General features: G+C 40.0%; 3 protein-coding genes across 3 annotated transcripts; all 3 read left to right on the plus strand.

Annotated features, from left to right (window-relative positions):
- The first annotated feature begins 9577 nt into the window (after nucleotides 1–9577).
- On the plus strand, nucleotides 9578–39442 carry LPCAT2 (lysophosphatidylcholine acyltransferase 2). The gene is made up of 14 exons (XM_058813318.1): nucleotides 9578–9709; nucleotides 15044–15183; nucleotides 16393–16610; nucleotides 17851–17963; nucleotides 20002–20062; nucleotides 21082–21140; nucleotides 22310–22344; nucleotides 24312–24366; nucleotides 27430–27512; nucleotides 28065–28190; nucleotides 29270–29423; nucleotides 35703–35801; nucleotides 37467–37608; nucleotides 37876–39442. The coding sequence occupies exons 1-14, from the start codon at nucleotides 9590–9592 to the stop codon at nucleotides 38085–38087; spliced, it is 1617 nt and encodes a 538-aa protein (XP_058669301.1). The 5' UTR covers nucleotides 9578–9589; the 3' UTR covers nucleotides 38088–39442.
- On the plus strand, nucleotides 30835–32088 carry CAPNS2 (calpain small subunit 2). The gene is given in 2 exon segments (XM_058813319.1): nucleotides 30835–30913; nucleotides 30916–32088. Coding segments are annotated over 2 exon segments (876 nt in total). The 3' UTR covers nucleotides 31713–32088.
- Nucleotides 39443–59746: 20304 nt separating the features above from the next.
- SLC6A2 (solute carrier family 6 member 2) lies at nucleotides 59747–119743 on the plus strand. The gene is made up of 14 exons (XM_058813248.1): nucleotides 59747–60056; nucleotides 81033–81164; nucleotides 84838–85075; nucleotides 92551–92689; nucleotides 93421–93555; nucleotides 97376–97479; nucleotides 98159–98283; nucleotides 98902–99014; nucleotides 101549–101677; nucleotides 104407–104506; nucleotides 107872–107972; nucleotides 109942–110109; nucleotides 111823–111894; nucleotides 113465–119743. The coding sequence occupies exons 1-14, from the start codon at nucleotides 59747–59749 to the stop codon at nucleotides 113486–113488; spliced, it is 1890 nt and encodes a 629-aa protein (XP_058669231.1). The 3' UTR covers nucleotides 113489–119743.
- Nucleotides 119744–144179: the final 24436 nt, after the last annotated feature.

A 144179-nucleotide genomic window follows, 5' to 3' on the forward strand; every position in this document is an offset into this window, starting at 1 on the left:
TTCCAGACTCAAACCTTCTTTGAAATAAAGAACGAAAAGCTTGGGAAAAGCACCTGTAATCAGCATCTGAAATGTCCTGCTAGACACACACACTTCCTCAGAGCTTCCCCTGCCTTTTTGCTGGCCACAAACTTTGGCTACAGTCAGCAGAGAAGCAGAATGTTTATTCTTCAGGCACAGCTAGCAGCACATCTCTGAAAAGTGCCAAGTTATAGCAAGCCTGTTTCCTAGCATTCACTCCCTTTTTTGCAAGACTCATTGTTTCCACCCTTCCTGCCCTTTTCCTCCAGAATTTTTTTTTAACCTGTATTCCAAAGCTTATAAGAGATCACTGCTTTGGGCTTCACAGCAAGTGTCTAGGCTGGTCCCTATGTCAGATCAACTTTATCTATGAGTACCTGTGCAGAAGAGACACTGCTGTGGCCTTCAAGGGTCCCGACTGCAGGAATACTTGGTCTTGCTTTAAATTACCCAATATCCTCCCCTTCAGTATTTGAAGATGCAGTGTGGCTCAGGGAAGAGTATGTAAGCATTAACTGATCTCACACACCTGAATTTTGCTATTGTCCTTACAAACTTGCATCCTCACCTGTCAAATTAATAGCATTAGAATGGCTTCAGTGATAGCACTTAAAAAAGCAGAAAGTGGTTTGAGCAAAGCTCAATACCTGTAGTATCTGTTAAGAGGTACTACAGAAGGAATAGGTAGGAGAATCTTCCTCCAGTTGCTAAATAAAAAAGAATTACTGCATTCTTTCCACTCTCCCCTTAACTCTAGTTACCAAGTTCTCAGTCTCATTAGACACCTCAGCTGAGTCACACTTAGTGGGTCAGTTGGAAATGCCTCATTTACTCTTGCTTGTTCACTCTCAACTCCTATTTACTTCTTGAAATGGTATAAAAAGAGTTGGCCCATCTGCATACTTACTCTCCTACAACTGTGGTGTACATAAAACTCCAAATAATATGACAAAAATATCACTTAAGTATCCTTCTGACATACGGATGGAGTTTTGAAGGGTGAATTTTTGTGGTAACAAAAGTTTGTTTTCTTTGGCTGGAAACACATGAGTTATACATTACAGTGAGGCAGATCATGTTTACAATTGAATGTGCCTATTAAGATTTTCATACCCCAGACACATTCAGAGCTGGGGCTGCATCTGCCAAGGCAGTCAGGAGACATTAATGAAGCACACAAGACTCTGCTGCTGTCCAGAGGAAAGCTGATAGTAAACCAACAGCCACAGTCACATGGGTTTGTTACATAATTTTGGTCTTTACTAAAATAGCCAAAATGCCTGGCTGTGCTGAGAGAATCTCTGTGGAGGAGTTTGTGTTCACAGCGGTTCTTCCAACCTGGAACTACTGACTGTAAAACCCCCATTAAAGCACTCCAGTTTTAGCGCTGACAAAAACAGTGAAGAGGCCACAGACCTCATCTGGGGATTAAGAAAGGCACGGGGCAGACTCTAATTTCCCTTCACCAGGGTAAATTTTTCTCCCCAGAGGTGCAATCTGCACCTCTCCCCAGCTGTGGCTGCTGCCCAGTCCTGCTCCTGTTGGCATCCCAGCTGCCAGAGCACACAGCCAGCACTGCACTCCAGGACAGCTCTGCCCTTGCACTGGTGCAGCCCCTCAGGCACCACTGCAGGAGGGCTGCAGGTGAATTGTGAAGGTTACAGGCAAGGTAATATCAAAATAAATAAGCTGTTGGTAGCCCTGATTGCTAAGAGCTCCCTCGTACTGCAGGCCTGAGGCAATCAACAGCTGGGCAAGGGGCCAGGCAAGGCTGAGTCTCTGCAACCAAACACAGCTGAAGCTGTTGAAAGACAATATAAAGGTGGTTTTGTGTCAGCTATCTAAGACAGCCCCAGAACTCCACCGAGACTGCAGAAGGGACCTCAAGAGTCATGCACTTCTCTTATTATTTAAGGCAGTCACATCAGCTGAGGCCCTTAAACTCAGTTGGACACTGTGCTAACACATTGAGCAAATACTTCAGTGCATTACTAGAGACTCTCAGCATTTATTTATTTTTCATATTAAGATATAAAGTGAAAACATTCTTCAGAGGCCATACTAACCGTAAATTATTAAGAATTTGTTCTAATACTGACAGCTTAAAAACTGCATGGGCTGGGTCATGGAGATTTAGAGCTGGAGGAAAACCAGCTCCTTCAAACACAGGAGCTGGATTGAACTCAGATAACATCAACAGAGACATAAAATTCAGCACACTGAACAAGTTGTTCTTTTTTTTTTCCTTATTCAATGTAAGACTCATTAAATCATTCTTAATATGCAACGTGAAATAGAAACTATTAAAAAGAGATAGTGAATGTGAATAAATACAAATATTGGAAATATAATAGCATGTTAATAGATTACAAAACTGTCAACAAAAATAGAGAAATTACAGTTCTCATGACAGCTGTCCATCCTGATACTGTCACCACAGAAGGCTTGGTTTTAGATGAAATAAAATTATATTTAAAGGGAAGGTTCAAAACAAAATATACTTTAATTCAAGAAAAATATTAACATTAAGAAACAGAAGGTTCTGATTACCAAAGAAAGTTTCAATATGAGGAAGAAATAAATATACACAAAACACTTAGGTTATGGGAAATTCTCCTGAGTGCTATGCTCAAAACCACTTCTTTTGTTATGTGCTTGACATTTGTCTGAATTTAATACCTGTATGTGTACCAGGAAGAAAACATTTGCAGTGTATGGTGGATGCATATTATAAATAACATTTCCACATCTAGTTTCTACTCATAGTAGGATCTGCAGTGGGATGAAATAAACAGAGCATAGCTTAATCTCCCCATAAACCAAAACAAAAGGCATCACAGTATTTCATACAGATCCTATCAGTACATATCTGTTTTCTGACAGCAAGCTGCTCTTTATGACGTTTTGCAGTGAGGTACTGAACACACACGAGAGGCTGCATAAAGATGACTGGGGATTTATCGCCCTCTTGTGAATAAGGGAAAAGTTACCATCTTCCTAAAGTGAATGTGCAGCTGTTGCTGCTGCTAAAGAATCCTGTAGTAAAAACACATCTGTACAATTAATAAAGAGAAATTCAGGTTAATAAAAAGGTGTGTCTGCTGGTTAATTTATTAACCTATAATAATTTTATAAGAAAATGATAAATTTCAAAATTAAAAATAGTTCTAATTCAAATCAGAACTAGCAAGATATTTTTCTATGTAAGCAGGAAGACAGTAATCTAAATTCCACAAAATCACTGCCTAAAGCACTGATGTCAAATGCACAGACTAGCTCAAAGGTGTGTTAATCCCTGATTGCAGCCCCAAAACATCCTTCAATTTCAAACGGAGCAGCAGGATGAAAACACCTATTTTTGCCATGCAGAAGATGTGGCCTTTTAACTGCAAACACTAATTGTGGGTGTAAATCCAAATTTGTTTGCAGATGCCAGTGAAGTTTGCAGACAGGAGCAGGGGGGTCTTGGTCCAGCACTCCAGAGGAAACAGGCTAGCTCAACACTGGGAAGCCATCACACTTCTACTGAGTTATTTTTACAGAGCATCCTCTTTGCGGCACTCCTTTCTTCCCTGCTGCTCTGCACCCACTCAGGGTGTCGCTGCTCCTTTCCTTCTCCATCTCTGTCTGCTGTCCCTCTCCTTTACCAAGAGAGCACTGAAACCAGGGCAGGAGCCATAAAATGTTCAGGCAAAGCCACCACCCCTCATCAGACAAAACTCCAAGGCTGAGGAGCTGTTGGACACCAGGGTTTCTATTTCACACCCTGCCCTAAGGATGGGCAGCTACATCAATCCTTCCTTCTACCCTTCCCTTCTTCATCACCCCTCACTAACTAAAGGCTCCAAAGGGAACCCTTCAACCTAAACAACCCTGCAACTTTGTCCCTCACCAGACAGGGTGCCCACCATGGGTGACCATGGTTCCCTCTCAGGCTCACCTAGGATGTGCCCACACAAGCACAGCCTTCCCGGGCAGCCATGGGCCCTTCCTGGGTGCATGCACAGCACATCCTGAGTGTTTATACAAATTCCTTCTGCTCTTGGCACCACACCTACTAACAAGATGGCTCTCTCCTGCACATCTGCAACAAAGAAACCTCACCCAAACTCTCTCCTGAGATTATTATTAAGGTACGATATCAAGAAGCCAAGTTTATTTGATCACAAGTAACAGAGGACCCTCGTCCTGAGAAGCAACAATAATACTGCCTTAGAGGAATCTGAGAGCTTCTGTTTGTTTGTGCTGCCTTCCCTAATTTAAAGTAAATAAAGCATAAATCCTATCCAAATGAAGGCATCACCGAGCCCTACTAGCACAACATAATAACCATTTCCCTGAAAAACTATGTATTAATACCACTTAGCATAATGAATATTTAAAATGATACTGCAGTAAAGAATATAAATTCACCTATGTCTTTCCTCTTCTTAGTAGTGACTGTTAATAAACAGCTTTATAGCTACTATATTTAAATGCAATTAGTTCCATACATTTCCAGCTTAATAAGAAATAATACATATTCATTTCTACTCATTAACAGTCAGTATATAACTCTTAGCTAATGAACATTCAATTATGTTCTCTGAATACATTGTGGGATAAATTCTCTTTCTGTTGCTCATATCAGTTCACTTCAATTCAGTTGCTGCTAATTAAAATTCTTTTGCCTCATGCAGTCAAACCTGGGTTTTTTGGAGTCCCTGGAGACTTTTTTAGGAGTTCTGTTTTATCTTTATGTACAGTCAGCTCCCTAATTAATGCTTTAAATAGGGTAAACTTTACTGAGGCTCCTGGGCTCAGTTCAAAGGGAAAAAAAACCCAACCAGTAATTTTATATCTCATTCTCACACAAATCACTGGAGTCTCTCTTTTTCTTGTAAATCTACTTTTTTCCTTTTGTTTTCAGGTGAGTTCAATAATCAGGGAAGGTGCCAGTTTGAGAGCACTGGGAGCTGGAAATGCCCTATCATCAGCTGAGAGCTTTCCTTTCCCAGAGGAACAGAAGAGAAATTCTTGTCAAGTTGTCTAGTTCTGCAGCCAGCTCAGGTGAGGAAGGAGCAATCTCCAGGGGTACATACCCAGTGGACTCCTTGAGATAATACCACCTCCATTTTCACTCAGCATCAGCAAGAGTCAATGCTGTTTTTCCCTAAATTGTTATCAGAGCTGGCTCAGCAATCTATCTGCCTGTCTAGGACCAAAAATCCAGCCAAGTCCTGCCTACTCCACTGAGAATAACACCACACAAGCTGAGCATCTACTCAAGTGTCTCCCTTTGCAGAGGTCAGTATGAGGAATTACTTGCTAAATGAAGTGATTAGGTTCTTGTCTCTTATTTATTTGCCTTATTAAGCATTGCAAAGATAAGGGAATTCAGCAGAAGAAGCTTCAAGAAACTTTCAGCATGAAGTTTTCCTCTTTGGTGCAGCACACTAGGACTCCTTTACCTGCACTTATGGGCTGGCATGGATAACACAGTCGGGACAGCAACATCCCTGTGACAAAAACAGCTAAAAAATCTCTCAAATTGAACAAAGCATTTGAAAACTTACCAAGCAAACACTGTGAACCGTATGTGTATCAATATAAGGAATATAAGACAAACGCAGAAAGTCTAACATTTAGGGAAGAAGGGACAGAGGCAGAGAGACAAATGTCTGTAAGAGAAAACATCTAGGAATACCCAAGAGAAAGATTAGCTTAAGGGGTGCTTCAATTCTATTTAACATTAAATGAAAACTCCAAGATACATCTACCTCAGCACCTGCCTGAGAAGTCATGAAAAGGTATGTCTGGGTTTGTGTACACATGCATGCCCCCATGTGTGCATGCAAGCAAGTCAGCACCTCATCCATTCCCCAAGTACCTGAGCACTGGGAAATGAACAGTCCAGAACTGCTTTCCTTGCTTGAAGTCTCACTAAACCAGTGAATTCTACTGAGGGATGTGCAGAGCTGGATTCCCAGGAGACTGAAGCTGATTGACAGAACCTTAAGGACTTTCACACCCTGTGTTATCCAGCCTGCCACAGTGCCATTTACACGGCATGAGGCTGAGGTTGTATGGTGCACAAAGGCCTTTGAGTACACACAGCTTACCAGGATAACCCTGAAGACTGTCCCAGGTGGAGAAAGACAAACTCCATGTGACTTGTGTCCCACTTTTTGGCTGCCCTGCTTGCTGCAGAGACCATGCTGTCAGCTGGGCACAGATAGCACGTAGGTGTCGGCGGGCGTTCTTCCAGGAAGGGGGCACAAACTCAACCAGCACTAGGGCACCGTGGCCTAGACAGCAAGCAAGAAAGCAAGGGAGAAAGCAAGCCAGAAAGCCAGAAAACAAGAAAGAAAGAAAGCAAGCAATCAAGCAAGAAGTTGTTGAATTGAGAACAGAAACACATGGCCATCTACAGCTGTATTCATATACATTTCTCAAAAGTAGTTCACACTTAGTACCACAGAAAGAAACTGGAAAATCAGAATGGCACTTTGCATGAAGAAGTTTTTAGCTAGTCCTTGAGAGGAGTTGTTTTCCTCACAAGCAGTGAACAGATGCTCCCCAACTGCTGTGTGCAGCAGTGTTACATGGCCAGGCCAGGAGATGGCAGATTTTTGTCAGACAACAGCAGGGAGCAGGTCAAACACGAGCAGGTTTTCAATTTCCGTATCAAAAATGTCTTTGTACACGTGTTATTTCAAGGTAAAACAGCAGCCTCAAAAGAATTAAACAGACAAATGTTAAAAAGGGATCCTCCTTTTAGCCTCTGGTACAGATTAGGAATTACTGACAGAAGAGTTTAAAAAAATGTCTGCAAATATTTCATATTCTTAGCATATGCTTTTGCCTATCACACATTTTGTGATAAGAAGATAAGTTAGGGTACATTTTTACAAAAATGAAGAAGAGAGTAAACTGTCCCAAAGGCAGCTACAATAAGGCAGATATCTTAGTTCATTTTAGACTGTATATATACAATTTATATTAAAAACTATAAAGCTGCACACACTTTAAAAAAAAAGAGCTGTTTGTTTATGAGAGAAAAAAATTCCTGTTTTACACTATGGAAATGTTTACTGGGTTTTCATGTATCACTAATATGATTCATTTGGATTGTATACAGAAGCTACACCTGCTCCAGAGCCACTTTTAGTTTCTAGACAGAATCAAGGTATAGGGTAAGCTTCTCAGGAAAAACACACACTGTCCTAGTGACCTGCAGAACTAAAGCTGTAGTTTCAACCAAGAAAAATAATGAGTAACAAGCTAATGCTACTTATTCCACTGATGTCCATCTTTAGCACCATATAAACCTTTTGGTGAAAGATTCCAGATATCAGTTTTGCTAAAGCTTGGTAGTGTTTTATGTTAGCAGTCCAATTGATCAAGATTCAATTTACCATAGATTTATAGACAATAAAGAAATTATTATTCAAAAGAGATGCTAACTTTAGTTTAGCCAAAGAAATTTCTTTAATTCTTTGGCTAAAGTAGGGTTAATTTCTCACATGTTCTGAACAATAAAGGTTTTTCTGCACTGTGCTTCCATTTTTGTACTTGTGATGTTAAGCCCTTCAAATGGTGCTATAGCTAATCAGCCTTAGAAGAGTAGAAATTTTATAATCAATATTATAGTTTTTCATAAATGTACAAGTCACCAGAAGCACTAATCTAGATATGAATAGCATCATGTCTGCAAGGCTTCAGTGTGAGTCACAGGATCAGGCCAGTGGTAAAAAAAAGTTCTAAAAATAAAAGCAGATGCTATTATATAGTGATATAATAATATAATTTGTCAGACACAAATCAATCCTGCCCACCAAGTTGCACTGGTCAGGCCTCCCAGTAGTAGCATTTCCTGTTTGGGTACCTCAAGAAAGATGTGGATTTATTGGAGAAAAGCCAGAGGAAAGCTTTCAGAATGCTCAGAAATGTAGAAATGAGCACCTGGGAGGGAAAATCTTAAAACATGAGTCTGGTGAAAGCATAAGAGAATTATAACACTACACAAGTGTACAAAAACTATCTGCAGAAAGGAAAGGGACCAGTTCTTGCATCCACTGAGGGTGGATAGCATCTGCAATGAGAGAGATTCTTCTCAGATACAGAAAAAATCATTTCAAGACATTACCAGAGAAGTGCTGGAATGGATCCGCTAGGGAAGTCATGAGCTTTTAAAAAGGGCTTATAAAATCATCTGCCAAGAGTGATGGAGATAGAACTGATCTTTCTCCTCTGTAGTTCCCCCCAGCCTTACTTTCTGTGACAATTGTGCTGATCCAGTTCACTCACAGCTCTCAGCTTTTTCAGAAGACAGTACTGGTTTCAAGGACTGGCAACCACAGGGAAAGCCTGGAAACCAGCCAAGGGAAATCCTACACTCATCAAGCTTCCATTATAGGCAGGCTTCAGTTAGCCCAAATATGTCATTATGACTACTCCCTAAGCACCTGCAGTTGCAAAACACAAGTAATTATTTTATAATAATAAAGCTTTGTGAATGCTGATGGTATCTTTGTGGAAGCAGAGACGTCAAAGTGGGAAAGGAACCATGAGATGTTTATAATTAGTTTCATTACAGCGACATGAACAGTCTGGCAACATACAGACAACTGCTGTGCCAGGAAGTACCAATATACTCATGTGAAGGAGAAATTGGAAAAGCACCATGGCAAAACGAAGTGTTTGAACCAATGTCACGCAAGAGGCCAGCGGCCTGAGCCCAGCGTGCACTGCACAGACAGACTGGCGGCTCAGCCCCACCACTGGAGTGAAGGATTCCTGTGAGAACCAAATAAGCCTGCTTCCTAAATGTGGTCAGCGTGGAACTTCCTCTGGGGTGAGACCAGCAGCCGGCGGGCAGGCGGTGCCGCAGGACGCTGTGGTACCGCACCGCACCGCCGGGCCTGCCCGGCCGCTCCTGGCGCATCCCTCAGGGCACATCCGCGGGAAGCGATCCCACGGGCATCCGGCAGCAGCGAAAGGCTGCAGCGGATCTGCGGACCTCACGTGCTCCAGAAGCAGAATCACTGTACCAGCCTCAGCAGCGCTGAAAATGCACCTAGAATTGCACCTAAAACTGCCCTAGAAGCGACCTCTGCCGTGTGCCACGACCGCGCCGGCCCCTGTCCTCTCCCATCTCAGCTAATGGCCCGCGTTACTCCCAGTGCTTACGGACATCGCCCTGCGATCGCACCCGGCCAACGCGGCTCAGCTGCGGAGCCTGCAGCGCGCATTGCGCGGGGCAGGGCACGGCAGGGTAGGGCTGCGGGGACACGGACCCCGGCACGGGGCAGGGCACGGGCAGGGCACGGGTAGCGCTGTGGGCACACGGACCCCGGCACGGGGCAGGGCACGGGTAGCGCTGTGGGCACACGGACCCCGGCACGGGGCAGGGCACGCGTAGCGCTGTGGGCACATGGAACCCGACACCGCTACCGTCCGTCCTCGGCTGCGGCCCAGCAGCGGCAGCCCGCCCTCACCTGCCCGAGGCGGGGCTCCCGCGATGGGCAGGGCCGGCCGGAGCCTCTGGCCCCGGGCTCCGCCGCCGGCTCATGCGCAGCCGCCGGGGATGGCGGTGGAGATGGCGCCGCGAGTGTTGCCGCTGCCCAGGCAGCAGTCCTTCAGCCCGCCCATCGTCCTCAACCCCTTCGTGCACCCGGGCTCCCTCAGCACCGGCGACAAGCTGCGGGTAAGGCTGGGGGCGGGTGGGGAGGCCGCCGGGGCCGGGCCGCGCTGCCCGGGCTGGGATGCGCTTGGCAGCGCGGCGGGCACGGCACCCCCGGGCACGGCTCAGCCCGGGCGCGGCTCCGAACCAGCGCTCCGTGCCGTGGCCGGGCCTCCGCGGGGCTGTCAGCGCTGAGGGCTGGGGGCACCGGCCGCTTTCGAGCCCCCTTGCCAGGGCAGAGCGCGGTGTGAGCGATCGAGGTTTGAAAGTGCCGCCGGCAGCCGGGGCTGCGGGGCCTGGCCTGCCATGCACCGCCCGTGCCCAGCACCGCCCGTGCCCAGCACCGCGCCCGCAGCGGAGCGGAGCAGCCCCGGCTCCGGTCACATCCACAGCTCCCGGCTTGGCTGGGAACGGGCTGCTAGTGACAACATTTCCTTCCCTGTACGGCACAGTTTGCTTCCTGATCTAACCTAGACATACGCGGGGAAGTTATGTAAACGGTCAAAGATGCAATGGGTGATCAGCATAAAAAAGTCACTGTTTTTGAAATTAAGTTCTTCAGCCTTTCAGAGTCCTCAAGCTGCTTACTCAATGCATACACAGATGCTTACTGACTTCAAACTTAAAACTTTAAACACAAGATTCAAAACAAGCTTTTGGAAATATTTGTGCAATCATTGCTGATAACACATCATGCCTAGAGAAAACAGCGGTCCTGTTTCAATAATTAAGTACTACTCATCAGTCAGTCATGTCAGATGCCTCAGCTTTAGAGTTGAGATGTCAATTTCTCTCTAATATGAAAAGCTAAAACAGAAGAGAACTTTTTCAGTCATGCTGTTTCAGATGCTTAACTGACATTAGGCTGATCTTAAGCCTGGGGTGGGGGCAGTGAATCTCTTGGCTCCATATTGCAGGGTGTACAACAAGAAACAGTACCCCATATTCCACTGTGTCACTGACTGGTGTCACTGGGTGAATGGAATCAGGCCTCTGAGCTGAGTGCTATCCCAATATGACTTGTGTACAAGCACACACTAGACTTACAGGATACTCGTACAACTAAAAAAGCTTTGATTCTTGAAAACCTTCCTTAAAAATCAGCTGATGAACCAAACATGAATATATGATTGAGGACAAGACATCAGTGTGTAGGTGAAATTACAGCATTTTCTGCTGATGTTTATAAATATCTGAAGCTGACATACAACTAAATATTTTGTGTTTCATATAGATCTTTGTCAAGTTATAAACAATGTTTGCCCTGAAGATAGCTGGGTAGAGGAAATGTGAGAAAGCTGGAAAACAATTTCAAATCCTTTTATCCCCTGTGTTTTACTAGCAGCCTGGAACACATTTCAAGTGCATCTGGATCAGTAGCTTTAGGCATGAACCCTGAAGAAACCAGTTTCTTAATGAGGTTCCATAAATTGACAGCTTTCTATGCTGCCTGTCTTTTCTGGAGGGTGCACAGACTACTTTCAAAAACTTGCATTTTTAAGTTACTCCATAAAACAACTGGAAGGAAAAGCAACCGTCTGGGTTAGGGCCTGGCACTGGCAAGCTGAGGAGCAAAACAGTCACAGAATTGTAAAGCAGAAAAACACACAAGAGAACCTTTTTTGTATTGTGTTTTGCTCCCTTCTGTTCTTTTCCCCCTTGGTCATAAGGACTGGAATACTTCCTACTGATTGCTTTGTCCTGTGAGCCTCTGCTCCTCTCTTGCTCAGCACTGCCAGTCAGACCTGCTGGGAATCAAGGCCTTAGCAGACACTGTTACTATAAACTTCAGAAAAGGGAAGTCTCCCTTCCTGTTCACATCAAGTGCAATGTTTCTTCATTCTTGCATGTTAAGGATAGTCTTGTTATGCCTCCCAATTCTGTACTATTCCTTTAACATACACCAATACAGATACACAATTTCAAAACCCTCTTTCTTTGGGAGTCCACAGCAGGATTTCCATGCGCTGGTGACCTTGCATGGGCTGTGTCCCTGATGAATGGAGCTTGAAATGAGACAGGGTAGCTGTTTGTGTTTCATGCAGTTTCAAATATAAAAACAGCCACACTGAAAAGTGAGTGAGAAGATTTTACAATTTCTTGCCAGTCCTTTTTAAAAGTTTACAAGCCACCCTTTATTTGTCATTCTTTAGAATGTGCAAAGCAAGGATCAGTTTGGCTGTGCTAAACATCTTCATGTGCCAAATGATTTTAAACCAGTTGTCAAATACTTCTGTTTTCCATCCACTGACTGAAGTGCTTCAATTCCTTGTTGAGATTTTTACTGGAGTTCTTTTGCTCCTGATTGCTCCCTTGCTGTCCTAACTTCTGAACTGCAAATCTAAAGCAGAAATTCTAGTTAAGTCATTACTGGATTCCAGTATATTCAGAAGAGATGCTCAGTGGACTTCTGCAGTGGTGAACTACATAATACCACAACCAGCATGCGAAAAGCAGTATTTTTGGAAGCAAGCAGCTGGGTTGCTTGGCAGAGCTGTGACATCCTCTGGATGCTCATGGAGCACTGTCTTGCCCTGTGTGTGCTGCTGGGGACAGTCCATCTGATCACAGCTTCAGATGTCAGAGTATTGCAGTGGGAGCTGGGCTTCACTCTGGCCCCCAGCCTGCTCTGCTGCTGTTTCTGAGATAACTTGACAGCAGCTACAGTTGAACAAAAATTTTATATGGAATTCTGTGGCTTTCTGATAGACCTGCTTTTCCACTTGTAAGGTTCCTACCATCAGTGGAGGTATAATCCCATGTATTGATCAAAGATCAATCAGCTGTGGGAGCAGGACCTGGACTGCCAGCACTGCTGCAGTGACAGGATGTGCAGTTATTGCAGACACAGTAAACAGAAAGTACATGGGTGATTCAGTATGTGGGAAAAGGTTCTTTGGATGACTCAGATTACTTCTATCTTGGTGATTACTGCACAGAAGCTGGAGTGGCTCTGAGCCTACTGAGTAGTAACTACACTTTGTATTTTTCTCTGTATGTTTTTATCCTATGCTTTCCCTTTTCTAGTCTAGCTTGACCTTCCTCTTTTCTGTCCTTTTCTTACCCTGTTCTGCAGCTGATGGAGCAGAAACCAACTCTGCCTCATTACACAGTGACCTAGAAAGCCAATAGCTTGCATCAGCAAATCAGTACCACCTGTGCATCTGCCTAAACTAGACTAATGAATTTATTAAAGTTTTGAAGAAGGGATTGTTTTGCTTTTGCTATTGCATCCTTTATCTTTCGTTTTAGGTCAGTACATATGTATTCTTTTTTTCATTAAGAAAAACATTATTTTAAGTCAAACCACACTGACTTATGCTCATACTGCCCATTTTGGATAACTGAATGCAGCTGAAATGTTGAACTGGACTATAGATCATAGTAAAAGAGGATGCATATAGAGAAAAAAAACCCAAATCTAATTTTGGGAGACAAGCAAGGAGTCTTTGCTGGTTTATCTTCCTAGCTGACTTTTTCAGATTTGCCACAACTGGCACCAGAGTGAGTGGGAGCAATAGATGTCTAGGGTCAAACCTGTCATGCTCATTTCTGTGATCCAGAGCAGTCCTTTGCCTGTTGTCCATAAAGTTATGGTTAAAATCCCATAGCTACCTACTTACACAGAAATGTTAAATAAAAAAAAGGTGTAATCAGACCTAAATGTTCAGATCTCTCCTGGAAACACACTGTGTGGCAGTGCTTGCAGAACATAAACATCAACACAGTGTACCTGCTTATCATGCTCATCTTAATTTACTCTGTGTATCCCCTGTCATGTTTGGACTGTTGCCACTGTGCCTGTGGTAACACAGAAGTGAGTCCTGAAGGCCCCAAATTCATCTTAATCCTCATCAGTGTCAGAAGGTTTAGAGCCAGATGGCAGAGCCTCTCCTGAACAGTGACAAGGGGAGGGTAAGAGGACGTTACATGAAAATGGAAGGGATTTGGTGAGAGGAAAATTAGAAACAACTGACTATCAAAAATTTGGATAAAGTACACACTAAGGTGCTTATTTTCAAATATACCACACTCGTTCCTTTTTAAAGAAAAGAGGTAAATTAAAATCCACTGTGATGTTAATAATCACAGCTCTAGGAGGTTACAAACTATTTTGTAAAGCTGTCTCACAAAAAGCCTTGCTTTTTCTGTACAGTAAGAGGCGATTGTTAGAGCTGACTAGAAAGGTTGATTTTGAGAGAGGAGCACTGTTCCACTGTAGATTTTCTTAAAAACCAGTAAAGCATGAAACATAGTAAGCTCACAAGAATAAGTTAAACTCTCTTAACTCTCCTTCAGTAACTTATCCCATGCACTTGAACTGGTGGAGCTGTCAGTGTGTGACACACTCTCAGATAAGTTTTGGGGGACTGGAAGAAACAGCCCAAATAAATTTTTAAAAATCACTATTACAGTTTTTTTGGGTGTGTTTTGTTTTGTGCGTAGGTTTGCACACAAACTGGTCCTCATCAGTGAGTGGCAGCAGAGCTGGGTTAGTGCCAAAGGGAGTTGAACCCCTCACTGGTTTCCCAGCAGTGCTGGGCTCTGAGCTGCTCACACAGCTCACCTGCCTCCCAGCCCCACCTTGCTCAATCTGCACAGTTGCACCATAAAACCAACCTTCAGGATACAGTTTCTAACCTAATGTGCTGGGGTAAAACAATTAAGAATTTCTTCCTGCCCTGTACCAAAGCTGCCTGTGGTACAACATGGTGCCAACACACCTGTTTCCCGGAGCTATGCATGAAAACAAGCAAGCTAAATATTCCTGTGGGAAGGCTGGACATGATGTTTGAGGATTATTTGCAGTCAGGGCATCTAAAACCTTGGTTTTGTTAAAGTCCCAACTGGGGGAAATGACATTGTGTTGTGTGTGCACAGCTCCATGGAGCAGCAGTGAGGACAACTTGCAGCAATATTGTGACTCAACACAGGATTTGTCATTTGAAAGGGCAAGACTGCAATTAGTCATCTTAAGGATCCCTCTTGACTTCTAGATAGGCAGCTAGTGATAGAAAACCCTGGAGTGGAGATATGTGTCATCTGAGCTGGTTTGTGCTGCAGACCAGGACCAAATATAAACCGGAGCCAGCAAACTTAGTTTACCTTCTGTGTCTAGCTACATCCAAGCCAAAAACATAAATACTCAGATACTCCAGTTCTTCCTGAAATGGGAACTCAGAAGAGAAAATGAAACCATTAATTATTTCCCATAAGAGCACTGGAATAATTAAAGCTTTCCTTAAATCACAAAGCAATAGTGGTAGTACTTTAAAATCATTGTAAAGTAACTATACAGATAGCAGAGTCCTTTCTGTTGATACCATTTCTTAAGATTTTTCATCTCTTTTTTTCCAGACTGTTCTCCAGGGGGTTATTTTGCTTCCCCTCCGTCTCGTTTTCATCACATTCCTTTTACTGCTAGCTTGGCTGTCTGCATCAATTGCAACTTTCTGTCAGCCTGGAAGAGGAGTTCTGCCACTGCAAGGATGGAGAAGGTGAAAAACTGACCAATATTTGTGAAAACTAAGCTTTTTTTTTCCTAATAACACAAAGCCAGGGTCAAAAGCTATTTTTTTCTTTCACTCCTCCTTTTGATTAAAGAGGATTCCTCAGTTTTACCCATTTATATGAAGCAAATTTTTAATAAGTGTATTTTACAAGAATAGTGGACCTTTTCAAATAGGTATATTTTCAGTTGTCTTGAGGCTAAAAAAATGTATAAAACATTTATAGACAATCTGTAAGCCAGGACTTATTTCAGTAATAATCCTTACAGGAATATTTGAAAAAATAAATTCATTAAGCAAGTATTTTGTAAGGTATCATAGGCTGAGCTCCTGTGTAGCCTTTGTCCTTTCTGCTAAGCTATGATTCTGTGACAAAATTAGCTTTGACAGCTCCTCAGCTGCATTGCCCTTGAAGTGGTATTTCACAGCTGCTTCTGTGGGTTCTGGGTTTTAGTCCCTCACTTCTGACCTCAAAGTACTGAAGTTCCCTTCTAGCCACGATGCACTGCAGCTGCAGGAGGAGGAGGAGACACAGGAGGTGAATTCTAGACCAGAAGTTTAGGGGGAGTCCCATGAAAGGAATGTGTCCTCTCCAGTGGGAACATGTTCCAGTAAAGAAACATTGTTATTTAATCTTATTTAAAAGTGACAGTAAAAAAACAGTATCAGTTACATCACTTCTTTTGGAAAGGACACTAAATCTGCTAATTACCCCACTCAAAATAGTTTTATGGTACAATGCCACGAAATATGCCCTGAGAAATAGTGTACCTGGGAAGAGGCTGTACCCTGCCTTATCTTCCATCAGGAAAGGTGATGTCCCCTTGCCCACTTCCCTTCAGCCCTGCATTCTGGTGATGTCCCCTTCCCCACTTCCCTTCAGCCCTGCATTCTGGTGATGTCCCCTTGCCCACTTCCCTTCAGCCCTGCATTCTGGTGATGTCCCCTTCCCCACTTCCCTTCAGCCCTGCATTCTGGTGATGTCCCCTTGCCCACTTCCCTTCAGCCCTGCATTCTGGTGATGTCCCCTTCCCCACTTCCCTTCAGCCCTGCATTCTGCGGGTGAGTAGCATTGCTGCCCTGTGTGGGGCCCCATTGCTGGTTAGAACTGGGAAATCCGTTAGGGGCTTTTCTTTTGAAGTACAAAATAAAAGCTGACTGTAAGCTGGATGAGATTTTTGTGTTTCTGTTTCCAAGGAGGATGGTCCAGATCACCCTGTCCGGGGTGACTCGCATGGCGTACTTCGTGATGGGGTTCCAGGTTAAAGTCAAAGGCAAGGTGGCGAGTCTGTCAGAAGCACCAATCTTTGTTGTAGCTCCTCATTCAAGCTTTTATGATGGCATCGTTTGTGCCCTGACTGGAATGCCATCAATAGTGTCTAGAGCAGAGAATTTGTCAACTCCAGTATTTGGCTGTAAGTATTTATGAAAAAAACGTGAAAGTTACAAGTTAACAACTCGACATTGGGTCAAAAATTTTATCTCCTAAAGTGATTTAAGGGCAGACTTTTAAGCTCTGTCTTGCAAAGACACTGACAAATTGTTTTCCAGCAAAATTCCTATGACACATTATCTTTTTGAATGGGTAAGAATGCCTAGAAATTATTCTGTTTCTTTTCAGGTGTGAAATATGATGTCATTTTGAACTTCTTTTATACTGAAAGCATGTTTTGCAGCTGCTCAGACTGGAAACTTTCTCTTTCATTCTCCCAGTAGTAGCTCAAAAAATCTGTTTCACTGCTGTCTTTTAACAGTGTAGCCCACAAATCTGAGTGAAGGTTATTTCAAAACAGACCCAAACTACAGTAGTCTGGAAAATACCATATTGATAAGATTAAACTTGCAGGCAATGTTATGGATTTTTTTAATGGGAGCAAGACCAGGAAGGAATAAAAGACGAGTTACTCAAAAAGGAAATGCAGGGAATGGAAAAGATCAGATGAGTCATGCTTCTATTATTTTCTCCTCCTTCTGGCACAAAAAGAATCCCCATTTGCATTATTGCTAGAATCAGCTGTAGACTTTCTGCTGGCTATACAGTAACCCAAAACTAAACACAGCAGGCAATATAGCAAAGTGTTTTTGTAGAAAAGAAATGGATAGAGAATATATTGATTTTAGCTTAAAAGCAGAGGATTGGGACAGAGAAGATAATTCTTCGCCAGGTTTCTCATCACAAAGGTCCACATATTCTGATGTAGACTTCTGATTAAATGAGGGTTTTTATTTTTTTCTGTAATTTACATCAAAGCTATGCATGCTTTGTAACAGAAAAGGGAAGGCTAAAACTACATTTTGGGTGTAGTGTGCCTAAGTTAGGCCTGTGCGTGGCCCGTGAGCAGACCCAGTCAGGTCACTCTTTGGAATTGTGTGGAAATGCTTAGTGAAAAATAACAGCAATATTATTAGAATGTGTTTGGGTAAATTTTGCATGTTTATATCTACTGTAAAGCTCCTCAGCTGGGTATGTCTTCTGTGTCTTATTTCCCATTTTGCAGAAAGAGAATAACAATGCTCTTATCAATTTAGTCTGGAAGTTGTTTGTGTGGAGTCTGTCTCCTAGCATATAAATAACATGTTTTTGCTATAAGGAAGCCTTGAACCCATGTGTTTTCTAAGCACTAGTATAAGGCATTTTTTTGATCTGTTTCACAGCCATTTTGAGATCCCTCCAGCCTGTAGTAGTTTCTCGTCAGGACCATGATTCGCGGAAGAACACGGTGGCTGAGATAACCAGGCGGGCACAGTCGAGAGGCCAGTGGCCACAGGTAATAAACACACCACTAACTTCCCTTCTGTCCCGTGTTCTTGTTCCCTGTTCACTGTGCATCACAATGGCACAAATGACCAGCTGGATAGGATTCTTAAAGTGTACAGAAATGGGAGTCAGCCCTCGGGTATATGACTGGGTTAAGAAGGGTGTCCAGAATATGATGTGGTGTCCAGAAGGAGTTTTGTTGTGACAAATGGATCAGATAAATCCAACCAGTACCAATTGCTGTTGCAAATGCAAATGCTCTTGCCTTTCTCTTTTCCCTTTTCAAGTCTTAACATGCTGCCTTCAGTGTGAATTGCATTGGTATGGATCAGTATTCTGAAGCTGGACCACAGAGCTGTGCTCACACCAGGTAGAGGATGAGCAGTTGATGAGATGGATAACCCAGACTGTCCAAGATTAGTACAAACAGTACTTTAGCCCAAAACTTCAGAGTAATGTGTAAGAGTAACTACGTGAAAGTTTCTCACATAGAGTATAGACAAGGTGGAAGAATTTTCCTTCATTTTTGTTCCACTGAGTAACTTTTGAGTAAAATTAAGAGGAAGTGAAGATAATAGACTTCAGTAGGAAGTATCTGTGACAGCTAGACCTGCTGTTTACTGCTCTACTTCTGAACAGTCTCTAGAAACAGAGACCATTTAAGTAGGGCAGACCAACACTTGCCATTTTTTTTTTGTAATGGCATTATTTACACATTTCATACATTTTTACTTCATAAGTACCTTTCTAAAGGCTTTTTTAACATTTAAGGTACTTTGACTCATAAATGTATTTTTCTAGTACAATTGCTCTAAATAATTTTAGAGCCTCCATTATTTTTGAAATTTTTCAGTTAAACACGCACATGACAATTTTTTTAATACTGGGCTTACAGTCTACCCTGCTGCTTATGATTTGCTAAACTGTTTTCGGTGAATGCCTTGGTAGACTTGATCTCTGCTGGAAGCAGCATGGGGAGGAAAGGGAAATGGGCTCCTGCATCAGTGCTGCACTTGGGATGAAACCTAGATATGTATTGTGGCATAAATAGATTATGAGTCAAGTAATCTGGGAATCTCCAAGACTAAGTCAGCAGTACAACTGAGGGTGTCACTGGGTGATTCCTAGTCCTGTGCCCTGGCCACACTTTCTGATTACAGGATGTGTCATGGAGGACTGGCTGGAACTTGCTGTGTGCAGCAGCCTCTGTCATACCCTTGAACAGTGTGTGTCCCTGGGTGTGACGTGCTGAGGCCTCTCTCACGGCTGGCCTTGATCTGTTCATTCAGACTGAAGTGGGAGCACACCTGATCCGGACCATTTTGTGCTGGGGTGTTTTTAGAATGCTGCTTATGATCCTGTAGTTTTATGTGAAATACAAAGCTTGTGTTCCAGAGGGGGCCAGATTCAGTGTGCCACACTGCAGTTCCCAGTGCACTTCATGTACTGTCTCAGACACCGATCCTGAAACCTTCTGGGTGCTGGTGTGTCTGAGTCACTGGGGTTCAGAGCTGCTGTGGTGTGTAGTGCTGCCAGAGCTCTGCCTCACAGCAAATGCCTTCTCTGCCTTTTGCTCTGCTGCTCAAGCTGTGTTCTCATCACAGCTGGCATCTCACTGATAGCATCTTCACTGTGAATGCCCAAGCACCTCATGTACTTCCTTTCAGCCCAAACTCCTCTATTTATACACCCAGCAACTCAATAAGAAACTGCTGTCTTAAGAGGGACAATTTATTATTACCAACACTAAAAGGACAAGTGAAACACTTAAAGCATTTTGTACCATGTTTTTGAACTGATAAAGGCCTTTCCCCAGAACTCCTTTCTTGGAGAGCATTGGTTTCCAAGTCAAGATGGACCAGGTTAATAATACTGTGAGCATCCTTCATTAATATGTTTGTTTCCTTTGGAAACAGTAGTGATATTCTTGTAATACACTACAACAGAGCTTGCATAAGGTCAGCCTGTGTCTAACAGATGCTAAGGTATAATCCTTTTATGAAATATATATGTGTGTGTGTATATTTTTCTTTCCCTTTAAATCCAAGATGCTGATTTTCCCAGAAGGCACCTGCACAAACCGATCCTGCCTGATCACATTTAAACAAGGTGAGAGATTTTATCCCGTTGTTGTTGAAAAAAAAACATGTGATACTAATTTGATAGTTGTAGTAAGGACTGAACTTGTGAAGATATATCATCGACAACAGCACTGTTGTAATCCCTTACATTATTAAAGTTTCAGAGGTACTAAACCCACTCTTTTATAGTAGCCAGCTTACTTCTCTAGTTTGTGCTGTTGTGTAGGATTCAAAATGTCTGTGACATATATGAGTAGTTAGTTGGGGGATTTTTCTGGGTACAGTTTTCATCTAATATATTTACTGAGAAACTCAACTGTGATTGTTATGAGATGAATGTATGAATTTAGATGTTGTTCTTTTATCTCATCTAACAGGTGGGCTATCTTACATTCCTGTAAATTTTGCCATGCAAGACTTAACAGCCAAGTTACAAAATGTCATTGCATAGCACTTAGCAAGCCTGGACAACAAATCGTTTTTAACAGAGAAATATTTTTCATTGCACCACTGATCATTAGATTGTTGTGCTGCCCTTCAGTTAAGAAAGGAGAACAACATGACTTTAACTGTTTTACAGTGTCTTGGGTAGAAGTGTTAAAAACCATTACTCCCTGGGCAGATCCATATCACTTGTGATGATCAGACCACAGAGTGATTCAGGAAACGCTCAGAAGCCTTGTGAGCATCTCATCCTTTGAAATTAATGCCCATCAGTGGGGAAATAATGCACAGAAAATGAGTTTGAACAACCCAGGGATCTTAGGCAGCTTTCTCCTTGAGATAGAGCCAAACCCTTTTCTGTCCCGACATCTTGCTGGTTGTGCTGCTGATTTAAAAACAAATAAAAAACTAAAAACCCAAGCTACAATACACATAAAACCCAAATCAAACAGCAAACAAAAAACTGAAGTAGAACACTTCTCATTTTCCTTGTGTTTTAAAAAATGTCTTCTTCCAGGTACTGTTGTCTGAAGTAAATCTCTTAAAGTTCCCAATTGCTGTATTAAGCTTAGTTTAACAATTAATTCTGATTTGTGGCTGCAGGTGCCTTTATTCCACGAGTCCCTGTCCAACCAGTGTTACTCCGATATCCCAACAGGCTGGTGAGCAGAAACTCCTCTGTTACTAACTAATAATACAGAAGGCAAAAGTCTGACTTAAGTGGTACCTACAATAAATACTTTGCATTGTCACTGAAGAGTATATTGTGCTGAGCTTCAGCATTGCTAAAGCTAAGCTAAGCAGCCAGGCTTCCCAAGTGTCACCATGGTGTAGTTGCTATTCTGACTCTGAAAAATTACTGCAGGGCTTCTTAGCTAAAGGGGGGAGACAGGAAAGTGTTGTGGCGGAAGTTGGGAACTTCCTGCAGTGCCACAGAGCCTGTCCTTTGAAGTCTAAAATGGACAAACTTCCCTATTAGTCATCATTTTCTGGTTAACCTCAAGATAGCCTTACTGCAAAAGGACTTGTGATGTTTCTGAACAGAAGCAAAGCTGAGCCATGCAGTACATCCAACACCCCTCCTCAGGAGTGCAGCTTTGCAGATGTTCTTTTCAGGCAGCATTCCTTGTGCAGCTCCACTTCACTCTGCCTGTAAAGCTGGGACCTTTTCAACATTTTTTAAATTACCTGGTCATCCAACAAATCCAGGAAAGACCAAACTTTCACTTCCTAACATTTTGTTAGGATTGAAAATATGGTTGTTATTGTTATTTGCAAAGACTCCTTTGTGTAATCCTTTTACAAATAAATGTCAAATATGAATCACCCAAGGGGATTGGTATTGCATTTCCCTGATAAGATTTAAGGATCTGCCAGTACACACTGTAAAAATAATGTATAAGAGGTAATAAACACAGAGAGAAGAGAAAAAAAAAAATCAAAGAATGGTAAATTATGCAGAAATGTCGTTAACTAAATGAGACATGTTTATGAGAATGCCTCTCTAAAGGGACTGGTAAGGCCCACTGACAAAGTCTTACCCATTTTTCTTTTCCCTGCTTCTGTTGTTTAGATCAGAGTGAATGATTTACAATATCTAACTAACTATAAATGTTATTCCCAAATGTTTATAAAAGTCTGCCATGCTTATTTCCAAATTTTTAAGGCAAGGAATCCAATTTGCCTTAACACCTTTATTTATTTTCACTATAGGCCTATAAAAACATCATCCGCTTTTACTAAAATTGTGCCTGTTTTAAATTGTAACTTGCTTGCTTGCTAACTTTCATCTGGTTTTTTCATACATTTCTGTGTTTTATTTTTTCCTTAGGATACTGTGACCTGGACATGGCAGGGCTATTCATTGTAAGTTTCTTAATCCTGCTGAAAATTGCATACAGAAAGTTTTCCCCTGTTGCTAAACAGTCTGCCAAACAGATTTCACTAAGCCAAGACACATGTTCTTCTAGATCTGTTTTTATTAGGGGGAAATATCAGTAGTGCTGTCATGCAGTAGATTTCATATCTGAATGGCTAAGAAACGGTTAGCAAAGGAAAGTATTATTTCCAGTTCCACCACTCTTTTTTTTTAGTTTTCTCCTGTTTTGCAAATTAATTAGAACAAAGGAAAGAAAAGTATTAAAGAACCTTCACAACTGCACTGAAAATATGTCTAGAAAATACTTTTCACTTTACAAACATTCATTAAAATGTGCATTTTCAGACTCCATATACCACATTTTCATATGGAATATGTAGTGTATCTAGGTACAGTAGTCCTGATTTACTAACATTTGTAAGGCAGTTAATTGTGAAACACGTCTGGACTAGTGGAGCAGATCATAAGCACCTTTTAAGCTATCTTTATAAATATATATATGTATATACACACACTTTTTTATATATATATAATCCTGACATCTGCACACTTAAACAATGGACACGATGGACATGAAAATTTCTATTTCAGTTTCCCAAGATTTTTTCCTCTTTCTACCATTGCTGATATCAGCTTACTGAGACTAATGAACATTGCAATTTCAGTACATACTACGGATTTCCTCCATGGAGGGTTTTTGCTGAAATATTAAACTAGAACTGTGTCTTCAGTTATGCTAGATAGAGTAGGAGCAGGCAAAGAAAGAACTAAATCAGAGATATTCCCATGGGAGGGAAGAGGCTGCCCATTCACTCAGAGTAGAGAAATGCTCTGAGCCTGGTGGCTGGATGGTGAAGGCTCAGATCAAAATCTGTGAGCAGGTGAAAGGAACTGCTTAGCAAAATCATGAGGAGAGAAGGGATGGATGGAGAAGAATCCATAGATTCTTAGCAAAACTAACTGGAACCAGGAGAAGAATATTCCCTGCACAAACTTGTAGATCACAACATGCAAAAGTGCCTCACTCTTTGTAAAACTTCCTGGATATTGTGGCCAGGACGGGACAGTACCGGTCTCCTCAGAAACCTCCTGACACAGTTCCTGCTTTCACTTACTGCTTATCTCTTACTTCTGTGCCTTGGAGGAATACCTGATGTTATGTGTTTGAAAATCAAGCATTAAGAGTGGACTTGTGCAGAAGATAGACAGGATCCCATAGGTTCTCTTGCCTTTTCCCTTTTCTATTTTGCCCAAAACAAGAACAGAGAAACACTGCTTGAAAGTTTTCTATTAAAATATACCTGCTGTAAAGATCAAGTGTGCATTTCTGCTTAAAAATCACAGTGAAAAGAGCAAGTCAGAAGTAGAAGTGACTATGCTTATTCTCTTTAGCAGTTTCTCCCTTCCCCAAGTTTATCTGTTGATCCTAAAATTTCTGACGTTTTAAAAAAGCACTGATGGTCGTGACCCTGGTGGCACTTCATTAACACTTCTGTGTAAATGTTACTGTAATTTGAAAAGTGACTAGCAAATACTAACAAATCTAGTTCTGCATAATGAAGTTACTGGTCCTATTTTGCAGCTGAGAGAGTAAAAGATAAAGTAAAGCTTCTTCTCAGAATCAAAGCTCTTAAAATTTAAAATCCAGTGTCCATGGAGGACCTCCTTAAAGAGAGGGAGATGTTTTAGTGGCCAAAGAGCTGTGCAAAATTGTTAATGTGCTTGAGAGCAGACAATAAGTTGCCTGCCCTGTGAGCAAGCAGCAGCTGTATACAGAAGCCCTGTTAGAAAAAATGTGAAAAGTAACTTTTTGGGAAACTTCACTGCAAGGTACTTAAAAACCTTGCCTAATACTAACTTTGGGTTTTTGTGCTTTAAAATGTTTAATCTACTGACATGCAAATTCTTTTGTTTTAAATAAGTAAAATTTCTTTTTCTTCCTCTTTGCCTGCAGTAAAGAGCTGTGCTTAATGACAATGTGTCAGATCTTCACAAGAATAGAAGTTGAGGTAAGAATTGGAAATATTTTTGTATTAAGATTTAGCAACCAGGGAATTTCTGCTTTAATATAAATGCAGTCTTCACATTATTAGTTATTTTTAGTGAACAATAAACAAATGTCTCAGATACAAGAGCAAGCATCACAGTAAGGAATAGATTTGTTGTCCGTATGTATGTATCATACTGATGAGTTTCTAAGACAGCTGCAGAAATTACTTTATTTTTAGAGCATTATAAAATCACTGTTAATTATCACCACATGAATTCTACAGATATTAAAACTAAGAATTAACATACATTCTTTCAAACATAACAGCTTCTTTTTCCCACCTCCCCGTTTCTCTGATCCCTTTTAAGTAACCTTCTCTTCCTCACCATTTCCCCAGACTGGACTCTCATAGATTTCTACAACTAAGAGTTCATTCAAGTACTTGTGCTGAGCCTCATGTAAGGAACCAGTTCCCTTGATCATTAAATCCACTGCACAGCACAGGGACAGGTGAATGACAACTGAAACAACATCCACACTTCCTCATGTGAGCACCCACACTCTAACTGCTCCCTGCCAAGGAGGCAGCTTTCAGAACACATTCCTTACCAGACCAGAAAGGATTGTCAGTGTGGCCTAAGCTGGTTTAGGAACCTGAGGAAGGGGAGAAAATGACACATTTTGCTGTTTATTTGCAAAACACAGAATTTGGCAAGAGTCCAAAGCTTTATGGATACAAGCAGTGTTATTACTGCTAACAATTGGCAATCTAGTCTGTGTTGTGGAGCAATGAAATTCATTTTAAGGGAGCATCTTGTTACTGTATAGTGCATGAATTAGACACATATTTGTAGAGGGTGTAATCAAGAGATAATTCACCTAATAATTTTGTTCAGTGTGATTTATATACATGGGAGCAAGGAACAATTAATGCAGCCCTTCCAAGAGAAGGAAGAGCATCATTTTCCCTACTTCAGAACAGAACTCAAACTTGTTTTTAAAAAAATAAATTTCATGTTCCAAGAGATGAAACTGAAACATGAAAAAATTTGCAGCTTTCACAGCAGCATGTGTCCCCAAAATGAAACTAATTTCTTAGTGTCAGTGCAAAAGCCTTTCAGTTTCTACAAAGAGGAGGGACACATTTTCCTGTGGAAGGAGGGACTTCAGCTACTCATTTTAGAAATGGACATTTTTGTTGCTGTCCCATCCTGTGTGTAAATAGCCTCCCCACTCCCACCAGTCTTGGAGTGCCTCTACTTGATGTGCAGGAGCAGTGATGGGCTCCAGGGCTGTGTGTCCATGTCCAGTCCTGCTCTAACACACTGGGATATTGCACAAGGAACTCAGCCTGGCAGGGAGTTTTAGGGCTGCAAAAAATACAGCAATTGGCAAATTCTGTAAGAATTTGAAGAATTCAGAGAAGAGAGACTAGGTCTCAGGCAGATCAGAAAAATATTTTTGCTGCTGAAAGAGGTGTGAAGAATTTTCTTACAGGACTGAATTTGGCTGGGAAGATGCACTTGCCACTCTCCAGCAGATAAGCAGCTGAGCTGTGAGATCATGCAGCCACTGCAGGAGGTCAAGAAACCAAATTCTTGATTCTCAACTGGCAAACAGGTTTTATGAATAATTGTAGGGGGGTTTTTTGGAGGGGATGAAGGTGGTGTTTAAGCTGCCAGGAATTTACCTCAGCCTCAAGTGAAGTCATGACCACTGTCAAAGCCGTGGCCGTGTTTGCGTAGATAAACCCAGAGTTATGACTTCATCCCACTCAGGGGTGTCAGAGATTCCTGCATGCTCTGTGCCTGTGCTTTCTCAGTTTAAGATTTATGTGACTTCTCAAGGGGAGTTGTAATAACCAGGGACCTATTCCAGGCTTTGAACAAAGCTGGCAACTGCTTACAAAAGGAATGAAATCTCAAATATTCCCGTCAACAGCTGGACCTCTCCTTTCCTTACAGGGGAGACAACTTTTAATTATAAAATGAAAATTTTATGGTTATTTGACAGATAACCAATTCCATAAACTCACTGGTTTTAATCATAAAGAGAAAACATTCCTTAAAAAAAAAAAAACTTTGAATATCTCTTCAAGACAAACTGTTTATATGGGACAGTTAGCACTGCAATAATGCATCACCAGCACCTGCAGTATAACTAAAGCAACACACTGGTACATAATTAATAACTTTCTTCCAATGAACCATGAGCAACACTTTATTTTGGAATCTTTGTATTCTAGGAATTAAGGGCAGGGTGCAGAGCAGCAGAACTCAGATAAGTGATAACCATAGCTGGGAAAAGGCACAGTAAACAGCTGTGAGCAAACACCGTAGGCTGAAGTAGGAAGAGCTCCCCCACACACAGCCCTTTGCAAACAGGTGCTGGTTCATGCCACAATAGATAATAGTTCATCTAGAGGCTATTTTGGTAAAAAGGTACTTCCAAGTTCTTACATAATAATACTGAATCCTCAATAGTAAACTTGTTTCCATTTAGATAGCTGGGGTGTTTCCTAGGTGTGGTCGGAGAGGGCTTGTTGGGTTTTTTACTTTCTGCTTGGAGTTCCAGTTAGTGTGCTACTTACAAGTCAGAACTATGATTCTTTAATGTTTTTGTCAAGGGGGAAAACTTATCAGTCACATGCTGACAGATACAAGGTATGAGATGGGACTGCAGTTTGTATTTAAAAACATTAAAACTCTCACACACGCTAGTCTAATATATATCACTTAAAAAGGATCTCTGAAAAGAAGTGTTCAGTATTTCAAGCTCACATTCTTACCAGTTCAGCATTTAATCTTCTCAGTATGTATTTATTATACTTTCCTTCTTTGGAGAGTTGATTGTACATCTTAAGCTTCTACCAATCCTTGAGGGTTTTGCAGTAAATTTCATTTGTGTGGGGAGGGCAGAAGAGCCTGAGCAGTTTCTGAGGCGGCTGAGACCTCTAGTGCTCAGTCCTTTCATTGCATGGCTGATGTTCTGTTCTCCCGCACTCAAAACAAAAGTAAGAAATTGCTCATGTTCCTAATGAAGTGTTAACTACTGAATTGATTGGATAACTCATCCCTTTCAGTTTCTGCCTGTTCATGTTCCTACTGAAGAAGAAAAGAGTGATCCAATTCTTTTTGCCAACAGAGTCCGACAAACCATGGCAAAGTAAGTAACTGATCATCAGTAAAACCTCTGAGAACTGTTCTTTTATATCCAGCAGTTCTATATACAGCCTAATCATAATGTACAATTTAATCAAGTTTTGGGTATTATCCATTGGAATTGCTGTAGATTTTCACTAAGAGGTGTCAAAATCCTATGCTAAATTACCCCAATTGTTTTTACATGGAACACAAAAAAGATATACATTGGAACATAGTACGTTCAATTCATAGAAAACTGGAATAAAATGATCTCTCCTTGCTTGGAAAGGACAAGTGGGTGGTGGTTTGTTCTCCAGCATTACTGGGCTGCATTTACAAGACTGTAAATCTTAAAAGCTCATGGTGCTGCTATAATGTAGTTTCACAGTGTGGTTTCACAGGTTCATGAAATGGTGTGTATTGCTTTGTCCTACTTGCAGCAGTGCAAGAATGAATTAACATTTGCTTTGCATATCAGAGAAGGGAAACTGCCTACAATAAGTTTCATATATAAGAAATTAATTAACCTTCATATATAAGAAATTAATTTTGCTTTTCCTTGATTTTATTTCAGTGCTTTGAATTTGCCAGTCACTGATCACACTTTTGAGGATTGCAGACTGATGATTTCAGCAGGACAGTTGACTTTACCCATGGAAGCTGGGCTGGTGGAGTTCACCAAAATTAGCAAGAAACTCAAGTAAGGGAAGTTTTACTGCTTGGTAACATAAATACTAAAGTGCTGCAGGTGTTGATGGATATCTACCAAAGGTTAAATAACCAGACTATGGACTTGGCCATGTGTAACATACTGTATTTAAGAATACAACTTACATAAATTACAAGGAAATCAGAGATGAGGAAAATCCCAGTAAGGACTAATCCCAAGCAATTTTTGTTGCCAGAGAAAAGATTGTTTTCACCAAAGGGTGAGAAAAGCAGAGCATTACCTATTTGAAGAATGTAATGGTAATCTTGGTGGAAATTTAAATTGCTTTAGTGGTGAGGCACTGACAGCTTGTGGCAGGAAGTAAAAAGCTTTCTTTCCAGCCTGAAACTTCAGCTTACTGTTCTTAGTTTTACTGTGCAGCCATGTGTCACTAGTGATGTTAGTTTTTTCTGTCTGGATACAGTGGAATTTGAGGACTGAGCCATGTAACCATACTCCATCAAATAACCTGGCATGGCTGTGGTGAAATCTGAATGTGTCCAATAAATCTTGACTTATTATTAAGTGCTATGTATCCATTTATAGAATTCTATCTGGAATACTTACATGGCAATCCCAGTTATTCTTACTGAGGTGCAGTGGTATTTTTTGCAGAGATCTGACAGTTCTGAGGCTCTAGCAATACTGGTTTTTGGGTAGAGAGCTTGCTAATAGAGCTGAGACCTGCTCCCTCTGTCAAGGAAATACTTACCCTAGAGCATGATGCAGAAAAATACTGTTACACCTGAATTTATGGTAATGAAAAGCTCTCTGCTGGAGCAGCCTAGTAATTGGACAGACAATTCTAGGTTTGGGAAGTTATTCTGTGGAAGTCTGATATACCCAAGCATAGAACTGCCTGCTTTTAGTATTAATAACCAGAGGGGAGCAGTCCTTAATTACTGCTTTAAAGTCAAATATCTGGTCTGAAGTACAGCATTAGAAAAGCTGTACACACATGCCCTGTTGGGCAGTTTTTCACTTTTGAACACTGTAATAACTCCTACTGAAATTCCATCTGTCCGAGAACTGCTGTATAGAAATATCTCCTCTCTCTCATGTTTGCATAGCCTAAAATGGAATCATGTCAGAGAGCAGCTGGATACTTTTGCTGCTATTGCAAGTGCTTCCAAAGGGGGAAGAATTGGAATTGAGGAGTTTGCTGAGTACTTGAAGCTGCCTATTTCAGATGTCCTCAAAGAGCTGTTTCTACTTTTTGATAGGGTGAGTAATTGGTTAACTGACTTGTTGACAATATTTTGTTAGACATCACATACCAAAACTATATTTATTATAATGCATTATGTCCAGCTTAGTAAATGCTTCTTGGTTAACAGTTTCTGTAAGCAAGGTAGGTGACTCCTACAGTTTTTTTTCATAAGTTTCAGTGGAGAAAATATTCATTAGTTTCTGCCTTGTGAGATGGCAGCCATCCCTCAGACCAAGCTGCTGCACCAGTATCAGACAATAATCTTCATGCTGGTAACAGCTGAATATTTTCTTTGGCCAACTGCAGATTTTGATTTTATGTACATTTTGATAGCTTGGTTAGCTGTTGTAATTAATTAGATAATTTAAGGCAGAGTGAAGCTAACTGGAGTTTTCACTGGAGCACTGCAGTGTTCCTGCTGTGCTTGTGAATGGTGCTGTTAGACTGTACAGGGACCCCTCTTGCTTCTCTCATCAGTAAAGTGGGCTATGTGTTAACATGATCATTTAGGCTTTACCCCTAGTCAGTGCTAATCTCTCCAGTTTTCTTCTTCTCTCTGAGGATGACAGAAATGGCTGCATTTCTCTCTATACCAGAAGCATCAGTGACTAGAGCAGAGATAGAATTAATCTTACTTCTAGGCCTCCACTTGTGCTGCAGTGCACACAGCCTGTTGTCCTGCAGGTGCCTGTGGACTGGAGGTTTTCTGTTACCATAAGAGCTTTCCCAGCTCACCATCACTCTTCCTGATCAGTTGGCCTTAGCAGTACACCTGTCCTTGGGAGGCCATGGTATATGCTGATTAAAACTGTTTCAGGATTTTTGACATAAAAAGTTTTTACAAGCTCTAAAATAGGAAAGAGTCAAACATATTTCCTGAACTTCTGAAGTCCTTGAAGCTCTAGCAGAGCTAGGTACTCATCCTTTTGTCGTTTCTGCCTCCCTATCTTGGACCATTGGCTCCTGAGCTATGTAGTCTAAGTCCTGATGCACAGTATCTATATCAGAAATGTGCAGTGGCAACCAGAGTAATTAAGGGCAATCATACTCCTTCCACTTTCTTTATATGGTGCAACATCAATGACTAGAACTAGTAGAGTAATGCTCAATTCACTAAAATTTTGAGGGACTAAAAGATTGTGGAAACAAAGAAGTGCAAGGCTGCATTCGCCTTTAAGGAGATCAGCACAACTGAGGAACAGTCATGCTCATCTAACAGGGCTGGTTTCAAATTGCTTCAGGTATGAGCATAAGCATTCTGAGACATCTGCTTTGTGGGTTTCAACCTCATTATGTTTCTCTCTAAAATGGTTCCTTCCTCAAATCACATAAACATAACAATGCAAAGAAGAAAAGAAATAGGGGCGTATCTACACCTGACAGAAACCAGTGAGACGTAACTGGGAGCCAGAAACATGCACAGACATGGTGAGGTCTAAGCATGCAGATAAGCTGTGTTTTACCCACGCCCAAGTCAGACACAAAACAGCTTCAGAGAGCTACAGAACACTGGATCTCTGAGTAAGTCACTTCAGAAAATCTTCACAATGTTCCTTGCTAAAGCTTTGCTGAGTGGAGGAAGTGGAGGAAGTGGTAAGAGTCGTGGAGGAAACCTTGTACGTGGCCTTGGAGGGCTCCTGACAGGAGGTGGAGGTGCAGGGAATATTGGAGGACTTGTTGGAGGTCTCGTCAACCTTATAAGTGAAGCGGCAGCTCAGTATAACCCAGAGCCACCTCCACCTCCTCGCAATCATTTTACAAATGTGGAAGCTCAGGAGAGTGATGAGATCAGACAATTTCGTCGCCTGTTTGCCCAGCTGGCTGGAGATGATATGGAAGTGTGTGCCACCGAGCTAAGGGACATCCTGAACAAAGTCCTCTCCAGACACCAAGACCTGAAGGCGGATGGCTTCAGCTTGGACACCTGCCGCAGCATGGTCGCCGTCATGGACAGCGACACGAGCGGCAAGCTGGGCTTTGAGGAGTTCAAGTACCTGTGGAACAACGTCAAGAAGTGGCAAGGAGTGTACAAGCAGTACGACACTGATCAGTCAGGCACCGTGGGGAGAGCCCAGCTGCCCAGCGCCTTGAGGGCTGCGGGGTTCCAGCTGAACGAGCAGCTGTGCCGGGTGATCGTGCGCAGGTACGCCGCCGAGGACGGCAGCATGGACTTCAACAGCTTCATCAGCTGCCTGGTGCGCCTGGACAGCATGTTCAGGGCCTTCAAGTCCCTGGACCAGGATGGAAGTGGCCATGTCAGAGTGACCATTGAAGACTGGCTGCAGCTGACCATGTATTCATGAAGGCAAAGAAGAGGCTTTGTGTGGAAGATCCACCTGGAGGGCTGCACTCCTCTGCTACACTGCTGTGGGCTTTGCCTTTAGTCTTTCTAGGGCAGATGTAGCAGTAGATGGCTTAGCTTCAAGTGTAGTGATTCCTCTAGTGCATGCACTAGTCTGCTTTTCTGAGGGGTTTCTGTAGGTTGTTTGGGCAGTTGCAAAAGTTAAGAAAATTCTAAACTCTAAGGTTAGGGAATATATTAGAAAGATCAAAGCTTATTTACTGTTTCATGTAAAGTGGCTTGTACACTAGTATAACTATTACATAAAAAAGCTCCCAAGTTTGGTGTTGATGTTGCTGTTCTGGTTTGTCAGCAGTCACTAAGCTGGAATAAATGCTGTTTGCCTGAAGGCAGTCACTGGTAGAGTCTTGTGCAGTTATTTCTAATGAGGGGAACAACATTAGAGTTGCAATAACTGTAATGATCAGTGAACTTACATAACCATTCAATTTCCTTTCTACTTCTGCGTTTTCATGCTTGGCTGCTGAAGCAAAACCTCAGTTTTACTGTCAGTTATATCTGGTGGCCAGGACAAAATTGAAGACTTATATGAGGCTACTTCTGCAATGATCTCCTTCCTACAGTTCCATGAACTAGTCTTTTCTCTCTTTCCTTCAAACCTAAACATAGTTATAAAGCAAACAAAATACTACATTTATATTTAGAGAAACTTGAAATAATTATGCAGTCACATAGCAGAGAGAGCCAAAGTCAACCTTTGGCTGTCTGAGTGAAATTTCATCAGAGTGCAGCATCCCACTCAAGGCAGTTATGCAGTTCTGGCTAAGATGTCAACTGCTGAGTAAAAAAATAAAAGGAATAACATGAACTGTCAAAAGTGCATTTCTTTAAATTAAGAATTACATTGTTGATCAAAACAGCTCTTGCACAAGGCGGATTTCTTGGCAGGGCTCTGCTGCTTTAAACGAAAATCGTCTTGGGTGTGTGCGAACTGGCTGGAATGTGAAAAGAGGAGTTAAATCAGCAGCCTGGCACTAGAGGCAGTGTCCAGATGTGAGAGAGCGCCTCTCTCAAATGCCCCTGCCCTTCCCCAGGGACACAGCAGTGACTCATTGAGAAATACCACACAATACCTGCAGGCCAATCTGCACATTAATGGGGTGCTGTGGTTTGGTTTGATTTGGTCTGTAAGTTTCCATAGGTTTGATTTCTAAATCTTGCACTTGGCAAATAGTGTTTTTCAAATTGTTGAGATATCCTCCCTGGTATACTTGCAGAAACCTTTTCACTTGAAACTAACTTACAATTTGTGCCCAGACTTTTTTCCTCCTGCGCTTTGTCTAATAGCAAACAGAAAAATATTCATACTATCCCAGAGAAAAGAGGCCAGTTCCTTCCTAATGGCATTCAGCCTCCTCCCAGTTCTTCAGTGGAAAAGCACTCAGTTATCCATTGTGCCACGAAGTGCCATTTGGGGTCTGAGTAGTAGAAAAGTGAGCAGGAGGTAAAGTGTGATACCCTCCTCTAAAGTATTGATGCAGTAGTACTTTATACTGCATCTGGCTTGCAGTCCCTGTGCAAATCTAAATGGAGAATGCTTATGACAGTGCAACTTTCTTGTTTTCCAAAGTCTAAGATTTACTATGTTATATAAAAAAACCAACAACAAAACCCCAGTTACCACAGCATGCTATAGGGAAAATAGCAGCAGAAAGCTGGCTTCCTTAGAGAAAACAGGAGTCCTGAAGGTTACATTATGTTTTGATTCCTTTGTGTAGCATAACTACAAATACCCAAATTCTGATGTTCTACTTTACCATGTAGAGAACTGGAGCTTAGTTCACACATTTTTTCCTTAAAATATTCTTGGGTACGTACATAGGCTGCAAACACAGTTAGATATGCATAGAAAGACAATTGCAAGTGCTTTTTGCAATGATGTTACACAAGCACCTAAAGTTTTCCTGTATTTTCAGTTTAACTTCCATTTCTTTTCCCAGGCAGCAACCCCATCATTTCTCCTTAACCAGAATGCCAGAGCATTTGGAAGTTAGCCAGCATCCCAGAGTTCAGTAGAACTAGTCACAACATGATCTTGCAAGGATAGTAACTTTATTTCCTACTAAAATGGCTGGAGTTCTGTCTATCAGATTGCACTCAGTTTTGATTACTGAGTTTTCACATTCTAATGAAAGTAATATGACCTTTATTTTGTCTTTTTTCTTGTCATATTTCCATGTGCAGCCACAGCTGTGTTAACTTCTTTCAGAAGTTGTTTGTAATTAAATTATTTTAAAGTTTACTTCCCAATTCTTTTACTGTGATACATATTCTTAGCTTTGAAAATAAATTTTAAAAATATTCTAATCACATCAAACAATCCTTTGTTACAAATACAGTCTGCAAAACTATCAAAAAATAATATTCTGTGGAACGTTGAACAGTTATTATCTGTACTGTTGCTTAAGTTGTTTTAAGACTTTATGTTTGTAATGTTACACTTTAAATTTAGATCTGTTACCTCTGAGAACTACGGTGTGAAGAAAATACTGAAAGTCAAACTCTGCACCCAAAGAGAGATTTGTAAATAACACGTATGGGATAACATTGTCCTTTTCTAATGATTAAAAACTGTCAAAAGTTATAACCCTTAGACACCCATGAAAGTAACTTAAAAGTTCATATCTGTTTCATAGCACCCAAAATTTTCAAGCATTCTACAGCGCAGCCTTAGTATCTCCCCTGGCATATTGCACTGTTCAGCAGCAGAAAGCCAAGAGCAGAAAGGTTAAGGTTGGTATGCTCAAGTGGACATTAGAAGTTGGTAGGAGAGCCAGAAATAGAATCCTGGTCTGGCTCTTTGCTGCAAATTTACCCAGCTGACCACCCCTCACTCACTTGGCTGGAAAAGTTTTGTGTTGTTCTCATACATAGGGACTCCACTTCTTGAGAAAATGTTTTTCTTGTTGAAATGCAAAACATATTATCCACAAAGGGAACTCTGCTTTACACTTCAGTTTGCTTTTAAAACATTTTTGATGAATGCCCTTATTGTGAATATTCAAAACAATGTCTTCTTGTCTACTTGTCATCTCTGTTATGCTGTCATAACCTGCTCTGTGTCCCACCATGTAAGTTTTGCAGGTGGCCTTTGCCCAGACAGATGTTTCCCAAAACACTCAAGAAACTTCCAGTGTGGTGACAGAAACACCACTGACATAAGCATAGATTTCATCAGGCATCTGCCATTCTCCCTGTCTGCAAATGTAATGCAGCTTACACAGAATTAATCACAAATCCCATCAAAGCAAGCTTCAAATGTTTTGTTGATGTAACTTTGTAGTTAGCACATTGAAATGTCTGTTCAGATCAAAACTGGAATTATTATAGAGGCTGTTCCAATGAATTCCTTGCCTTTCTGGCTTAAAAGGTAGGACAGTGCATTGGCTTCCAAATAGCATGTAGGGCAGTGCACAGGCTTCAGAGGAAAGCTTAAGATAAACCAGGGAGATGTGGTTGTCCTTTCACTGACATGTATTTTATTGCTGAAGGTTCAAACTCAAAACAACAGCCTCACTCTCAGCCTGTTGATTCTGCATTGTCTTGCATTGGTCTCTGAACTTCAGCCAGTGCCAGTGCTGCATGCACTGCTACAGTTACCTCAAACATATGGATTCCAGTTATTCTTAGAGCCTTCCTGAAGGCCATGTACTAAAGACAAATTTTAAGTTGATTTAAATCTTTTTTGTTTGTGTTTTGTTCATAGAAAGAAATCTATACCCAGTTTATAGCTATTGAAAACGTGTATATTGCTACTCCAGCCTTAGTATTACAGAGTTAGTGAGCTCTTAGGTTTTTTTTCCCAGGAAGAACAAAACCCCTCAAGTATTGTAAACTGTCTTAGTGTATGTGTTGTGTTTGATTCACAGAGGAGCTTTTAAAGTGATTTGCAGTATTAACTCTAACTGCTGCCATGCATGTTTGGTTACAGAATGGAGATGGCACCATTGACTTCAGAGAGTATGTGATTGGTTTGTCTATCCTTTGTAACCCAGCCAACACAGAGGAGACTATTCGGATGGCATTTCAGGTAAGTTCAATTTAGTGTAAATCTACAAACCTGACAAATCAACACTGACTGTAAGTCTGTTAGCTTTCAAATCATAAGTTTATAGCTTCAATCTGTTATGCAAATGTGAGTAATTCTCTTAAACCAATTGACATTTAGAGTGTGAAAGGGAGGGGAAGAATTCCAGGCACCATAGAGCAGAGTTTCAAAAGCCATCTAAAGGCACTAATGAATATGTAACTTGGCAGGCTAACTCCAAAAATGATTCAGCAGCACTTGTAGTTTTTTTTTGCCTGGGGTTTTTTTCTGCTGTGATTCTTCAATGTCACAATAGATGGAGTAATATCCTCTTGTGGGTCAAGCTTCACTAGAGTCATTGTTCTTAACGAAGAGGAGGAATAAAAAAAAATCAAGGGCTGTTCAGGACTGGCACATTGAAAACTGGGCTGCATCTAAGAGCTGCTGGCTTGTCCTCTGGTGTCCTGCTAGTACAGGCAGTAAAGGAGCAGTAGCTCCTTTCACATCTCAGGTACATGCAGACAATACATGACCGGGCATGCCCATGTTGTGAATCCTTGGCTTTTTTTTTAGTAGCTCTGACACAGATCCAGTTGTTTTACCCATTAATCTAGTCATATGAACTGTATTGAACAACATATTGAGATACCACTCATGTTCATTGTAAGCTGGATGCTTCCTAGTACTGATACATACTTGGGAAGTACCAGAGATTTTTTGGCAATCCATTATATCCGCTGGCTTCTTTTCAGATAAGCACTAGAGCTTTTCAAAGGTGATTTGTTAATTTTTGGGGATGTTTTATCCATGAAAAAGCAAGCCTAACAGCTGTTGTTGCTGTTCCATTGTGTTGTTTCCTAGACTATACTGTTCAGCATGTTAACAGGTGTGCTGATTATAAAATCAGTAATTTGGTTTAGTTTCCAGTTTCAGCACAAAACAACTCCTTTAGCTGGTAAAAGCCTGCTTCAGTCTAAAATGGAACTGTGGGTTCCTTTTGCTACTTGTTTTCTGTGCCACTAAATGTCTTTTATTTCAGAATGGCAAAGTTTGCCTGTATTTGCCAAGTATTTAAGAATTACAGCCATCCATCCCTTGTATTTCTCCAAGGGTGATTCATAGCAGATGGTTACTGTCACTGCACTGGGCAGGATGGGATGATCAGTGTACATCAACTGCCTGCATTCCAGGAACCAAAATTCCTTGTTAATTACAATTAATTCCTTAGTGAGTGATCAGTCACATACACTAAAATTTAGGTATGTCAGAGCATGAACTATGATAGCAAGTTTAATCTGACAGCAGATGTGCTATAACCTAACAAAAATGGCGACTAAAACTGAAGATGTTCCAGTATAGACTGGCTGAATCCAGTAGACTCTTAGCATAGCTCATGGTGACCATAAACATACATCTTTGTTTATGTTTTATCAGTGAACCTGTGCTGTGAGGTTTGTTTGTTTGTTTAGGCAGAATGCTCTATTCCCAGCTATAGCGTGGGCATTGCTCTGCAAAGTGTCTGCTTAGTCTTATTCCAGACTCTTCAAATCCCAGGCATTGTTCACAGAGCTGCTGAGTGCTAGAAAGGCACAATAAGTGGCTAATGTGCACAGAGGGTTCATAGGCAAAGTGATGCCAAAGTATTTCTGCACATTTTGTCTCTTCCAGCTCTTTGACACAGATGAGGATGGCACTATAACAGAAAATGAGTTTGCTTCTATCATTCAGTCAGCACTGAGGCTGCCTGAGCTTGATGTTTCTGCGCTCTTTAAAGAAATAGATGCAGATGAAACTGGGAAGGTCTCCTATGGTAAGTTACATCCTTTTGTTAGAAAGAATTCTCTCATAGTCATATTGACAGGGGGTTTCCTTTTTTGATTCCCTCAAATTCCCTGATGGTTCTCATACCTTGTTTCTGGGAAGAACTGTTGAAGCACAGACTTAGATACTTTGTGTCATATTCCTGTGTTTTCTTAGAGGGAACTCACTTGAGATCAGCTTCAGTAAAAGAAGTAGGCATTGAAATTTTCTTTGATTCTATTGCTGCATAATATCTATGTTTTTTAATGTTTTTCAGAGGAGTTCAAGAACTTTGCACTCAAGCATCCAGAATATGCTTCATTGTTTACTACATACATAGATCTACAGAGACACCAGTTAGGTATGTTTGAGGAGCATAGAACTGAGCCACCAGCCCTGATCTCAGAAACAACACCACTTGCAAGAAATAAAGTCTCTCCAGAAGGCAGTGAAGATAGCTCAACTACCTCTGACAAAAAGGATGACTGAGAAGAGTTAAAAAATTCAGCTCTTGAATTCTACAGAATTTTTTCCCCCAGCTGTTCATAAGCACAACCGATGTAGAGATGGAAGTTACAACTTAAAAAAAGTTTGGCTTTTTTTTGTTTGTTTGTTTGTTTTCATATCAGAAGGAGTTATTCCTGTTTGATTGTAAGGGAAAACCACTGTTCAGTCCTTAATGTCAGTATCACAGTACTGGGAATGTTGTTCAGTGTCTTCCAAATTCACGCTTCCACAGAAGTAACAGGTGTGCTTAGAGGGGTACGAGGCTCCAGCACTGCAGTGACCTCTCAGAACGGAGACTGAGGAGTCCGCTTGTCTCAAAACAAGTGGTATTTTTGGTGCTGCTCAATTCCTCTACATCCCCAACATCACTTAAGGGAAAAAAATTATGCTGGACTGTTATAATTTGCAATATCACTTAGCTATTCTCAGGTTTCTGAAACACACAAATGAGTAACAGGAAGCTGAGAATTTAAGATTTTGTTTTTTGGCTGTCCTTAGACTGCCCTTAACTACTTAGGGACCAGAAAGCCTAAGCTTCTGAACAAGACATGCTCGTTCATTGATGTTAACAAAAACCACTTTAGGCCTAAAGGCTGGTGGCAGATGGAAATGGCTGCACTTCTAACAACAGAAAACAAATTGGAATTCCATGATAGCAGCTTAACAGTCTAGAGGAAAATGCAGACAGTAAGACCTAAGAATTAATTGACTATTTCAAAATAAATACCATGTTGTTTACAGTAACAACTGTTCAGGATCACATTGGGAGGAGCATTTCAAACTTCAGCATATTTTTTTATTCTCGCAATTATCAACAGAGGAATGTGACCTTGTTCTGCAAAGCTCAAAAGGCAAATATGCTGTCCAACCATAGTTCTTGTACTTAGGATCTATCTAAAGCTGTCTCCTAAAAAACATATTTGCATTACTGTGCCATTACTCAGTGTTCTTGGGGCTTGGTTCAAAACCAAGCTCTTTCTAGTCAATTATTTGAATATATTTTGCCTCCGTCCTCTCTAGTGCACTGGAAATTGGGCCTTTACCTTTTTCCATCCTTTATCTGAATGCACTTTATGCAGTATTTAAAATATATAGCTATTTAGGCAAATACTTCTCAATAAAAACCTAGAAGGGATGAAATGAGAAGATATTTTCAAATTATAACTGAGATGAGCAAAGCCTAGACTGTCTAGTACCAATAATAACCAACTTTCAGCAGGTTTTCATATAGGAACTCTGCCTCTAAGTTATTGCTTGCAGTCTGGCCACAAGTTCATTGCCATGTTTTACTTTCTCTGTTTATAATTGTGCCTCTCCTGATGTTTCATGTGCTTAAAATAAATGTATATTTTTAAAAGATTTTACTTGAATATCTGAGTCTTTTTAGTACAGTAGGAAGAGTACTTTGTCTACCACAAGGGGCTGGGGGGAGTTTCCAGGAAATCATGCTTAAGACATCTTACCTTGGTAAACTCAGTGCAGCCTGAAATTGGCATTTTCAGTTCTTTGGATGGTGGCACCTTGCTTTATGGTAGGACTGGAAGAGCAGGACAGGACCAATACTCTTCCAAAGATTTACTTCTAGTGATTACCTTGACAAGAGGGATTATGATATAAAGGTGTGCAAATCCATGGAGAGAGAGAGAGCGCCATTTTTGATTGAAAATATGGTGTCACCATTTACATGTAAAATGAGTGACCTCAACCACAGCTGAGATATAACAATCATGGCTTTGAGTATTGTGAACATTAGGAGAGCATTTTCTCCCAGTTAGAGAAAGAGAAGCAGGAATACAGTTAACTGGAATTCATGTTAATTCTTAGCAAGGATGCTTTTACCTAGCATGTTAACCAATTTCTCAGCTTTTCAACCAGCACTAATCTCTTCAAAGATAACTTCTATTCCAACCAGTAAGGAAAAGATGTGTGGGCAAAGATGACAAAGGAAAGCACTTCAGGGTCTTGGGATGCAAAGGCTTCCCTGCACACACTCCTGCTGAATCCAGCCACATTCAGCACCAGGAGCACAGCAGGTTTGGAGCTTTTATAAAAATCTGCAAGTCACACAAGCCCTTTGCACTTACAGCTAAAAATATTATGTATATAAATCTACCTATCCCTGTAGTTAGAGGAAAGGCCACAAATGGGTTTGGTATGTAGCAGTGATTCAGCCATGCTCTGAAGAAAAATTAGCTAAATGCTAGAGATGCTAACTCAATATACACACATCTGCTGGGCGTGCAGGAAGGGAATACATTAATTTCTAGGCATCATCGTGCCTCAGGGAGCTTTTAAAAGGACCAAACTAAAAGCAGTCTGCAATAAACAGGCATTACATTAAGTGGTAGAGCAGGAACTAAACAGAAGGAGAAGGTCAAAAATACTAAACAGAAAATGGCTCTCAATCAGGCATTGAGGGATGACACCTTTCTGTCTCTGACTTCCTGAGGTGTAAATTCATAAGTCTACAGGCTGCTTTAGGATCATTGTGAGTCCTGCACTGCAGAAAGGATATTTGGCCCCATGGCACCATAGAAAACATAATTTATTGAGTGAGGATCTCTCTGTCTTGCTTTGACATGGATTTGATGATAAGTTCTTCACGTATACAAAAATAAGACACTGTAAAGTGTGCAGAAACTCCAGCAATCTTAACACCAGCAAGAATCAAACAAGGACAAGTCTATTACAAGAGGGAAACACAACTTATTCACAAGAATACAGGCTCATGGGATGCTGTGATTCATAACTATGTACATTGATAACTATGTACATTACAAATAAATTTCATTTACATTTTTAAATCTAGGCTCTTGTTTCTGAACACATGAAGGGCAATGGTGGGTCACATAGAAAAGTGAACCTTCTTTGTACACCCTGGAACAACAAAGACACAAATACTATATGTTTAAGGAGCTGAATTAATTGAGTGTCCACTGGCCACACCAGAGGTTGATTTCTGAGACAAAGATCTTTCAATCCAAGAAAATTAAAACTGTTTGTACTTCCTTTGCTACTTAGGCAGTGTTACTGCCTAAATAAGTGGAAACAGAGATGACGCATCCAGGTTTCATGTCAGGTTATACCTCTATGAGATCTGGCACTAAATGCCAAAACGACATAATTCCTGGCTGGTTGTTGTCCATCAGAACTATGAGGAGTAGTAACACTTGGATGGAAAGCATCTGAAAATGGCTCTCCTCACAGTCAATAACTGGGCAGCACCAATCAGGCACCAAACCATCTGTGACTGCTGCTCCTGAACTTTTGTGCTCATCTGCATCAGAACAAGTGAGGTGCCAAATCACATTCCACAATATTCCTGTGTTACATCCACTTCCTCATCAGCTTGCTCCATGGGGATGCAGAGGAGGCAAAGTTCTGTAATTCCTAAGTGGTTTACAGGGGAAACTGCACAGCAGCTGTGTGCTCTGCCCATTCTTCCCTTCTCAAGACCCCAGCAGAACCAAGAGCCCCAGGAGCCCAGCCAAGGGCTGTGTTGTGTGACAGCTCTATTGACCATTCATGGAAGAGCTGCAGAGGGTAAGGGCTGCTTGGCCATATCTGCCATCTCCCTTGCAATTCCATCTAAAACAAAGTATTCCCTGTGTATCACAAGTTTGAGAACCATTTGTCAAGACCTTTCTTCTCTGGTGGTCAGCCCAGCAGGGCCCTGTTCCTGGGTAATTCCTCAGGCACCATGCCAGTGCAAATAAATACACCATTCTGCCTGAGCAGGCTCCTCTTGCAGAGGTGCCAAGAGCTACTCAGAGCCTGTGGATGTGAAAAATCAGGGCCTGAATCTTAGAAACTAAATGTAAAAAACATCCCTACATATACAAACACACCCACACTGGACAGTGCTGTGAACTGTTTGACCACAGCCTTCAGCCAGGAATGCAGCCTGAGATTTCATGCTGAGAATTACACAATTTTCACTTTGGGAATGCCACAGGAGACATTCTAAGGAAAGGCTTGGGAGGTTGGTAGCTACACTCTGTGATTTGCTGGAAGGTTGGACTCTGGTCAGTGCCCTTTGGCTTACCTTTTCCCCTTCTGTTTCTTGAAACAGCCTACCTTTCTGTCCGCTTTCTCCCTCCACATTTCCACCTCAAACATAGCTACCACCATAAAAAGTTATATTACAAAATGATTAAAGTCAAATTTTAATATTAAAACATAGAAATTACCAAATCTGGTAGGATTCAGGGGCACATGCAGTATTCAGGTAGCTACTTTTACTGGTCTGCAGTAAGAGCAAACTTGTCAAAGGTTGCAAGGGATTTTAATGACATTGAATTAATTAATTTTAAATCTTTGCTCAATGAAATAACGTTTATTGGACTGACTAGCAGCAGGGAGACGTTTGTCAGCAGTGCTTAAGTTTGCAGACTCTCTGTTACTATACATAGCCAGAGAGGCAGAAAGTAAACATCTTATAGGATTAGCAGCTATGTTCATAGCTGAGATGAAATTTGAACATTTCATTAGTATAAGATTAATTCTGACATTTCATAAAGCCAAAATGCAAACAATAAAATGTGTCTGATATAAATACAGTATGCAGCACTCACTCAGATAAAGTTCAAGAAGCACAGCAGGTTTAGTGCCATGACAAAGGAAATACAGCAGGGTCATTTAAGGACCCAACTTCTGCTAAGCACTTCAGTGAATGCTTAATCCTGTAGATATCAGCCAGGTGCTTTGTGCTCAAATGCAGAAAACAATACTAATAATCAGAAAACAGGAAAACTTTCCAAGGCTAGTTATTGTAAGGATGCTGAGAACTGCATCACCATCATCAAGGAACACAATACCACAACTGATTAAATTTTATTTATTATGCCATTCTCTTAGTTTCTGTAACAACTACATCTGGACTGGTGAGACTTCAGAGACACATGACAATGTTATAATAGAAAATATTTCATTACCTTGGCTGAGCACTACTTTTAAAGCCCCTTCTTGCTGCAACAGGTTGAAAGTAAATATATGCCTCTCCTCTATTCTCATTTCATTATTTTTCTTGGTTTTCATGCTATTACATGCTTTACCATGCTGATAATAAATCAATATTAACTTTTTTCATCTGTTAAATTTTATTACAATTTTATATTCTAGGAAATAGTCAGTTGAAATTTTTTGTTTCAAGACTGAAAATTATATGTTAAAAAGAGTTCCAGCAAGGCTCACCTCTAAAGCTGCAGCTGCCATGTGCATTGCTTTGCTCTATCCTGGGCACAGGTAAGAGCATTCACCTGAAGGAGTGAGCATTCCCTAGGTTAAACTTGCCTTTAAAGGCCTCCCCAAAGGAGCAGTGCACAGCCTTGCCCATCTAATCCACTGCTCAATAATTTCTGCTATTAGGAAAGTTTTTCTTCTGGTCTAGCCTGAATACTTTTGCAGCTGAAGAGTTGTGTTCACCTTGCTCAAGGAGAATTGATAAATTTCTATTTTTCTGCTGAGTAACTGTTTATAACAGCACATACCTATATCCAGATCTTATCATCATGCCTGTTTCACTCTTGCCTCTCCCATCCTTTCTTAAGTCAAAACATAAAATCTCTTTCTTTTTTTCTTCACAGGTTGCACTTTCTAAACTACTGATTATTTTCATTTAAGTTCTCCAGAGAGAGAAGCTCTCAGCTTCAGCTCCAGACCTACCATTCCTCAGTAGACAAGAAGACTTTCTGTAGTTTGTAGTCAATGTTCCTGTTCATACACACGCAGTGCAAAGCTTGGCTTTTTAAAAACAGCACAGCATTGCCCACTGTAGAGCTATCTCTGATTTAATGAACTGCTCCCCCCTTTCTCTCTTCCTACAGCTGCTCATTCCTGCCTACTGCAGTATCTTAGTTTTATCCTTATGGAATTTAAAAGACAGGTTTATCAATAACATTTTGATCAGCTCAAATTATTGTTAAAAAGAGCTTTCCTATTTTAAAAAGTCCCTTTATTTCCCTTTTGTTAAGGACATAATCTTCCTAAAACTTCACTAAGCATCTGACAGTGCACTGGAAGCAAAGCTTCTACAGATTAGAGAGACATGATGAAAGCTCAGAGGATATAATTGTTCAAAAGGAATAATTTCCTTTCCAAAGGTAAACATCAGCCTTGCAGACAAAGATAAGGCCAAGTGCACAATTAGATACACAAGTCTGTGTTGCTGCTCATATCTCCTGATATCAAAGATTGCAAGAAAATTCAAAGTGTTTTCTTAAAACGTAAAAAAGAAATGAACAGGAAAAAGTGTAGGAGACTAGAAGGAGTCATAGCAGAGCTGCAGCAGCTTTACAAAAGCTGTTTCCCTCAATGCAGGAAGTCTTTGAAACAGGAGATAACCAGCCATGAGCTACAGCAGCCATTCAAAGCAGAAATCATTTCAAATGTTTACATTTTGTCCACTGGCCTTTCAAATGAAAGCATGCCAAATTCCATAATGTTATTTAATCATCTTCTTAACAGCCCATATCTTGTAAGCAGAGAAGAATATTGTCAATATACACAGTGGGGATGGAAACAGTGTCATTGTCACCTGCGTGGTTTAAGTTCAGGTTTGAACTATTATTAACTCAAAGCTGCACTAAACCTAAAACAACCTTTGAAATAAACACAGGCAGGAGCCATTCTTTCTACCTTTGGTATTACCAAACTTAAGGCAAAAGTCTATGCTTTATATAGTGCAAACTTCTCTTTTAGTAGGAAAGATACTTGAGGGACCAAAGAGAACCAGGCCTTTGGGCAACAAGTACTGGGAGACACCTTTGACAATACTCTTCATTATTATTCATTTTATTAAAATAGACTTTGCAGCTTAAGCAGAAGAAACAGCCATTGAAGTATTGTATAAAGCACATAACAGCTTCCACCTTTCCTGGCTATTTAACAGTTTATAAATAGACAAAGCAAAGAGAAAGCAACTATCCTGCCAAAAGTTGCAAAGGAGAGCAACTGGTATAGCAAACATAGAAACCCAAGAGTTCTGACTCGTTAATTACCTATGGGTACTCATGGTGTTCCAAACCCTGTAGTCCAATTTGACATTTTTGGTTTTAACACTCACACTATTTTTTTCAGAAGGTGAATTCAGCATCAGACAATGAAAAGCACAGATAAAACAGATTTGACAGTTATGGCATTATGATGCATTTAGACTCTTTTAGCATCTTTTAATCTATCAAAACACTTGTACCTCTCACCTACAGTTCTCTCTGACTTGCTTGCTGTCTCTAGGCATTTTTGTGATACCAAGCCTGATTCTTCCCACCATGACTCAGGGCACACCAAGGTGCAAGGGCAAGAGATCTCAGCTCTCTGTGCAGTCACAGGGGTACAGCAGCAAGCTCTGGCCCAGCAGCCAGGTCAGCGTCTGACCTTCTGGTGGAGCCTGTCTGTCTCCATTTACTCTTCTTCCAGCCTAATGTGAACAATTTCACAGCAGACACAAAACCCCTCCCCTCCATCTAATCTCTTCAGTATTTTCCCTAGTGGAGTCCATCTAGCTTACATCAAAGAGCTGCTCTCGTTAAGCCATTGTTTTATAAATCTGCTAATATTTTTACTATCCATAATACAGAAGACACTGCTGATAGAAATATGTCAACAGGAAGACAAACAGGCAGCATTTGACATGCTATTAGTCTAAGTCTGGGTGGATAAATAAATCATGGGTCACATATTCACAAGGGGGAAAGCACTGTTTATTTCCACTGGATTTATTACGCACACATCTCCCATACAGCCCGGTGACAAAACACACCCCACACAAAAGGATGTCACAATGTACCCAAGAAAGGACTGTTGATGCAACCAGGACAAAGTATTCTCTCCTTAGGAAGGGCTTCAGTCTCTTGGGAGTATATCACACTGGGCACATGAAATAAAGACAGCTGGAAGTGTCCTTCAGCTATATCACTGTATATGGCAGGGTCATTCATCAAGGCTGAATCATTCCTAAACACTGGATGTTTCCCTGGAAGTTATTTGTTCTATAAGTGCAATAACTATTAAGAGTATTTCACCCCTTTCTTTAGAATATTGCAAATTCCCAAACTATTGTTAGATGACAAATATTTGCTAATCCAGTCCGATTCTGAATCAGGCCTACCTAAAAGTGCATTCCACCATCTTCAATGAGAAAATACAAAACAATTTAATCATATTGTTAGCCATCTACCTACACTTCACCTCACCATGCTCTCCATAATAAATTATACTGATACTGCAAAACTGAACCCAATTTATTTTGGTGACACTTCCTAATTTAGAACAGCAGTAAAGAAACCACCTTGGCAATTGTTTCAGATGCAACCTTAGCTATAAAAAAAGCCAGGATTATAAGGTTAGCATCTCTTCTCTCTTAAAAAGAGCATTTTGCAATCAGGTCATCCAAAATCTAAGGAATAAAACACTTACAGATGTGGAGCCTTCAGTTAAAAGAACTTCATAGCTGTAGTCTTTACTGGTGTAATAGACCATCAAAAAAAAATATTTATTTTGGCTTAGAAGTTTGTCATTACACAAGTGCCTGTAACCCACCAGTGCCATCCAGTTTCAGACAGTGGAAAATAATTTTAAAAATTCAAGAGCTCTTTATTTTTTCAGAAGCAGCCACTGCAGAGGAAATGTCTCAGGTAAAAATTTACCTTGATCTCTAGGTAAATGCTGTATGGAAGCATTCAGAGACAGAAGATCATTTTGTTTAAAGGGCAAAGGTGCCCCTGTGCCTAATGTACCATGTTCCAAAAGCTACCTTCAGCTCAGAGGACCAAGTATCAATAAAATACATTTTCAGTCTGTTTCTTCAGAAAACACAGCCCAGGCAAGAAAGATGGTGTGATAGAAGAGAAGAAAATCCCTATTAAATCCATTTTAATTGTGAAAATAAGCTCTCTGGAGGACCACAGGACTGGTAAGAAAGCACAAAGAAGGTGAATTCAGCATGCTCCTCACTGCTTTCTTAGGGCAAACAAAGACTGAGGAGAAGCCAGACATCATCCTTGGTCCTGGTGGAAGAACAACTCTCATCCTGGTAATCAGAGAACCAGAAGCACAGCAGAGCAGCACAGCAGAGCAGCACAATACAGACCTGCTGGCTCACAGGAGTAAGGCAGGGAGTTTCCAGGCAGCCCTGCAGTGGGGACAGTGGAAGGGGTTTGCACCCAGTGCCACAAACCCTGAGCACTTTGTGTGCTGAGAGCCTCAGCTGTGCTCATCTCATTTGTGCAGCACAGTCCCACTCTGAGCTGGATTTTGCTGCTGACACTCAGGGCTGGCTCACAGGGCAGCTCTGGGTGTGTTGGCTCTTTTCCATCAATGGCAACTTCTCTTCAATCCTTTCCTTATTCAGGCCTGGGTGAGGGAGCACTGCCACCGTGCCGTGTTTTGCTTCTACCCTAACTAGTCAATGTTCATCACCACACTCATCTTTGGGCTCTCATTAATTGATAAACGGCTCAAAAGGGCTGCTGATCCCTGAATCCACTCATCAAAAGAGAACATCTCATGTAGAACTTTAATGGAACCCATCAGCCCTGGGTTACACCACAGCTCGAGCCTTACTCACCAGTCTTGTCACACAGCTGCAATCACACATTTGTTTCCCTACTCTTTGAATGAATAAAAATATTTTTAAAGATCCCACACCATCAAAAAAAAAAAAGAGGAAATACAAATCACTAACTTAAACCAAAGTCTTCCAGGAAATATTAATGCTCTTCCAGCAATATTAATGTTAAAAACATGGTAATTTTAGTTGCATAATTATTTCACTCAATGTCTGACCACCAGCAATCAGAGGCTTTCTCAGAAGCAGGTGAAATGAGATCTCCTCACTACAGGGAAAGGTATCCCTTGTTTATTTGTTTTAGATATCATTAGACAACCTTGAAACTCAACTGTATCCCTCTAGGGAAAAGTTAAAGGTGATTTTTTAATACATATTACAGTCGAATAGTCACCATTACATCAAATGTGTGGGTTTTTCCTACTAAACTCTAAATAAAATCATACATTAATTATGTTATCAGGATCCTTCCCTTACAGCAATTCAATAAAGATAACACAGAAAATTTTAACAAATTCAGCAAATTTCAAGGAAGATTCAAGGAATGGCTACTTCATTCCTGCAAAAGGAACCAATTAAAAAACCAGCACTAAAAGGAATTTTGAATGTATTGCTCTTGAATGAAACAATGTTTGAAGAAGGAAATGAATTTGTTTATGAGACACATTGTTGGCTTTGCTGAGTTTTACTACCACAGTTTTCCTCCAAGAGGAAATACATTATTAAACAAGAAAGAAGAAAGACCATCAATCCCTGTAAAGCAGCCTAGTGCTAATGTCAGCAGTGACATGGCAAGGTTCTACCAGAGTTTTATATGGCATTCTTAATTATAAATCCTCCAGAGCTTCCAAAATCCAATTTACATCCAAATTTCTTCCAAAAGGTTGGGATTTTGCTGTGAGCTTATTACATGTTCTTATATGATTATTTTTTTTAACTTGAGTTCTTTAGGGTTTCGACTAGCCTTTATTTTGGGCATTTTGGGCAACAGGAGCCAAACCCCATCAAAATACAAATAATAATTTATTCAGCCTGAATAGAAACAGAAACCTGACCTTTTCATGTACATTTTTGGAAGCTGCAGGTACACATTATCAGGTAGATCTGCCAAGAAACAGAACCCAGAAAATAGGTACTACAAACTGTATACCAGAATCAGAAAATTACATTGTATGATAATGAACCAGCACAGTTAAGGAAGCATCAGTACTGTTTTAGTGGTTCCTAAAAGTAAAAAAACTGAATTAGTGTGCCATCAGAGCTGTGCTGTCAGACCACAGAAACACAGCACAAAGCTTCCAGCACTTCTCTGTTCCTGGCCTCAGACTTGTTCCAGTAAGGAGACAGTGCCCTGCTGCTGCCTCTGCAGCTCTGACCCATTTTCTCCTTCTCCCTGTAGGGTCTGCAACAAAGTTTTGCTGAGATCAACACAGAAGAGGGAAGAAAGAATGAGGATAAGAGAAAATAAGGAAAAGTATAAGATAAATAATGTGAGAGTCACTGGTGGTCAGTGTTAATTATTAATTGATTGAGAAAGAGAATATTGAAGTGCTGTCACTGCATTAAACCCAGTTTGTGCCTCCTTACAGACACAGATCAAGAGTTGCAGGGATGAAGCCAAAGGAAAGGGGAATGTTGAAGACAACTGCAGCAATTCTGCACCAAAATAAAGCAGACAACCTAGTCACTGACCTAGATGTTGTAAAAGATGGGTAGCTTTGCTTTCAGTAGCCCTCTCCTTGATGAAGTTATTGACCACACCAACTTCCTTTGGTTCTATCTTATTTTTTCTCTTCTAGTCTTGCTAAATCAGAATATACTGACATAATAACTATGCAAACAGTATTCCTTCAATGTAGAGTTTTCCTTCCAATTGTGACCTAGGGTCTCCTAGAGCACAGCCCTGATGAAGGAAAAAAAAGATGTAGGAAGAAGCTTCCCACTCTCAAACAACTCATCCTCCCAGCCTCAAACTCCACCACGATTTCCTCCCTACTTGTTAAGTTATTGGAAGAGCTCCTGTGCTAACTGGAGCTCAGAGTCCAGAATACACTCACCAATTCCTTCTTCCAGCCTAAATAAACAGCCTAAATAGTTCCTTCTTCCAGACTAAAACTTCTTCCAGCTCTTAGCTGCCAGCACACAGTCCTAACCAAGCAGTACCTACCCCTATCTTCTTTTTTTCTTTTTTTTCTACTCTGATAAAGAAAAACAAGACAAGAAAACAGGAGAAGCCACATTTCTCAACTTCCTCTGAAAGTTTTGGGTCTGGCTCCACTCATTTGCATCAGACTGCCTCAGCTCAGAGCCCTTCCTTCTGCAGTGTGTGTGGAAGCTCAAGGCTGATCCTTGCCCAAACTAATATTAAACAACAGCCTGCCATTAATCTAAAAGCTTCCTTAAAGAATTAGTGAGTGAGGATGTACAGCTTACTGTTCTGTGATAATTTTGGTCCTTGATCACAAGGAATTATGCACTTGGACACCAAGAGATTGCAGCATGAAATCTTCAGAAAGTGAGAGATATTTTTCTTTGTTGAGGATACATCTGAATATTCCATTTTTCCTTCAGAATATGTCTCACAAAGAATATCTCATGGTGATTAATCTTCTGGTATCACTATTTCAGCACATAAACAAAAACTTAAGGTTTAGCTGGCCAAAGCAACATCATATTTTTAATTACATAATTTTATGTTTAGACATTTCTATGGTTATGTTTGCTGAGATGCAAGAAAATTACTTTGATTAAGAGCAGCTTGAAAACTAAGTAATCACAGCAAGGAATGATGACTTCATGCTTACCTGCTGGTTACCTCTCAGCTCATTTGTTTGAAAGGAAGTAAGAAACAACTAATTCTTCTAATGTATGTCTAGCTTCAGAATTTTCATTCCCCTTTCTTTTTCATCAAAAATTCCTCCCTGCAGAGGACAAGACACAACCAGACCAATTTCTTACTAGCTTCAGCAGATCTGCATGGAATTAATGGGTCACAAAAGTTTTAGTTCCTGGAAGTGGCAGAGACAGAAGATGTCTGGTGTGCAAGAGGGTGGCTGTCAGAGGAACGTCAGGCAGAGATACGTTACAATATCATCACTTCTTTTATTAATTTGTGCCACAGCAAAAGCTCAACTAAAACATTATCTTAACAACATTTCCTAAACTTTGATAGCTTGGCTTTGCACCCAGAACTGACCTGTAGCTATTCACAGGTCTCAAATATATGCTTTAAATCAACATATTTGCTGCACCATTAAGGAAGTTTGACCTTCCTCATTTTCAAAGCTGCTGTCTCTAATATCTGCGGGAAACCACTGAGCTGTGGCCCTTTCGGAGCTCGGCACAGTCAGGCTGGAAGCAGGGCCCAGGCCCGGCCGCTGAGGGCGGCTCGGCCGCAGGAGCCGCTCGGGCCCCGCGGTCGCGCTGCCGCTGCCCGGCCCGGATTGCTCCGCTCCCGCCGGGCTGAGGGAGCTCATCCAGCAGATGGAGCTTCAGGGCAGCCCAAAGGCCGCTCGGTGTCCGCCGCTCCTGCCGCCGATCACCGAGCGCTGCTCCCACCTGCAGCCCCGCAGGAGCCGGGCGAGGCCTCCTGCCTCGGAGCCCAGCGCGATTTTCCCTTTGAGCTGCCCAGCAAAGCCGGTCTGGACAAAGCCGAGCCCTCCCCAGGGCTCCTGCTCTGGGGGACACGGGGAGCACACCCGGCTCAAGCTGCCTCTGCCCGGCTCCAGGAGCCTGCGAGCGCCCGGCCAATTTCATATATCCACACCCAAAGCACTGGCCATGCAAGTTTGAGCTCACTTTGCTAGAGGTGCACCTAAAGCAATCATTCAATTTTTTTTTTTAATGTATCTTTTCATTCTTTGCATAATAAGATAAGTTCCTAATGAAGCTATTTGTGCTTAGTCTGGAAATGGAGAAATGGAATTAGGATTTAAGTGAGTAACAACAGGGAGATCCTGCCTTTACTACCCTGCAGTATTTGCAGCTACATTACATACAAGTTTATTTGAAGTTGCTCGCACCTTGTAAAGTTTTCCTCTGACTTTACAAAAAACTTTTAACTACAAAAGTATGCTGTTCTTCATTTTACAGCTGCCGCCTCCTCCTCCAGTACCTCTGCTTTTGCCAATGTTCAGGCACTGGGTGTCTCCAGAAGGAATTCACGGTCTCCTACATTACTGGGCAACATTTTGGGCTTGCCCGCTTATTTGAACACACACACACACTGCACTCCAAAAACCTCATCTGCTCGGTGAAATGTGGTTTTTACAATGCAGCCTTCCCTTTGAATCCTTGAGCTGAGCAGCAGAGATACAGGTACATGTGAGAGCCCTGTGGGTTACCTGTGGTTTTCAGTGACAAATGGCTGTAGATGCACAAATTAACACAGAGGCAGCTAATTAAAAATGTCTGCTTCTCACATAGAAAATGCAACCCCTCCTTCACATCCCTCAACACTCCCCAGGGCTCTGCTGATTTGGAAATTCATAGCCACTGTACCTAGAGAAATCAGGTGTCCATAGTCCCTACCATATTTAGGACATAAAAGTTAACTTGTTTTACTTAGAGTTGCTTTTTTCAAAGTCCACCTTCCTTCAATTCAGCTTCTTGCTTCTAACCTTTCAGCTTATCAGCATTGATTTATTTAATATAAAGTAGTGAGGTTACCTTAGATCAATTGTACCTTTTTTTCTGTGCAATTTCCAATGCTTAATACATCTGCTACTGCTCAGCCGCAGGGACAACTTGTCCAGCTGGATCCTAAATTATTTCAATCCTTAATTCAATTGTATTTTTGCCACAGCCCAGCCAATGAGCATAATTCTTTTATGGCTAAGAAGCCTCTTTAGAAATAATCCAATAGCCCATATTAAAATATAGGTCATTGTGAAAACTGCCAAGTGTCTGACTTGTCATAACTTTGAGGATAGGCTCTGAGTCTCCTTTGGCATTGCTGATTCTTTCAGTGCTTGGAGGCTTAATTTTAAAACAATCAGCTCAACAAAAACAATTTACTTAGAACTGTCCAAACTACTCAATGTTAGTTGGAAAGCTAAATTGCTACTTGGTGCTACACTTGGATAAATGTTACAACTAAGGGCAACTGGAGGTTTCCAAGTACTAAATCAGTTCACAACTTGATGTGCCTGTTACTATAGAACTGCAAAGGTTTTGGACAGTAAAGGCAGGTAAAACCCTCTCAAACCTGTACATGAGGTGAAGACACCTGTAAGATGAATGTGTAAACTTTCATAAGGCAAAACATACAAAAGTTCTTAAGCTTTGGGGAGAAACTATTTTTTGCTCTTCAACTAATAGCCATTATGAGACTTGAATCCTTTCAAAAGTTTCTATTTTTAGAGATTCATTTTCTACTAAAAGAAATAAATAATTGGTCTTTTTCCGTGTTTTAGAGGAGACTACTTTTAATTAGCTACTGGATTTTTGTGTTTCTGTCTCAAAGACATGGACTCACGGTATCAGAAGCTTAAGGAAATGAGTTGCCTTAGGACCACTGACAGCCACAATGATCTTTCTCATAAGCTCACTGCCTCTAGGTAGATTAGGTGACTCTAACTTTTTTCTGTCCTTGTGGATGTCCAGCACCCAGCACAACAGATTTCTGATTTGGATACAGCCATAGTGTAAACCTTGGGCAAATGTAGTGTGAACCTCTGCTTGCACACATTCTCTTAGTGAAAAAGCAACTTTATTTAGCATAATTTGATTGTTTCTGAGTACTCTTAGAAAATGAGAATTCTCAAAAATTAGAAACAGGACTTAGATAAGTGAGGCTTTTATTTCCACATCTCCTTTTTAACATATTCTCACTGGCCACAGAGGGTTCTGCTTCTGTACCAAAAGGAAAAAATTTCATCCCAAATATTTGGCTCAGTAGAAAACACCAACCATTAATAATTTAAATGCTTTCACTCTTTGTTTGGACTTCACTTTTCAGTGAAATCAGCTGCTTTGCATTTGGAAAAAGAATTCATCCAATTGTGCCTTCAGATATAGGAGCATGATCCCTCAAACTGAATGAGGCTACATAAAGATTGGTTTTGAATGTTCAATGATCAGTGTAGTACACAATATACTTAAAATACAGTAGCCTGTATTAAGATACTTATTGTTAGTTAAGCAAGATACCAAGCTCAATCTCAGTCTTTTTTTCAGCCTGCACAATTGGACATATTTTATTTGCTGTACAAGCAGTGATATCAGCAAGAGACTGGCAGCAAAAGAAAGGACAGGTCCTCCCAGCAAGAAAGAGCAGATTGCTTCTGGCTTTTTGTTTAGTCTTTTCAACAGGAGGAAAATAATACCCAGCACCTGGCCATCAGCAGTGCAGTTAAAAATCACCTTAGGATTGCACCTTCAGCAAGTTTTTATGTCACTGGATATTTTGGGTCATCTCCCAGTCTAGCTTTGGACATCAAGCGAGGTGTCTTGTTCAGGGTCTGCAGATGACAGAAATGATGAAGTATCTTACAAAAACCTTGATTTAAGCAGATGCAAATAATGCTCTGACCACATGGAGCTCCCAAATTAAAACACTTTTCATGAATTCTACCCACAGGTGTATAAGCGCAGAAAACTCCTACATGCAAAACCAGCTTCCCAAAGGAAGACAGATTAATCTGATACCTTTTTCTCATAACTGCCTTTTATAAAAGCAAGGAAAATGAGGTAGATATTAATCTATCACGACTTTACAAAAGTAGCTGTTACAATGACATTTGTAATTGTTAGTTTGAGCAGAAGACATGGAGATAAATAGAATTGTTAAGACAGGAAAGGAACTGACTAAAGAGGATATAATGCTATGTTGTGCTGTAAGGATAATTACAGGCTTGGAGTGAGATTACACATCTTGAAAGATCTGTTAGTGGGAATGATTTTATTAAATATTTGCATTAATAATATGCACCCAAAAGTTTGTGTTTGCTAATGAAATTTGGAGATGATGAAGTTGGCAGGCAACATTTAATCAGTGAAGAATGGGACTCACACAGGGAAAAAAAAGGAAACCTAGCATAACAGAGATGGGAGGGAAGCAAACACAATAAAATTATAAACCTGGTCTTTTAGAATTAGAGAAGTAACAGAGAAGAATGACTTGGGTGTTTATAGCCTATCTGTGGACAGACATTTGGTACAGATGTGAAAAAGGCAAGTGAGATCTCCTTCTCATTAGAATCTCGGCTGATAGTCCTGGGAATTATTACTATTTCACTAAAGCTTGGTAAGACTTCATCTAAAATCTAGGCCATTTTTGCTCAAAAAAGGTTTAGTCCAACCAGAAGAGAGAAAGATTACATGGATATATAACCTGGTGAACCCAGAAGAAGGATTACAGCAGAGCCAACTGTGCTGGTTCTCCTACTGTTCAAAGCAGAGATGAGGCCAGTGGGTGCTCTGGCTCCCTTTGGACCCTGCACCCTTGGGACCCTGCACCCTGATAAGGGAGGAGTGCACCCCAAGCCAAGATAAGGGAGGAGTGCACCTCGTGCACAGTCAGACTGAAACTGGGAGTGCCCCCAGTTCCACCCCACTTAGGTGCAGCTTTGCAAATCACCCTCATGAAGATATCTCTGAAGCAGAATGAGCCTGGTGCTAAAGCAGCAGCAGGAGCTGGTGATCCAAAACAAGTAGCAAGAAGGAATATTCTGAAGCTGAAACTTAACCACTGTGTGAAATGTTCCAAAGGAGATTTAAATCTTTAAAAGATACTAAGGGCTAGTAAACTGGAAAGAGGTCAAAGGAAAGTGAAAAAATTATGCCTATTGAGAAGGGCAGTGGTGTCATTATGAGGGGTAAAAACTCCTGGACTCCAATGTCATCCTCTCCACACACACATATTCTATACATTAGAAAATTATAAAGATGCCATGGGACAGCTTGCTTGGGTGACACTGATGCTCTTGTCATCTGGTGCCAGGTCATCTGATCCCAAGAAAAAGGTGCTTTGAAGGTGTGTATTCATGACAATCTCAAGCAATTTGATAAGGAAGTTACAAAAGCTACTATTATGAGAAACAGGGAGAAGCCTTGTCTTCCCCTAGATCCTGTTCATTCTTGCATGAACAGAATACTAAATACTGTGAAGTGTTTCTGTAATATTTATTTTCAGTCTGAAGACAGTTTGTAACATGACAGACACTGTCAAAATGCAGGGTAGGACCAACCCAAACAAACCCTTCTCAGTGAAAGAGATGCGTTTCTTTAGCTCTAGGAGAGAGATAATATGACAGCAGCCTCCTAACAATAAAACACGGAAGTTTTAAATGCTAAATAAACATTGCATTTGGAATGGCATTGTGATTTTAGAGACACTGTGAAGTAAACCTGCCCAACCCTCTCTTAAAAGTCCAAGAAGCTGAGGCTGATATATCTCCTGTCATTAAAAGATGCCCAGTAAAGTCCATGGCATGGCATCCTTTACCTGCTAACCTAGAAAGATGGGCACCCCTGCCAATGCCATGTTCCTACCACTGTGAAATCCTTTTACCATTGATTTAGTCAGAAGGCTTTGTTCCCTGTTCCTGCAGCAACTGGCTATTCCTCAAGTTTCTTCTATTACAGAAAAACCAAACCTAACTTCATTCAACTTATGCACTTTGTTTGAAAAATGTTTAATTTTTTTAGTGCTGGTGAGCCTCAAGGCCAGAATGAGTTTCTGTGAATTTACCAGGACATTAAATTAATTACTTGATGCATATAGCCATTGCCCCTTTTACTTTCTCACTATATCTTGGATTATAATAAGAAACTGATGCCCCAAGTCTTCAAGTACAAACCAACTTTGTCATACAAATCAACTCATAAAAAAAAAACAATCCCAAACCCAAGTCTTCACTTCCCATTGCATTCACTGCTTTGACAGCTAGAACTCTTTCCATTTTCCCACTAAATCTATTGTGATTCCTTTGGTTTAAACAGTGGTGGGGTTTTTTCTCAGTGACATTTACCCCAATTTACTTACAAAACAATTATATCCTCTCTCAGTTACTGTTTTGCTTGGCTCATCAGCCAAGCTCTTGCACCAAGCGTATCAGACACTTCATGAGGCAAGACTCTCACAGATGCACCAACAGTAAACTGCAAGTTCCAGCATAATTGAACACTGATTGTTTGGTACCACCCTTCCCAGAAGATGTTCCTAGGTTCATAGGAAGGACTGTGGGCAGCTCCTGTAGTTCTGTAGGGTCAGTGGCACAGGGCTGTGCTGCCAGCACTGGGGAATTCAAACCGTGCTGCCAGCAAGCACAGTGAGCCTTCACACCACCAGCAAATGGAGCTCTGAAAGCACACACAGAATTGTTGTTCTTTGGGGTTTTTTTTCTTCCTAGACACTAATGTGTGAGTGACAGCCTCAGTTTACTGTTACAGCACACAGTATATTCTCCCATACATGGCAAGGAGTGACAGACAAGTATTTGAATAATTGATAACTAACCCAGCAATACCTGACCATTTTCTGGAGTAAATTACAACCTGTTTCCCAGCCAACAGTGGCATGTCACTAACACCCTGCCATCTTGCCTGGCCCCACTGAGGCTTCTAAATACAATATTCTCTTCTCTGACTTCAACTCTACCCACTGTCAGGCTACATTAGGCATAACAAGATCCAGACAGATTCAAGATTAAGCAACTTTTTCATAAAATCCAATTGAGGACTTTCTTACCTTGAGGGTGCAGCGGATATTACATTAACCAGATTGTGCACACTTTCCATGCAAGAACTAAAGGCATATATAGATATATAGGTGTATGTGTGTATATATAGAGAGATAGATATATGTGTGTGTGTATATATATATATATATATAGGCAGAGTGACTTAATTCTCTTAGGAAATAAGCGGGGGCTTTCTACATTCCTCCCACCACAGACATCATGATCAAGCTCAGCTAATTGAGACCTTGTGGGGAAAAGGGTGCTCCTTAGCAAGGCCCTCTTTTTCCAGAAGCAATACAGGAGTGCCTCTGTCTAGTGTAGGAAGTCTGTGCAGATCACTAAGGCAGTAATAGTCACGTGGAGAGAGGGGAACCAGGTTTAAAAAGCTCCTTACTGGCTAGGATACATCTTCAGCTCCCAGAGAGGCTGCAGCCCCTGAGGGGTGGAACCAAGAAGGAGCAATCCCCCTTCAGCCACCTTCTCCCCATAGGTACCAGGGAATGGGACAGAGACACCCCCAGAGCTGTCTGGTGAGTTTGTCAGCAAGATGCCTTCAGGGCTGTGCAGCTGAGAGCAGAGGCTGCCTTATGTCTGAAACAGAGCGTGTCCTTTATTTGCTGTGGGAGAATGGGGGTGCAGACACAAACTCAGGTGAGCTGGGCCTGTCTGGGAGCAGTGCATGGCACAGGGTCTGTGTTTGGTGCATTTGGTGCATGGGGTGCAGTGACTGATGGGTGGTGCAGGGAGGAGGCAGCAGCGCAGCTGCGCACGAGCACGATCCCGTGGGCTGCGCTGCACAGGAAAGCAGCTCAGAGGGTACCATGGAATAGTCATGCAGAATTACAGCACGTGTGTCATGGAGTGTCAAAAAGCAAAGAAAAAGTCTTGTGTGGTGTATTGGAAAGAGATGAGAACAAAAAATCACAGAGTAACCCAAAGAGAATGTATGAGCTGCACGGTCTAAGCACCTAAGTGCTTTAGAGCAGGATAGCCACTGCTCACATACCTCACCCAAATGAAAGCTTTAGGATTCAGGTCAGACCTTGGATGTTGGAGCTTGAACCAAGTGTTTTTTGTGAAGGAATAAAATCTGTATGTTGTAGCTGTCCTGCTAGCATCTTTTTAGTCTGTGGCCTAAAGAGAGATGGGGAGGATGTCAATATGTGAACTTTAACTCTGAGGCAATATTCTTTTTCACATTCCAAGTTTGCAGACAAATCTGGTGTTCTTTATGAACTCTGACTCTTTATGTATTACAATATATGCGATAGTGTTTTATCAGCCCTGGCAGAATAAATAAGTATAGTAGGCTGTTAACACCTTCAAGAATCCTCTGACTTGACCTGCTCTCACTGATGCCAGGCAGAAGGGAAGCTATTCAATACTGGGGAGAGAAAGCTGGTTTCTGTCTTTTATGGACAAATTTTATTCCCTTAACTGACAAGGAGTGTAGAGTTACTATTCACAGCTGTAACAAGAAAAGTCCCTGAAAACCTCTTTCTGCAGCTGTATTTAGCCAACTTCTGACACAAATCACTGTTCTGCCAGCTAATTCTTTGTCCATTTTACATGCAAAAGACTCGGGTTCCATCTGGAATAGCAGCAAATAGCTAATGTCCCACAAATGCCTCAACCTGAGAACTGAATTCTACCAGCCTCCTACTTGCCATGAAAGAAGCTGGGCATCCATCAACCCTGGCATAGGAGCATTAGCAGTGTCCAGCTTTGCCGTGCCGCCTGCACCCTGCCGGGTTCTGATGTCAAAAGCCCAAAATTCTGTTGTTTAACTAAAGCCACACTAGCAGACAGGGGAGACCAGCCGAGAAAGAAGGGAAGTGGTCAATCCAAGCAGGCTCTACCTGTTGTCTGCTAAGGGCAAATTCAGCTGCCTGGACTAGGGATGCGCGTTTTGCCCGGCGGGAAGAAGCAGCTCCGAGCGCGCCGTAGTGTGTGGCAGGACGGAGGCGACCTGAGCGACTCGGCGGGGAACCAGGGGCGGTGCGGGGCTCGGAGCAGTGCGGGGCACCAGGGGCGGTGCGGGCTCGGAGCGGTGCGGAGCTCCGGGCAGCGAGGAGCTGCGGGCGGTGCGGGGCTCGGGTCGGGGCCGGGCGGCGGCCCCAGGTGCGGGGCTCGGAGCAGTGCGGGGCTCCGGGCGGCGGCCCCAGGTGCGGGCTCTCCCGGCGGCAGGAGGCGCGGGCAGCCCCGCTCCCCGGGGGCGCCCCGGCGGGCGCGGGCGCCGCGGTCCCCCCTCTCCCGCCTCATTTGCATGGCTCTTATTACGGCCGTGCCTCGCTCCCGCCGCGCTGACAGCGCCGGGCTGAGCGCGGAGTCGCCTCCAGCGGGAAGCGCACTTCCGTTATCTGCGCGCCCCCTCCTCAGCTCGCTCTCTCTGGATGTTTAAGGCGAGGATGAACAAACAGGTCCAGCCCGAGCGCAAAGTGTCGGTGGTGGCCCCCTTGCCGGACCGCGCGGGGCCGCCGCCGCCGCCCAAGAAGGACGTGGAGCTGCTGCTGGTGAAGGAGCACAACGGGGTGCAGTACACCAGCAGCAGCCTCCTGCCCGCCGCCCCCGCGCCGCGCTACGGCACCCAGGACAGGGAGACCTGGGGCAAGAAGATCGACTTCCTCCTCTCCGTCATCGGCTTCGCCGTGGACCTGGCCAACGTCTGGCGATTTCCATACCTCTGCTACAAAAATGGAGGGGGTAAGAGAAGCGCTTGCGAGGTCTTTTTCCCCGGCCCCACAGCCCCGAGAGCGGCATCCCGCTCCTGCTGGCGGAGTTTGTGCGGGAAGCCGGAGCCGGGCTCACCCCGCGGTGCCGGGCGCGGTGCCCGGTGCCCGAGGCAGGAGAGCGGCACCGCCGCGCTCCCCAGCGCTCCCCGCTCCTCCCGGGCAGCGCGGACCCGCCGCGGCCCCCAGGGCACCGCGCTGCCCCTTCCCGGCAGCGATCGCTCGCACACTCCTCGAAGTTTAACTTAGTTTTTCAGTACAGGCGTATTTGCCTTCTGATGCCACTCCAGGCTGCCGAACACTTTTTTTCGTTCCCAAAAAATAGCACCCAGAGGAGGGGGGGAAAAAGGCCAAACCAAAAACGCCCAAGCAGAAAAACAGCATCTAGAAGAGCTAGCGCCAGACCACCGATAGGTTTCGGGGGGGCAGTTTTAATGTAGGATTGTGATTTCTGCCCTCGGTTCTGCAATGTGGGGGTTCTCCCCTCCTCCAAAGTAGGTAGGAGACTTGTTACAAACAAAACCTCACCTCCTGCACAGTTTGGCAATGACAGAAACAAAGAATTACACATATTAACTATAGTTGGCTCAGATTGTCTGGCGTATCTTCACTAAGACCTGAACTCCATCATCCTCTTTCATCTCCCTAAGTACACCGCGCTGTCAGTGATGACTCCAGGCTGTGATGGAGTAACACCATCTGCAAGCCGGGCAGGTGCCTGGGGTGCTCTCAAATCACACGCAGAAAGAACAGACCCTGCCTGGCAGATGGAGAACGGTGAGCCACAGAGACAGAACAGAGATAGAGAAAGCACATTCTGAAAGGTATTCATGTATGGATATAGTGATAGTGTGGTTGCCTGGTGATAAAGGCTAATAGGTCACACTTGTAGCATAAAATAATTGCTTCCTGTGAAAATAGGAATGCAGGATGAATGAGAAAATCCCTATCAAATAACATGGAATTATACCTGTCCTTTGAACTTAGTAGGATATGCGTGCTAATGAAACACTCAGTTGAGCTTGGTAGCTCCAAAACTTCTGAGAGGAGTCAGAAAATCTCTCTGCTCACCACCCAGACAGACTGAAGAAAGTAGTTAGTACTGAAAAATAACCTCCATCCTGATTTCGTTATGTCCAAAAATAGCCCAGCCATTCACACTGCAGCAGGACAGTGCTTCAGGAGCCCAGCAGGTCCTGCTGGGGCAGGTGCAGGTGGGGCAGCATCATTCATAGCACTCAGGACAGGTGCACCACTGCCACATCTCCACATCATCTGGCAGTTTTCAGGAAAAGACATTATTCTCCTATCCCACATTGCACAAGGTGACACCCAGAGTGCCTGAACTCTTTTCTATTGTAATTTGGGTCGCTTAATTGCCTAACCTGCTTCGTTCATAATTCACTGCCAGCTCAGGCACAGAAGGTAACAGTCTGCAACTCTTGTGTTTTGTTCAGCCTCCATGTATTATCTTATGTCAGTTCAGCTAGAAAAAACTGGGTCTTCATTAATATCTTCTGATTCAGATACTTCCAAATGGCAGTGAAGAGAAAGCCAACAGCTACAAGAGGCACATTTCAGTGAAAAGTTTGCAGTAATTCTTCCATATCATCAAAGGTAAAGAGGACCTTTGCTACCAAAGTCTATAGAATGGCCATTACAGGGCTATTACTGATACAGAGACCAAACACTCTGGTGTCTTAACATTTTTCCATCCATTGCCTCTTATGTTGGACATACATATCAGCTTTAGTCAGTAGAAACTCTTGTAAGAGTTTCAGGCTCTAGAAGAATTTTACTGAGTTTCAAGCCAACTCAGTTCCTTCTTTTTTTCAAACTGTGCTTGGGAGCTTGTTTGCTTTATGTGTAAATTTTCCTACAAGACCAAAAAGCATAAGGCAAACGGCAGAGCTGTGGGATATTGTTGGATTTTGTTGAGATCTTTCCAGTCATAAATCGTGGATATTCTTAAATATCAAATATCTCCTCCCTGCACGCCACTGCTATTGCATGAAGGAACATTTCCAGCACTAACTTAACTTTTGCTGCCTCAAAAGGATAACACAATGGGTTTCATATAATTGCTATGCATCCCCATGCAAAAGTTGGTATGTGGATATAGAAACAGGGAAGACTTAATTTCACTATCTTAGTAGTTTTTCCGGACTTCTGAGCAAATTAAAGGGATGAAATCAGAAGTTGTTTTTATACTTGACTAGACTTAACCTATAAAAAATTTTACAGGATGATCATACTAGGATTACAATTTGCCTTTTGATATTTATAAGGAGCTGCTAGGCAAAGAAGAAACCAACAGAACTGATTAAACTTGATTTGGATAGTATGCATAAAGTAAAGCAGTGGAAGGTAAAAGGTTTCCTTTCCTTTTCCTCCTGCAGTTTCTCTTTATTCTGAAAGCCTCAGCAATTGCTCAACCTCAGTGACTTAACTAGAGCTGGCTTTGGACAGTCAAACCTGTGGGTTATGAACATGTTATCAGCCTATTGATACAAAATACTCAGCGAAACAGAAGCACAAGCAGCTTACAATGCCCCAAGTCCTGGCTCAGCACAGCTTGTGCCACCTTACAAAAAGAAATTCTGCTATCCAACCAAAAGCTACACCACAAAGGTTCTTAGAATTTGAACAACAACATCAATGACATGGAACTGGTAGAAAATGGCATCTTCCTTTACATTACAAAAAAAAAAAAAAAAAAGTTAGGAGGTTGGCATATGGACTATGCCCTAAATCTAACTATGATTAATTCAAGATGCCTGCAGATACACTAAGGGCCTTTGCATGTTTGTAAAAGTAGGTGGCTCTCAAGAAAGCATGGAAACTTACAAGAACTGAGAAGGAAAATATAAACACACACTGTATTCCCTCATTGAAAGTTGAATTTTACAAGGACATGGATGTATATACACCTCCTTCTTTTTACTAGCCAAGTCCTGGAGTTTCTTTCTTTGATAAACTCCAGGGAAATTTTCTAGGAAAAAAAAAACAGTCATGGAGGCTTTTGGGTTTGATCTGGAAGTTCCATTTATACAAAACTCTGATAGTTTAGTTTAGTAAGTTTTACTTACACAAGGCATACACCACCCAGTGGCAGATATACAGACATTTTGTTAGGTAACTTCGGAGACAGCACTGGTGGTGGTAACAAAAAGAAACATTTATATTTTAACAAGCTCCCAGTAACAAAAAGCTAGAGAGTAAGAAGCATCCAGCAGAATGAAGACACTGAATGAATAGCCAGAAACATCTGTGTTTTGGGAGTAGCCTGCTGAGAGACCCCACTGGGACTTCTGCACAAAGATAGATGGCAGAATGTAACCCTTCTGTAAACAACTGTAATTTTTGGAATCATTCTTTTGCTATTAAAAAGTCCCCAGTCTTTAGTAAGATCTAAAAATCTAGAGCATTTATTTTTCTATATCAGTTACCTACTTTCATAGGATTTGCCTGCCTTACAAGGGCAGACAGATCCAGTGAATGTATTGCAGTGAAATGTGCCACAGAAAGCTTACAGGACAGTTTAGTATGAACAGACTGGAGGAGTTCTTGGAAGCAGGATATGTCCACTGTGTGCTCTAAAGTATTTATCAGGTGATAGGGTAGACTCTGAACAGATGGGGAAAATCTGCAAGCTCCCACTAAGTAGATATGGCAACACTCCAAAAGGGGGAATTCTCAAACATCACCTTGTCAGTCCAGCTGAAAAAAAGACCACAACTTACATGGATTTGACTGCTGCTTGCAGCACAGAGGAAAAGCTCTGTTTGCAGCAGATGGAATACTTTTTGCGCAGTGCATTTGTCACAGTTGCAAAGCAGCAGGGCTTCTCACTGGAGAAATCATCAGCTATGGTCATTTGTACTGGCTAATCTTACAAGAGCTGTATCTTGTTATAACCTCCCTGTCGAAAGCACTTTTTAAAAAAAATTATTTTTAAGGCAAAGATTCTCTAGCTGTTTAACTCTCTCTGTAAGTGGTCAACATCAATGTAGTCCAAAGAATTCTTTATAACACAACCAACATTTGAATTGCTCCCCAGCTCTACAAGAGGCTATGGTGAATTAAAGAAGAAGACTATTAAAATTATACTCTCATCAAATTAGTGAAAGATTTACCCTGATATTTGGATTACATCTGAAATTTTACTGATGCCAAATGAAGTTGAGTAATGCCTACTATGATTAACTGATGTGCTCACAGTGGGGGAGGATGATGTTCGGTCTTAGTTAACCAGCTATTGTAGTTTTTGTGCAAGACCCTTTCAGTATGAACGTTCATTTTTGTTTCCTGTTCCCGCATAGTCATAGGCAGAATTAATATTTCCCACTGAAATTTGGGGAAAAGGAATTTACCAACATAAAGTACTTCTTTTGTGAGCCAAAGTATTTGCAAGGTCAGTCATGTTCAGACTACTCATTAGGAAGCATGTAATTGTCGGATTAGTCACTTGAGACTTACTGTATCATAAGAATCAGATTAAGTTTTTAATGAATTTAAGAATAGCGGCAGATAAATATTTTAACATTACTCTAGCCATCATAATGCACACTTTAAATCTCCCTTGCAGCATTATTTTAAAGTGGTTTTAGACCATGGTATTTCCGGAAGAAATTGTTTGCTTCAATAGTTTGCCAGCAATCAATACACTTCAGAAGTATCTTATGATTTATCCTAACGCCCCTGTCCTACTCATAGTTCCATCAGCTGTAATGCAGGACTGAGCAATCCACAGCACAGGCACCAAATACAGCAAAAACCACATCCAAAAATCCCTGAACAGGCCCCGCACAGAATCAGGAGGCCGGAGCTGTCACACATCGAGAAGGACACACAAAGATGGAGTTGTCACCTCCCACAAGCTGGGAGCCTGGCCACCACACACTGCACTGAGAGCAAACCCTGCTGCTGACAGCACCCCCTTGTCTTTCTACTGCACTCTGCCTCCTCAGGTTTGCAAAGTGTCTGCCACCAAATTTAGTCACTATTTTGGGGAAGAATATAACCTGGCACTTTGCAGTTTAAAGGTGGATGACCTTTGCCTTACAATATCAGAGTTTATACTTCAAAATAGCATTGATGATGATAATAATAAATCAACTTTGAAGTAATCTCACTGCAAAGCCTACGCCAAGAGTTTGACTCATCAGTCAATCAAAGCTCAGATGCAAATCTAGTGATTTTGGTTTCCTAAAAAAGGGGTTTTCAATTCCCATTAGCACATCAAACAACTGACCTCAAATAGGTTAAACTGTTATGCTGATCTCTTCACCATGAGCTCTGGGTTCTCAGCCATAGTGTGACATTAGGGACAATGCTCAGCTGTGTGGGGTGGCATTACCTCCTTTCCCAGATCCAGAGGCAGTGTCCAGCTCACAGATGCTCTCTTCCCTTTCCCACTCCATCTCTTCTCTTTCCCTTCCTTGATCAGCCACTAATCACCTGGTGCATGCAGGGCATGGATTCACCCAGGCTCTTCAGCACTGGAGCTCACATGCCAGCTGCTCCTCTGAAATTTCCTTTTCTGTTCTGTGTGTCTTGTTGGCTCCACAAAATAAATCTTCAGAACAGGAATTTCTGCATCATACACCTACTACACATGAAGTATTAAGAATAGCTGAGAGGGAAGGACTGAATCTCTCACCCAAATCGTTCATCAATTGTAAATGACTTGTTTCTGACTCTGAGGTATGATACAATGAAATAGTGTATAAATGGCACACTATATAGACCCTCAGCTAAATACCTGCCTGTGCAGAGATGGTATTTGTCCCTCAACAGTTCTAGCAACTCCTAGCTTGACAAACTTACAAAGGTCTAGAGATACACTAGCGTAGAGAGGTTCTAGATGAGATCCATAATGTTTGGCTTGATGTTACACATTTGAGGACCATCCTGTGGCTGATGCAGGGCAAGTATTGAGAACTGATCTAAAGAGTGATCCAATCATTTACCAAAACTGATTTTCCAGCTTGGCTGCTGTAAAAGAGCTGGTGTGGACCAGCTGACAAAAGCAAAGATACATCTTTCCAAGTACAGTGGATGCACATTTTGATTACCACTTGGAGTACTTTATTCTAAACTAAGAGGCAGAAAAGACTTCAAGAAATAAACTTAGTTCTGTTTTTAAAAACTTAAAATCCCTGTTTAAGATCTTCCCATCCCCTGCCTCCCCCGCAAGCCCTCTTCATTCTTGCACACCCCTCTCAATTCTGCGAAGGACCAGAAGTACTGAAATATCCCTGGTAAACCATTTCTGTGTAAGTAAATTCTGCAAGTCACATTAGAGAGCCATCAAAACTGATATTAACTCCTACTGAAAAAAATACAAGACTTTCTTACAGTTTGACCTGGAGACCTGGGTTTGGATACTCATTCAAACTGAAATAGCAAGGACCTGAGCTTTGTGTGTCTGCTTTCTCACTCACATCATCTTAACCTCTGGCAGTAATGGAAAAGAGAAAGGCCAGCTTTGGAGTGTAGCAGCCAACAACCCTTCTTTATTGAAGAAACCAAAATATCTCTAAAGAGACTGAGACATGGTTTGGGAGCAGAATTTTCATTTTTAGGCAAAATACCACAAACCTGTCTGTCAGTTCAGTGAATATATGAATACAGCTCCCGCAGCCTAAATATGTTATTTCCAGACAGATACTTCTTCCCCATGCTGAGACCAATATGAAACAGAATACTAATACAACTACTTACACATAAGATCAGGAGGAACATTCATCTTTAGTGAGAGTTCAGATATGCTGTGAGGGGAATGATGGATTAAAATCAGGCAATAAATTACTGAACATCTTGCTCTGTGTTAAAATGGAAATGAACAGTTTAAAGAATTTTGACAACTTCTGAAGAGCAATATCGAGTAGCTCATGTCTTCATTTTTGCTATGTCTGATGGTAAGCACGTCAGCAACCCCCAGTTGTAAAGCCTTTGTCCCAGTTTAACCAATTGATTAAATATTCAAGAACTTTAGTATGGTTCTCTGATATCAGTCAGAGAACTGTAAACTCCATAGCACTTACACTGCAGTTATTACATGAAGTTTTTAGACATTGTTTTGCCTAACTGCTCGCAACATTATTACAAAATAGTAAACCACAACCAATTCTACACTTGGAGATACATTTATACTAAAGTATTATAATGTAGAAGTCAAGAGACAAATTTAAATGATGCATATTTGTAAAACAGTTCTGGATCTTTCACTACTACCTCACTCTTAGAACTTTCCATTTTCTTTGTACGTATACAATCATAGAATTCCATAGAATTTGGAAGGGAACTTAATGATTGTCCAACCCCCCCTGCAATCTTGCATCTGACTCTCTCAACTTTTTGATTTGAAATGTGACAACAAGAAAAAATTATTATTGTTGTTGTTCCTGTTGTCATAATCATTAAAGTTGAAATAAATTATATTAAGGACAAATCCACTGTCACAATCCATTTTCAATTAAGAGTATGTAAGTAATCCAGGAATATCACACTGGTTATAAACCTTGAGTTTTCCTTCCTCAAGGCTTTAGGAGACAAAGGATTCATGTTAGCAGCCCATTACCGCTGTCTGGAAAACCCATGATTGCCTCCTCCAACTACAACTCCTTAATCATCTGCTTTCCTTCTCCCCACCTTTGTATTAAGTCTTGAACCTTTGATGGAAAGGTTCCACCCTAATTGTGCAGATCTTACATACTGGTGCCAAGTCAGAATAGTTTCAAATGCAAGGCTTTACTGACATTCAAAACTTGGTTTCCTACAGATGGATATCGGAGTCCTTCAGGAAATCAGCACCAAAAGTGCCTAGATCCCTAGATTACTGTTGAGTAATTCCTGTTCTCATGGAAATCCCAGGTAACTGTAGTGTAATTCAGTATCTTAATTTCTGTATAGATTCAACATACTTAATTTTAGCCACAGAGCTTTTGAAACCATTAATCCATAAAGAAGGGAAAAGGAGGTGAGAGGCATGGAAGGAAAACAGTTTATTTCCTTGCCTTGTGACATATTCTTCAATAAAACCATAGGAAAGAACCTCTAAACTACTTATGAAAACTATCCTTTGTTTTATTTTCACTCCTCCTTTCCCCTATTCTCTATTCAAACAAGTTTTGCAATCTTTCCTGAAGCATGACAAAGGTGACAGCACAGAGCAGCACTTTGGGGACCAGGGTTTACCATTCAGAAGCAGAAACTGTCAGCAGGGAGGTCTGGCTGTGTAAGCCACATCCTTCTCTACACTCATTTTAGTCTAAAGCACACTACCAACTTTCCAGTGAGCAGAATTCTGTGATAACACATTACTAAGCAAAATCCAGGCAGGATTGGGCAGGCAGTTGTCTTTTGCCAGTCCATAAATGTTTTTTTTTATGACAAACATTCTGACTGCTGGTATGTAGTAAGACAAGCTACCCTTATTATACAGTAAGTCTTTTTATAGAAGATGGTAATTTTTCCAGTGCTCCTACTCCTTAAGACTTTATGAACACAACCCCTCACTTCCAAAAGCACAAGTGATTGCAGAAGCTGTGTTCTTAATGTAGGTATTCACTGATTGCTACAGTTTGGCTATTATAATTGTCTAAGAATATATGCTAGGTGTCCAAAACAGGATCCAACCCTCCCAGACGGGTGATGTTAGACCACACAGACATGAAGTCTTTCTTAGATTGTTATAAGCCGCTTCCCTAGAACAAACCCAACATCAGAAGAGCAATACTGGTTTGATCCCACCCCACTGAAGTACACAAGAAATGTGGATTTCCACAGCAGAGGAATATTACTCCTTTGCAGCCTTTATTTCAGAGCTGGAGAAAGTTATTGCATGATTTGCAGGCCCTGGGTGTCCTGTCTTGCTGCAGCACTCTTGCTAGTCTGAGAAACAGCTTTTGTGGCATTGATGTAGGGGAAGGATTGTGGCTGGGCAATTGCACAGCATCCATCTTTAGTGAAGCCTGCAGCACTGTGGGGATGAGCTGATTTCCTGGCCCAACAGCAGCATGGAAGAATGAACCCTCTGCAACTGCCTCACTGACCATCCAAACCACTGTTTCCTTGGGCCCAGCGTATGTACTGAAAAAACATCTGAGTATTGTGCATCTTGGTTTTTGCCAGCTATTTTTAATTTATTCTGCACCTCCTGAGCTATGTGGGCATGTTTCTCTTCATTGATATTTTAGTTTCTATTTTTCTCTTCTGTAATGAAAGACCTCTTGCAATGTCTATCCTAAAGTATGCCAAAGGTGACAGCACATTACTGCCTTTAAGATCCATATCTCGAGGGAAAGCATAATACTGATTCCAGGCCTTATGATTCCAGTCAAATTCCAGTTAAATAAAAAAAGAGGAAGAGGCTGGACTTTTTCAGGTATAGGACTCTCTACAGAGTAACGGGAAGCGTTTTTCAGACCACAAGGTGGAGCAATAGATCCTCACAGGTCTTGGGAGATGCCCACCTGATAATTGATGTCACAACATTTATAGGAAAAAATAATCTCTTTCATGGTGGCTCATTCCTTTTAAACACAGAGCTGCCCAGTAATAACAAATATTAGCCGACTGTTCTTGGATTTCTCACTTTATTTTATTTATTAGGATATTATAGGAGTGGCAGCTTTTAGTGATGCCTAATTCACTGACCTCACTTGTCAGCATGGCCACAATGACAACAAGGACACAATCTGTTGACAACAAGAGGTTAGCCCTGAACACACCTTTTTTTAAAGAAAGTGCAACAATAAAATGGAGATACAGTCTCTTCTCCCCAAGGATTGATATAGGAGGAAACAATTTCTCAAATCCTAAATTTAGAAGGTGCTCCAAATACCCTCAAAAGATTCTCCTTTGGGGACAAAACCAAGCTCCACACAGACTTTCATGGATACATTCTACAACTGAAAAAATTCTTTTTTCTTCTTCAATGTTAATGTAACCCACATTTCAGGAGGTTTCAGCATCTTTCCGTCTTGGCAGAGGAATCTTAGTTTCTCAACACAGTAATTTCACAATTAAGTATATTGTACTTACTATGATATTAGAGAGAGTTCAAGGCCAAATGTTACCAAAACACTGAGTTGCAGCTCAGCAGCCACCCTCAGAAGTGGCTTGACTCTTCATCAGCATGCAGGGCTGTATCTGCCTACTGATGTGCAGTAACAGTGATGCTTGAAGAAAGCTCCCAAGATCCTGCCCTCTGACTGAAGGGAGACCAGAGCTGTACAAGGCAGCTCAGTTCTACAATTTACCACAAAACTAATGAATAGTTTGTGCTGTGCAGTGCTTTGTGTCCTTTCAGAAGAGAAATTCAGATGTGTAAATGAGATTATGAGACAGGTGTTGATGAGATCAAAGACAGTCCAGGACTTTGTTTTGGGGAAGAGTTTGATCATTTGCTTCTTTTCTACAGTTTGTTTCTCATGTATGTATGGCTGTACTGCCTCAGTTAAAATCAATAGGTTCTAAACCACATGGGAGGAATCCTGACCCAGCTGAAGTCAATGGGTGATTTTTTTCCATTGACGTCACCAGAGCCAGGATTTAAACCCAAATAACAGACATCTCTCTTAAGGGCTCCTAAGTAGACAGGATTTCCAGACTGAGAATTATGTGAGAAGAAAAACACAGTAAAGTAATAAAAAACTATCCTGACTAAACTGATACACAAAACTTCCACCAAGTAGTAACTGATATTCACTCAGTACAACAGCTCAGTACTTTACCTGAAAAGCAAGCTGTCAGGATTACATAGATGATGGTGATTATTACACAAAATAAATTCACCCTGTGAGAGTTAGACTATGACCTCAGCATTCTCCTATGCTGGGCTCAAGCAACAAAATAAGTTCTATTTTAAGAAGTGCCTTTTACTCTCACAGTTTCATAGGGACAAATGATTTAGGCGAGAATCTCTTTCTAGCTTTCAAGGCTGAAAAGAAAAGCTGGGGAAGCACAAAGTAAATTCAAAACTAAAAGCAAGCAGGCAAATAAAAGAATTGTAGCAGATGATCATACATTTTAAAGTATTCTGGGACCTACTCCATGGTTTTTGAACTTTTGAAATTGGTGGCTATAAGAATATAGTTACTCTCTGGCATAAATTACTGTCTTGACTTTACCCTAACAGAAATAGCCAGAAACCAGCTACCAGGGTCTTCCTAAACAGTCAGAAAATCCTTCATTGACTCATACAAAAGCTGATGACAAAATCACTGTGTTTCACCCTAAATTAAGAGGTTTTTTAAATCTTCAAGATCACCTATATGTTTCTTACTAAACACTGTTTTACAGTCATGATGTATTATGTGTTTAAAGTGGTTTAGAAATACAAAAATGAAAAAATCGCCGTGTGACAAGTTAAAAACACCAGACTCAGCCACAATGATTTATCATAAGGTCTGAGTAATCAGTGAACAAAACTGCCCTGCAATCTGCCCAAGCAAAAGTTTGCAGTGTGATGAAACAAGAAGGATTTTGCTTCAAACTCTTAATAGGCCTCTGCTTCATCTTGGCAGGGAGCTATGATGGGCCCTGGGGTAATTTTCACATTCTTCCATGGCATATCAAGCTAGGAGGCCCCATGCAGAATGGCAGTGACAAAGCATGCACTGGACAGCTTGGACTGAGGAGAAAATTGTGTTGCTTGAAGCCTGTTAGGAAAACAGTCCACTAAGAACAAACAGAAGGCTCAAGTTGCAAACTTAAAGAAAAGCTTTTGTCTTACTAATTTCCACAGAAGAAGCTGAGTAGTCTAAATGAGACTGAGTTTACCCCTTCAAGCAAATTGATGTCAAGAGAAGTAGTTCTTACAGTCCTCCTGCTGCAGGAGGGATGATATGGAGAGGTTTCACTTTGTGCTCACAACGCCCAAATTCTCAGAGACCCCACCTAATGGCTGGTACACAGAATATTACCAGCACTACCCTGTGCCAAATACAGATTTTTCCCAAAAGGAGAATTTTTCTGTGAAGAGCTTGGTGACAGTTTTTGTGAAATTCCTGTGTTCAGTGCTAACAGAAAGGTACAAAGTAAAGAAGCCACACCCGCTTGGAAATGACCATTGCCAGGCCTTCCAAAATATTAGCACAATCCAACAGTAACTATAATCTTTGATAAGAGTACAATTTTAATTTTTCTAGGCATTTATGCAAACAGTAGCCATGACTGCAATGGCATATTTGCCAATATCGTTATTAAAAGCACCACACACAGCCATTAAAATTTACAAATAAATTGTAATGGTGCAGCATTTGTGTGCACCATTAAGAAATAAGAAAATATTCTTTACGGCTAGATAACATACTATCATTAACATAATATTAATTTCAAATATGTCTGATATCTGTAGTTCATAATCTAGAAAGCATGTCTAAGAAATATCAGAAAACTGCACATAGTGGTTTTAAGAAAACATGGAGAATGGCTTTATAGTGAATGTAGCTTTTTGCCTCTGCTGTAAATCCCTGTTTAAACCTGCATTATATGTAATTTACAGTACAGCTACTCTGCTTCCTTTAGTGGAGTCAGAAAGAGCATTCATCCTGAAGGCTTCATTTCTAATGACTGAGAGTAAAACTTAGATTTACTAAAATTCTTATAGATAGGAGTGTTGACTGTCTCACATTTCTGTAATAGACATAGCCCTTTACTGAGAGGAATAATTTAGGGGATTCTGTTAAGCAAGAGTTTGTAAAGATTAAGATAGTACACGAAGTATAACGCAAAGAAAAGTAAATCTCTGATGAAGACTGGAAGTAAAAGGAGTGTTTTGCTTTAGTCTTTGAGTCCAAACATTGAAGTTACAACTTAGAACTGGATTAAACACTAAATGGTGTAAGGCAAGTTTTTAAGAGTATCACAGATTGTTGTCCTTGATTCTTCTTTAGCAGAATGTCAAGGCATTCTCCTCCTATTGGTTTGTACATTAATCTTCTTGAAAGCTGCTTGGCACTTCTCTGGAGCTGATTTAAAATGTCTTGGGCACTTTGTTTTACCCTGGCACAGTTATGAATCTCATGCTGCCTAAAATGGGTACTGCATCCTCCCCAGAGGGTGCTTAACTTGGAGGCTGCTGGCTGGTTTTTATTTTGACAACGTGCAAAAGAAAAGCAGCCTTTAAGAGCAACACCCTCCATCCCAGATGCTGAGAACCAGGAGCTGCCTGCTGCATGCACAGCACAAAGCACATTTCACACAGGGGCAAGCCTGAGAGTGTTAGAGAGAATAGAAAGCAAGGACCAACCAATACTGCTTAAATGAGGGGTTCAACTTCAGAGAACTCATCCCAGGCTCTTTTTTATTAAGGTGAAAAACAATTAAGGGATATAAACTTGGCATTCCTGACACATTAAAAGCACAGCTCAGAAAGCAAGTATCATAAATTAATGTAGGTACGAAAATTGCACAGCTCTTCAGCCTGCCAATGCCAAAAAGTACCTGCAGGGTGGCAACTTCAGCTAGAAAAGCAGATACCACTATTGCACTGTAATTAATTAGTTTACTTCACTCCATCTCTATAGATTATAAAAAGAAGGCTAACACTTGATTCAAAATTGAAACACAAACAAAACAAAAAGCCCCAAAACAAAACAACACGAGACCAAAAAAACCTCCAAAACCAAACAACCAAATAGCAAAGCATTTGTCTAGTATCTTCCAATCAGGTATGTAAGTTTTTCTGGCTGAAACTCTGGTCTGTGCTAGACAGCAAGTTAGATCAAAGTATCTCACAAGCCATTCTGGCATCAAATTCAGATTAATTCAAGAATTTTGAAAATATCCATTTTAGTTTACAGCTGACTGAGGAAAAGAAAACACAACACAAATGAACAAGTTCTCTGAGAAGATGAGAAAACTATGACTAACAGTCTATATCTGAACCAAAGTAGAAGTGTAGTTGCCAAAATCTCCCTGGCACCAACTCTCCCTACACTTAAGAGACAGCTAAGCTGATGAAGTAGTATTTCCTTTTGTGTACATGACGATGTCCCACATATTACAGAAAATATCTTTTCAGTACTTAACAGTTCAAGGAAAACTTATCACATGAGGTTATGCTGTTATGTCTCTCATGCTGGAATCTAGGAAAACCTGCTTATCTCGATCCACAAGCTCACAGAAAATACCTTCTGATATCTTAATTCAAAAGTATTTTTATCCATGGATGTTCTGCCACCAATAAATCAGGGTATATTTTGACAGGCACCTTGCTCTTGTACATCTGAAGTACAGCCTACACCTCACCTGGGTGGTTTTGTTGATGTGCAATTGCAGGTGAATATATCCTTGTGTCACCCCTAATAGCTGCAAGGTTGGAGAAGAAAGCACTAATAGAACATTCCTATTAATTAAGTGCTAGAATACTATTTTCCCCTCTTAATTTAATATCTCTTAAGCTTGCAGTCATGTCTTTTGTGATGCAGCTGTGTTCTTCAGGGAGGCATCTGCATGCTGACCCAGTGGTCCAGTACTACACATCTTCCCTGGCTAGGACCTCCTGAAGAGTTTGTGAACTATAAAGTTTGCTGGTTTTGGTGCCAATGATGTTATCTGTCCAGGGGAGGATACTACCACTCCTACATCCCCTGCTCTATTGAGCATTAGCCACAGGGATGGCATAAATAACAGAACAATCTACAAGCTGGCTCCACAGTTCAGCTCAATTACTCTCTCATTTCTTGTTTAAGCCAGCCAGGTAGTTAAAAGAGAAAAAGGCACAAAATCAAGATGGTGGATTTGGGCAGGTAGTAGCTAGGTTTTCAAATTGTTACAAACTCCAAGTATTTACTTACCAAACTAAAACTCATCTTATTGCCTTGATCTAGAAACAAAAGATCCAACACCAATAGTACCTCTGCTCTAGAGGCAAAATGTTAAAAGCTAACACTGCAACCCATGAAGCAGATCTTTGGACTTTCATGGTCACACTCATGGCAAATGATGGAAATTGCTCTTTTCCTAAGCCAGCCACAGTGAATGTTGTGAAGGTCAGCAGCAGGAAGCTCCTGCAAACCTCCAGAGCTCCCACTGCCACACTGTCCCTCTTGGATCAACCTGATTTATATCCTCTCTTACCCACCATGTCTCTTATTTATTCCCTTATTTCCTACCAAAAAACACAGGCCAGAGTTCTGTTCTTGTATGTGCCTGCAATTATCTTTAAACTACACGTTGTTGTCAATGTGAACATTTCATTAATTTATGTAAATAGGACCTTGGCCAATGACTTGGCTGTTATTTATGAATGAATCATGCTGCTCTGAGTGGCTGGATATATTTAGCTCTCATTAATTTGTTCAAAATAGCTACTAATGGGTTTCTTTAGCTCATGACTCTTGTGACAAAAGGCAAAAGGATGATTGGATTTGCATGGGGAGGACCTAGGTAACCCTTTCAGTTACTGATCAGTGACCACCTTCTAAATACACTGCACATCAACTTACTTCAAGTGATTTTAAAGCAGTAGCAGGTTAACAGCTCAAGACAAAAAATGCAGGCTTCAGTTGGCCTCAGCCAACAGCACTGAACCATTTCTGGAAACTATTTGTTTTCACTTTCTTTTGAGTGAAAGGAATGCTGTTAAAACTGCAATTCTGAAAAAACTGAAGGCTTGGAGCCCAAATTGAGATTAGTAATATAAATAAGCTCAAATCTAGCAAAAATTTGTTAGAGGGAGTAGCTAAATGTAAAGGCTTCAAGAGAAACATGCCACTCACTATGGTATAGATCCACTGGTTTCATTATTCAGAAATACTTTCCATTAAAAAAGATTGCATACTTGAAAGATTTTCTTGTATACTTGGAGAGTTATACATGTGTGAAATGCTGCTGAAGTTTTTATAGTATGTCATGCAATCTATTTTGCAGAAAAATGCTATTTTTTACAACTAGAATATCTTGCTAGCTGCTGTCAACATCATCACACAGCTGCTGTTATCATCATCTTGTCTTTGACCTGAGGTTCCCTCATGCTCTTTCGTAGCTCTGACATTTCTTTGCTGTACCACACAGACCCTCATTGCTTTTAATCTCAGGCCAGTAAGGTCTCGGTGTTCCACCCCTTCTTCCAGTTGTCAGCAGCAAGATCCAGCTCCCTCCTTCAGAGGTGCCCTTGGAGGCTGTGCAAGCTTGGTGGCCTGTCTGCTGAGGAGCCAGATAACATCTATGTACTAGAAACACCTGCTTTTCCAATTACCATTTCTACCCACGGTGATCTTGTACAATCTAGATGTCAGGAACTCTGCATCAGTGATTTTGTTTTTCATTCACGAGAGTCTGCACAGATCAGTTTCCACCCATTTTCTTTGTTGTCCAAGCAAATGTGCTATGTTCTATCAACTGTGTGTTGATATTGTTGGAAGAACTATTTATTCTGAATGAAAAAAAAACAAACCAACAAACAGTGTTAATCAATGTTAATAGAGATATTAGCTTGTATTTCAGTTCACCACATCACAGAGAGATTACCCCAGTGCATGGCTACATGTGATACTATAAAGCAATTATAGGAGATCTCTGCTTTTAGACTTTTTCTGCACAAATACTGGAAACAATCCCATTGGAAAATATACTGCCATATTTGCTGAGAGTTTGTTGTTTTAGCAGACACCCCTGCCAGTATAACATTTTGACTAGAAATAACCATGGTAACAAATACAGAAGGCTAACAAGCACAAAGAGTTCAAAATTGTTTCAACCACCCCTGTCCTGGCCTACTTCTTGTATGTGCATCAAAAATCCTTTTAGGACAACCACAGCTGTTTAAAGTGTCTTCTTTCAGCCATTAGTAAATTAATGCTTCTTCCTTTCTGGGATTTAAAAGTGAGATGAGACCTCCTAGTAGGACTGAGAAGAATATTTAGAGCTTTTGCTTCCCACCCCTTAGGATGCTGGGAATGCTTACAAAGAGAGGAAACACCGTGTGTGGATTCTCATATACCAAATTTAAGAAGTTGCTTTGGCACTGAATACAGGAATGCAAAATCTATCTTGTATTTTGTCCTTCATTAATTAAATGCAATACTTAAAAAAAAATCTGTGTAAGGTTCCACTTGAAGTTTCACATAGATGGTTCTTGTAGAAGCTGAGGGTTTGACCTAACCTAGTTTTGCATAAGACATAGGCTGTCTTAACCCCATATTTGCACTGGTGCCTTAAAGGGACATGTGTGGCTCTTGTGAGATCTGTCAGGACAGAGATGCAGCAGTTCACAACAGCCTGAGGCCAACCTGTGGCTTTCAAGCTGCAAGTGACTCAGAAGAGAGTCAAGTACGGCTCTTGCACCAGAGCAGTTCTACAGATGTCAATGACTTCAGCTTTTTAGCTGCAGAGGGAATTAGGAACCATTAGGGATTGCTGAAAGCAGTGCAGCCTTTGGGATGCAGCTGTGTGCTCCCACCGAGGGGAGTGGAATGCCCTCGAGTGCGATCGGCGCGTTCCTGCCAAGGCCGCGGTCGCACAGCTCGCCGAGGTAGGGAGGTCTTGGCAGGCTTGAGTGAAGTGTTAGCCAAGCTCTGCTTCCTAAGAGCTCAGCTCTCTGGCCTATCCAAATGTGACACTGGATTCATGCAGTTAAAGCCCTGCAGTTTCTGTGGCTGGTGACACAGGGAGGAGGGACACATGGTGCCAACCCTTCCTAGCACTCTGACCTCCAGACAGGGCAGACATTAACTGCAAGTGCTCCTGCAGAGGAGGCTGGGCTGTGCTTCAATTCACACTGCTGGATCTAAAGCAACAGGACCACCAGGACTGCCTTGCCTCTGGCCCACACAATGTTCACACAAACAGGACTGTAAAATTCTTCCAAACAGCACCTCTTGCTCATAGGACACTGCTCCTAAACAGCCTAAGACAGAGGCCCTGTGCAGGCCCAGAGTGACACTGGTCAGCTCCCGCACGGGCTGTTCACAAGCATTTGCAGACCATTCTATTCTATTTCTGTTTACAAGAATTTGCAGACCATTCTATTATATATCTATTTCATGGGGAAATTTGAATGGTATTTTGACCATCATTTATTTTTCTTCAAAGGGGCCTTGATCCCAGAGAGGGTTGAGCGAACACCATGAGAAGTGATTCTGGATATTGGCAAGGAAAATAAAAGCAAATACAAAAAGATGCTTACAAAAATACCTGACTTTTTGTTATTTTTTTACCTAACCAGAAGCTGCTAAACAAGAAGTTTCCAGAAAACTCCAAAACATTAAGTCAAACTAATATGACTAAGCACCCTTACTTTGGTATTTATCTCAATTTCAAAATACTTCAATCACTTAGCACCTGAAAAGTAACCCAGCTACGAAACCCTGCCATACTGTGTAACTGCTCTTTGATGAAAATTACACCACACCTTATTAATCCCTTGCGGGGGCAGGGCGGGGGAAGAAAAAAAAGAAAAAAAAGAAAAAAAAGAAAGAAACCTCCTATAACTAAAGCCTGGAATGACTCGCAGCCAAACAGATGACACTTGAGCAAGTATGCCTAAGTGCAGTACACCTCACAGTTCATCTTGAGATTAGTCATACTTTTAAAAACTGAGTATTTTAAACTGGCATTAAATACGTATGTCCACTACACATCTCCAGGATTAATCTTCTCAAATCCAAATTTCCCTGAATAGGCATCATGTTTTCCACAGCCTCATGACATTAATCAAACATCACTCCCTGCAAACTCCATACCTCCCAAATACAAGCCAGGTTTGTGAGTCAGCTCCACACGCTGTGATATGATCAAAGCAAGACAAGTATGGCACTTCAAAAGCTCCCTTGCAGGAAATCTGACAGTAAAACCACCTAAAATAATTTTTTCAGATACTAGATATAGTGAAAGCAATATGTAGTATCCCAGACTGATTTTGCTGAGTATGTTTCAACATTGGACAGAGCTCAGAACTGCAGGGTATTAAGAATCTGATTAATACAAATTTTTTTTTTGCACAGTATTCAAACATACAATAGTTCAACATGGCAATCATAGAAAACAAGATTATAAACAACACTAAAATATTACCAAAACCATGTATCATTGATAATGTAGTAGCTTATGCAAATGCAACATTTTACATTACACTCCATCGTGAAGAAGGTTCTTGTCCCCAAAGTGATACAACCAATATATTTCAATATTAATATGTATTCTCAAAGGTTTAAGCTATTTTTTCTGTTGATATACCTTGCCTGTTTCATTGCAAGGTTTCAAATTTCAAATGACTAAACTTATGACTGAATGCTGAATACATTGTCCTTACCATTATGCTACAGCACGTTACTTTTAGAAGTAGATTGGTGGTATGACTAAGAGAGCAGAGTTTGTTTTTCCATTCTATTCTCCAGTATATAGTCAAAATTCCCTTTCTGAGCAGTGATGCAAGGCAGCTTACACCAGTAATACCTGTGAAAAGCAAGCTCAAAGGTAAAGAAAAAACTATTCAAACTCTTAAAAGCATAACAATAGTTTCAAACATACTTTTTTAACATGTAATTCATTCTGCTTACTGGCATGTTTTAAAAAGATACAGTCATGCTTCCAGATTTTTACCTCCTGTAAGTGTATAAATTTAGGAGCAATACAAATTTACTTCCTTTTACAGGGCAAGTTTTCAAATTACTAAATCAATGCAATAGCTTTTCAAGGTTTGCAAAAGTTTGTACCACTTGCTATTACAAGAAATAGTCAAGCTACTGCTGTTTTTTTCTTTTGCTGAAAAATTGAACCATGATATTCACAATCTAGTTTCCTTTTCATAGTTAACTCCTGAGGACATTAGTCAGTTATTCAGTGTATGTAATTACTCTGTCAACTCTCTAGTTATTAAAGTAATCCAATAATGTTTTTCATACAGGCAAGTTTAATATTAATCGAACTTTTCTTGACCAAGCAAGCTGTGCAATGTAATAAAAGCTACCCTTTGCTTGTGCCACAAAGCAGAGATCTGTCAGAGCCCACAGTTATTAAACATGACACCAGCTATAATTGCTTTATAGCATCACATGCAGCCATGCACTGGGGCAATCTCTCTGTGATTGGGATCATATGAAATAGCAAAGGAATTTTCAGGTAGTTTCTGCATTAGGTGATCCTTTTGTATTTCAGCTGGCAATACTTTTTATGCTCCAGCAGCTCATCCACCAGGATTTTCCCAATGGTGACAGATTCTCAGTGACAGTACAGACTCACAGGACGATGCTCAGCCCTGTGAAGTGCTCCAGGGAGGTGCCAGCAGCCCCAGCTCTGTCCTGCTGCAGTATCAAGGTGCTGTCCTGGGGCCAGCAGGAACCTCCACATCCTCCACAGCAATGGCCACAAGCACCACTAGGTTGGAAAGGGGTGTGCTGTCTAACCCATTCCATAAGAATAAGGAAATTAATTATAGCAAAATCCAAAATAATTCATGGAAGTCCAAATTCTATATAATTAGCCAGTAGAAATTAATTTTCAACCCAAAGGTTCCTGCAAACACTTCATACAGTGGTTTAAGCTGCACTTACAGGATTTCACATTTTTCTTTTTTGTTGTTGGATCTGTGTTCCCTTCTGAAAATACTGCACTAAAAATAAAACCTAAAAAAATGTTTCATAGTCCCTTTCCCTTTCAGCTCTGCAAGTGTGTTCAACTTTTTTTTCTTCTTTAGTTAGGGATTACTTTTCAGGGACACTTTTTTTTTGTCTTTAAAGCCAAAAAGCAGAGAGGAAACATTAAGGAGAGATAGGAGTTACAGCCTATAGCTTCTTGCAGGGATTCTGTATCTGAGACCTTTAAAAAATGCAGAAAAGGGATAAGAATACATGGGTTCTTCCTTCCTGGTATTTCCTTTATATTTTCCATAAGCAGTGGTTTTGTCTTCAACTGGTAAAAGTAAGCAACAGAGAAAGAAAAATGTAACTAAAATGCAACATAAAAAGACTACAATGTCTCTTTACTGTCTTTTCAGGTGCTTTTCTTATTCCCTACATCCTCTTCTTAATCATTGCTGGAATGCCCCTGTTCTATATGGAATTAGCACTGGGACAATATAACAGAGAAGGGGCTGCCACTGTCTGGAAAATCTGTCCAGTTTTCAAAGGTGAGTGTTCCTCTGCTCCCCTGAGCAGCACCTGAGGGTGCCACACACATGTCATCACAAACAACCTAAGGATCTCTCATCTGTCACAGACAAAGTGTATTTGGTGACCTTCCCCCAACCCTTGAAGTCTTTGTGTTACCAAAGGTGAAGCACAAAATGGGAAAAGCCACAGAAATCATCTTCAGGGTGATTGCTGGCTGAGTGTAAGAGAGGGCAATGAGCAGGAGCAGCTCAGCTCTGCCCTCCCTTTCCCCTGTGTACTGGGAGGAACTGGGAATCTCTAGGTGGAGAGGGGGTTTGCCAATCCAAATGTTGGAAATACCAAATCCCATCCAGGTTAGTTCAGCCCTGTCTTCCCCATTGGCTTCTCCACTCAGGGCATGGAGCTTTCTGTGCAGGAGCCAACATACCCCAGTGCCTACAGCAGTAAAATGGAGTTGTGAAGACTCTGGGTTTGGCCACCAGACTTAAAACAACACAGGAGTTTTCTGTGGCATCTCTGTACCTCAGTTTTCCTGCCTGTGAAGTGGGAGCAATGATTCTGATAGTTTTTGTAAAGTGCCTTTCAGATTCAGCAATGAAAAACACTTATTAAAATCTGAACATTATTACTATTGAGTGTTTACCACTAGGATTAACTCTCCGGCACCACTGAATAAAGGCTGTGGAGTGTTGTTTGTGCACAGCATCATTCTGCAAGGAAAAATAGGTTAGGTGCTTCAGGGTGTTTGGTTTTGATCAGGAAATGATCAATGTGTGAAAGCCATATGGGTTCTGTACATGAAACAAGTATTTGTTAAGGAACCTCAAGAATTTTAAAGTATTGCTTGCCAGCCAAAAATGTAAGTTCCTTTGTATGTATACCAGACTGTCTCTAAAATCTTATGCAAAAGCCTTTTCAAAACAGACATATCTGAAATTAAACCAGACAAGCTCAGCTGACCTTAGAACCTTAAAATTCAGATCATGTTCATCCTGGGACTGGCAAAAGCTGAGGAGTTTAACAATAGCAATCCAAACTTGATGGATCTGCTGCTTGGATATAGGTTACACTGAGTAAATGTTAGTCTTCTTTCTCAAAACACAGCTTTCCTCTTCAAGCAGTCTAGTGCCACACAATAAGAAATGTGGAGGGGGTTTTTCCTACCAATCAAACCCAAAACTCACAGCAAAATCAGCAATGCAACAAAAAATAATTAAATAATGTATCTCAAAATTATAAAATTAATTCCTATAGATTTACCTAGCCCTTCTATAATCCTGTCATGGGCGATAAAATTCATCCCAGCACCCAGGAACCTGAATACCCTTGCTCAATAAAAATTCCTGTTGGTATTATTAATATACTTTTGGATGAGAATGAGGACTTGGAGAACCTAAATGCAAAAATTAGACCTTCAGGATCTCAAAGCATTTGAGCCAAATACCACTGTGCTCAGAGGTATTCTGTGTTGACTTCAGGATTGAAAAATATTATGAGAAAGGAAAATAGAACTTATTTCATGTATATTCTTCTTGACATTCCAGCTGTGTTTTTAAGCTGACATTTTCAAGGTGGACTAAACATACATTACTGTTGATTTTTAAGTTTCTTATTACAAGAATATAGAATAGCATATTTGATTCTCAAAAAGTCATAAGCATTGAGACATTTACACCTCCTATAAACTCAGTACTTTTAAAGTTTTTACTAAAACCTCTGATAACATGCAAACACATTTTACTGCTAGTGCTTTGGAGTTGTTTCTGGGACAACTCAAATCTCTCACTCAAAGGAAAAGTACACAGTCTACACAAATTCATAACAGCTTCTCTAAATGAAGAGCACTATAGTTCTAATTTTAGCTATGAATATTATTGCTATGAACTCTAAGCACCCTACTTCTAATGAGATGCTATCGTAACACATGCAATTACAAATATACCCTGTAACCTTTGTAACACAGTCTGTTTTCATCTCTGCATTTTTTTCCAGAGTCTATTTTAGACTGTGGGTGGTGCAGCATTACTTTTAAGAAAATCTAGAAACATAAAAGCAAATTCATTCCTGAACATTCTTAAGCTCACAGAGAAGAGCTATTTAAAACACATTTGATCCACTACTTTTTAGTCTTGATATTAAACATCTCTTGTCCTCCTCGACTGGAGAAATTTCAGAAACTTTTTTAAACAACAAATCATCTAATTTTAATACATTATCCATATTTAGTGTTTAACATTCATCTTAACACTTAAGAATTATTCTTTTTGGGGATTCCTCCCTCCTCTCCATTTTATTGATCATGGTGTATCACTAGAGTTCAAGTACTAGATTCATTTCAGCACCAAGGATTTGAAAGTAGTTTCATCTTTACTTTCACAATTATTTCCCCATTGTTAGGGAGGAGCAAACTGGTTTACAGATTAAAAGACTCCTGCAGAGCAAAGATTAACTTTTGTACATGCAGCAGCCTTTGAACTGCCAACTCCTTCAGGGTCAGCTTCTGATCCTTATGCAAATTTTAAACCTGGATTAATACTCACAGTGTTTGCTACTTCCTTCCTTTATAAAGAAATCAGAAATTTTAATAATCTCCAACTATTAGGCCTCCAACACCAAAAATTAAACTGAAGAAAAATAGAAGTAAAGGTTTGCACTTCATTGCTGTGACAGTAGCCACTGTGGCAGTGATGACATTGATAAAATAACTGTACTCCCTACCTTTTATATGCAGCACATAAAACTTTGAGGGAGGATTCAGAGAACAAAGCTGCACACACAGTGAGAATGATTGAGGGCAACGCAAGATTCCTGAACAATTCTGCCAACCAACTTTTATTGGGGTCTAACATTTGTATCAAAACTTCCTCCCAAACTGGAAAATATCCATTTTCATGAAGAGAATATGCACTTTCTGGGGTGCTCTTGCTAAGAGACCCCCCAGCCACACTTCATGACATGCAAAACTACAAAGCAAATGTTCAAAGTCGAAATAGAATTCTTATACTCTGAATTCTGTAATCCTGGAGAGATAGTAAAAGGGGATGAATGTCACACACAGTTTTTAGCCCCAGCCTGATATTCACCAAGTCTTACTGGCATGCCCAAACCCACCTGGAGCCCTCAGTGGAGCAGCACAGACTGTTTCATGCATGGTTTGGAGCCAGTGACACACTGATGGAAGCCAATACAGAGAGTAGCAATGGGAAAGAAACCAGAGAGGGATCAGTGTCTGTGCTAAACTGGTTCAGGGTGGGAACATGAGGCATAGGGAAACTTCATTTAAGTGTCCAGCTTTACTTTTCCAAGACAAGTTGCCAAGGTCCCTGACGTCACGAAGATGAAGTGAGTTTCGCTCCTAACATGGGCTTGCAATCTTCTGCATTGGAAGCAAATCAGCAATGGAGTTGTACAAGGACAAATTTTGACATTGCACTGCTTAATTTCTTTTTCTGACAAACAACTGGATTTGATAAAAGCCAGTCATTTTCCAGAACCATTTCTGTAATTTTTTGTTTAGAGGTCAGGTACATTGTGTCCGCATATGTGTATGCAAATGTCAAAAATTCCTTTCTATTGGTGTGAAGACCTAAAATTAATTTGCAATCATGTATCTTTGAGTTTAACTCCAGTGTTTGTGCATACTGTGGCATATCAAATGCAATGTGTAATCTAGTTTTCCTTTGTCTTTAGGTGTAGGCTATGCAGTGATACTCATAGCTCTTTACGTGGGTTTCTACTACAACGTTATCATAGCCTGGTCTCTGTATTATCTATTTTCATCATTCACATTTGAGCTCCCCTGGACAAACTGCCACAACAGCTGGAACAGCCCAAACTGTACAGATCCAAAACTCTTCAATGTATCAGTGCTTGGCAATGGTACTAAATACTCCAAGTACAAGCTCACTCCTGCAGCTGAATTTTATGAGTAAGTGTTGACCTAACTTCACTATTTATTCAAAATTCTGTGTCTAAGGGAGTTTCCTCTTGACGGTAAAATAGTCTGTATCCAGCCTCCAGAGCAAGCATCAGAAGACTAAGGGTGAAATGGAGCTGTAATGTTGGTCGGTATGCCTGGGTGACTGACTTTTGCCTCTGTGATCTGTGGTTTCTCCTGTACTAATGCTGTGATTGCTGCTGAGCAAAATGGGACTGGACAAGACACAAACATTCTCTATGTGCCACTTTTGCTTGCACCAGCTTTGCTAGGGCAAGGAAACATAGCAATATTCTGACAGAGGTGACTGCATGCCAAATTGAGCTGAATTTAAGGCTTTAAAATAACCATTTGTTCACAGATGTAGACTGTTGTTCTACTCACAAAATTTCAGACAGCAGACCTCTGTTTGTTCCACTGCTTCAATAGTTCAGTGAAGTGAGATAAAACACTGAGCAGAAGGAAAGGGCCGGGTTATAGAAAGACAGGCTTTTACCAATGCCTAAGCAAAAGAGTGTTCAGCAATCTGGGCTGAGACAGGCAAAGGCAGCCTTAAATCAAACAGCTGGAATCAAACCCCAAAAGGTACATAAATTAATAACTGAACTATTAAACAAAGATACCAAACTCTGTATAAATATTTTCATTATGGGCTTATAGGGGAAAATGAAATTTGATTAGGAGAAAGGGGATGAGCATCAAGCTATTGAATCAGCTTTTGAATTAATCTGAATAATGAATCAATTAATATTTCTGTGTTTGGAGTAGAAAGATGTTAGGGCACACAACTGCTAAACAGTTAGTCCAATCTTGCAGAAACAAAGGGAAAACACTGTTTCCATAAATAACCAGCAGGGATCTTGGGGTCTCTGTTTACAGCTCTTTAACATTTGTGGCCGCTGTTTTTCTCTGAAGACAGCAGTGAAAGATCAGTAGTGATACACAAACTGCTGGCAGGGGTTTGGGTAAACGAAACTCAGTGCTTTGAAAACAAGATGGGGGCTTGAGTTCAAAAGGAGCTTACTGAAATGGCAAATAATGACAGCTGTGAAATCTACTGCCCTTACAATAAAAGGCTTAAGTCTTAGTGAAGTAAAATGCAATCCCTACCTTCATGCTTTGCCTTTTTATTATTTAAAATGGTTCTGAGCAACTTCTGCTATCACCTCATGCTTGGGTAATGATTTTGACTTTGTAGTGGGTGAGGCTGTGCTAGAATCAATTAATGATGTTTTGATTTACTTCCACTGATCTGGGGAACAGCTCAATTAATGATTGTCTGTACACTGAAACTTGAAATATTATGGTCCTTTCCTCATCATGAATAAGATTCAAGGTGCAGTGTTCAGAAGGTAAGAACAAAAAGGGAATTTCACATTTCATTTTGCTTTAATCCCTGAATTTCACAGCTGTAATTAGGTCACTAGGCCCTGTACTTATTAATGACTAGATTACATTGCAAAAATGAGAAGGGTAACCACTTAACTAAAACACTCTATAAAATCTGTTTTCCCAGCTGTAAAAACAGGGAATCACAAGAGGCATTATATTCACTTATCCAGTATTTGGATGAGCTCATCAGGCCCAGCTGTACAGCTCAGGTGTCAACCCAAACTCATACAAAGTCTCAGTGTATTCCCATCCAACCTATAAACTGAATCAGAAAACAGATTCTTTCCTATATCAAATAACCCAATTCATGCTCATGGTCTTCTTACAACAAGGAGAGTTGAATCTTTTGATTATAAAGTTTCATATTTTGTGCCAGAGTCACAAAAGGAAATGGGAAGGGATACACCTTAAACTTGGTTCTTTGGTTTGTACAGTTACATCAGAACACTCACACCCTCGGTGGGCAGGCTGAGGGGGGAGCAGGGAGACCAGAAACACCAAACATTTATCTTGCAGTTGGAGAGTGACTGAAAAGAGGTACTTCCAAGACAGGACTCAAGCAGAGAGCTGGTATGATTATTCTGGAAAGACACAGACACTTCTATTTGGGACATAATTCCTTCACACTAAGCTGGCCTGACCAAGGATTTAGAGTTGATTATTTCCTAAAGCCTTGTAGCTGCCAGAGCTGACTGCTTCTATCTCCAGAAGCACAGGAATAAACTGTAGGAGGAAGTGGGAGTGCTGTGATGTGACAGTTCATCAAATACTACAAGAATGGTACCTCAAATTCAGCAGCGATATGCTGGTTGTCACTACTTCTATTGAGTGAGAAAAGGGAAAACTTGCAATCTAGGCCAAATCTATCAGCTGTCCAGTATCTGGCTGGGAGGAAAAGCAGAGAGAAACCTCTAAGTCTCAGACTTGGAAGAAATCATTTCAAGTTGCAAATTCCATGACAAGGTAATGACAGGAGAACCTTGAAGAACATATTTTGCTTTTGTTTTCAAGCCTCAAAACCTGAGCAGAGCTTAAGTTTGATGTCCTTCTTCACTGAGGTCTTCTAGAGAGTTTCTTTTAACAAGTCTGGTTTCAATTGTAGAGGCTTAATTCAGGCCAAGGCACCACTGATGTCATGGGGACAACTTCTTACAACAGGAAGGAGCAGGACCTCTCCAATATTTCATTAGAGATGCTTAAAATCAACTATCAAGTATTTGTACACTGTAAACTTGGCAAACCAAGCTAAAATCCAATATCAACTGGTGCCTTTCTGCTAAGTAATAGCCAGTAACATTCCAGTTAGGAATAAGATGTCAACTCCACGTTTCTTTAGGTACACACATTACTTTAATTCCTTCCCTCTTCAGTGGTTTGGAATTAAACACAGAAAATGAAAAGAACCTTCTATCCTTTTCACACATGTTAAAATAATTCAAGACAAACCTTTCTTCTTTTTTGGAAAAACATGGGCATACTTTATATTTGTTCTCTCCATTCTTGTGTCTGCAAAAGGTCTGTTACCATCCTTTCATTTATGCTGGCAATTAAAAATACCAGTTTAGAGGAGCAAAGGCACTATTCTTCTCACAAGGTACTGTGCCTGCAAGAAATCACAGTCTGTTGTAGAAACAAATGTTGGCCATTTTCTTAGAAAAAACAGTGAAAATGTCAACATCATTGGGCTACAGCTATTCGCCTCTGACAATACTTTTTCTCAGGGCTGTAATCCATTCTTTCTGCATGAGAAATTCTACAGGGAAATTTTCATGCCAGATTCAGTAAAGGAAATTCACAGAATTCCCAAGTCTGCCCAGCTGTGTGCAATTGCAAAAACCTACCTAAGGACAAGGAATTCCCTTACAGCAGTCTACATTTGTCATATTTATGAACACCTTGTTTATGAAATTTATGAGTAGTGTGTGAACCAAGAACATCCTGAAAAAACTCCTCACCCTAAGGTTACTTTTGTAGACCAACAGGTTTGTGCTTTAGGGTACAAATCTTCACTGGAAATGCCACCCCAGGCAAAGGCTCCACATAGTTCAATATGACAGCAAATGGAGTGATCGGTGCTGTGGACCCCAAAGATGCAGGAACCCATCCTCCATCAAGCAGTTGGGAAGCAACTTCTCCCAAAAGAGAAAACACCACTTTAAAAGTCAGCACAAGCAATTCTGCCTAAGAATGCTTATAAATTCTGCCTATAAATGCTTATAAAAACTTAATCAGGCAACAAGAACTAATGATGGTGGATAGCCCTATGTTTTGCTAATCACATCTGGCCTTTCCATTCAGCTCTTCTGAAACAGTAAATTTTGGAGAGTCATGAACGTGCTGAAGTGGGGCACAGCAGCAAAGGAGGTCAGAATTGCTAAGTTAGTGGGAGAATAAAGTTTTCAGTGCATTGAGATAAACATTCTCTCTATTATCATGATTCAGAAAGAAATTTTACCTCCAATGGGACAACCCCAGATGTACAGACAGACAGGGAATGAGATCCTGGAAAGCAGTGCCATGAAAAGGGTCCTCCTAGTCCATGGCGAGTTGGACATGAGTCAGGAGGGCCCTGGCAGTCAGGGTGACATCCCTGTCCTGGGGACCCCAGGCCATCACAGGGACAGCTGGGCATGGAAGGGGATTGTCCTGCTCTGCTCTGGGGGGGGCCTCACTTCAAGTGCTGGGGCAGTTTTGGGCACCACAATATAAAAAAGGTATTAAGATATTATAGAGCATCTAAAGGAAGGCAATGAAGATGGGGAAGGGCCTTGAGGGGAAGCTGTGTGAGGAACAGCTGAGGTCACTGGGTCTGTTCAGCCTGAGGGGAGACCTCAGTGCAGTCACAGCTTCCTTGAGAGGGCAAGAGGAGAGACAGGCACTGATCTCTCTCTGCGGTGACAGTGACAGGACCCAAGGGAGTGGCTTGAAGTGGTGTCAGGGGAGGTTTATGTCAAATATCAGGAAAAAGTTCTTCACCCAGAGGGTGACTGGCCACTGGAACAGGCTCCCCAAGGAACTGGTCACAGCCCCAAGCCTGACAGCATTCAAGAAGGGATTGAATAATGCTCTCAGGCATGGGACATGTGGACATTTCTTAGAGGCGTCCTATGCAGATGTAGCAGTTGTACTCAACCATCCTTGAGGGTTCCTTCCAACTTAGTCTGTCCTGTGATTAAGTACAAATAATAACTTATGATAAACCAGCCAGGGTGCCACTGGTAAATTATGTGTTTCCCAAAATCTAGCTTGCAGTCCATCACACAGCTCCATTCTCCAACACAAGAGGGAGCTGAAATATCTAGAGAAAACCCAGATGCTACTGCATCCCCCTGGATTGTGGCCAGCACCCCAGGGTGGGGGTGAGGCACACAGGGCTCACACAAGCACTGCACCTCAGATGGCTCAGCTGCTCTCCATGCTCTGGGCTGTAGGACAGCAGTGCCCAGAGCCAGGATATCCTTCAGCATTGCAGCTGTGCCTACTCAGAGCTCTTTGCAAAGCATCCAGAGACACCCAAGCAGCTCAGACAGCAGCCCTGGGTATGGCAGAGCTGGGCCTGAGCCAGGCCACCCCTGTGGCACCTCACGGGGAGCCACCCTGCTCCCTCTGCACTGCACCCCAGCCCAGTCACAGACACCCTGCTGGCCAGCCTGCATGGAGCCAGCTCAGCTCTGCAGGATTTGTACCACAGGCTCTGCCTCACACTGCTGTGTGGGCACAAACTGCCAGGAAAACCACAGCTCATTGTAAGCTGAATGTAAGTAGTGCTATTTGTGAAATAAAAAAAACCTGGAGCCTGGCAAACTCTGCAAAAAGGGCTCTATCCACATCATGCAGATAGCCTAACCTTCCACAGGTAAAGGAAAATCACATTTCATGCTCTGAATGAAACTGGCAGCCATGAGGACTGAACTGTGGCTGCCCAAATATATAACACAGAAGATGCATGTAGAAGAGCTTTCTAATTGAGCAAAATTATCATGCTTCAAATTGCCTTCTAAATTGAGTATGCAATTTAATTTCTATAGATTGCACATTGTATACACTGACAGTTCTTTTAGCATCTTCAGTCTACAATTTACATTAAGTTATAAATCATAAAAACATAGTCTAACTACCAGAATGGGGAATATAGCTTGGGACACCTGATCCATTTTGCTGATTCTTTGTTTATGAAAGTTGTTTGGGTTTGATCTCACAAATATGACTACTAACTTTTAGAAGTACTTGGATGTTCCTAGAAGTACTTTATATGTTAACTAACAAATACATTTGTTAGTTAACATACTATTTTACTGATAATAATGAGATGCTTGAATTCTGAATCCATCTGATCCAACACGTCTAAAATTTAGATAAATGACACCCTTCTATTAAGCACATCAAATTTAGGCAAGTAACTTTTGCCTCTAACAAAAAGAGAAAGAATGAGCTTATAGAGCTGTAAACATATACAAACATATTTGGACCGAAAATTAAAACTATCATCGATTTTGGATTGAAAAAATGAGGCCTACTCCAAGAGCTTAAATTTGATCTATTTATGCAAAATTTTCTAAATTTCTACAAGACAATCACATAAATCTGTCCAGGGATGAATAACACTTAAAGCCCCCTAGAAAGTACCAGTCTGACAAAACCATCTCAGAGAATTCTACACCTAAAACTCTTAAATCCTATTTTCTGGCTATAGCTTAAATGCGTTGGAGTGAAAATGACAGTGATTTTCAGGTCACAACCCTTGGCATTTCTTTATTTCCTGGTTTGGTTCCCTGTTTATGTACAAATATTCACCACTTCCATAATATGTTCTGAATTGCTCAGAGTAGAGACAAAGCACACATTTAATGTAATCCTTATTTTACACATGCGAAAGCCAAGATACAGAAGAATTTCTTGGTTCCAACATTTCCTGTTATTAAAACTATGACTAGGTCCTTCATTTACTGAGTCCTACTGAGCAGCTGCCCCATTGCCTCCTCAATAATTTGGTTTTAGCAGGGTTTATGTGTGAGCACCAAGCAGCTGAGCTGCCTGTTGGCTGTTCAGGGTCTGATGCCAAATCAAAGGGGACCCAAGTGCTGCACAAAGACTAAACAGAGTCAGAGGTACTAACAAACAAAGCACTGTTTGCAGATTTCTATGGAGGTGAACTGTTTCCCTTTAGCTGAGTGCAGTGTAGAAGGAAGGCAGGAACTGGTGCCAGAGTTGTGGGGTCACTGGGAGAATCTTCCCAGAAGAGAGCACAGGGAAGGAGAGAATGAGAAGAAATTTCCCTTGGGAGGAACCAGAATGTCTGAATGCAGCTTCAAATTGAGAGCCCTTCACATTCCTGCCCCTCCTGCAGAGAGGTGGATGGACTGTGGGAACCTGGATGTACAATCTCATTGCAAATGTAATTTACGCTCCCTTACATGAGATGCAGTCCTAGGATAAACCAAGCCCCTCTGCACAAATCCCTAATTTCTAGTGCATGTGGTTTGGTTCTTGGTGATGTTTTAATTAAATATTTGTAGAGCTCTGACTAGAATATCAGAAAGCTTAAACAATTTATTTGTTTCTCTTGCATTTTGTCCAGTCTAATTAAATAGATCCCTATTCCACTCTCAGCTCCATCTGTTAATGTTTGCTCTCAGCCTTTCCCCCCATAATATTCTCTTTTCATTTTTGCATGTATTTCTCACCTACTTTCATTCTTGTCTCAATAACAACAATCTGCAAGCAAAACACTATTTCTAGTTGTCCTACTACCAATGGTTTTTCCTTTCTTTTTGACTCATTTGAACTCTGAGAGTTTATTTTGTTAGCAGAATTGGACAAACATCTCTCTATTCATGAAGGAAGGATTACTTTCAGAAACTTTTACTTAAGACTAAGCATGCTCAAGACATGCTTTGGACATAGTATGAAGGAGTTGACAGAGAACAGAGGCTTCACAAAGCACCTCCATTGACTGCCAGTGGTGCCAGTAGGGCTCCTATTGCTGCCACTCCCATTCCTGCTGCCACAGCATGAGAATGCAAAAGCCTTTTCCCCCAGTGACCTCACTGTGTTTCTGTGTGTCTGGTGTGTAGGAGGGGAGTTCTGCACCTGCACGAGAGCCGTGGAATCCACGACCTTGGCTTGCCCCGCTGGCAGCTCTCCCTCTGCCTCTTGGTGGTGGTAATCATTCTTTTCTTTAGTCTCTGGAAAGGAGTGAAGACTTCAGGAAAGGTAGAGCTAATATTGTCCTTCTGTCTTGACTGCATTCTTTTTCTACTTTAAGAAGTTACCTAATTTTAGAAAGCAAGAGAATGAATCACTGTTTTTGAGGCATTCTCAGGGATCAAACTATCACATTTCTTGTGTGGTATTCCACAATGAAAATTTTATAAAAGTACTATTTTTAATCCAGCATTGGTGGTTTCATCCAGAAAATATTTTTAAATAAATGAGATTGTCTTAAATGTGCATCTTCTTCTCAGCCAAATGTACTAATATTTCAATGATCTGAGAGGCTTTGGTTTTATTATATAAAATGCCATGTCAAGAGAAATATTTGATGAAAGTCATTGGAAATCACTGTTTGACATCCCTCACAAAATACCTCAACAGAAATTCTAGAGTTGGATACATCTGAGAGCTTTTTGTACATTTTCATGAAAGTTTCAGTTAACATCAGGCAATGACTGCACTTTTCAGTAAACAACAGAGAGGTGAGGAGTAATCAGCAGTCTTAACACACACTGACGCTGTCTTCTCTTTGTCAAAACTGTCTCCTACTGTGTCTGTAAACTTATATATGAAAATATTCCTGACATGTAACAGCATTTTCCCTCATGTCCTAAAAAGAGCTTCTCCATCAAACTGAATGGACTAAACCAAGAAAATGCCAGCTGTACTTGCTACATATTCTTAAATCTTCTGTAAAGCTGACTAACCTTTGGTATCTCTGTTGTCTGCAGGTTGTTTGGATAACAGCCACTTTGCCTTATGTTGTATTATTTGTCTTATTAATACATGGAATAACCCTGCCTGGTGCATACAATGGAATAAATGCATACCTGCATATAGATTTCAGAAGATTAAAAGAAGCCACAGTAAGTGTATTCTTCTATTCTCATTCCCTAATTATGAAACGTATTGCCCTTGTTATTGAAACTGAAAATATTACAGCTAACTTCTGAAATTGAATAGCCACACTTCTGCCTCAGCACTGGTTCCCTTTCTCTGACAGTTTAACATTCCATACTCTCCCAAACAGGACTATCTCACTTCGAACCCAAACAACTCAGATCACAAAACACCTCTGTGAAGGCACTTGCAGAACCTAAAAAAGTCCATGCTTTGACTATGCATGCAGTAAACTGCAATATCCTTTATACAGGAAATTGGAGTAATGCAAAAATTTAGTACTCAAAAGGCTAAGAATTCTCTCAAGAAGAAAATCTTGCTTTCTGAATCTCTAGCTTTAATATTAACCTAGAAAACAAAAATACTGGCCTATGCAAGCCTTGATAAACATACAAAATCAGGACTAGCTCATCTAATCAAACCATAGTCCTTCATAGAAATAAGATTTTCAAAAGTTTGATGTTCTTATCTTACTATTGAAAGTGATGTACATTTCACTCTATCATTGAACATATACAAACCAACCCAATTTGTGGAGTAACTTGGAACTAAGACTTATTTCATACATTGTAAAGCAAAATCAACACCTACAGTCACTAATACATGAAATTGGCAGCATTTTAGACCTACAAAAAACAAAGACTACATTAACTCCCCTCTACTAAACTAAAAATAGCATAAAACGTTTCTAAGACAGTAGTATCCCTATGGATGGGTTACTAGGCCATTCAAATGGTTATAAGTCTGAAAAGAGACATCATTTTACTAAAAGGAAATGCACCATCTTGAAAAATTGCAGCTTTCAGAAATGTCTACAGTCTGTCCATATTTGCACTGTACCTTTCCTATGAATCCTATCTAGATTTTTCTGAAATTATTAAAAAACCCTCAAGTGTTACAATACAGACATATTTTTAATATTCTTAGCCAAAGAATACATTCTTGGCTTTTTAATGCTAAATTTGAAAGCAGGCATTTCTTCAAAAACAGACCCAGACCCCATGACTATTTTGGAATAGTCCAATCAAACTTCAAATACGGGATTTTCACCCACCTTTGTCACAAGGCAGTAGCCACCCCAGTAATTCACATTTATGCATACATATAAAGATGTCAAGATGAGCAAAGCAGGTACTTATATTTTAATTTTATATTTTAAGTGCTGTTTGGAAATAAACACCACAATTTCAGGTAGGTGTCTATGGAGCTGTACTAGCTGTACCAGGCCTCCATAATCACATCTGCCTTCTGCTGCTGGAAGGACATTCTGTGTGCTGCCCTTTCTTGGCTTAATATTTCTGCAGCTGCTATTTAGATGACCCTAAAGTTATTTGTTTCTAGGACTACATTTTTCAAACAACAAAAAGTTACACTAGAATAATCAAAGACTAAAGGTCACTTGTGCTGAGAAGTGCCACGAACTGCTTTGTCATGCCAGCCCTTCCCCTTGGAGACTGATCCTTGCTGCTGCAATGTGGGTTTAATCTTTAATTCTCAGGCTCCAAAGAATAGAATCCCACTTTTTTTCTATGTCAATGCATCATAGATGTGATATATTTATTTCTTCCAAATTGAGAATCTGACAAAGAAACACCCTAAGTCACAGGTGGTGATCCACAGAGGGCTCTGCCAAGGCTCTTCTAAGAGCCCTTAGAGCACCCTGACCATGGTCAAGGTGTGCCCCATTTTGTGGAGCCACAAACTGCACTGAACAAAAGTTATAACAGCATAAACACTGAAGAAGGCAGGAAAGACTGATGACTGCCTACTGTAAAATTTTCCTACTTGTTGGTTTTTATTACATACAAAACCAATATTCTGTCATAAAATAGATTAGATCACACATTGATCAGAAGCTGTGACAATGAGAAACCTGAGCTAGAATTCAGAACGAGCCCTCCTCTCTTACATCCTGCTTGGTTAGAACAAAGAGAATGTTCTGCATTTAATCTTAATTTCTGGTTTCTGCTCTTCTTTCCCTTCACCTTGATCTTCTCAATTTGTTTCCTAATCAGTGTTATGAGCCAAGACTCTTACTCAACAGATACTTCAACATGTGCTTAAATCCTTTGGGAGTCAACAGGATTTAAGCACGTGCTTAGGGGCGCTCGATTAGTGAGAAAGGGTGAGTAGAACTGCACTGGCAAGATACAAGAGAGACACAGAACCACTAAAAACCAGTGTCTTATGGTGGCAGTGTGCAGATCTGGATAGAGTTTAACAAATTCGATGTTTAAAATTTTCAGGAATTTTGTTAACAGCAAGAGTTATCTGAATTGTTCAAAACACAAGAAGAAACATAGGAGACTTCACCCCTCTTTCTGCATTCCTATTCACATCAATGGTTTTCAGAGAGAACGACCCTATATGATCTCAACCTTTGTGTGAAAATAGAATATTAAGATATAGCTGCTATATAAAAAGAATGAGTAAGGAATTAAGGTTACAGGATTGTTTTGTTATTCATTGAAAGAAATCCATAAAACCCTGTATGAACTACAGTTTGAGAAAATCATATCCTCCCATCCACTGGCTAGCAATAAACACTCCATAGACTGCTCTTCATGTTATCTTTCAAGTAATCAACTCTCCACAGTTCATAAAATCAAGTTTTTCTACAAACCCAGAGTACCATAAGTGGTTCACAGTGTCCAGCAGGCAGCAGTTGAAAGCATTCATCATCTATGTTGAGAAAAAAGAGATCACCAGCCTAAGTGCTTTCATATATCCTGTCAGCATGGGAGAAAGCACTCTCGCCCTTCCACTAGGCCAAATATAAAAGTGTAGCACTGAACTCCCAATGCAGAGGGAGCTCATAAGCTGCTTAGATCTGCTAGAAAGTTCCTGCTGAATAGATATATTAGATCTGATTTTGTAGAGACGGATGAATGATGAAATCCAGTGCTTTTCGTAGTTCTTTCAGAGTTCTTGGCAGATTTAATCAAACATTGCAGATCTCATTTTGAGAAATGTTGAGTATTATTCGTACCACTGACTTCACTACTTCTGTTGAAGATTTTCATTTAAAAATCTCTGTGTAACAACAGAAGAGGGTTAACCAAGGCTATTTTCAGGTTTCTGGTTCAGGAAACCAGGACTGTGGCATTGTTCCTGACTGGATGAAGGGATATTGCTAAGAGGGACACTTTAGAAAATATTACACTTTTAAAATATTTTCCCTGGTGGACAATCCTTAAAATTATCAAGTTGGATCTAAACTGAAATTTAATGACTATCACAGAAATAACTCTTTCTCCAACTAAGTGAGAAAGCTGAGAGATAAATCTGCATGGAGAACCATGCAGAGTGTCCACAGCACATCTGTCCTGTTTCAGCTCCTGAACCAAGGAAGCACCATGTAAAGTGCACTTACAGTCACACAAAGGAAGCTCTGGTATGGGAAAGAAAATGTCCTATAACTCTTGACCCATTAACTATTTTTAGATTTCTGGTTGTACATTCCAAACTAACTTGGAACAAGAGCATTTCTGTCACTCAGGAGAAAAACCCTGTGATCATTTCAGTGCTGGGTGAAATCTCAGAATTCTCTGTCCAGTGCTCAGCCCAGCAGGGCAGCAGTGTCTGTGTGCTCTGAGGAGTTTCCCTGCTCCTGCTCCCCCCTCACCACCTCAGGTGGGACCATTCCAGACCAGGGCCAGGCTCCATGTGACACTTACACTCCCCTTGGCATGAATGCCAGTTGTTTTCCAAAAGCCCTTCCTTGCTTTTCTGCTGCTGTATCCTTGTGGCTGAACTGACCCTGGCACTATTGGTGTTGTTATGCAGGTATGGATTGATGCAGCCACTCAGATATTTTACTCCTTAGGAGCTGGGTTTGGTGTTTTAATTGCATTTGCCAGTTACAATAAGTTCGACAACAACTGCTACAGGTAAGAGCTGCTGCAAAATTATTTTATTTTACTCTGACTGCAGCTGAAATCTATCCTTTTATCTTCAGTCATATATTAATGATGGTGAGTTTTGTGTAGACATAGTAACCAACCCAAATCTTGAAATACTGTTCTCCTGAGTGAAATTTTAGTAACAGGAACCTGCCAAGATATCTGCTGCTCTCCAAAGCAGAATAGGATTAGGTTTGGACTTTAGACAGCTGTGTAAACTGTGCTGGTGTTTGCCTTTCAAAAGTACCATTAAGTGCAACAGTGAACACAGGATGAAATCTTATTGGTGCAGGAACAAAAAGCAGAAAGATCCCAGCTTCCAGAAGTGCTTCTGTGCTTTGGGATTATATTTCTGATATTTTACATTGCACTCCAGTTTAGGAATGCACTTTAAATCAAGTCAGTTTTCAAGTGTTTTGCTGAATCACCACCATGGAAATTCAACCAGAATCACTCTGCACCCTTCTGAGAAATCCCAGCATTTAGATGTTTTGTCAACATTAAATTTTGAAATAAAAACAAACATTACTTTTCCAATGAAATATAAATTCAGAAAGCAGATATATTATAAATGCATTGTGAACTGAAGGATGGGGGAATACGTTAAAGAAAATCTCCATCTGGTTCTTAAAGTTTTTTCTCACTGAGCTGTTCTCTCCACGTTTAGGGATGCTTTGCTGACTAGCACCATCAACTGTGTCACAAGCTTCATCTCAGGATTTGCCATTTTCTCCATATTGGGCTACATGGCTCATGAGCACAAAGTTAAAATTGAGGATGTAGCTACTGAAGGTAGGAAGTTAATCCTATACTAATTTTAACCCTTCTGCCCCACCATTTCTCTGCAAATATGTTTATATTTGTTTCCAACAAGTGTGTGAAAATCTCATGGAAGTGAACAATTAACTTACTTGGAACTAGAACTCTGTTTGAATCCCTTGTTGAAATGTGAACTGTAAATGTTATTGCATCGCCTCACCTCTACTGAATTCAGGTTCCCCAGAATCTTGCCCCAAAGGTTTTTTCCATTCAACAAACAGATTCTGGACAGAATCTTAAAAAGGTATTGCTGTTCAGTGCCCCACCTGACAACACATCCACACAATTCCTTCTCCACTACATAGCTGAAAAATAACTAGTAAGGGTGCAAATCCAACAAAATATTATTCAAAGTTGAAAATAATGGGATAGGTTTTTTTTTTTTTTTTAATACCAAACCATAATGAGTAAATAAATAAAGCAATTTAGATATATTTTGTTATAATGCAAATCTTGTTTTAACAATACACAGAGCATGACAAGGACTGAAATTAAAGTCAACTTAGTCATGATTTATCTTATTAAAATGAGCACTTTTGTGAAGATAAGAAACATAATAGTGACACCTCTTTTTCCCCTTTTCTATTCCAGGAGCTGGTTTAGTTTTCATCCTGTACCCAGAGGCAATTTCAACTCTTTCAGGATCTACATTTTGGGCTGTGGTGTTCTTCATCATGCTCCTTACACTTGGCATTGACAGTTCTGTGAGTATTTTCTCCTTCTAGACTTGACATTGTTCTTTTCCTGTCATATTTTGTAACTAAAGAGGCATTTGCATTTAGCAGGAGATTACATTTCAAGTAAACATTCTGTACATTTCCCAAGCCTGTTTGCACAGTCATAGACAGCATAGCAATAACTATTACTCACTGTATTATAAAGACTCTCCATCATTAAGAGGTTTAGGAAAAGATTAAATCTTGGACAAGCCACTAAATATTTACTCCCTGCTACTTTTTTATGACATTACAGAGAGGCTGTTCATCAACAGTTAGTACTATTTAAAGGTCCAACAACACTACTATGAACTATTACTGCTATGAGCCTGCAAAAAGTTTCTGGAGCCCTGCTTGCAAAACACAAATAAAACATTGAGTAGAGTGGTTTCTAGAAGCGATTATTTTATGTGCTGAAATCCATTAATCTGCTCTAGACAGACAATGCCTGAAGGTACTCCCTTTGTTTTTCTACAAGCCATGATGCAGAATTCCCTGTAAATTTAATCACAACTTAAAAATCATGCCAGAATATTTCCATAGTGGTTCCATTTTCCTATAATCTTACTGTAAAGTGTCTGGTCTATCAAGTGTATTTGCTCTTTGATGAGTTTTACAACATAATATTCAGGATCACAGAAACTTCATCCCAGAAAATATTCCAAGTCCCCAAATAACTTTTTGTACTGCTTTTTTCTAGCAAAAAGGTCTCAAGGCCTCCTGTTATATTTAGCTTAAAGGTTGATAAATTTATGCAGAACCAAATAGGGTCCTTAAGGAATAGTGAAGCATGAACAAACTTTCATCCTCTTTAGTAGAGTAGGGGTTTCTTACTATTCCAAAGCATAGAAGTCTCTTTTAAAGTCCAGAATGTACAAAGTTGATGCAGGAATTTCTTGCTGAAATGGTAAAAGACTGTTTCCATTGCTTACAACCTCAGGAAAATTCATTCCTTTTCAAAGGCAAGAAAGGGAAAGAATGAATTGACATGGAAAAGAGCAAAACTTAAAACAAATAAGGGGTTGCAGTAGGAAGCTTTGATAATCATTGGCAAATATCTGAATGAGATCTTGTGGAGTGAGGGCTAAGCTGTAAAGGTCAGATTCAGGACTAAATATTTCCAAAGTGTTTAGATTTTTAGATTCCAGCTGAGGTCAATGAAGTTTGTCTATATAGACTAAAATCTGCATCCTTAGACAAAAGTTTGAGGGAAGATTATATCTGGGATTGTAGTTTGACAATTTTTCAACTGTAAACAAATACAAAAATTGAAATTAAGGGTTTAGCACAATGAAAGGACATGAATAGGAAAAGGATGACAAATGAAAAGCAGGAAGAAGAAAATTTATGCTCAGAAGTGTCTAGATCCAAAATAGTTAACTTCGTAACAGCAGTAAATGTAGGGCAATGTAAAGAAACATAGAAGTGACTTTAGATTACAGAACATATTTTTCCTACAAATAGAGAAAAGGCTTTCTGCTGGAGCTAATTAAAACATAGTGAACTAGTGAACTGTGGCCAAGTTTAGTTCTTTCCTTCTAAAAGGGGAAGGATTTACTGGTTCAAGATTTGTATAATTTCCCAAAGAAAACTCAAGTTCTGCTGTACTTTTTATGGTGATAATTCTCTGTTACTGGTTTCAACCAGGAATATTTTAATCAAACTCTTATAGGGAAGAGACAGGCTGTGTCAGCACCTGCTAACCAGCTATTGTGTTGCACCAGGCACTTCAGGTCTTGCCTTGGTCTTTTAGCATCACAAAAAGCATAGAATTAAGCCTCTCCAAAATATTAAATAAATTTGTTTACTATGATAAAAGACTGAAATTTATTTTCCAAAGCTTTTTGTTGGAGTTTGGGGGCAGAACATTTTCATTAATGGAAAGAAATGAAAATTCATAACCACGTACATAATCCAGCAATTTAAATGAAAATTTGGAAAGTACCTTTCCTGTATTGCAAAACAATAACTAATGTTCCTCATTAACTTCTAGAAAGCCAAGTAAAATTCTTTCATGTTGTGAACAAAAAAATTACATCAAGCTTCCTTTGTAGTAATTCTTCCAAGTCTGTAAAGATTTTTGTCAAACTGGATTTTGTTAATCAATGGCTAATGTGAATCTTTGTTCAGTACAATTCCTTTAGGTGCTTTTCCTGCCTGTCTTTATTTAAGAACTATCTTAAGGAGCTTAGCTACTTAAAGCTAGCAGCTTTTCCCCCAGAGTATATTCAGATGTATATTATTTTCCCCTAAGTACTGTGTACTTGTTGTTCTTTTGAGTCAGCCAAGAGTCCTCAGAGGATGCAGCTATGGAGGCAACAACCTCCCCTCTTGCTGTCCAGTTCCCTGGCCCAGCCCTTTACCAGAAGAAAACAAATCCTCCTGTCACCAGTGACTTACAGCTGAAATATCAGGAACCATAGAGTGGTTGGGTATTCATTTCACAAACTGCTGTGCATTCTTCAGTCTGTATTTCCACAGCCAGCAGTGTTTAATCAGAGTTTTTGCCTTCCCCTTCTCAGATGGGTGGGATGGAGGCTGTCATCACTGGCCTGGCAGATGATTTCCACCTTCTGAAGCAGCACAGAAAGCTCTTCACCTTTGGTGTTTCTTTTGGCACTTTCCTACTTGCTCTTTTTTGCATTACCAATGTAAGTACAACAAAAGTTTCCATCAAAATGTTACCTAAAATGTCATTAACCTTGTTAGATGAAATATGGATAGGTTCAGATTACTATATTTTATTATTAATTTTAGTTCTTAACTTCTGTTCAGAGCATCACTTTTAATCTAACATATATGAAGTTTTTCTGGTTTTTGGCACAAGATAATTTCCTGTCAGCCAAGCCTATAAGTCTTTGTCCCAAACAACTGTCTGTGGTACTGCTGGGTTTATTTGGTTCTGTGTGCTCTCTTTTGCATTTGTTTGGGATTTTTTTTTTGTTTTGGTGTTGGATTTTTTAGTCACATTAAATGGAATTGTATAGAGAGCTTATTTCTCTGTGAGGAACTAAGAATTTCAAGTGAACAGACCTGGCTGTTCTCTTCTTAAAGAAAGCAAAAGACACTTCTTATGGAAGGAGTGTAGAGCAATGACCTCCTCTCCCCACCTCGTTTCTCCATGTTCCTTCATGTACCTAGATCTTGACATCTTTTACTGTTAACACCACATAAAGCACAAAGAAAAATACAAGTTACTAAACATTCAGGATAAGTTATCATTACCATCAGACTGAATGTTTTGCCTCATCTGGCTTTTTATAACTAATTAAGGAATTAAATTAATGTGTTCTAGGCAGGAGATAATTCTCTTTTTTTTTTTTTGACCATAAAAAAGACAGAGAGAGACCTATTAACAAAGATGCCAAAACTCTCAGAATACAACTGAAACTTTAAGAAACCATCATGAAAGCAGATGTGCTGAACCTCTCTCCATCCCTAGAAATGGTTTCCACATCTATTATTAAGACTACTGAAATGGCATAAGTTTAAAAATAACAAAGTTCTTTTTACATTAAAATAGCCCAATATTTTTGCTCCAGTTTCCTCAAACTGAAAAATATTTGAGACTCTAAAAATGTTTGAAATATCTCTCTTTTTAATACCATACTATTTCTATTGATACCTAATCACTGAACATGCTCCTGTTTATTCAAAGTTGCAGCTGCAATGAAATTTCATAAAGTACAATATCAGAAGAAATCCAGAGTTAAGAACCAGAACAGATGCTAGTGGGTGCAATTTCACTGCCTCCAAGTGAGCTAAAGCTATTCAAGATAATGACCTAAATCTAGCTTTTAAATAATGGCACCTGTTTAGGCTGAAGTTCAACCCTCCAGCTGGAATTCACAAACTGTCCAGAATAGTGCAAATGTATTGGTTCATGCAACTAAAGAACATTTCTGATGTGTAAAAAATAAAAAGGAAAACCCTTGTGAGAACATCACATGAGACTGTTTGATTTTGCCCCCTGAATTTTTAAGGCTTTATTTTCAAAATAAAGCTGTTTCTGAAACAAGCATTTTTCTTACAAAATCTTATTAGTAATTCACTTTAAGATTGATTGCAAATGCATTCATTTGGAGCAGGTGTAGAGCAAAAACAAGAGGTCAAACTCAAATGTCATTGAGGAAGCAACACTTTCTAACACAACAACCAAACTTCATTCCATTTCCAGACAAGTCCCCACAGAATTAAAAACCTACATGAGGCCTGAGTACTGCTCTCCCTATTTTTGTAAATATGCACAGCTGTTCCAGAAAAAAAAATTTTAAAAAATTAAAAGGCAACTGATTACAGAGACTAAAATCACCTACAGATTTAAATAATACAAGTGCTATTTATACCATTGGTGGTAAAAACACAGAAAATAATTCCTTTTTTCCTCCCTTTCTGAACAGGCATAAATCTGATTAAGTTTGGTTGAAAAAAGATATTTTAACAAAAATCTACTGCAACCATTTCAGTTGTTTATGTGTGACAACTCCTGACACACTTTATCCAGGTTCATTTTGATACAAATCTGCATCTCATGGTTTTCCATTCCTCTGTAGCTAAAACTCAGTAAAATGAGTAGTAATTTACACATGTACACACAAACACAGCAAATAGTGAAATTGCAGCTAACAAAAAAAAAAAAAATCAAACAATACTTCAGTAAATGCATTTCCAGCTCTCAGTCATGAACCACTGAAGAACAAAATTTGCTGTTGTGAGGGAAGACAGGGTTTGCTGTCTCCACTGCGCAAAGGTTGGCAAATACCACAGCCCAGAGACTGAACAGGGCGCAGCACTTCTTGCTGTGCTGGTGACAGAATTAACATCCTCTCTGGCCTCAGGAGGAGCAGTGGGTGACAGATGCAGGCAGTCAGGGAAAAGGGAAACCAGACCAACACTGCAGACTCACTGGCCTGCAGAGCAAATGGCCTTGGGAACAAAGTGACTGATAATGGCCTATGGAAACTCTTGGAGTGCTCCATTCCTGCCATTAATTAGGAAGTTCTTCATTAACTGCTGCAGACAGGCCCTGCCCTACAAACTGCTGCTCATTTCCCCAAACCTCCACTGAACAGGAGTGCCAAGAGAACTCATTCATCTAAGCTGAGGTTTCTGTTTCCCAGTGAGGGGAGGACCATAGGTGAAAAAAAGCCTCTTTAGATGAGTTGCAAGCCGATTCCACTATTTTGTCTGCAACTATAAGCCTGTGTCTGATCCATACTGAAATACCTGGGTTAAGATATGGATCCATCAGATCCATACTAAAACACTTGGGTTAAGATAATGCCTCAAGTAAAGCAGACTTCTGTTAAGTGGACACTAAACTCTGAGATGATTCTATTTGTAACTTCATGTCCTTGCATCTTTTAACTCCCCATTGCAGGGTGGAATTTATGTGCTCACACTTCTGGACACATTTGCAGCTGGGACTTCAATATTGTTTGCTGTCCTAATGGAGGCAATTGGAGTTTCTTGGTTTTATGGTAAGCTCCTCCTTCTGCATGTGCAAAAGCTTGTCTGAAATGCCAAGTGCTTATGATGGGCTTACACATCATTTTAAGGGAAAACAGCATAGCCTTGTACACATAAAACATGACAAGTCAGGTTTCATAGAGTGATTTCCTCCTGATTTATGAGCAGTGACAGGAATGCAGACATTCAGTGGGCCAAGCTTTGAGACCTGCATAAAGCCAAACAGCCTTGTGAAAGGGACTGTGATGGGATGGAAAAGTTACTCCTTTTGCCAGTATTTTATGACTCTTAGTATTGCTGATGACTTGCAGTAGCAGATTTAGACTTGGTACTTTGAAAACAAGTAGATTAGCCTAAATACAGGCTCACCTGTTTTCACTTTTCATTCGTCCCCCAGGGCCAATCTCAAGGACTCTCCACACAACACAAATAAAGGTGGTGTTTACAGAGTTATAATAATTCCTACATCCATCCCTTTTGTTGGTGACAATATTCTACTTCATTATAAAACACTAGCAGTTTATGTCATAGAATGGTATAAAATACCCAACACACTAGATACCAGAAAATATATTTCTAGTATTTGATACTAACTTAGACCACAAAAAGGGAGTAGTGATTTACTTTATCCCAAGTATGTCAAGTTTTAGGAGTATTTAGTTGACCTCTGACATAAGACTGGAATCACTCTATGCCAATCAGAGTGCAGTGATATGCTATAGCCACCTAAAAAACATGACCTCTTCTTTTCCTTCCTCATCTCCTCTTTATTCTCATGCTTTAGTTCCTGGCAGATCACAACCCTTTTCACTATTACCAGGTTTCAATATCACAGCAGCCTGCAAGTCTTCTTCCCTTTAAGTCTGTATTGAATGACTTGCCCCGATTCCCTACAGGATTGTTCTTCCTCTGAAAGGACTCTTCATTTCTATTCAGACATAGTGTTTATAGCTAATGTAGGATTCAGAGGGTTCTTAGACATTTTGATTCTTGTTGCTATTTACCTCACTCAGTCACTTATTTATCCATCCATTCTGCCTAACCATGTTCTTCTAACCTAACAAACTTCATCTTGCAGTTAAAGAAATGTTGGAGAGGGAGTGAAGTGAAAGAATGGCATCCATGCATAAAGCTGTTCAATCTATTAAAGGAATAATTTCTAGTTTTAATGCACTAATTCTGTCCCCCAACATCAGCATGGAGCAAGCAGCACATAAGCTCTTGTCTCTCAAAATAATGGAGGCACTTTATTTCACAGACTTTAATCCCAATAAAAGAGCTGAATGTGGATGAGTGACCACAGCTTAGCTTGGAAGTTGAGGCTTCTTCAGTTTTTAGGGGAAAGTTACTTTCTGGCACTATTAAAACAGGATTTACTGCACTTTACAGTAGCTAAGCTTCGTAGGTGGTTCACAAACAAGGGAAAAGTTAGTAAAATTTTATTTTATACCCTCTGTCCTTATAATTTTTTCCTTTCTTCCTGCAGCTTCCCTATAATTGGGAAAACATCTATTCATTTTTCTTGAGCAGCTGACAGATGTTTCTACTGACACAGCATGACCTGTTGCTTTATAAAGAACTTATTACAGCCCCAGGTGCTATTTAAACTTATTAAATCTGGCATGATCTTGTCTGACTCCTTTTTCTGATAGACCCCTCTTGCCTTAATGACCCAGCTGAATATTAAGCCAGCCTAAAGGCAAGCATTGACATTTTGGCACAGACTAAAAACATGGAAATTTAGTTCAAATTATATCTATGACCATTTACTGTGAAGTTTCTTCTTGCAAAGGCCAACTGTGTATGTAAGAGAAGGGAGAGCTAGTTTGCTTTACTGTGCAGATGTTCCTTAGTTATGACTGCTCTGTTGTTACCAATTTTCCTCATGTGCATCCCTGATATCATCTTTCTAGTGAATATTCTATTTCTGGGTATTTAACAGCTCCTGATAATAAATTTTAAGTATCTCTGAAACCAAGCCCTACAGGTACTGTTATCTGTAGCTATGGCTGTGTTCTGCTTAAAGGTTGATTCTTAGGAAATTATTTGAAGACATGCAGTACTGAAAAAGCAAATTGTGGAAAAGGGCAGTCTGAGACCATGGCCCAGTCATCCCCCATTTTCAGCAGAAATTGAGCACCAAGTACTGTCTGAGCTCCAAGTGCATCTGTCTGGAAACATTTGAATAAAATTCTGATATACCTTTGTCTTTGACCTTCTCCACAATGATAAATTTCAGTCAGTGTTCATAGCAGTTAAAATTCAGTCACTTTAAAGTTCACAGAAAGCACTGCAAATAGAATCAGATTAAGTTTAAAGAGCATTTGCAGATCCTTCTTGGCTATTTCTCTTCACCTGGACATAATATTGGGGGCTGGAAATTGTTTTGAAACATTTACACTCAAATGTCCACACCCTGAAAATATTTTGCATCCTATTATGTACAATGGACTAATTCAAGCAGTCCCAATTATTTACATTAAATAAATTAGATAAATTGTGCTGAACTTATCTACAAAGAGAAATAATCTCTGGAAAACTATACCTGCTCTCTAATAAACAAATATCCATAGAAAAAAAACCTGCATTTCTACTGTTTAACTAATGGGTTCATGATTATAAGTAAACTTTCTGAACACATTGAGCAAAATAAATTATAAACAAATAGTCTGACACAACAGAATGCACAGACCCACTGTCTCTAAGGCATTAAGTCAGATATTGTTCTCTTTTTACAGAAGGCAGAGAAGGATACTTTATTCCCCATTTTATATCAGTGTTAATCATCCCATTCTAATGTGGTGTAGTTTTGTACATATTTACAATAAACAGAAGAATTGCCCGAGTTTTCTGGAAAAGTCATAAATATGAAATTATAGTTGTAATAAAGACCATTCTGTGTTCAATGAAACACTGAAAAGTAAGTATGTCTTAAGTGGAACAAAGAAATCTCCTTTGCTAAATTAAGAATCTTATGAATCTACCTCATTATCAGCAAGCAGTTTGTGTAAGGGTTTACATTTTCCTGCAGTGTACTCGTAATAACAGAGGAATTAGGTTACAGTAATCCATAACTATTTTAAAAATTGTATACTATTTACTACTTAAATTCTAAATATTTTTAAAATGCCTCTTTTCAGTGGTAATGCTGCTCTCTGCAACAAGCCTTAAGTGCTCACAGGCATTTAAGTCAGACACAGTGATGTCAAAGACACGCCCAGGCAATCAAAGGAGATTAATGTTGTTATTTCTTATGCCTTCTGATTTGGAAGTCATTCATGTCTGGTTTCTGAAAAAGATACTTTGGGTATGCCAGCATCTCATCAGTTTAGACTGAAGTCAGTCTCATGCTTGCATCTGCTGACATCCATTCTAGGAGTGGACAGGTTCAGTGAAGACATCCAACAAATGATGGGCTTCAAACCAGGCCTCTACTGGAGACTGTGCTGGAAGTTTGTTAGTCCTGCTTTTTTATTGGTAAGTGTTAATAATTATTCCATCATGAAAAGAATACCAGTGCATTGCTACTCAGGATACACAAATAGTTACCAAGAGCAAGATACCTATTGCTGTGCCAGACACTGTTGGGATGAAGAGGAGACAGTCCAATTTATTTATTTTTTCTCCTTGAAATTACATGCTGGGTATATTTTCTATACTACATTTCAGTTGTGGAAGAGAAACTAGTGGTGGTTGTGGTCTTCTTCTGTTCTTTCATTTTAGCATGATTTTAAGAAGGCAGCTTTTCTTAGGGAACACTTAGGCAGTGTCCTCCTTGTCCCTGCAGCACCTCTGCATATTAAACACAAACCATTCCCTTGGGAGAATAAGTTAGCCAGGGATAAGAGATTGTGTTAGCAAAAATGTATTTTTGATTGGAGGATACCAGGATACCCAATTTGTGAAATGACACCTTAAAAAATCATACAACTACACCTGTAATTAGCTGTGTGAAACACTGAAGAATTGTCTAAAATACACCTTGTAAGCTGCCTGTTGGAAAAAACAAGTGTTCCATTACATCAGGGAAAAAAATCCCAAAGTGTGAATTTGGTTGCTTTGTGTAAAGGTTAAATTCAGTACTAACCTCGAGTTTTATATTGGAATCGCTTCTGTGCATATTTGTAAATCAAAAGGTCAGGATAATAATACAGAAATTTTACCATTTTAGGATTTTAGGAGACAATTATTTGCATTAAAGCTTTGCAATCTTAAAACATTACTGGTATTGCAAATATGCACTGGGTAGGCTTTTAGAGCAAGTCCACATTTTTTTAAATATAAAAGCTATGACCCCAATTCATCCATAAGCACATACCAAGCCTGTATTAATTATCCTTTTAAACACAGTTCTATAAAGGAACTTTTATGGAACTGTATTCTGCAGAACTTCAAGCAGAATGGGAAAATGCTGGAGCAAGCATCCTTTGATTTTGCAGACAAGGAGACAGTTGAAAATTTACATTTTATCATGAATGTTATAACAATCTAGCTAAAGGTAGAGAATCCACCAGTTTAACCTTCAGGTAGTTTAAGATGTCTTGGTGAAAGAGCCTCAATGCCTTCCAAGAAAAGCCAGAAAACATAAGGGTCAGAATAAACCTGTAGATAACATCTCTCAGCCATCACAATGCACATTTCTTTTTTTCCATCTGGAAGTTCTTGAAGCTCTTTCTCCATATTATCTGCAGCTATGAACAAAATCCCAAGAAAAATCACAAAAGAGAATTAGTATTTTTCTAACTAGATTCTGCACTATGATCTCCCTTTAACCCACACTATCCTGGCATAGTCTTTGAAACTCTAAGCTCAAAATATTTTAATTGTAATTGAAATATAGAGAACATTCAGCCCCAAAGAACCAAATCAAGAATATCTGCACGTTATAGAACCCACATGGATTTAACAGGACAGAAATAGGGTGGTGTACCACTCTTTCCTTCTTGCATCTAGCACAGGATGGACAGAGAAGCATAATAAAAAAAAGGCAACCAGGCCATAAGGCTGCTCTACCTTTCCTCAGTACATATATCATGCTGAAAAATAGGTACAAAGCTCTTAAAGGAAGTCTAATATTCCTGGGAAACCAAGAAAGTAAAAAACAATAGATCCTGCAGTTTTTTCTTGACAACAGAATCACTCGTCTACATCTGAAATACTCATTTAAATGAGGCAGTAGTGGACAGTCACCTGATCTTCCCATCAAAATTTCAAATAATCTGCATCCACAGTAGCTGAAATGAACTGTTAATACTAATAAACATCAAGAACTTCAACAGTTTAAGCAGTAAGAGGCACAAAGTAAACAGGCTGAAGGTAAATCATAAAGCTGGTTTGAAATAAACTAAATAAACTTTAGGGTGGCTGCCTAATAGGAGACCTGGAATCACTTCCAGTAAGGGTCTTAATCTTAAAACTGTGGTTCATTTTATACTTTCTTCTCCAGTTTGTGGTGATAGTCAGCATAATAAATTTCAAGCCCCTGACCTATGATGACTACACCTTCCCTCTGTGGGCAAACCGCATTGGCTGGGGCATAGCCTTGTCCTCCATGATCCTCGTGCCTGCCTACATCATCTACAAGTTCATGAACGTGCGTGGGACCTTTAAAGAAGTGAGTGCAACACTAATCAAATGTCATGAAATGTTGCTGGGAAATTAAATGGCTGGGTCTAAGTTGGCAGTTTATTTCTCTCCCAAAACTTATTACTTATGAGTGACCTTTTGAATCCATCTGTCAGGTGGATCAGTGGTTTGAGGTAGGATTACTGCATTCTGTTTGAGTCTCTAGACAGAAATTAGCTTTCCAGACAGCACCATAATAATTGTGGAAAATTATTTTTATGAATGTAATTGATCCAGTTAATGAGATTAGATTTTTGTTTATCAACAAAGAATGGACAAATTATGCTATCTTCACATTCAGCTATGAGATCTGGTCTTCAAACTGTTCTGTACATTTCTTTATCAGTTCAAAATGGCATATGATTAAGGCTCACTAACCATATCATTTTTACCATCATATTAACTTTACCTTCACTGTCTATATATCCTCACTATTATCTGTAATCTTAAAACCTCTAACAGTGCTCAGAAGGCTCCTCACCATTATCTAGCACCAGGTTTTTTCCCCATCACATCATGATTTTATAACCTTGTATAGACCCACTGACTTACACTTAAGCTCTACTGCTCTCCTTTCCTACAGCTACACTTACACAATGGTGTAGCAAGATTTTGATGCTCTTAGGCAAGTCACTGAACCAACAACACACACAGAATTAAGCAGAAAACAGGATCTCAGCTTTTACATCCCCTCACACTGACCTAGCCAACCCAAAAGAACAAAGGTCCTGTTTATGAAACATTACATTCACCTCAGGTAGTGTTCACCTCAGAAAGGTGCCCCAAAGATGGAATTCCTCAGTTGCTCTGTTTTCATCAGCTCTAATACCTCAATGTTGTGCACAATTTCTAGATCTCATTTCCAGCAATTCTATATGCCCTTTGTTTTGTTCTATCCTAGGGAGGGCTACAAACACATTTTTCTAGGAGGATTTAGGTCTCAAAGAATAATTTATACTGGCCCATCAGGCTTTTGCCCTCTTGCTCAGTTTGACTGACAGGAGGATGCAGAAGCCTCTGGCCAAAATCACATTCTCTCATTCACGTGTACTGTTAGTGAGTTCTGGTTTGTCAGTGCTCCTGCAAGGAGCAGCTCCCCACTTTGCCCACAAGCACTATGGCAAAAGGATAACACATGACATCCAGGCCACTAGCTCCAATATGGTGTCCCAAATTGAGGCTCTTTAAGGGATAGGGAAAGACATGAACCTAATCTAATGGGAACTCCTTAAGTTGGTTGAAAGTTCTGAATAAACCAAAATCTATGTGTGATCTCAAAGGGCTCAGCACAGGGTAGACAAGGGGGATGAGCTGGGAAATCCCAGTCCCTCCTTCCTCCCTCACCCTGGGACTGGCCAAACCTCTTACAGCACTAACAGAAAAGCATGAATTTAGGGGAACAGAGGCCTGTGATACCAACTTGTTCCTGATATTCTTTTCTATATGCACTCACTAAATAGTTGGACTTAGTATTTGCATAAACTTTCTACTGTTGCTTCTTATATTAAAGGCTAACACCCAAGAGCTTATAACAGGCTTATTCTCTCAGTGACTGAGCAAAGGCACATGATGCAGTGATATTAAAGATTTAAGTTACCATTTTAAATAAAGTTCATGCTACTTCCCCACTATAGATTGGGGATTACATACATAATCCTGTTTCATATGGCTGACTTTTTCCTCTTCTTCCTGCCTGGTTTAGAGACTGGCTTACTGCATCACACCTGAAAATGAGCACCAACTCGTGGCCCAAGGAAATGTCAGGCAGTTTAAGGTTAGTATACCTTTCACATGCTTCTTTCTCCTGATTCCAACCCTTTCCTGTCTTTAGCAGCAACTACAGCTTTGCACAAATCTTCCCATGCTGGATGCCTTCGCAGGTCTGTAGCTCTTTATTTCTCTCAGCATGACAAGACACAGGGGGCTCAGTACCACATGCATCAACCCTTTTGGAAAGCTTTTGGGGCCTTCCTTCTTTGCCTAAGGAGACCCCTCAATTTTACACATCACCTGAATCTGGCATTTTAAGGCTGTGTTCAAATACAGTGAAATGCCACCAATAAAAAAAGGTATTTCCAAACTGTCACGTGCATTTGAAGAGGTCATGGCCTGTCGCTCAGTTACTGCACAGCAAGCTGAAATCACATTTCTGAAACAGCAATTATGTCCCACAAAACATAATAAACAGTAAAAAATATCCAGTGTCAGAGCTTACCTATGTCATAAAATGATGCACCAGGTTACATGGAATTGGCTTTCCCCACAGGACTAGAGTTGATTGAAAACACTGCTGGAGACTTCATAAGCCATGAAAAATATGCTATAGGTTTCCAAATACTGCTTTCCTTTTAGCAAATAAAATGAGCTTATTGCAATAAACTCCTTTAAGTAGAAGATTAAAAGGATGCAAATGTGAAGCCTGTTACACTCATCAGCATTCATGCTGGACCACTTTCTCTCTTCAAAGTTGAAAGCAACTGGAATTATGCACACCTCCACAAAATGTGACCCAGATTTTATAGTGGTGGTTTGTATGTTGATACTGAAAAAATAAATCTGGCTTTTGCTTATTTTGAAAGATATTGTTTGAAGTAAATTTTGGCTTTTAAAGGAAATAATCTGTGTAGATTTATGGGACACAGAATGAAAGTACAAATAGGCTTCCTGTTTCATGACCACAATTTATTTGATGCAGCCAAGAATATAAAATAGCACAACACCTCTTCCTGCCTTCTCTTTCTTCTGTTTCTGCCCTCAGTTGTCAGATGATTTACTGTTCCTGCTGTTACTCAATGTTTCCAGGGGCACGTGTTCCTGTGTGAAAGGGTTATAAACAGCCACGCCACAGTGCTGGTCTTCTGAACACAAATCTATGACCAAATGGTGGCAAATTAATTTCACATAAATTAGTAAAGGCTGCCCTCAGAAGTAAACCACCAAGGTTACCTCAAACCATGCTAAATATGAGAGCATTTTAATTTGCTGCCATCTTCAATGAACAGGCAGGAATGGCTTTGTTAGTGCTAAAGCAGATTAAGTGATTTAATCACAATATTTAGGGTTGTAAATAAAACACTGCCTACTGTAACCAAACAAATACAAATATTCTATTCTCATATATGTCTGGCAGTTCTGAACTTTAAAACTTAATCGAGATGTGACTAAGCAGCCTTGACATTAGCGCATTTCTCACTGGGGACTGCATAGAAACTTAGTTACAGAGTGGAAATCTATCCATTATTTTGAAACTTCTTTGTAACCCTAGATTTGTCAAAAAATGTATCAGTCAGCATCATCATTCGAATCAATGATGTAATTTAACAACCACTTCTGTTTCCTTGCAGCTCCAACACTGGCTAACAATATGACAACCAACAGACCAAGGAAAAAGCCTACTTTCAACTAAACTGAGAATACAGAAAAGTCAAGTTCAAAGCTCCCTCACTTATGCTTGGACCAGGCTGGCCCAGAGCTTATCTACTGACTCTGTGAGGGAAGACATCTGCTCTCTGTTGTCAATGCCTCCCTTCTATTACTTGGCTTCAAATGATCTTTAAAGACTCCATTTAAGTTTCCTTGCATCCTTTGGTGCCATAAGATCCCTACATGACCAAAACTTGTGAGTTTTGCTATAGGCAGAAGTGGAGGAGGGGGGAGCAGAGGAAAAGAACAATCAGCATAAGTTAAGTGCTTTTTTATTGTGAAGAAGTGAATTAAACTTTTCTGACAATAATAACTTCTTCAGATAATCATGCCACAACCTATTTAAAGGAACAACACCTAAGCAGTCTACATCTAAGGAAAGGGAACACCTCAGTTATGACAAAAAGAGCAATTTTAACAATGTCCTCATGTCACTAGCTTTCTTGCCATACTGTCCTTTGGGATGTGAGTTTGCATCCTTCTGAAAGTGCTTCATTTTCAGTGGTTTGTTATTTGTTCCTTCTCTTGGTGAAGAACACTGTCTTTGCTGTACATGTCCATGCCATTTTTTGACCAGTTTGATTGCACTGAAGCTAAAGAGCAGCAGGAAGAGAATTCCTGTCACAATTACCAGTGCAGAACACAGCTTAATATCAGTGTACTTCATGAAAGAAATATTCCCTTATATCAACAATTGGAATGGCTTTATCATATGATCCACATTCTGCAGACTTTTCCAGCTAAGCATGGAAGTTACATCCAAAGAGACAGACTTTCATCTTTTTGCTGTATTTTGTTCCAAATAAAGAATGTAAAATACATGAGGGATAATTTAAAATTATAGAATTACCAAGTGGCACAAAAAAAACCAATCTGGTTTTATTCCCCTGCTGTGAAAATATTATAATTTAACCAGGATTTACCCACCAAGACATAGTAAGATTTTTAACTACTTTAAAAGTACGTTTAGTTCTCTAAACCTATTCCAGCTCTGTTCTCTATAGTATTATGCAAAGTAGAAGACACAGAACAAACTCTGCATTTGGGTGCTGTTCTTATTCTGTGGTCACTTGTCACTGTAGTACCTTTCAAGTGATCACTACATTCAGTAGCTTTGAGTTAGTTCTTGTGATTATTTATCACTGGGTCTACATTAATTTGCAGAGGCAGTAGCTTCTCTGCTGGATCCAACCCAGAGTTACCTCTGGACATTACCTCTGATTTTTTTTTGTCTCTATACATTTAGTTGAGCTTGTCTTCTAAATATATGTAGTGCTTCCTCTTTTTTAAAAAAAAAAAAAGACTTTTAAATACATGGGCTTTTTTATTTATAAAACATTTTTTGTTGAGTTGTTTTCTGATTTAAAATAGCCAAGTTCTAAAGTGCCAAGTGCTTTTGGGCTTTTTCCATTTAACATTGATTTCTGTTCAAAATAATGAAAGGGAAATTTCTCTTCTTATTCATTCTCTTCCTCCAACATATTCAATACTTCAGAATGAATCAAGTGTTGTTCTTCTCTTGAAGAGTCTCTGACAAACAGTTGTATTTAAATAGGGATTTAAACCCAAAGAATACTTTCTTCTAATTATAAAGGAAGTCTTATTTTCTGGCCCAGCTGATGGCCAATAGCTGCTTTAACCCTGTTATTAAATATATTTCAATAACAAAGGAATTCCAAATGTCGCAGTTCTAATGCTGTTATTACACAAGAGGCTAAATAGTGAAAATATGTTGAAGGCTTCAAAAAAGTAATCCCACCAACTTCTCAGTTAATCTCATTTTTATTGTTTGCCAAACTTCATGAGAATCCATTGTTTTAAAGCCTATTTTTCAACAATTCAGCTGCTTCAGTCACTGTCTTGGCATGGCTCAAAAGCTTCTCAGCATAGATGTAATTATCAAGTTTAGAAACTTGTAGGGGCTGTTTAACATGGAGTTTTAATAGGTTGTCACTTTACAGATTGTTTGGTTGGTTCATGGTTGGAAATGCTAAAAACCTCCACCAATGTTCAGTTGTGACACAGTCCATCAGCACCATCCCATGCAGGAAAAGTTACATTTCCTCACCACTCTTCTCTGACATAGGAGAAAAGCTACCAAACAAGGGAATAAATCAGCTTTAGCCAGTGTGTTTGGGTTTGATTGTGTTTTTAGTACTGACTTCCAAGGCAACTACCTACTGCATTATTTTTATTTCTGTTACTATAGAACTTCTTGGGTTTAATGTAGTATTTATAGCTCAGGACTACATTGCACTATTGCCATCTTTTTCTGATGTTTTCTAGGTAAAGAACTTGCAATCTATACAGAAGACAAAAGTCTTACCAAAGTAAGTAGGGATCTTACTATCAAAAATAACCTGAATTGAAAAGACAATACACAGTCCATGATTGCATAGGTGGACTTTAAATTCAAGATGTTGCCCAAAGAGTCTCCCCTCAAATAATGACTTCTGTCCTAGAGACAAATGTCTTCAATTCTCCACAGACTAAGATGATGAACTACCTCATGCCTCTTGGATGATGAATGATGCCATTAGACACAAACTAGCATCTACACAAATGACAAATACTTCTGCAGAGACCAGGTTATGTTCATTTCCTCCACTCAGTGATATGGCACAGACAGTCCAATAAGAAGCCATAGCATGGGCACCCACCTCCTCTCACCCACCTGCTTTGGGTCCCCAAGTACATTTTCAATATGGAAAACATGAAATGCCACAAAGCTACTCATCTCTCTTCAGTTAAAACACTTGTAGTCAAAAAACAAGACCAAAGCCTCCAGTCATATCTTTAGCATTCATGTCACTTCACTGCAAGTTTTCCCATAACTCTGTTGACTTCCCAGCTCACAGCTCACTCTTTCCCTCAGCTGCACCTGTTTCAAGAGCAGACCCTCTCTGGGGAATGCCACTGTCCCAGATGTCCCCATGGAATTGGGTTTATATTCTGGCCGAGCAGGCAGCCCAATTTCAAAGAAATTCTTTGGTACAAGTTGCAGAATCATCTGCTTGCTCATTATGTTGGCTGTTTGGGTAACAAGCCTGTGGGGAGAATTCAGTGAAGCAGTTAAAGAGCTCATTTGACAGTTCTAGAAAACATTTCCTCAAAAGCCTTTTCTTAAGCTGATAAAGGAAGCAGCTGTCATATATCAGTATCTCTCTTCTCACCTTTCTTTTGACCAGTGAAAGAGACCTGCCTGTGATCCATAATGTTTCATCAATCCTTAGTTAGCACCAAGCAAAGAGACCCTCCATTCTCTCTTTGTACCCTTCCCTGCCATCATTCAGCCAGGTAATTCTTCACATCCTTGGAACTATTCTAAAGCTGCATTACTAAAACTTCACAGATTTAAATTTCTGGAAGAAACAGTGAGCCTTTCAAGGCAATAGTCCAAAAAGCCCTAATACTATTTATTATTGGGCCCCTGTTTGAACAATATCTTGTTTATTAGTCCCTCTTCTGTTCAGTCATGACCTGAGACACACACCCTGGCAACACTTGAAAGACATTTTACCATACTGAGGGATTCTGCAGGATATCCAGGATCAAACACGATATTTTAAATTCAGAATGCAGGAGAATTACTTGGCTGTTACTGCTGTGCATGTTCCCTGACTGCACGTGCAATGTGTGTGTATGGACTTTTCCCAGAGGAAGTTTCCTGTACTTGGTCATTTCTTCTCAGCAAAATACCATTTCAGTGTTATTATTTAAAAGGGGCAAGCCCTAACACTTTGTATATGCATTTACTTCTCATGCTATTGTTTTGACATGAATTAAGTTTACTTTGTACTGTTAGGCTCTAGGAGGCCACAAAATTATTTTGCTGTTAATGTCTCTTTTGCAGTTCTTTCAATTCATACAGCATTAATTAGCAGATATTTGCTTTTATGGGAGTAGATAGCTTTCATTCATATCCTTGACTGCTTCACTAAATTTCATGAGGAACTGGCAAATGTTTAAGAACTTCTTTCCTAAGAACAAAATTAAAACTGTAGTTCAACAATTTCAAAAGAGGTGAGACTTAATATTTTATTTGCAGTGCCATGTTAAAACATTTTAAAATGAGCCTGAAGGACCCAGACATTAGAAAGCCATTACAGTTCAACAAATGACAGTACATAGCCCTTCCTGCAGAAATTGTGTGAACTCTGAGCCTCTTGGAGGAGTAAACCAGGACCTCTTTGTTCTAATACACTTCATCTTGTCAATACTAGGAATACTTGTGGTCCACAAATCACCTCATGTAAGAACCCAATTTTCTTAATGTGAAGGCAAACATGATGTTTCAGATTAGACCCCTGAACCACTTGGGAGACTTTCTCAGCTACCTTCCTCTGACTTCTATCCACATTCCTGTTGGTGATTGTGAGCTTACCTAGCTAATCAGTGGAAAGTGATTAATTTGTACAGTGGTACTGGTCAAGTTTAGACCAAATTTAGGTGCATCTAAATTCATCCGAGACTACTGAGAGCTACATGGGCAATAAAAACAATCAGTAAAAACATAACAGGGTAATAGAGTCACTTTTAAGTTCAGCATCTGATTGGTTTCCACCACCATTAAAAAGCAAAGTGTTAGCCAGACTGCAGTCACTGTGTGGCTGAGGAGCAGGAGCAGCCAAGGAACTGAAGGCACCAGAAGAAAACATAAATGACACAGATGTGATTGTGCTCAGTGAAATTGTGCTCTTAGAAGGACATGGAGGTCTCTAGGTCTGAGTGGCTGGGAAGAGCAGGGGATAAATGGAGAGGTTTAACCCTTGTGTACATTAACCATGACTGCATTAATTCCCATAAGAGCAGGGGGCCTTTCCTGCCCAAGCACTCACAGACTGAGTCACCTGTGTGCTTTGCTTTCCTCCTTTAAGGTATTTCTTTAGCTGCTGTACTAAACATGAGTTGCCTAATTTCATTAAAAGGAAACAGAATAAATTCAGTGAATTAAGAGAATTACTAAGCCTTAAGCTGGTTTTCTTTTGAAGGTGTCATGTTGTTTCTTGGTCACTGCCAAGAGGCATTAAGCTTGAAGGTGACCTGCATTGGTAATTTACCTTGCACTCTCTGTGAACCTTTCTGCAAGACTTAGCTCTCCTTTGCTATGGGCAATATCAGTTACAAAGAGAGAACCTCCAAACAATACATTTTGAAACTAAATCCTAATAGGTCTAATGAAGATTTGCCTTACAAATAAAAGCTTTACAGTGAGCATTTACTTGGTTTACACCAGTGTTTTACTTAATTTTTAATGCCTTTTTATAGCAGTGACTAGAATTTAACTTAGATAAGGGTACCTCTGTATAGGAAATATTTTAATATTTTTACCAGTTTTTTTAATTTTCATAGAATATATGTATATTGTAAGGCGAGAAATTCAACTTTGCTGTAACAAGGTTATCACACAAGACCTATCTCTTCAATATAAGATTTTGTAGTCATCCAGTCTAGTTCAATAATACGTTGGCCTTTGATTATAAATGTAAAAATGTGATACAGGAGAATAGAACATTACCTACAGCTAATGCACATTGTAGCACAATATTCTCCATTGCTGCCTTAATCTCATGGAATGAAGTCATGTGTTTTTAATTTATATTCTAAAAGAAAACCAAAAAATCCAGAGTATCTTTTGGCTGCCATTTTGTGTTGTTAGATGACTTAACATTGAACCAAATGTGTTAGTGTCCAGTAGACCTACTTCCAAAGCAAGAGAACACTTTGTAGTTTTCAGGAATAAGTCTTCATAGGAGCTCAAAACTTGCCACTAGTAAAAAATACTCCCCAAAGTGCCCCAGTGACCAAAAGTGTCCAAACACAGCCACCATGATTCCATGCCTGATTCCATTAACTGTGCAATCTGCAGGTGAATTTTGCCCTTTTTTTTTAAAGTCTTTGGTTATCTGGGGGAAATGGCATTTCAAATTTCTTTCATTAATTTATGGTTTTTTGAAAGGGAGACATCTACATGCCCATGTGTATAATTAGAAACAACTACATTTCTTATAAATATGGATATGGATGTGTGTGATGTGTGCTGGTTAACTATACTTAAAATGCTGATAAAGATGGTGAATGTAAAGTATTTGTCCTCATACCTCTGTCTTTCTGTGATCAGTGTAAATAAGAACTGTTTTAAGCTGTGCATTAATGTAACAGATTATCCCAATATTGTGTATAAAATTATTTAAATAAAATCTGACAAATATGCACATAAAGAATATAAAGAAAAGGATTATGTACCAAGAACTTACTTCTGTCAATTAAAAGCTGAAATGAAATTTTTGGCTTTTGTCAATACTATTTGAGTTAAAATGTTGCAGGGGCAGGTGGTCCTTGGCTTGGCAGACAGCTGAAAACAAAATCCCAAAAGCTGGAAACCTACACAGCTCAACCTTCAGGAGATTGTTCACATCCTGTCAGTGTCCAGTGGATGCAGTGGGCAGATTAACTTCTACATTTGAACTCCCTTCAGCAAAACAATTACAGTGATGCAACAAAGATTTCACAATCACATATTGAAAGGAAATAATCAAGACCTTCTAGGAACATGAATCAAGATGCACAGATAGCCAAATTCTCCAAGGTTACATTGTTCTCCTTTTTATAAGATATTCCTTCTGCCTTGTTAATCTTGCCATAAGTAATAATAGCAATAAGCACATTATTCTTAATTTACAGAACAGCCAGGAAAAGGTGACCCTTAACCCAATCTAAATGAAGAATAGTTAATTACTTTAACTTTTTTTAACTAGAACTAAAACCACTTTCTTCTATTTCCACATCAATTTCTTACATTTCCACACCAATAATGAATAGCATTATTTCCAAAGATACATTTTATTAGACTGCCTCACTTGTCTCCATACAAATTTTATACTTGGAACTTACAGAACTTTCTTTAAGCAGAACTCAATATTAAATTTCTCTACTGCATTCAAGTAAGAAGTGCATGGTTTAGACTATTTTAATACATCTGAAAGACTGAATAACAAAATTATCACATGTCAATTTCTAATAATGCGAAACAGTCAAACCCACAAATTAGTAATAAAACAATTAAAAGTTGAATAATTTCAAGATAGAAATTTCTGTGAAATACTGAATCTGTTCTACCATTCAACAACCTGTTTACAAAATTTTCATTTTACCACTACTCTTCATTCTCCCATCAACTGCTTTAACCAAGCTTTAGTCATTGGCAAGTCTTTAGGACTCATTAATTCGGCATTAACAGATTATCATGGAAGTAAAACTAGATAGAAATTACTTAAAATAACAAAACCATTCTGTTGTCCTGCAAGTATTATTGAAAGCAAGTTTTCTATCTATTTTTGGATACTGATGTTATTTCTTCTGTTAGCTCCTTAATTTACTCTAAAAGCAGGAATTGAGGTTGCGCCATATTTCAACACCCAAAGCAGAAGAGGCAGATGAGGGACTGGATGCTACCAGTAGATCCAACAACTGTGTCAGCATCCCTGATTCTTCAGCATCTGAGACTTGTACAAATAAACATGAAATTTCAATTTGCTTTCTTACCTAAACTAATATTTATAACCTAAGATGACTTAAAATGCAGAAGCACAACAAAAACTATCTTTGAAAAGAAAACTGAAGGTTTGGAGAAGTCAGAAAATATCTGGTTCTTTTTTCATTATAAGACAACAACAATGCTGCCAAAACCCTGAAATATTACATTCTCGTACAAGCAAAGACAAGAGAAAAATTATATGATGTGTTTAAAAGTAGTAACTGAAGTAACAAGGAGCTCTAAGAGTTCCACAAGAAACCAGTGTAAAAAACTAAGAGTGAACTGCTAGAATTGAAAGAGATCCAGCAATGTCTACTTGCATAATCCACCAATGTGTAGTTCCAGCAATAAATCAAAAGCAATTCCTAGAGAACAGAAAGGCCCTGTCTTTCCTCAGCTGTAAAAACAGTGATAATATTAAAACTTCATGAAGATTAGCAAAGCATCTGGGACAGGCCAGGGCAATGGCATTATACAAGCCATATATTAGATCCTTTCACTCCTACAATTATTAAAACTCTTTAAACAGCTTCTCCCCTTCCTGTGGTTTGCAAAAAGAATTAAAATAAGTCAATTTTCTTCCCAGATATCTACAAAGTGTGTGTGGAAACAGTTGCACACTTTCATGAAAGCTGTTCCATGTTACATAAATCCACATTGGACCAAACTGGAAAGTTCAACATCTACTGGTCTTGGTTTCTCCTTATGCACACAAGCAGACTCAAAGCTCAGCCACCCATTAATTATTTTCTGCAGGGTCATGTTAAAATCAAATTGTGAAATTTACTGTCATTTCAAGCAAAAAATGTGTGATCAAACCATAGATTTCTCTTCCAGCAAAGATTTAGTTCTCAACTTACACAGAGAGAAATCAACTTTAACCAAAATATGACACTGCATACATTTTCAGAAGGCACCAGTGTCAGGGGTTTATTACTTTTAGTTACTGAGACTCAGGAAAAAAAAAAAAAAACATAATTTAAGAAACATTTTAAAGTGAAAATCCATTTTTTAATTTCCATTCTCTCTGCCAAAGCCAGAAAACAATCAAGCAAGGAATACTGCTGGTCAATATTGTTTTTCTAAATCCCTGATCACAAATTTCCAAAGACAGGCTTGGGAAACACTTGAAGTTCAAGTTGTCTCAACTAATTGACACACAGTATGATCTCTGATAAATTCATGAGATTAATGTTCAGAATTGTGTGTTCAGTTCTATCAAAAAGAAGCATTTGCTTCTCACAAATGTCAACGTGAATGTTATTGTGTCCAGATAAATTTCTGCAAGCAGCACTTTGCAAAAATATTAACCAATGTGAGCATGACACCTCACCAACAGAACAAACTTTTCAAGTGGTTTCACTCATTACCTTTTAACAAAACCTTCACAAACCACCATAGAAAAAAAATAAAGCACATGTAGGTAAAAAAAAGTAAAAAAAAAAAGTTGTAATTTCTGGCAGAGAAAAATTCTACCACCTTTCAAAGAAGAGATGCTTGGTGCCTCATTCAGTGGAGCTCATGAAAGCAAATCTTGAAAGAAATTAGATGTTTTGACATCGACCATGACCAGAAATTATCACAGTTGCAGCTATTCAGTTGCAAAATTGAAAGTATCATAATCAATATTCCATTTTTTACCCATTTCTTTAGCTGGAAAAAGTGTAAAAATTTATAGACAGGAAACATTCTGCTGACTCAGAATGACTCTGGTGGAAAGGGAGCTGTGTTCATGTGCAATTTCCTCTCCCTCACTTGCTGCCCATTTCTTCTTGCCCTCTAGCTTGGCCCCACTGAGCAGAGCCTGCTCCAGGCTCTGACACCTCCTGCAGGTGACAGACCTTGAGGATGTCCCCCTCAGTCACCTCCTGAGACAGCCAAGGCCAATTCCTCCCTCCCCAAGGGAAGTTTATCCTAAATCACAATTTAAGGTAAATACAGGTGATTTGCTGGGAACCAAATGCACATTTATCTAAACTGTTTCCTGACTTCTTTCCAGAACACACATTAAAGGAACCACAGACCAGAATTTTGAGCCTGAGGTGAAACAGACACTGACTGCCAGATAATAGATCTTGTCCTGGCTTTAGTTCCTAGAACTGATTTATTTCTCTGCCACCTACTGTCCCTATTAGAATTCTGGTCCTGAGTTGAACAACATTCAGCCTTCCATGTTCTGAGTCACTGACAGCTTCCCTTAAGCTTCTGCTTTCAAACTTCAGATTTAACTAAGCCTGATTGGAAAGAGTATATTGAGTGAACTTTATGGTCCATCTTGAATTCTTCCATCATGTCGCTTTCGCCATCAGTAATGACAAATCTGAAGGGGATAAGGCATTGTAGGGCTGTGTGGTGAACAGCAGAGACACCAGGAGTTCACAAAGCAAAGGAGAGCCCTCTAAAGGAGCTCTCAGCATTAGTGCAGCAGTGCCATGGCACACATGGGCTGGCATCAGCCCTGCCAGGTGACTCCAGTGCTGTCCCCAAGCTGCTCTGCTCCACTTGGCAGGTTCCTGCCTTGCCTCAGGTTGGCCACCTACACAGCCTGGGCATGGCTTTCCTGCTCCTCTTTGCTCAAAACAACTCAAGTCAGCTAAGGCTTTGAAACCATCTGCTGCTCATTTGGTGTAGGCCAGGTAATAGAAATACAGGAGTTGTACAAGAAATAGGAAACAATCCTATAAAGAAGAGAATGAAGCATTAAGTTTTCCATAAAACATTCTATACTCTAAGAGTATATAGTTAAGTGTCTGCAGCTGAAGACTGAATTTTTAATGTTAGAAAGAGCTGATTTTACATTATTTATTTTGTAAATACTACATTTTGCTTCCTGTTTTGCTGGGCTTCAATGGCCCCACTTCTATTAGGATAGCAAATAAGGCTGAGAATTAACTGTGTAAGAACTTTGGTTTCCCATTTTTAGAAAAGAATAAACCAGCTTTCACTTTATGGTTGTCTCATCCAAAACAATGGCAAGAAAAGCTTTGGTGCTGGTTGAGTGCCACTGCAACCACCCAGAAAGGACAGAAGCCCATATCAGCCTTGCTTCTGGTTTGAAATACTTAGGCAGCCTAGTAATTTCAATACCTATTTTTAAATTACTATTTTGCTCTTTTGATATCTCTTAAGTATGTTGCATTTACCTACTGAACTGACCCTGAAACCCCTGAACTATTTCATTAACTTGGTTCTTAAATCTGTTTTATTCAAAAATTAAACCTGAAACATTATTCTCCCTGCCAGGCATATAGAATATTCTTTGTTATTCAAGAACAAAATGACCTGTTTTCTACTCGTCTGATTTGATGTTTTTGTCCTTGTAATATGCCAGTTCAGTAGTTCACATTTTCCATTGGCTTTTCAATGCTTTCTGAAGCCAAAACGACATTACCCTTTAAGTACACAGGGCTGCTGTCATCAAGAAAGAAGCAGCACAGAAAAGTCACTGTACACAAAGCTAAGATACAATTAAGCAACTAAAAAGAGGAAAAATAAACGATCAACCATTTCTGCTCCCATTCACCCTGTCCATGCAGAGCCCACCTGGAGGTACATCAGCTCTGACACTCCTCACAGTACAAATGAAGGCATCAGGCAAGTTCAGGTCAGGCTTCCTGCTGTGGGTTGTTCTTTTATTTGGGTTTTTTAGTGGGGGTTGATTCAGACACAAGAGTCCCTGTATGACAAAACTACAAAGACAAGGCGCCTCACCACCTCTTAGAGATGTTTTGATGTAAGTAATAGCCCTTGAAAGAACCTTTTAGGCACCATGCAGGACCTGACCTAAAGAATTCAGAGACATTTCACTTTCCTGTACTCTAAAGACATAGTTCATTTGCCCCTGAATTATGTTCTAGTCCATAACAAAGTGATCAGTGTGACTTCTCATTTGCCATCATTAGCACCGACCAGCAACACCAGCCCAGCTTCCAGGAATATCTTCCACCCCCCTACACAGACTATGGCTGCACCAGAAGAGACTTTCTGGACTATCTTTTAACAACCCCAGTGCAAATGAATATCTCAATCTAACAGAAAGCTTATGAGATAAATATTTTGTAAAAGACACCATTTTAGGCAACAAGTTAGAATTTCTGTCAAAAAACCTAAGCTAACTCTTCCAACATTTTGTCTCAGAAAATTTATTTTTACAAAGCAAGGGAGATACTATTTACTGCTTTGTTCTTCATTGCACATTGCTACAATTTCAGAAAAATATTATTCTTTTATCTCTATCGAATATCTAACTTTGGTCAGCTATTTACTAAGACCAAAACATATTTTACAGAATAAACACAGATGATAGAGAAAGTTAGACAATTTTGACTGGATCCTGAACTCCTTTAGCTCATGTTATATTCCCCTTCCAGAGCCAAATACAAAATTGTGACTCACAAGGGTGTTTAGTGGCTTGCACATACAAAACACTGTTCCATGCACAACATCAGTAGGAAGTTATTGCTATTACCTTCATTGGTTTTTCTGCTACTTGTATTGGGCTTGAAACAATTCTGTACTCACAATGTAGGTTTGCAAAATCCTCATTTAAATCTCTACCTGCTCTACTTCCATTTTGAGACAAAATCCTAGATAAGAATGCCACAGAGATTGCCAGACATGCCCATGGATTTTCTTCCTTTATTTATGATGTAGTCTTTCCTTTATTTGTTATTTAATATGTTTTGTATTCAAGCAGAATAAGTCATTATTGCCTGGCTAGAAAAAAAATGTATCAGGGTGGTAACAAATACCACCCAGTATTTCTTAATTTCCAAGACTTAATTTTCAACATAGACATTTTAAAAATTATATGAACCAAACACTAAAAATTAGAAAAATATCTGTTAGAATTATTCAAGAGGTTTCAAAGGTCTTCTGGAGTTTTAGTATAATCCATTCTCAAAAATGATCATATCCTTGAGCAAATCTGGATTTTTCAACAGTTCTTTAGCCAGCTGATTTCCTTCCAAACACCTGCTGCTATCTGGTGTGACAAAAGGTCAAACTTCCAAAATTCCTTAAAATTTATTTCAATAATGAAAGTCAGTAAACTTCCCATAAACCACAGCAGAATTGCTGTGACTATGGCAGTTTAATCCAATTCAGGAGGAAAAAAACCCACTCTGGTTAGATGTCTGGTAACAAACTCATTCAGACAATTTGGACACTAATCTAATTCACAAAACATTAATCTGTCTGGTTCCTGATCTAAAAGCTACCATTCTCAACAACTCCCATCTGCTCTTGTTAGAATGTTTTCAAGATGTATAAAAACATGTCAAACATCTTCCAGCAGGAAAAATTATAATCAATCACACTATTTTGATCCTTGTACAAGCCTTTTCTATGATTTATGAATATTAAACATTAAATACCACACCAAATTTCATGCAGTTAAATATTCAAGCAAGAACATTTATTCCTGATGCTAAAGTTCCTACTGTGTTTTTCCTATATATATTTATTAATAAATGACAGAATCACAGAAATTCAAGACTGGAAGAGATCTGTGAGATCATCAAGTCCAACCCATGTTCTAACAATTCAACTAGATCATGGCAGCAAGTGCCACATCCAGTCTTTAAGCTTATATTATATAAGACATTACATCCTATATATAATTATTAAAGAGCCCATATATGTTGTTTGGCATACAATGCACCAAAAAAAGCAAGAGTAACCTAATGTCAAGCAATGCAATGCTCTGATCTATTGGAAATTTCTTAAATGAGAGGACTTCCATAAAAAATAACTTTGTAAATAAATCTCAGCTGATACTCCAGCTATCTCCAGCTCTTGGAAGAGACTTTATTCCAATTCTATCTCTATTGTGATTCAAGTGTGTAGAGTAAAACATGCCCTTCAGTTCTTGTTTATTTATTTTCTGTGCCCAAGTAATGCCAGCTAGATTGATGCATGTTTCTGCCAAGAGAAAACTCTTGTATTAAACCTGGTTATAATAAACTATAAACTCAAATCCATCAATCATAGTTTGTATAATCCCAAAGAGGGCACTTCCATCCTTTCCAGCAGTTTCCACAGCAGCAATAATTTAATTTACTATCAGTCCAGGAAAACGCTCAGATTCAACTGTGTGAGAATACCTGGATTTGTCCGGTGAAGGCGTTCAGAGGATCTGCAGAAAATTCTCAGTTTGGCCATTCCCCAAGCAGCCAATCTCCCCTGAATGGGTCACACAGACAAATAAGATGAGGGCAAAGGAAATGCAGGAAAACATCTTGCATGAATATCCATTGGAATTCAACATGCAATTTTGGGCTTACAAACCTCTGCATACATGAAAGTTGGGAGTTTCTGGCTCAAAGACTGAAAAAAGGCCCTGAAGGGAGAATTTCCCTTCTACCAGTGGCATATGTTACAGTCCTATAGAATAATTTAGGACCACCAAAGACAAAGCACATATCAACTCCAAGAAAATGTCTCCTGGCCTATACAAGCACCAGGTTATTGACATATAACTGTGTTAACAAGCAGATAAAATTTTATCAGTTTTTGGTAGAATAATTTATTTCAGTGGGTTTTCCCCCCTTTTTCATTTAATCTGGAACAGCACTATTAGAATTTTAAAATAAAGCTTTCCTTTCCCCATCTTAGGAATATTAGACTGCATTCTCTAAGAAGAAAGCCTCAACCATCTATAAATGAGGTTTACAATGGGCAATGCAATATATTTTCTTAAAATAGTCCTTTTCTTGTCAAATATGTATCAAAATTTATTACCAAAGCATTATTAATTGTTCCCAAGTCAACCGATGAAGATGTTTAAAGTGTTTAGAAACAGAAAGAAAATTTATTCCTGCTATACATGGGCAAAGAATTTCAAGCCTCTGACCTGGCAGGCAAATCTGAAGCCCAAGAACAACTGAAACCTGTAAAAGTGACCAATCCCTTCTGGATAAACTTAACTTGTAATCAGATATGAAGACAACTGAACCACTAAGGGCTGCCCTGAGTGCAGAATGGATTTACTGCCCCAAAAAGGAGCACTGGCAGTAATCCTGCCTTGGAAATCAGATGCTGTCACAAGCCCTTGTGGGGCACAGCTGGCATGGCAAGGAGGAAGACAAGCAATAACTTAGGGCTGCTGCTAAACCCAGCTCACAACTCTTTATCACTTGATGTTGATGTGCAAGGTACACAGACATTGTGACTTCTGCCTCCTGAGACACAGCATCATAGCTGTGTAAGAAACATCCACATGGCAAAAATAACACCAGACACAGCTCTGCTTGAGCTCATACATCTTTTTCTCCATGTTTTGCCAGGCCACACATTACTTCTTACACCGCAAAATATTTTTAAAAGTTTCAGCTGCACCACAGAGTAGGACTCCCAAAAGAAAAATCATTGCTGAAAAGTTGGTGTTTGTGCTAGGGGTAAAGCTGTTAGGCACATGCTTTTGGTGCATAACATGACAATAAACAAAGCCTGCTCTATATATTTTCTGGCTCACAGACAAATACCATGCAATTAAATGTCAAATTAACTTGTGCAGCAGCTGCTAATAGTTTTCACATATTTGGAAAAGAGAACCTTGGTTGTCTACTACAAATTTAAGGCTGACTCATTTTCAAGGTTCCTAAGCACCATAGGGTTCCACAGCTTTTTGTGACACTGGCTGGCTTTCATGAAAATAACAACCAAGAAATTTTAGGAGTAATGATAATAAACAAGCCTGACGTGACCTACTGGGGCTTTTTATTACAGAAACTATTTAGACAACAATATCTCAAGGCAAAGAGATTTTGAGCAATAAAATTTAAGTACTTTTACCCTTAATCCACTCCTTTCTAACATATCCAAGCCATACCAAAATCAGGTGGTAAATAAAACTCAAATACCTAACAGTAAAAAGATTTTTGATTTTTTTTAACATGATGTAAGTATTATGCAATTTTTAGTCCACATCATCACAGTCCAACATGTTACTAGAAGGAACATTCAGGCTCATGGTATAGCTTTAGGCAATCCTGCCATGTCTTGTTCTTCGCCTATAAAGCAAAAGCTGTGATATTTAATTTCTTAACAGAAATCAGCATATTAATAGAAGTTCTATGAAAGCCCCAAAGCAAAAAAAAAAAAAAAACCCAAAAAAACCCAGTGAATTCAATACAACTTCTTAGCTTTTCTGATAAATATTCTGTACACAGCTGCTATTCTTGATTCATTTCAGTTGCTACCTTCTACTTGGGTAACACTGCTCTTCTCTCACATACAATTGAAAGTGATAATATTTTTCCATATATTTGTAACTATAATAAGTTTAAGTTCATTCAAATTCCAAATATTAAAAAGGAAAAGGATGTACACGCTTGATATCTCTGAACTGAGAGGTGTTTAGTAAAGAATCAGTGTCCATCGCCCCACCCAGGTCTAACGTTCCCACAGCACAGCTTCCCCTTGTGTGCACAAGTCTCAATTGCTTGGTATGGTCCCTTGTTGGGCCTGAAACAGGGGAGAGTAATTTATTTAAAAGATACCTCTATAAATAATTTTTCCCAGTGATTCAGAGATCTCACTTAAGGTATAAATGAGGTACAAAAACAAGTGTACAAATAAATAATTTTTTTTCTGAAAGTTGCCACAGAGACACACAGCTTACTGTTGACCAGAATGACAGCTCCTGTGGAAGTTAACAGAGTTGAGAAAACAAGAAGATAATAGATCATTAGACTTAAAAACTAAAGTCATGTTAATCTACCTCTTTAGTAAAACTCATTAGTGACACAGACATTAATTTTGTGCTGAACGTTCCTGTGGACTGTTGTAACTCAGCGAAGCCACCTCATGGGTGAATTTGCCTCTCAGTCACACTGAGCTGCTCAATCCCTTACAAAGCTTATCTGCCAGTGTGGAGCTGACCAGGGCTGGGTCAATAAGATGGGATCTCCCAACTTAAACTATGGGAATAACTCTCCTGGCCTTAACAGGGCCTCAGAACATGTCCCCACAGTTCTGTCCTCATTGTCAGAGCTGCTGAAAACTAAGTGGGTGTCAGAGCTCCCATGAGTTCTGACATTTTAAGTGCCCCTTGCAATTCAGCAGATAATTTTGTGCTCAAACACAAAAAGTTTTTTACAAGCTTCAACTCCTACCTTCCAGTTCTTCACTATGCCTTTTCTGCCAACTCTGATGGTCACCTATATATCTATTTACTCAAGATTATTCTCATATCTTACCAGTGCCTTTCTCTTGGTGGATTACTCAAAAACCCTCCTCTACCCAGCACTACTGACACCCTTAACAGGCTGGGAACAGTGAATCTTCAGGAAAATAGACCAGGAGCATCCTATTCAAAGTTAAAATTGACACCTCTAATAATGCAAAATGTAAAAGTCCAAAGCACCAGGAAGACATTTTACCATCATCTCAGAAGTTTAATGTGGTTGGCTTTAGACCAGTTAAGTTCCTCATATTTAAGGAAGATTTGTGACTGACTTCCAAGACAAGAGCTCATTCAGGTGGGAAAGCTTCCACTTCAGTCTATTTTAAAACTATTAGAGCAAAAAGAACATTTTCTAAAAGCAAAACCATAGGTATTCCTGCTGGCTCCAGGTAAAATGATTCCCCAAACAAATGTGACTTCAAAACAGCGTTTTGATTAACTCTGGCAATTATTAGCAAACAGATCACAACTGGGCTGCCTGTTCACTCAACCACTGCCAGGGCAGAGAGTGTTTAGACAAACACCAGACACCCAGCAGTGCAGTCGGCAGAAGATGGTGATGAGAGGACATCAGCACGCAATGAGATCTTTTCAGATTTCTGAGATCTTGCTAAGGGAATTTCCTCCCATCTCCCAAGATATTGAAGTCTTCACAACTCAATATGTATTTTATATAACAGACAAATTCTCATATGTTGCAGTATCAAGAAAAGAAGCCACAGCACCAGTCACAAAAATAAAATAATTCATTTTGAAAAGAACTTTAACAATATATCCATAAAGGCAAACAAAATCTAATCAAGTGATTTGCAGACACATGATGTTTTTAAATGGAAAGTCTGTATCCTTCAAATGTTTTATAATATTTTTTGAATGAAGAAAGGATTTTAAAACAAATAAGGCTAATTTTAATGTGGAGATAAGCACTCTGCACCAAACAAATTAGATGGCTATAAAAATGCACATAAAACTAAGCAAAAACCTTCCTACTTCAGACTGATTATATTCAAACCAAAGTAAAAAAATTAATAATGCAAAAAGATATGGCTTTAAAGAAGACAGAAGTGTGCTGAAAATGAAAATGCCTTTTCAACATTCAGTCCCTTCATACCAAAATCTCCTCAGTTCTGAGTCTTTATGAGCAGAACTTCGGCTCCAGAGGGCTTGGTCTGACTCAGGCTTTTTGAAAACGTAAGAGGAGTCCATTACAGCTGCTGTATTCACTTTCTGGCTGAAGGATTAAGCTGGCTCTCCCTTTTCCCTGTCATCAGTAGGTTATGTTGGTGTTAATGCCACCAGGAACTTTGCTTCAAGAAGATCTTGTTGCTCTCCTAGATTTTATAACCAAAGACTAAAGGGATCCACCATAGCAGTAGCAATAATCTTCCAACACCAAGTCCCTACTGAAAAGTGCCTCACATTGAAGACATGGCCATAAAAGGGCACCCTCTGAGCCCCTCCGCATTGCTGAGAAGTCACTGCTCTATTTGCAGCATCCTGCAGGAAGATAATTGCTCATTAAAAACAAGAAAGCTGGAGAGCAAGCTTATCTACCAATTCCAAAAGTCATCATGGGGCACACGAGGCCAGCTTATACTCTTATGTCATGAGTCTCACAGCATTAATCTCTCCATGACACAGACTGGAGCTGCTGGGAAAACCTGCAGGCACCACAGTGTCTCCAGCAGCATTTCAAGGCCACTCACAGCTCAATTGCTCAGTGTGTGCAAAAGCTCCACAGAAGTTATTTAAGTCCATCTATATCTGCTCCCTTTATAAGCATATTGTCACACCTACAGAGCAGCACAACTTCCCAGCAGCTTGGAAAGGTGAGGATAGCATCAGCAAGGGGGAACAGAAGGAATAGGCTCAGTTACAGCTTTTTCCTGGGGAGATGGTTGTGAATGACCCTCCTCTCCTGACACACAGACAGCCCCTTGCTCATCCCTGAGTGTCTCTGCCAGCTCCTCTTCCCCTGAGCTGTGTGCAGGGGCCATGGCACAAGCTCTTATTTTGCTTTAAGAAAGAGGCAGACTAATTGAATTTGCCAGAAAGACACACACCAGTTACACAGCTTTCACTTCAGGGATCTTATGGCCAGTTTCATACCCCTTCAAACAGAACTAGAATTATCACATGGCACAAGAATGTATCTATAGACTTCTGAGATTATTTTAGAGCCAGAGGCCACTGTGTTTACAGTTGTATGGAAGGGTAGGGAAGGTACAAACCCTGCTTCCATTCTCTTCTGAAGAAATTAAAGGATGGATGCCAAGATTTGTTTCTGGTGCCTTACACTGATTTCACTTGGGGAGGTGACTCCCCTTCAGTGTGACTCTCCCCTGCACACCCAGCTGGCCACATCACTCGCTGACACTCATCTAAAGCTCACACAGATCCTCCCAACAGTCTCCTCTGAAGATGAGACATTGGTGCCCCACTTCAGTTCTCACCTCACTTTCCTCAGCCCTTTCAAGATTTGTGTGTAAATACCAGCTATTTGTCTACTGCTATACTAACTTTGCTTTCCCATTCACATCTCCCCATTACATTTTTCTTCCCATCCACCATACTCTACCACACACAAACCCTTCTGTTTGGCCAATCACTTTTAGCACTGTTGTGATGTAAAATCCTGAAACATTCAACTTCCAGAGATGCATCTTCCTTCAATTACCTCTGCCTCTAGACAACACAACACTTCTCCAATGAGATCATTTAGCAGGACCTGTAGGAAATATCTCATTTAATCCCAGTGATGTAAATGGGAATGTTACATAAATGTTCCTTCGGTGACCAAAACCCCAAAATGCTTAGAGATGCGAACATGTTTCATATTGAACTATTTATATCAGAGGGTTGTAAATTCTTTTTTATTATCAGTATTGGGAACCAGCTACATGCCTATTTCTAACAGTACTCCCTATCCCAACAACAGCAAAGAAACTATGCCAAGACAAAGGATTTTAAACTCTTATCTTGTAACTTACCAGACGAAACCAAGAAGTCTTCAAGACAGATATTCATCTATGCATCAAAGTTGGGTAAAAGCTGCTTTAAAGTCATCACAGCTGAGTCAGAGATAATAGCCTTTCATGTGGTGTCTTAACTCACAAAAGATTATTTGAAGAACTATGCCCATAAATGTGCACATATATCTTATTAATGCCAACTGAAATTATACTTGTGGAATACAGATCTTTGAATCCTTAAGCTTGAATCAAAATTACAAGTCATATAATTTATAAGATCAATTTTTATAAAATCTTAATGCATTTAATTTGGCAGAACAGGAAAAATAGAAATAAAACACCAAACTGGGTTTTGGCAAGGTCTTTCATTGTACATAACAGCTCTCTACATCAGGATAAGACCACAGTAAAGTAAAGCAAATTATTTCTTGCCCTTTTCATACATAATCCTCTCACATTGCACCTGGTATTTTGCAGGGGCAAAATCACCAGTAAATATTAATTTTATTACCATTCTGCCATAGCAAATGCATTTGGGTTCAGTAGAATGTTTAGCCCTGTTGATATAAAAGCCAGGTCTCAAAACAAATGAGCTCAGACCAGCCCAGCCTTCAGAAGAACATTGCTGCCATTTTCCTTAGAGCTCCTCTAGCTGGAAGTAGGAGACTGAACCAAAGACTAAAGGCTTCCATGGCACTGAACGGAATCAAGGGACTGTTCAACATTTTGGGCCACAAGAGCTTCTCTTGGGTCTGAGTAGGAAAACAGACACAGTTGCTGCCCTTCAGTGTCTCCTCCCATTTGCTGGCAGCATCCAAAAGTAAAATTGAAATGTTTATTTCATCATTCACACACCTTTTATTTCAAGCTATTGGTGCAATGTTTAAGATATGCAGTAAAAGGATACCCAGGGAATAGAAACCAGAACAAATCCTTCTGTCCATGGAAACAGAGGCAGGTTTGGCACAGGCCCCTCATTGAATAGTTTTCACCTCATAGGGTAAAACATCACCTTAAATTTCATGAGGGATTTCCTTCTAAAGACTGAAATACTGCAAGATCCAATATAAACCTATTGGTTGAGCACAACTAAAGAACCTTACTCATCTCTGCAGGTACAGAAGCCAGAAAACCCCCACCACATATTCCATTTTAGTGAAGTAAATAAGGTCATTTGGCAGTGTCCCAGTAGCAAGCTCTGAATAAAACTCTAAATTATAATAAAAGTGATAAAATCTCCAGAAAACATTTTTTTTCAAGTCCCATTTAAGAAAAACCACAAATGTTTAAAATTAAATTTAGCATTCTGGAAGTTATGAGTGGAATCTAATTGGCTTTTTATACTAGTTCTACATCAATGAACTTTAATAGGAACTCAAATTAAAGACAGATTTGCCATTATCAGCTTTTGTCCTGCTGCAATGATAAATTTTTGGATTAAAAACTCCTCAACACTATAGCATAGGGTCACAAAACACTTTTATAAATAGCAGTAATGGCTTATGTTGTTCCTTTTATGAAGAAAGCCAAGAATAGCAACAACCAAAATATACCATGCATTCACAGAAATTCCTTATCCTACAGAAAAAGCTGCACGCCAGCAGAATTTCATGGAGGATAAGTATATTTTGGCAAGCCATGCCATGCAGTTTTCTTCAGCCAAAAGGCATTCACATGGACTTGTTTCACTTCACCCTATGAAAGTGGGGATGGGGATTCCTTTAACTGTGCACATGGTGCAGATGTGAAACTTTGTGAATGGATCCTCACACCAGACATTCACTTAGTTCAGCTAAAACAAGCACACAGGAAATACTGCAGAAACTGTATTAGAAGTATATGCAAAACCAACATAGGCATTGGGAGTGAGACTGGCACCAAATTAATTATTTTTCTGTCTCCCTAACAGAAGGATTATCCAAGTGTCATAATAGAAAATCACAATACAGAAAAACTTTCAACATGAGCCCTTCATTAGTGCTCGTAAAACACTGAGCATGTGAGTATAGATTAAACTCTCAATAGGGAAACCACAACTGTCATCTTTTAAAATAGTTTGAGAGGACTCTACAGTCTCAATAAACATAATTAATTTCTCCCTATTACTGATGTCAAGATGCATTTTAAAGATCATTAAAAAAAGGTTTTCATCCCCATCACATTTTCAGAGAGGAAAAAAAATTAACATATTACCTCTTGCTTAGGTGTCCTATCTGCCCAGAAGAAAAAGCAAATGCAAGCAGTAGGAAATAAGTGCCCATCATTGGCTGACCTCATCTCACTGAGTATAACCAAAAATTAAGAGCTCTGTTTCCCCAATAGCTCTAGTCCTAAAAGAGGATGCCACTTCTCAGAGATGACCAGATTACCTATAATTTGCTAGAAGAATTTAAGTGAGGCATTTACAACAAATAAAAGTTCAAATGGTCACTATTAAAATGTCAGAACTTCTTCAGTAAACACCAAAGCCATTGACATTTTAAATGCCTACTATTTTGTATTTTCAACCCTATAAGCAAAGCCCTTTATCATTTCAAAGGCATTGTCCATTTTTTAAAATTCATTTCTGGAGTTTCTTTTTAATTTTCACCAGTTAATTCAGGACAACATTATGACATTATGTCCTACTCAATTCAGGCATGTATTTCCCAAACAAAGACAATTTCATTTCACTTTTATGGTAGGCAGAACAAATCACTGCAAAGCCTTTTTGGTACCTTTTCTTACACTGCCACTGGCTGCCTTCCTTCTATGTAGAACACATCATTGCTAATGCACAGCATTCCAACTGTGCATGACTAACACCAGGATGCTAATAATCACACCAATTCCTGCTGCAAGCATATTTCCAAAGGATTCATTCCAAACCCAGCCTCTGTTTTCCTTCAGATTGTTTTAACGAGGAACAGAGGACAATGCTGACTATGCTGGGATGGAATGAACAGGACTAGTAAAGAAGCTTGTTATCTCTGCATCCTTGCTCAGTCTTCATGGCCCACATTGTTAAATTCCTTAAAATACCCTAAAAAGTGACTGTAGTTGGTTACTACCAAAAAAACAGATGTTTTCCTATTGGTTGTATTGCCTTTGATTTTAGTTGTCACTTCTGTAATCATCCAAGTGTGGAGCTTAAATACTAAAATTATTTAAACAGCTTAAAAGTTGGATGTTTTAAGAATTTTGTTTCTGCAACAGGGAAAGTTTTGTAGTGGCTTTGTTACAGTTGAATCAATGTTGCTGTTAAGAGCCTTTCTTCATGGAGAATACTTTATCAGAAGATGAACATTTCCATGGAGCCAAACATGAAGTGCTCTTGTTCACCACCTTGGTTTCACCCACAGTAGGAGGACAACTGTTTGAAACTTTTAAACTCACAATGCTGACTAGCATCAGAAAACAGAGAATTTATCAGTTCCTTGATATTTCAAGGCCTTCCCAGAAGCAGAACTTCAATTCCACCCTTGATTTTAATGCCCAGTGAGCAGAGTCCACATTAACATACTGTGACTGAGTCCCAAACAGACCAGCATGTATTGCTAATGAATAAAACCTCCAATTTTAGCAATCCACCCCACACATCATGTACATTTTCACATCCTGTTATTTTCTGAAGCATATGCTCATTTCCAGTCTTTTGTAATAGTGCTGGATTGTATTCCATGTGTGGAAGGCCATGAGTTATGCTTCAAATGTTTCACCTCTCAGAGCTGAGAGATCTCCAGCTGGAAGAAGGAAAACTCACAAGCTTTTTGTGGTCCCCAGAAACAGACCTGCTGTGTTTCAGCAGACTGCGTTCAAAAGACCACAGAATCACAGAATGCTTTGGGTTAGAAGGGACCTTTGAAGCTCATCTGGTTCCAAGCCCCCTGCAATGAGCAGGAATATCTTCAACTAGATCAGGTTCCTCAGAGCCCCATGCAACCTGGCTTTCAATTTTCCCAACTACAGCTTCTCTTAATCTATAGAGACCCCTTGATGCAGGTCAGCAAGCATCCATATTTCCCTCCTGTAACATGCAGCAATGATTAATTCCCACAGAGCCTTCTCCAGAGAGATTTTTGTCCTGCTGGAGATTTTGATGTCAATTTTGCATCTTCTGAAAAGTCTCCAAGGAATTATCATTGAATCTCTTTAGGGCCAACTGTTTCCCATTTCGGAGAAATGTAGAGACACACAGAGGATTCTGTAACTTTTTTTCATGATCCTTTAGACAAAACTTGAACTTTGGTTGTCTAGAAGAACCTCATTAGCATCTTGTGTTATATGTCAAGCAAGGGACCAGCAGGCACACCTTCATTAATTGCAACAAAAACCATCCCAGTTGCCACCACCCCTGGTTATCATGCAAATCTGGAGTTCCAAATTAAATACAACACAAATTTCAAAAGGAGACCAAACATGCACAGCCTGACCACATTTGGAACTGGATCTGACAAGGTCTGAAGTGAGTGAAAGGGTAAATTCTCCAGCTTACAGTGCTGGACTGGCACCAAAGCCAGGAACCCCTTCCAGATCTCACCATCCCCTTGTGACCTTCACAGGACCATACAAGGAGAGCTTTCCAGTAGGCCGGGCTCCATATGGGAGCTCCCATTGTAAGAGGACAGATTTTCAAGGGATGATAAACACAATTAAATGCTGGCTCAAAATCTCTGGTGGTTCATCTGCATGCATAAAATTAAGTATCATCTCCCTGTTAAAGTATGATCTCCCTGCCAGGTCTGGTTTGTCAGAATGCTTCATGCTGTAAACTTTAGATGTTCTCATTATGCATTTGGAGCTTTGCATAGCACAGTGGAACTAAGATTTATTAGGGCTTCTGACCATAATACACAGAATAATTCCAAACAAACTCCCTTTCCCCCTTCTAGTGGTTCTCTTACTTCACTCACTGACAATACAACCCCAGGAGAGAAGTAACAGACAAAGGAGAACAAACACAAAAATATTTGCCTTACTCTTTCAAAGCAGTAACCAGCGTCCCACTGTTTTCATAATCCTTGCTATGTCAAAGGCCACTTATGTTTAACTAATTAAAAATAAAGCCAAAAAAGAGCAAACCAGCAGGGTAAAAGAAAATGAGAAAAATAAAATAGATTTAGGAAGTACAAATAAAAAGGACTAAATGTGAAAAAGAAAGGGCTAACATGACTCAACAGCAGAACTCCCAGATGGTCTAAAGAGACATTTTTGGATAGAAACATATGAATGAAATCACATTAAACAAATATTACCCTTGACATTTTTCACTCATCATTTTACACCTTTTCCTGGAATTTTCCATAGCAGCTGCAATTCAGTCAGCAGCTCAAGTATACCAGCAATTTGAAAAAAGCTTAAATTTTTTTGGAAGTAAAATATATTCCTAGTAAGAGTAACTAATTACCCAATTTATTGTTTTTAGCAATGTTATTTCTAAATAAACATTACTTCAAGGTGTCCAGATATGAATTTCAAATAAGAATTTAAAACAAAACCTCAGAAAACCCAAAAGAGTTTGATATTTAAAGAACAACCAACTCCTTAGCTGGATCATGATGAATATTAGAAAATCTATTGCTGCCAACAAAAACTTCTGATACCACTTGAGAGAGAGCAGAGAATGCAAGAGATTCATTTATTCCAATAGACAAACTGCTTTCCAGATGAAATGTTGCAAGTGAAGTCAGCAGAGCAAATAACATCATAGACCAGTGCAAGGGTCTACAATGGGAATGCACAAAGAGAGCTAACACTACTTGAAAGAACATCTGCAGCAGAAGATGCCCACACTTCTCCTAAATCAAGATATCCCAGCAGTATGAGCTATGGCAAAAGCTGCCACAGACATTACACAGACAGGGGATTTGTTTCTTCCCACTAACTTCTGTCACTTTTTTTTTGTTTTTTGCTGTACTAGGATTTCTGTTTTCTTGTAACCATGTAATTCACATGATCCCTGACCACATTGCAGTTCAGAGAAGGACTTTCCTCTAAACCAGACTTCTGCACCTTTCTGCACTGAGTTCCACAGACAGGAAAAACTTTAACTCCACTTCCACAGGGAGTTAAAGCATTTGCTTGGACTGAGAGCACAAGTGCCACCCTTTGGAGGCTTGGCTGTGCTTTCTTGCTGTCACTGCAGCCACAACAAAGATAACCTTATTCAGTGCCTCGGAACAAATGAAGAACTGCCCTGTGAGCGTTTCCGTCAGTGCCCAGCAGGGAGCCCAGGCCGCGTTCCAGCGTTTGTTATTCCTGCAGAGGCAGCTTGCAGGCCATTGTCTCACACATCCTCCACAGATGCAGCTACCCGACAATTTCAGGGGTTTTAACTCTGGTGACTTTACTAATCTGGCTTCAAGGGTGCTTCCAGAAAACAAGCCTCATGGAAAACTACAGCAGCAGGGACACGGAGAGTAGGAAACTGCAGCCTGTGAGGGTGGTGGAACCATACCAGCATTTCACAATCCACTCTTCTAAATTATCAAAGTTACCACATCAACACAAGAAGAATTTAGGAAAAAAAAATAATCCAAGTCACTAAAAGCAGCTTCCACAATACTTCTGATTCATCTGGTTGCTGTATCACACGGAACAGTTGAGATGGCCACAACACACAGAGTATCACCACACAATTTCAGAAGGCCTTAAGCGTTCCAACAAACAGAGCAACACCTTACCTCATCAGAAGGCTTCAGGCATCTGCCCACACAGCGTAACGACAGGTCACTTCAAAAAGCTGCAAACATCTGCCCTGCTTGTTCTTTAGCCCAACCTTTTATCCCCTCATGTTAATGCCCTGCACCTGTGTGCCCCTCATGGTTAATGCCCTGCACCTGTGTGCCCCTCACTGTCAATGCCCTGCACCTGTGTGCCCCTCATGGTTCACGCATTTCACCTGTGTGCCCCTCACTGTCCATGCCCTGCCCCTGTGTGCCCTCTGCTCCCTTTGGTGGTTGCTCAGTGCCCCTGGGCACTCCATGGCTCATTGCTGTCAGTGCTGCTCACCTGCTGCTCACAGCTGGAGCCCATTACCAATTACCACTCCCAATTACCACTCCCAATTACCACCTACATCTGGTCACTCCAGAAATCACTTTAAAGCACCAACAATAGCACATTGTATTGTAGACTAACTATTTAATATAAGTTTTTCACAGCACACAGCTTGTGTTTGAAGCCATAAAATATTTGAAATGAGCTTATCTGGAATTCTTCTGCCATAACAAGATAGATAAAGGTTTTAGGCGCAATTATTCAAATGTGGTGAAACTACCAAACACTAATATTAGCTAAATGAAGGCCTACTGACACAAGCCTGTGCCTTGTCACAACACAGAACACATGGGGGCACCCATGTACAACGTGACACAAAATGCTCTCCTCAAAGGAGCTGCTTTGGTAGCAGGTCTTGAGTCCTTCCATCTCCCTTCCTGAGAAAAACACAATTGCTTTGTTCCATTTTATAACTTTATGCCCTCTTCAAAGGCTTTATAGTTAAGCAAAGCCTCTATAAGAAATTTTTCTATAAACCATAATATTGTCACAATGTCATACTTAAAAGTTTTTAGATCCAGACTTAAAAGCAACTTAAATAGTCAAGAAAATAAGAGCTGAGGCTGTCAACAGCAATCCCTTTAAATTCATCTGTTTTCATAGCTGCAGCCCATTCCCAATTACCACAAACTGTGTCCCTACACATGTGAACAACTAGAACTAGCATAAACTCTGCATTTGCTGGGGGCTTTTGTGTTTAGTCTCAAAACACATTTTTGTGATAAAATATGACGTGTTCTCAAAGAATGAACACTGCAAGGAAAATTGAGGTTGAATTTATTCCCATACAGATACCTTTAATTTGGTTGTTCTTTGGAAAAGATTTTAAGAAAGTCAGCAGCCAGCAGAGCCACAGCTACACACAAGCTGTCAGTGATTAAATCTCTGTGCTCAGAGGGCACCTGCACATGGACAATCCTTTTTACAGTGTCACAAGGATATTTGCACTGACTTGCTCAAGCAAGCTACACCCAAACCCAAACATTGCTGACATGCTGACAACTCCTCATCTTCTGAAACTATGGAACAGCTTTGTTTTCACCTATCACAGAAGGAAATACTTTGTCCAATAAGCAGCAGAAACAAGGTGAGCACTCTGGGCAAGGCCTGTAGACATGCATCACATTCAAGAGTGCATAGCTTACCACTTTTATTAACCTTGAGATTAGCTTTCTAATTGCTGGGAAATTTCAGAGAGGAAGTGTAGTTTTGTTGGGTTCTTCTAGAATTTACATTCAATTCACAAGCTCTAGTCCATAGAAGCGTTTACAATAGAGATTAAATTCCCTTTAGCTCACCCTGAATAGAGAATATGGCATTGTAAGAGGAAGCAATACCAAATCATAACTGATACATTCTGCAGTTTCCCCTTTTCTTGCAGGCACATTGAAAAGCTGTCTTCTACTTCTGAAGCAGATCTTCCCCTGTGCTTTTCATCTGCTTTGCTTCAGCTGAGGGAATTGAGCTCCATTTTCTTTTAATCACATGCACTAAGGACAAACAAGACTGTTTATACAGTTTACTCACTGTTGGAAAAGCAATTGAAGCTTGTTTGTTGTTGTAGTGGGGTTTTTTTTGTTTTGTTTTTTAGTTTGTTGTTTGTAGTTTTTGTTTTTTAAGACAAACTAGAACTTGAGTATTTAACCAGAAGTTGCTGCCTTATACTTCCTAAGTGTGCACGTGGTCTAACAAGGGAACAGATTATGCAATAACTGTTTGGAAGTCAGTCAAGCAAAGGACTGCTCATTACCACATTATCAAATGATAGGGCCTGTTGTAGGAATTGAAAGCAGCAATTTCCTGTTCTAGATTTCTTTCCTTCTAGACTTGCCGTGTGAGTTAAATCATCTTTAACTTCTTGTGATCCTGGCTGTTCAAGAAGTCACAAAAGAGTCTGCTAGACAACTGGGATAGCACATCTCTAAGCAGCAGCTGTCAGCTGAAGGCACTGTTAGCAGCATCCACAGGTGGTTTTGTTTGAAAGACAGGTGTCTGCCAAGGAAGGGAGGAACTTCCCTTGCAAAAGGAAATACAACACCCCCTTCCCACTGAATTATTATAACTTCAAAATTACAGGGCTTTCAGGAAAAGATATAAAGATATGGGGAAAAGAATAACAGTTTTTTCTTGTATATATATATATAAATATGTATGTATGTATGTATGTATAACAAGGCAAACAAACAACAACAAACAGAACCAGAAACCCAGTAACAGCCTTCTCTGGGCCCCTGGCACCTTCCCCTTTGGTGTAGCAATATGAAATAAAAGATGGACTCATAGACTGTTACTGCCTGCTTTGTTTTCAGTTGTAAAACAAGCAGTATCAAGTAACAAGCAAGATCGTGTATTTGTGCTGCCAAGTGAAGCTCCTGATCATGGTGAGGAGTTCAAACTCCAATGTCTTCCTTTGATTTAACAGTGGTACCTGTGCACTGCTAGGGTTTCTTTTTGTTTGTTTGTGGTACAAATAACCCATGAAGAGTACCCCAGTTTTCATCCAAGTTCCCTTTTAGTCCAGTAACTCAGACTCACAGTATTGCACTTGGCATAATTTCTGACTTTAAGCTGATCATCAAGTGTTCATTTTAAAACCCAACATTTAACTGAAAAGTTGGCCCAGACCAGGATGATGACACCTGAGTTTTGTATCCTGAGGAGTTCAACAATTTCTGTGAACCATCCCCAGGAAATGTATAGATGTCACAGAGCAGGTACCTGAATGCAGTAGGTTTGCAGTTGGAATTTCTTTATATGTGTTTGACATGGCTTTGATGATGCCAGTATACAAAATGACTTGGTTATCTGGGGGTGAATTGTGTCTAATTCTTTAGTTACAAAGGTGAGATCAATTTCCTGGCTCATTTTAGTACCTTAAAGCAAAAGAAATGTCAGCATCAACAGAATGTTAACCTTGCTAAAACATGTGAACTTTTTCCTTTGTGCATCTTATCTGCAGGAGTATTGACTTCCAAATTTTTTGTTTTCTAAGTTGCCTTCTCTGCTTCTTAGAAGATTTGTCACTGTATGCCCAATTTAAAGACATTATTGAGTTTCCCCAAAAATACTGACAGGCAAGTTGGAGTACCCAGGATTTGATTGTGGGCATATGGTTAGTAATGACATTCTAATTAGATTTTGATACTTAAGCCTGGTGTGAGGAGGGTCAGTCTCTTAATCGTGTTAGACTTTGAAGAGATTATGAGTGACTTTTCCTTCCTTACAGACTCTGCACTAAAAGCTGCCTCTCTTTAACTGGATTGCAGCACTAAATGTAACTTGATAAAACATTGGCACTTTGCTGTATTAGTTAAAAAACCATACAGGAAAATTTAGTAATTTCATAACCCCACAACACTGAATTCAATATGAAAAGACACCCCACACATAGTCCTGCTGAAATAAACTTGGCATAATCACAGATGTCCAGCTGAAAACTGCTGTGAATTCTAACAGGATTTGTTCTCTCTGCAGCCTTCACTGACAGAGGTGGATTAACACAGAAATAAGACTGCCTCTACCTTCAGTCTCCCAACAAGTTTTCTGTAACCTGTTCCTTCTGTGTAGGTGAGAAATAATAGTAAAGAACATCTCTGTCACTTCCGCTGTCATTTTTGTTCTCACTCGGTGCAAAACTGGTGTTTCAGGAAAACAAAGGCCACTCTTATGATTAGAGGAAAGCTAAAGGGGAGGGGAAAATGGGGAGACATAAATGCAATGCTTTAGAGTGCACATGGTCTAGAACTTAGGACTTGGTATTCTTATATAACTTACATCACAATACCTATCCTTCCTCCTTTTCCTCTCCAAAAGTACTCATCTTTGCAAACACATTTCAAGTAACTAGATCTGAAAGTCAGAAGGTTTTGTGCATGAGACAGCAGAAGATGCAAAAATCAGAA

The sequence above is a fragment of the Ammospiza caudacuta genome, chromosome 13 (genome assembly GCF_027887145.1).
Source record: "Ammospiza caudacuta isolate bAmmCau1 chromosome 13, bAmmCau1.pri, whole genome shotgun sequence".
Lineage (NCBI taxonomy): Eukaryota > Metazoa > Chordata > Aves > Passeriformes > Passerellidae > Ammospiza > Ammospiza caudacuta.

Bases quoted from the DNA above. Each gene is read 5' to 3' on its own strand.
- LPCAT2 (XM_058813318.1), top strand. From the start codon at position 9,590: ATGGCGGTGGAGATGGCGCCGCGAGTGTTGCCGCTGCCCAGGCAGCAG. The intron at 27,513-28,064 runs GTAAGTAACTGA...ATTTTATTTCAG, and splicing joins GTCCGACAAACCATGGCAAA to TGCTTTGAATTTGCCAGTCA. The intron at 37,609-37,875 runs GTAAGTTACATC...AATGTTTTTCAG, and splicing joins AACTGGGAAGGTCTCCTATG to AGGAGTTCAAGAACTTTGCA.
- SLC6A2 (XM_058813248.1), top strand. From the start codon at position 59,747: ATGTTTAAGGCGAGGATGAACAAACAGGTCCAGCCCGAGCGCAAAGTG. The intron at 101,678-104,406 runs GTAAGTACAACA...TCCCCATTGCAG, and splicing joins CTCTTTTTTGCATTACCAAT to GGTGGAATTTATGTGCTCAC. The intron at 110,110-111,822 runs GTGAGTGCAACA...TGCCTGGTTTAG, and splicing joins TGCGTGGGACCTTTAAAGAA to AGACTGGCTTACTGCATCAC.